Source organism: Amia ocellicauda, chromosome 8, assembly GCF_036373705.1.
Source record: "Amia ocellicauda isolate fAmiCal2 chromosome 8, fAmiCal2.hap1, whole genome shotgun sequence".
Taxonomy (NCBI): Eukaryota; Metazoa; Chordata; class Actinopteri; order Amiiformes; family Amiidae; genus Amia; species Amia ocellicauda.
In genome coordinates this window covers 33,065,841-33,210,019 of record NC_089857.1, presented here as the reverse complement: position 1 = coordinate 33,210,019, position 144,179 = coordinate 33,065,841, and the positions used below count along the sequence as shown (strand labels likewise).

Sequence of the window (144,179 nt, the reverse complement as noted above, 5' to 3'; positions counted from 1 at the left end):
TGAATAATTTAGGGCTTTAATGAAGGGTATATGTTTGTGGTTGAGTCCATAACTCCTCTTTTTGGTTTGACAGTTTCCTTATTTGATCAAAAGTGAACAAATATGGAAAGAATGGATCTAGAATTCAAATTGGCAGCAAGTTGACCAATGACCAATGCTAAAGTATTTAACAATAAGCCTGTCTTTTTCTGTAGTTGTTTTCCTCTTTCTGCTTTGGCACAGTTTGTGTAGTGCTATTATTTTTGTATGTTTTTATTGTGCAGTACAATTTGGAACCACAAGAATTTGTTGGAAATGCCATTGCATTTAAAGATAAAAATATCTAATTAAACATGCACCATTATGTGATGTGCCAAGAAGGTTATAAATGCTATAAATCTAAATTACATTTCTGAACAAGTTTTTAATTTAGTGTATGATTTTTCAGCGAACATTAAACAATGTAATTTTTCGTGACTAAAACAGTTTTTCAAGCCTGAGAATATGGCTTGTGTAACATCTTATTTCCTGTCCTTGTTTTTTTTAAGGATTTTGTTTTCATTTTTTTTTAATCTCTAAGTACAGCTCTAGAGCCCTTTATTCTGTGAGACCCACTTAATAAATCCGATTTCAAAGGAAACAATAATTACGCTGATTTAAATCATCTTGACTTTCGTCAAGGCTTCATATTATTGCTTTATGACTTTAATTATGGACCATTGCTTTCCTTAGCTACTTTAACAATGAGTGGTACAATACATTTAATCCTTGATAACTTTCCTAGCATTGATTACTGTAATGCAGTACATAGCAATATGCTGACAGACTGACATCCAAAACCCTATAAAACGTGTTTAAATGAGCAATTACAGATAGAAGTGAGAGTGAAACCATATGAAGGATACATCTTTGGTATAATTCCGTGTTTTTTTTTTTTTGCAATTAAACTGCACTTTTTCTTATTATTAAGAACTATCAGCAGAGTGCGAGAAAAAGAAGAAATGAAAATGCCTGAAGTGTTGTATTCAGCAATCCAGCTTCACTTTCAAGAGGCCGTGAAAAAATAGATGTGTGCCTAATTTTTTCTGTAACACGTCAAAAAGTAATACATAAAATACATAAATTCTGTAAGAGTTATTTTCTACAGAAGCATTAAAAAAAATATATGAACTCTTCTGGATTTCTCTTAAAAAGCATTGAGGTGCGCTTACGTGATTACGTCTCTGTACTGTTAGTCTTTCCTATGTGAACTGTCAGAATCTAAGCTAAATTGGTGCTGGACTCCAATGGATTAAACGTGTCAGCAGTACCAAGCTCTTACGGCTATTCATTATATTGAATGTTTTTTTTAATTATGCTTATTTTTTACAGTAATTCTACTTTGCACTGTAGCCTTTAACGGTGTGCATAAAACAAGAGCATTTATGTGGAGTTCAACAAAATAACAGCATCAGCGTTTATTATTCAAGCTTTCAGTTCTATATTTGGTACATAACTTTTGGTCCAATATGAGTAGAGGGTGTAGGTGCTGGCTCTCCTTGTCCAGAAATTTAAACTGTTTTATTTTATTTTATAAAAAAATGTTTTAGAGAGTTTAACAATTATCTCAACAGTGAGGGAAAAGGAAATATAAAATTTGATTTATTTTATTAAATTAAAAACAAGTAATAATATTCGTATAATAATATGTGATCTGGTTATATTTAATATGTGACACCAGGAGTTTTTTTTATAGCTGTGGTTTGATTGCTTTTGTCTAGAACAAGATAACTCCAGTGTGTAGTCAGCAAGTATGACATCAGTTTTCTTTCAATGTATATATTTTTTGTTTCCTTTTTACACACAAGCCTAGCAAATTTTGTAATGAAATTTTATTCACTTTTTAGAACACTACTGTCCTCCTTACACGCCTTGCATAAGTTAACAGGCACGATAAGTCCTTCCCTAATAACTACATTAGGGATGAAATGGTTATCGGTTTCATGATAAACCACGGTGAAATTCCTGATGGTTAGTATTACCATTTCAAATTTTAATTATCATTAAAACCATGTCTGATTACCGCGGTTTGAAAATCACGCGGTAAATACTGACCCAAATCAACCACCGTGGGTTTTGTTTCGTTTGAAAACATGGCGGAAGGCAGTGACAGCGCTCGGCAGCGTCATTTGTTTTTCTAACATATTTTTGACCAAAACCACGCCCCGTTTCTGCTAGGGGCGTGGTCTAGCCTTATGGGTCCGCGTCATTGGTCAACAGCTTGAGAGCGCTGATTGGACAGACTCAGCCTGAGACTCACAGTACAGTCATTGGTCTTGGGTTTTTTATAGGAGTGCAACAGCTGAGTGTTGTGGGTTCTCTCTATATTACTGTGCTCTGTGCTTGTCAGATGTGATGAATGCACTTCAGCCGCCATCCCTTGTTTAAAAACGCTGTTAATATGTGTGTGTTTCGAGGTCCTTCATATAAACAGTTAGTGCACTTTATCAGTCTTACATCTCGTACAGTTATTGCTGATGGATCTTCAGTATTTGAACATCATATAACCTTTCCTGTCCTTATGAGCTCCAGACACAGACAAACATATGTAAATGTTAGACAATGTCTGATTAAAACGCAAGTATTGTGTTTTAGCTCGGCGTTTGCGGCAGGCATCAGATCTGGGAGTGTTTATGTTTACAAAATGTAAATCGTTACATCATCAAAATGCGACAGCTACTAGAAAGAGCTATGGAGTTGCTATACTAAATGTCCAGAAGGGGCAGCCTAACAGAAGGATCTTAAAGGAACAGCACCACTAAGCTTCTCCTCCCAATTTTCTTGAGCAAGGAAAAAGCAGATTATTTTGGTCTTGGAGGAGAGCAGTAGGACTACTTCTGTGATAGGCCTGAGGAACAGCTTAGTCCTATCTCGAATTGGCGACCTTGATGTCTACTTTCCGGACTCCGTCACCACTAGAGAACACTTTGTTAATGCGGCCCATAGGCCATTCGTTCCATCTGGTTTGACAGTCCTTCATTAAAACAATGCATCCTTCAGTGATGTTCGGTTTGTCAGACTCATGGGCATCGCTGGACCCCTTTTACTGGAGCACGTGCCCCAGTAAAATCTCAAGTTTGAGTTAACAATTGACTTTATTTGTCAGTGCATTAATTTAGATTGATAATCCCAGAAAAATAAATGGCTCTAAATGCAATGCAGTAACCCATCAACGCTTGTAAAAGCAACGCAGTTTAACCTAAAACACAAACTGCTGCGTGCGCGCCCGTGTGCTGCTGTAATCGCCACTGCAGCGCACAGAGGCCATTGGCACGCCAGTCAGGATTGATGGAGGTTTTGTTATTTGCATATACAGTGTATGCCTTTTATGACATAAAACATGTTGAGAATGTTCATGTACAGTATGTTGAAGATACTTAAATAAATATTTTCAAAAAGATTAATATCTTTACATGTTTACCTTTCCCAGTACTTGTTGCAGTGTAGGAATAGTGGGTTAAGCAAGGGAAGTTTGTATTGTGCAGGGGTAGTCAATAGGCAGCTCGCGGGCCAAATCCGGACTGCCAGACACTTTTGAATGGACTGCAAGAATAATTTTAATTAACTTATTATCATGATTTTTTTTTTAATGCATGTATTGTTACGGAGGTTTGTCGCACTCAGTGTTTGTTATTGTGTGGAACCCAGTAGTAGCCCTTCCTGGTTATTAGCTGATAGGATGTGATGTATTAATACAGGATGTCCTATAGAGCCCGTGTTCAGTTTATTGTTGATTGGTCGCAGATTCCCGGTTTGGGGTGGCTCGGTACCGGTCAGGACTGGGGCAGGAGTGGCACTTTGTACTCATCAAAAACACAGGTATTTGTTTTCCTGATTTCTTAAATAAACAGCTAAACTGCGGCTCATTTGATGTGTGGACATAACCTTGCATCCAAAATATAAAAGTGCATACACATGACCAGGGAGGGGGGGCTCACGGTGCCATAGTTTGTATTCACCTTGAAACTCCTACGTCAGAGGTGGAAACAGCTGATTTCCAATGCAGACGCATATTTCTAGCAGCACACAAATCGAGAGCTGTGCATCCTCACCCGTTTCAATTACACAGACCCACTGAAATAGATCTCTGTGATTGACCAGCACCAGAACCACATCTAGTTTGCTGCACAATGTCAGCTGATGTGTGATTCTTCGATATGTGGTTGTGAAGCAAAGATATGTTTGAGTCCAAATCTGCCTGATTTCATGGAGATTTTGAGCTATGTTTTTCGACTTCGAAATGACTCGGAATCGTGCATTTCAGGTCTCCTATTGTCAAAATCTTCTGGGGGAGGACCTGCAGATCCCCCGCCCTGAATTACTCAATCATCTTTGCCCTCATTTTTCAACATTAGTTTTCTGCAGTGCACAGTGGGACAGAGGGGGAAATGCTCTTGTGCAGCGGGTGGAGGCTGACCATGGCCCAAACACGTCTAGACCTACGTGAGAGAACGGAGGTTCTGTGCTGAGTCTGTCCACAGGTAAGATCGCCATCTTCTGTATTTCACAGTTTCTGCGGAGCTTACGACAGGTAATACATCTGAAGATAAGGCTGCATACACACCTTTTAGCTCCCACAATCCAAAACCCTGCCAAACAGATGGCACCCTCTGTAAAGAGACTTCCTTGATGTTGGGACTGCTCATGGTAATATCGTGTCAGAAGAGCTGCAATGAGGTGGCGCCCTGGAATGATGATGGGATTCTTTTTATCCTGTCCAATTTTTGCCTCAGAGATGTGACCTCCAACTCTCATCATGCCATTTTTGTCAATAACAGGGTTTAAAGTTCTAAGTGAACTGTCCTTAGGAACATCTTTTTGGTTCCTGATGCACTGAATCTCCTTCGCATAAGTTTCTTCTTGCACAGTGCGAATAATTACTTGTTTGGCTTGTGTAAGGACATGCACCGAGTATGGTGCTTCATAGCGATGCCAGCGTTTGCAATGTCCCGTGCGACCATCTGGATATTTTCTGAAGAGACGAGCGATATGTATGAGACATGCAATGGCACGTGTAAGTGACCTCCAGCTGGAGAAACGCTCGAAGCGTTGGGATCCGAGTTGGTTGTCTCTCGTGGTAGTGCTGAGTGTTGTCACCTGGGGGTGGATGTCTATGTCTTGTGCAGGATCCATGAGTTCAGAGGTCTCCACCCTGTGAGGTGTCTGCTCATGCTGGGACAAGAAGGCAGATCCTGTGAACCACGTTGTGTCTTTGAGTCGGGCTGCAGGGATGGATCTTTGTCACATGGTCCGCAGGGTTATGTTCACTGGACACATAGCGCCACTGTTCAGGTTGAGTAAATCTCCTTATATGCTGAACTCTGTTGTTAACAAAGACATAGAATCTACGTTTTTCATTGTAAATGTAGCCCAGCACAACCTTGCTATCTGTGAAGAAGGTGACTGAGTCGAACTTGATATCCATTTCCAAGGTAATGAGCTCTGCCATGTCTACGGCCAGCACAGCAGCACAGAGCTCTGGCTGGGGAATGGTGAAATCTGGGTGAGGGGCTAGCTTCACTTTGCCTAAGTTGAAGCCTGTGTGGTAATTTCCATCTGTGTCCAAGACCTTTAAGATAAGCAACTGCAGCTATTACCTTGACAGAAGCATCTGAAAAGATACAGAGCTCCCTGTGGTGAGCTGCAGAGGCTGAAGCTTGTGTGTAAGGTCTTGGAATCTGCTGTTGTTGGAGCTCTTGGAGGGAGTCTCTCCATATTTCCCATGGCTCCTCTTTCTCAAGAAGCAGAGGAACATCCCAATCATGGATATCAACCGTGAGGTTCCTTAGTAAAGCCTTCCCTTGTATGATGACTGAAGCTACAAATCCTAATGGATCGTACAAACTGTTTACAGTAGACAGGACTCAATGGCGAGTGAATGGTTTCTTCTCGCTGGACACCTGAAACATAAATACAGGGTTCCCGCGGCTCCTTAAAAAGTCTTAAAAGGTCTTAAAATAAAATCTGTGAAATTAAGGTCATAAATTGTCTTAAATTTACCGTAAATTTGCTGTAGGTATTACATTTGCAGATGGTGCATTTAAGGCTGATGGGAAAATTGTCACGCACAGTGGCACGGTAGGTAAAACGTATAATTAGCGTGTATTTGTTTGATTAAAGGACGATTGTCTGAGAAACGATTTGAGTTAAAGACTTGCGGTTTTTTAGCTTCGTAGCTGAGATTCTGTTGAAAAGAGCCATGTGTGGTTTGTTTACATCGCGTACTTCCTGGTTTTAGAAATGCAATGCAGCACATGGGGCTGGAATTGCCCAATGGAGAGGATGTCACTGTGTGTGTCATGTGCCATGGAGATCTGCTTTTACCAGCCAATCAAAAAAAAAACCTGTCTCAGGCAGCTGATAAGTGTCGGGTTACAAACCGAGCAGAGAGGGGGTAGGAGGGGGAAAGCCGGCTGAGTGAGAGTGAGAGGGAGAGAGGGGCCTATACAATTCAGCTCTTCAATCTCAGCTATTATAGATGCTACTGATGTGGTATCTGTGGATTCAGAACAGCTTCAGCTATGCATGTATTCTGTATTATGTACTTATAATACAGTATATATTATATATATATGGACAATGTGCAATAAAGTAAAAAAGAAACAGGATTAGATTTTTTTTTTAAATGTAAAACAGAAGCTGATCAAGATTGTGAGGTCAGCAGAATATACAGTGAGGGAAAAAAGTATTTGATCCCCTGCTGATTTTGTACGTTTGCCCACTGACAAAGAAATGATCAGTCTATAATTTTAATGGTAGGTGTATTTTAACAGTGAGAGACAGAATAACAACAACAAAATCCAGAAAAACGCATTTCAAAAAAGTTATAATTTGATTTGCATGTTAATGCAACCTGGCTCCCAGGTGTCTTTTATACAGGTAACGAGCTGAGATTAGGAGCAATCTCTTAAAGGGAGTGCTCCTAATCTCAGCTCGTTACCTGTATAAAAGACACCTGTCCACAGAAGCAATCAATCACTCAGATTCCAAACTCTCCACCATGGCCAAGACCAAAGAGCTGTCCAAGGATGTCAGGGACAAGATTGTAGACCTACACAAGGCTGGAATGGGCTACAAGACCATCGCCAAGCAGCTTGGTGAGAAGGTGACAACAGTTGGTGCGATTATTCGCAAATGGAAGAAACACAAAATAACTGTCAGTCTCCCTCGGTCTGGGGCTCCATGCAAGATCCCACCTCGTGGAGTTACAATGATCATGAGAACGGTGAGGAATCAGCCCAGAACTACACGGGAGGATCTTGTTAATGATCTCAAGGCAGCTGGGACCATAGTCACCAAGAAAACAATTGGTAACACACTACGCCGTGAAGGACTGAAATCCTGCAGCGCCTGCAAGGTCCCCCTGCTCAAGAAAGCACATGTACAGGCCCGTCTGAAGTTTGCCAATGAACATCTGAATGATTCAGAGGAGAACTGGGTGAAAGTGTTGTGGTCAGATGAGACCAAAATCGAGCTCTTTGGCATTAACTCAACTCGCCGTGTTTGGAGGAGGAGGAATGACCCCAAGAACACCATCCCCACTGTCAAACATGGAGGTGGAAACATTATGCTTTGGGGGTGTTTTTCTGCTAAGGGGACAGGACAACTGCACCACATCAAAGGGACGATGGACGGGGCCATGTACCATCATATCTTAGGTGAGAACCTCCTTCCCTCAGCCAGGGCATTGAAAATGGGTCGTGGATGGGTATTGCAGCATGACAATGACCCAAAACACACAGCCAAGGCAACAAAGAAGTGGCTCAAGAAGAAGCACATTAAGGTCCTGGAGTGGCCTAGCCAGTCTCCAGACCTTAATCCCATAGAAAATCTGTGGAGGGAGCTGAAGTTGCCAAACGTCAGCCTCGAAACCTTAATGACTTGGAGAGGATCTGCAAAGAGGAGTGGGACAAAATCCCTCCTGAGATGTGTGCAAACCTGGTGGCCAACTACAAGAAACGTCTGACCTCTGTGATTGCCAACAAGGGTTTTGCCGAAGTCGAAGGGGTCAAATACTTTTTTCCCTCATTAACATGCAAATCAATTTATAACTTTTTTGAAATGCGTTTTTCTTGATTTTTGTTGTTGTTATTCTGTCTCTCACTGTTAAAATACACCTACCATTAAAATTATAGACTGATAATTTCTTTGTCAGTGGGCAAACGTACAAAATCAGCAGGGGATCAAATACTTTTTTTCCTCACTGTATAACAAGACTCCCTGGCATGCCAGGTGCCCCTCTGCCACTTCCTGGAGAGGCCCAGCTTTGCTCAGTGGCATGTCTGAGGGACCTGAATAACTCAGGGAAAATATAATCTCAGTGTTCTCCTGGGTCAGTTTACAAAAAAGGTGCATTATTTCAGTGTTCTATGTATAGTTTATTGAAATACAATGTATATTTCAATACCTATGGCTTTGAAAAGTATGTTCTAAGTGTCAAAACTGTTCACTATTACTGTGTGGGGTGTCAAATCAATAATAATAATAATTAAAAACAAAATGTTTTTTTATTGCACATTGTTCAATCAAATACTGTCTTATAAGTACATTATGCATGAAAAATGCATTTAGCAGAGTTTGTTCTGAAAAAATAGATATAAAACACTTTTTTTTTACAAACACTTGGTTTGTAAGCAAATGCATATTGTTTATCAGCTAGAATGTAAAACTGGTAAAAACGGGAAAAATTGGCTCAGTCCTCTGAGGGTTAACTAGACAATGAGAGACTCCGCCATTAATATAAGTTTTACGTTTACGTTACGTTAGCTAGCTACAGACGTCAACGTCTGGCTGCGTGTCATCTTTTCGTTGTTAAGACATTTTTGGGGTCTTAAATTATATTTGTTGAGGTCTTAAAAAGGTCTTAAAAAGCATTAAATTTGACTTTAAAAATGGTGCAAGAACCCTGAAATGTGTCGTCCCTCAGGTTCCAACTGATTCCAAGACTGCACTGCATGGGCAGTGGATCGACACCCAGATCTAAATCCCTCAAGTCATTGGCATAATCCTCTGAAGTAAATGCCTCCATGACTTCCTTGCTGTTTGAAGTGATCTTGTACAGCCTTAGGTTACAGTAAGCCAACATCTCCTGTGTCCTTTTGAGAAGGTCAATGGCAGCAGTTGACGTGGGCAAGGACTGTTACCCATCATCAACATTAAAGTCCCTTTCAACGAACTCCTGGGCATCTGCTCCATATTCCTTCTTTTGCTGTCTGTCTGAGGCCGTAGGTGGCCACAGCGGGAGAGGGACTGTTCCCAAAGATGTGGACTTTCATTCTGTACTCAATTACTTCCTTGTTGAGATCATTATCTTGATACCAGAATAACTGTAAGAAGTTACGGTCTTCTGGTCTGACCAAGAAACTATAGAATATCTGCTGTATATCTGCAGTGATGGCGATGGCTTCTTTCTGAAAGTACTCCTACAAAGCTGTTGTTGAGGTCTGGGACAGTCAGGAGGATGTCATTAAGTGAAATTCCATTATGTTGGGCACCCTGATCTGGCCAGGTTTCTTTGGATGGTATACCTCAAAGAGAGGCAGATACCAGCACTCCTCCTCTTTCCCAAGTGGAGGTGCTAACTCTGCATGGCCATTGTGCAGTATCTTCTCTATGAATGCGATGAAGTGGTCTTTCATCTCAGGTTTCCGACTAAAAGAACGCTGCAGCAACTTGAAGCGATTCAATACTTGATCCCTGTTGTTGGGTAGACACCATCTTTGTATTCTGAAAGGAAAAGGAGCTAGCCAGATATTTTCTTCATCTTTTGTAGAATCCTTGTTTCATGATTTTAAGAAAGGCGACGTCTTTGAAAGAGAGCAATCTTTTCATCATCTTTTGACCTCTTGAAAACCTCAAACCCTAAGTGATCTCTGTTTCCTTCACATGTGGGCTTCTCATTGTGAACAGGGGTTTGGAGACCTTGGGGTTTGACATTGTTACACTTTTCCTTAATATCATAGAGGTTGGGACATGGCTTGAAGTCTCTGTGCGTAGGGAGAGTTATGTGGTCCGTTGATCTGCTTCCACACTTTGTGGATCCTTATATCTCTGATATGATAGGGGCTTCAGGGTCAAGCTTGGGATCTGCTTTGCGAGAGACTGCAAGGGTGGTGAAGAGCAGCAGTGTGGGGATCTCAGTCCGGTCATTTGGGATCTGAATACACTCTATAAGGGTTGGTAGAGGATGAGGATCTCCCTGTTTTAACCATGCCAGCACATGTTCTGAGCGAGTAGGCCTTTTATGTTGAAAAGGTTTGAAGTGACTGGTCATCAAGGATGGCGCAGACCTTGACTAGGTAAATCTTCGAACAAGATTTTCCCCTGAGGTATCCGCTGCAAACCTCAGTACACTTGGATATCACCACATTCTCTTCCTCCCCTCCATGCTCATCTGCAGAGGCTGAAGCCCTTGAGGACATTTGTACCCATTTATACAGCTGGGCATTTTACTGGAGCAATCTAAGTGAAGTACCTTGCTCAAGGGATTTGAACCTCCAGTCCAGAGTCCAGAGCCCTAACCACTACTCCACAGTGCTCCTCATTATGTCCCTCACTGCCATATTCGATGCAGTGTCAGCAGGCAGGGGATTGGTTGGAGAGACTTCTGTCTTGTGCACTGAGATAGCTGCTTTGCTGGCATTCCTGAAAGTTGTCTTTTCCATTCTAGGATTGTCAGTGATGGGTGGAGCGAGAACGAAACTCCGGTCATTACGCATTTTCGCTTGCTGGCAGACTAAGTTTACGAAGAAGGAGAATGGAGGGAAAGGGACATAATGATCTTCTTTGTACTTGGAACCATGTAACATCCATCTCTCTTGTAGAGCGAATGGTAACTTGTGCACAATGCCGTTTATGCCCCGAGCTGTGTCTAGGCAGACGAGGCCCGGAAGAACACCTTCTGACTTAGCAGCTTGAAGTTCCTTCAGTAAATCACCTAGCTCTCTGAGTTTCCGGGGGTCCTTATAGGAGATCTTGGAGAAGCCATCCATTCTTTTTAGTAGCGAGTTTTCGATTACCTCAGGCGCCCCATAACACTCATCGAGTCGCTCCCAAACCATCTTGAGTCCTCTTTCTGGGCTCAAGTTCTAATGCGCTTCACATGCTCAAATTCACATACACAGTTCTAATGCGCTTCACATGCTCAGCCGACTCAGTGCCTAGCCACTTGACATTTCTTCTTTTCCTGTCAGATTGAGACCTCTAGTGGCACTTAAGAATGACGCCTTCCAGACCCTGTAGTTTTCGGGGCAGTCGTCATACTGCAAGAGCCCTGTAGTGACGATTTCATGTCGGGCTAAGAACCTGACAAAGTTTGTAATGTTTTGATTTTCACCTGGTGGAGCCTGCTGTGTGTCGATATGCTGGTAAGTATGAGAAGGTGGTGCTGGTGTGTAATTATGAATGTTGGGATCTCTCTGTAATTCGAGGAGCTGTCTTTTCTGTCAACTAAAGGAGTGTGAAGTTGTGCACAACCTCCTACAGCTCCCGGATTATCGTTCGTGAAAGGACTGTGTTGTGCAGGACCCTCAACAAGCATGCTCTACTGTGGCACTGTTACTGACGGCTGGCTATAGTCAGAAGAAGCCTCTAATACAGACATTGACTGAAAGTTAGCATGTAGTTTGGTGTGCTCTTGTACATACTCTTTTGTACGTTGTGCGGGATCTTGGGGTTGAAGCTGAAGATTGATGAGCTTACAGCTTGATGTATCGCTATTACATGTCAGAGCAGCCTCTAAGACTTCAGCTTTAGCCAATGCTGCTGCTGCTGCCTTTTTTGTATTCAGCACATCCAGTTTCGCATCTAAACGCGCTCTCTATTTTAATCTCCATCTCTTTTTCAACAAATACGACTTTACGACCTTGCATAAGTCAACAGGCAAGATAACTCAACTTCTTTAAGACAGAGAATACAATAAATGTATGACTCAACACAGTAAACAAAGACAGTATTGAATGAATTATAGCAAATTAATGACTTAATAAAGTCCCTGGATAATTGTAAGGTTTACATTTTAAAAGAGGAATTCACTAATCTGAAGTTACTAATTTATATATATAAGCACTTACTAGACAGTGGCTAACCCTGAAAGCATCCGAATGAATATATCAAATATTTTACACCCACAAATATCATTATATAACATAAGAAGATTATGTAAAAACAGTTTTACATACCGACAATGCTATCAAAGGCTTGAAATGGAACAGATGCATAAAACGCAAACAACCATGCTCCGTTCACTACTTTATTTCCTGCTTACATCATCAAAATGCGACAGCTACTAGAAAGAGCTATGGAGCTGCTATACTAAATGTCCAGCAGGGGGAGTCTAACAGAATGATCTTAAAGGAACAGCACAACTATTACCCAAGTTTCTGAAATTAGATGCATTCCTTGCTTGCACATGACACATTACTTTTTAATCTTACTTTAACATTATAGTTATATTATATTCCTTTCATGATTCTGTAAATTTCTGAAAGGTTAATATAACAAATGTAGGGATCTTATTTTCCGTCTTTCTGTTTTATTCTGTTATGTTATGCTTTATTAATACAGCATTAATATAGCATATTGTGTCTTGGTATACATTGTTGGAAATCAATTTTATTATTATTATTTATTATTTACTAGGCTATTATTCTCAAATTGTCCAGAATATAATGTAATTATATGGATGTCCAGGTGTGGTCTGAAGTGTTCTTCAAAACACATTTATCATGAATTGAATTGTCCAGCAGATGGTACTGCACAGCCTAGCCATTGTACCTGCTGACTAAAAAGTATACTTTTTATATTGCTAAAAAGAAGCTTGGCCTTATCAAGAAATTTAAATAAATAAAGGTACACAATTTAAGAGACACCCTTCATACTGTTAAGCAACAATGGTGAAATGAACCTCAGTACAAACAAAAATAAATAAATAAATAAATAAATAAATAAATAAATAAATGAAGAGTGAAGTATGTAGAAAATGTAGTGCATAGCACATTGAATACAGTAGACCCACTATGCCTTTAACACTGTGATGAATCTGGCAGGGAGGAGGAAAGCATAATAGTGACCCTGACTGGTCTGAAGCAGGGGTTAACCTCTTAGACGCAGGAGACTGTAAGCATGAACATCTGCCTGGGGCTTTCAGAAGAGTGCTAATGTGCTCTCTGTCAGTTCAGGAGACCTGGGTTCAAGTCCTGGTGCTGCAAGCAGTTTGATCCATTGGCAATTCCTGGTAGCCAAGCCAACTTCTAGATTATTACAATAAACGCATTGCATCATGTACACATATTAAGCACAAGTTGTTTTGTGTTTTACTTTTGCAATATGCAGTGCTATCCGAGGGAGTGTTTCTGTGCCTGTGCTGCAGGTTGTGTTGGCTCTCCCACAGGTGTAGGAAGCGTAAGAAGACCCATTTCTTGACAAATCAGGGTGGAGACAAAAGGTTATAACAAGACTGCCAGGGTCAAGGAGACTTCTGTGATGCAATGTAATTGATGTGATAGTGCTGCCAAGAGAGTGAATATCGGGGCTGTTGTGCTGTGCATTGCTGCTATTTGTTTTGAGTTGGTTTTTAATAAAGTCTGGGACATCTTCTTCCAAGACGAGTCACCTTTACTTGTATGTCCTACATACCACAGACTAAGCTCAGATTATATATATATATATATATATATATATATATATATATATATAATATTCTAACTCAACCATATATGTAGAGCTGTAAGAAATCAAACAATTGAGGAAACCTTTCTCTTATTGATTATATCAACATGGGAGCTGCCAAAACTCTTTTTTTCAAAACTTTGTTATAAATGAAAAATCATGTCTTATAAAGCTCTATTGATTATTTATAAATTTAATTATTAATGGGTCCTGTTTTATAAACTATTTACCAATAATTTATTAATGATGCTGTAATATACAGTTTTACCTATATATGGTTGCGTTAGAACATGGTTTCTAATGTTACAACATTTGTAAAGGTTTAATGCTGTTATTGCAAGAAAAGCTAGCACAAGTTTTTAGGATGCTATTGATGAAAATGTGATGGTCGAAAATCTGGCAGCTAAAACTGGGGCCACTACAAGTCCCCCTGAGAAAGATATTTCCTTAGAGAGTATATCAGACAAAGGACTTAAACTTTGAAAAATAAAAAATAAGAAAAATTAAATTTTCACTAAAATGGAACTGAAATGTCACAAGACTACTCAGGGGGTTACTCACACTCTAATTTCTACTGGCAAAATCTGGAAAGACACAATGAAATTACCACCATTTTATTGTGTTAATTACCTGTGGGACATTGCATTATTACTTCTCATAAATGTAAATGAGACTGATTCTCCCTGGACATTATACGGGTTGATGTGAATATGCAAACTATGCTGGGCTGCATGTGAGGGGGTAATGGTTGTTTTAATCTTGCTTTCAGGAGAATGAGAAGGGAATCTACAGGTCTCTGTATAAGCTGGATAAAAAATAATAAAAAGAAAGGAGAGGAAAAAAGGAAATGCTTTCAGGCTTAGAATTCAAAACTCAGGCAGCCAAAAAGGAACATAAAAAAATGGTTCTTTCAGGAAATTGTTTCCTTACCTTTTAGAAATGTAATCAAGGATCCAGCTTCCATCCAGTCCCAAGTGAAGAATGACCTGAAAAAGTCAGTTGTTGTTGTTTTGTATGTATTTTTTTTCTTTTAGGTTATACTGCTATTAAAATTGATACATTTTTACAGTTTCATAGAAAGGAATGCCATCGCTCAGGTTATCTGCCATTCTACCACTGAAATAAATATATATATTTTTACATTCTATTTAATAAAGGAACCCTTATACAAACATAAAGCGTTATTGTAGAAGAGGCAACAAAAAACACTGAAGGTAGTAAAGTAAATTGGAGAGAATAATTCACATTGAAAGCACCTGGGTCTTGTCCTTTACAGTGATATTGAAAAAATATAAAAATAGACTCTTTAATTTGTTTGTAAAATAAGTAATTTTCATTTTTACTCAAATCATGGAAATTGTAATTATTTCTATAAGCTCTGCTAGTAAAGGCAAAACAGATATATAGTACTTTGAAAGTGATTTTCAAGCTGCAGATTGTTTGTCTGGCAGTGTTACTGAAAATAAACTAGTATACAACACATATTTAAATTCTTCTACTTCTATAACTCAATATCCACAAATATCAATGTTTCAAAATATTATGTCAACCATTGAAAGTACAGGTATCTTTTAGTTCATATTGCATTATAAATTGTAAAATCCAAAATAGAATAATAATAATAATTTAATGGCATGAGATTCACAGTAATATCTTCTCTATACTCTGTGTCAAACCAGCAGTGCCTATGCTATAATTCATGTTGATGCATCCATGCTGCATTTGAATAGATACCTTCTAATGAGATGGAGTGTCCCTTTTGGTACAGATATCTCTCCATGCTGTACTTGGTCTGATGTTTCTCCCTACAAGCTCAGTAGAAAGGCAAGAGTCATCATGCTTAGAATGTACAGGTGTTTATACTTCTTTTACAAGGAACAGAGAGAGTGACAATAGATGATAGAACTATCCATACTATATTGAGAGTTACCAGTAATTGAATTATACTTCCTCTGTTGTTATACATGTACAGAAGGCTACACAAACAATCTCCACTGCTTATTAATCTCTGTTTCACTGTTTTTCCCACAGTGGTGGACACAGCAACACTGCATGTTGTCTATGGATACTATTATAACTATCAAGGAGTAAGAATAAAGAGTACGAAATACTAACACACACTTGACTTGATCATAATGACTCGAGTTGCCATGGGGAAGCCAAATCCGGAGCTATTTAAATTTTTCCACTATCAAGGATTTTATGATACAACACATCCTGAAACCCTGCACACATGCTGGTTTTTGACATCTGCCATTATTTGGTACATTTTGAATTTAAAAGCTTTGAAAGTTACTTATATGATGTAAAGCACTTTTTCAGATAATTTCTATCTTAGTTAGCTATCAACACGTAAAGATGCACAAAACCAAACCAGATTACCATGCATGTTTCCCTTTAAGCAATAATATTATAAATAATATGTCGTCCAGGTCATATTTATTGTTTAGCCTAATCGTCTTAAAATTGTATTCAATTATTTAAGTAACATACATGTCCAATATTATTGTGCATTATACAGGGACTTTTAATGTACGGTTGCAGACCTGTTTTCTCTTTTAAATGACTACATTAAATAAGAACTTTTTCATATTAAATGGTACTTAAAATATCTACTTTTCATTAATACTCTGAAATAATAATAGTCTGAAAATCAGCAAGCTTTGCAAGTAGTTAATGATGCTGAAATAGTCACACTTGCATTAATTGAAAATAAAAATCTGATTTAAAACTAGGCCACATGCATTTTTAAGACTGTGTATATAAGATAGAAATATGTTAAAAAATAATAATCACACTGAGTATACAATAGGTTAAAGGTGCTTTATAACTTATTGGATTTGCATTACAAAAATAATTTATCTAAAGTACAGTCCTAGTAAACTTTTTTTTAATTTCATTTCATTTTGGAATGTATTTTATCACCTGTCAGTTTTGCCCTACGGTATGTCCTCTTAAATTGGATCTGTAAGCCCTTCATAAAGTTTAATAAATCTTCAGCAATTCACCCCAGAGAAATGATATTAAAAAACCTTCAAATGTGAAGTTGAACCTAGACGCAGCTCTGGGGAATTAGATCACCATAATCAGGTTGTAATGAAAGCCTCTGTCGCTGTTATTTCCCAGTCATAATCTGTCTGTCTTTATGAAAAAAGAGGCCTTGTCTTCGGTTCATCTGCAGCTTTAATTGGAAGATGTCTTCATTTCACTTGGGGCCCACTGGGATAATAACTCAGCCCCATGTTTAAACACGGGCCCAAGCCGTTGATATTTTTCATTTAGTAAAGCATGCCTCTTTAAATGATTTAGCAAATCATCATGAATGCCAGCTGCTGTGATTGGCACCTCATTGCGAGAGCGCCATTTGCATGACATTTGTTCACTGGCTGGAAAAGCTGCAGCAGGTAAACAAGCAGGGACCTGTTCTGACTCCCTTCCTGTTTATTTTCTCATAATCAAATGGCATTTATAAAAACAGAGAGTGAGAGGAAGGGGGAAGAAGGGTGGAAGGCAAAATACAGGTGCAAAACAATAAGTGAGAAAATAATGTCATCAAGCTAAATGTGATGACTTTATTCATGATATTTGGATGGTGACAGACCACTTATTACTCTGGTGCTCTGTGAGAGCAGGAGCTCTGTGCTTCCCACCGGGCGTGTTTTAATATAAGAGCCATGCACAGCCCTTTCAGACAAATTTATTTCCCTTCTACTCATATTGAGTATTGCGTGAGACCCAATATTGGGACACAACACATTGCAAATCAGTTATTTTTTTATACAACAAATGCTAATTGCTAAGGACAAGAGAACCGAAATCATATGCAAAGAGGTATGCTAATAATTGCAAAATGAGGCTGACAAAAATAAAGGGTTATGTAAGGTTTAGAGCACAAACAAGACTGATGTCATTGCAATAAATTGCATTGGATATTCATTAACAACCTTGATAAAGTCTTTTTTTTATTCAGCAAAGAAAATATGAACATTCCAGTATACATTCAATACTTTTCAATGAATATGTATGACATTTGTATGAATACATGTAAATGAAAACATGTTTATATGATTGTTTGTTGAGAGGCCTATTTTTAAGTACCCACTTCATAGTTTATTTTTTGTAAACCTATAATTGCTGTCTAAACATGATATTTTTCAAATTCAGGGATACTGAACACGGTGTCAATAATTATAAACCTGCCTGTCGGCATGTGAAGCAAATTTCATTACGAGCTGCAAATCACTTTGAAGGAATCAATAGGCTTTGCAATTCTAATTAAGCTCCACCACATAGTTTCGATAATTTCTCTAATTGAAAATGGAATGGTTAGATTAATTTTTTGACGATAGGGATGTAACCTTTTAAAGATTGTGCTACTTTATGTCTCATAAAAAGTGTAATTAGTGTTTGAAATGGCAAATTGACCAATTAGAAGATTTCATTGTGAAAAATGAAGGTTTGAGATTTTCTGGACATTGACAATTTAATTAAACATGGCCATGTTTAAGGCCATCAAAGTAGGTGTCGGACATCCTGTGTCTTGTACTACAATTCACACAATACATTTTTGGTCAATGTGTCACCGACAGTTTTCTAGAAAAAACTAATATATGTTATGGTTATATTTTATAGTTTAATGATAAAATTAAATACACTGGTTACAATATTAGTCTTTATTATTTGGTATATTTATTCATAATCACAGACAACAGTGTCTTATCCATTACTTGCAAGAAAACCAGAAAGGCTGCAAAGTTTAGAAGCTTAAACATAATTTAGAAAATATAACAATGCAGGGAGAAAGTGAAAAACAACACGGAGAGAGACAACAGCTAAGCTCTTGCTAAAATCCGTTGAAAGCAGACACACAGAGTAGGAGTTCAGGACAAAATGTATTCTGATGTAGAATCATAGTTACTGCTTTGAGTGTAATAAATAAATTTGAAATAGGCAGAGATTTTCTTATAGATTGTTTGTAAAGGCAAAGCTTTTCTTGTCAACTTGTCAATAGGCCTCTGTTTAAGAATATATAGCAGGTACGCAAGACTTGTAACATGCTCATTGTAGTGGAAATTTGTTAAAAGCTTAGCAGAGCCTTCACTCACAGATATAAACAGTTGCTTTGTATGTTAGTCACCAGGGAACTGTACTGTATAGGATTCAAGACTATGGAAAAGTAAAGCAAACCAGGTAAGTAGAATCCCTATGCATCTATCTGTTTATTATTTGGGCCTAAATGGGCTCTAGGTTGCTGACCTGATCAGACAACCATAGAGGGAAATACCAAACAAATGTTCACATTTGTTGGAGTTTATAATAAGAGTTTATAAAAGAAAGAAAGTGAGGATGAGTACATAATAAAATACATATCTATTTTTATTTTAAAATGTATTGAAAGTATACTCAAAACATTCAACCTTCAGTCTCCAGCAGGGTTGGTATAAAGGAAGCAAAGTCAAAATGGAAAAAGAGGGAAATTATATGAAAATATTTGCTTTGTGTAATGTCCCCCAAATTCCATAAAGGCAAAAAATGATTAGTGGTATCGACAGTTTCCATAACAGATATTGGTTCTTGTAATAAAGACTGTTATGCCGATTGGATTTTCTCCTTGGGCCAAAGCAATCAATAAAGGTTCAGACTGTCACTGTGCACCCTTCCCTGGTAGCTTCTCTAACTGTATTGGCTTGATATGACTATTTAAAATACAGATGTACTAGATGAGAGTGCAGGTTGTCAAAGAGAAAGAAAAACCCATAAAACCTGAAAAGTTTCTCACTTTAAAACAATAACTTGAATTTAATAGCAGAACATTGCCAACAAATTCCATTATGTCTGTAAGGTTGACATTCAAAGCTTATTAAGTGTAGGGACAAAGCCACTTTATATATATCATAAAGTTCACATTCCAAACGCATTGCTCATAGTGCAGTTGTACGTGTATGTGTACACACACACACACACACACACACACACATATATATATATATATATATATATATATTACTTATGAAATATGTTTTTGACACCTCAGCTCTTGATGAATGTATGAGTGATATTGTCGCAGCACTGTGAGGGAGACTTAAATGATGTCTGCGAGATTTGATATATTAGAAGTAAATGCAATTGCCTTAGTAATCTGATTTTATTATGCTAGGGGCTCTCTGAGGTAAACTCTTAGTGGAAGAAATAAGACAAAATTTTATTAAAGCATTGCAGTGTTTGGATTGTGTGTGAGTGTGTGTGTGTATTTCATTTTTATTTATTTTTATTTCTGTATCCACTGATATCTGTGCAGTACTGGAAAAATAAAATGTTTTACTCTGCTTTACCAGTGTTCCTATGAATTTCACCTTCATATTAGCTATTATAGTTAACTGATTAAACACATTAAATGTTTGGGATCTATAATTACATCTAATTCAATCTGGCCTTTAATCAGAATATCTAGGCCAGGGTAACGCAGAGAATGTCTAGGTCATCTCACTTGTGAAGGGAATGTAACGTAGCACTCACGCATTACACATACATGCTATAAGAAATTCAAGGCTAGATTATCAGTGGTTTGATTAAAAAGGGAGCTAATTCCCTTTCTCAAGCTGAAGGGCTGCACAACATCACACTTTTTCTCCTCATGGCAAAGGCTGTACTACATATATTTATGAAGTGTAGGCGATAAAGATATAACTTGTTAAGAAACATCCTGCTGCTGAGATTCAGAATCTGAAAAAATGCTTATGATAATAATAATAATAGTAGTAATTCCAGAAAATGAAGACAAACACAGAATAAGAGATTGAAGTGTGTCTATTTGCCTTTTTGTTGATGGGCATAATCAAATTGAATAACTGCACAATTCTTTTATAAAAAGGTATATTCGGACTAGTATTAATAAGGCTGGGTAATACATAAATACATACATGCACGCATTAATTAACATACCATTTATAAATGTTTTTTCATGAGAACTATACATTTGTATTTGGAAGAATGGCAATGTAGGTAAACCCCAAGTTTGCTACTCGCATCCAGAGCATCTCAGAAAGTGGCCAACCTTATTCAGGCTGTTATCTACCATTTGCAATGAGGTAAGATAGGGCAGAGACTATGGTGTGGCTATTCATTATAGATTTATGTTCAATGGCAAATATAATATGCCTGGATGTGGAATCTTTTGTGAATACTTGCCTGTTAGTATGATGGTAAATCGTGTGGTCTTCATGTAAAATTACTTTGAAAGTATGTCCACTTAACATGAAGTGAGACTTTTCTTATGTAGCTTATTTTTTGCAGCACCACATCTTCAAATAGTTCTGCCATCCATGTCTGTCATCCAGCAAGTTTTGTAACTGCAACACCTATTCTGAGAGTATGGATCTGTTTTTTGGTTTACCTGTGGCTCCTACTGTTTGTATTGGTGCTGTATTATGGAAACTGCCTAGACCTGCAGAAGGCTAGCTGTATACTAGTTACAAATTCGTATTTCAGGATTTTATTCCAGTGATATAAAACTGACCAGTACAATTCATGCTGTTCAGCCACTTTGATGTGTTTTTTTTTCAAACTCATTATGTTTTCTGCTCACATCACCAGCTGAAATTATTTTATTTTCATATTCCACCAACACTGCAGCAACTTGTCAGTTACAAAATAATTGGCCTACATAAAGTACTTCATTTTTAAGAACTGACTTGCAGTCTTTGCAAACATTAATATCCCCCTGTTAACAATCTCTCTATGTAAGTATTATAAAAATCCCCTAATTTTTATTACTCACATTTAGCTCTCATCTTGTGGAAGTCATTACATTATGTATAGAAATGTTTTGTGGGCATAATTAACAGTAATTAGTATTTACAGTATTTACTGACTTTAATGTATGAGAAATAAATGCAGTAGCATGTTAGATTTCACTAAATTGGGTTCCATGAAGTGAATCACGTGATAAGCAAGCAACCCATTTTAATAAGAATGTTTTCCCCAAAGCAATAAAGATTTTTTCTTAGAGATGGATTATTTATCAGCATCTACACTTCCCAATCTATTTACAAAATGTACTATTTTCCACTGGGAGAGGTGAAGTTTAAACCAGCATGATCCAAATGTAATGAAATCTGATTCATGCACGCCTGACAAAGTAAGATATAGAATATTCTTGGGGCATTAGTACTGAGTTAAAATGTCTTCTAATTTTGTTTGAATTCTACAAATATAAAAATTGTATTTAAGAGCGCTATGCTTTCAAATCCCATTGGACCTTTTCCTTTTCTGTTATTAGTGTGTTCCTTAGTGTTTTGATCCAGTAGTATGACATTTTATTTCACATGGGAATTAAGGAGTACAAAATATTATACAGCATACTGAGAAAGTGTTGACTTGTGCATTTTTAAAATCAATACTGGGGTGTTGAGGAGAAATTATTGTCTCTGCCTTACACATCCACATAACTGGAGGTTGTATTTAAAGTGTATTAAACTATATGTTGTTGGAGTCAACTTTTTGTCTTCACAGAGGCACCTGCAGTTTAAAGCTAATCTCACACAGTGTACTATGGGCCCTCTAGCCTGATGGTTACTATTCAAGCTGTCACACAAACTGTGTCTGGGAGGCAGGTCAAGGAAAAATCCTCCTCACTCACTAAGGTCTCAGTTAGTAGTGGTGTAAAAACATATACAGTGAGGGAAAAAAGTATTTGATCCCCTGCTGATTTTGTACGTTTGCCCACTGACAAGGAAATGATCAGTCTATAATTTTAATGGTAGGTGTATTTTAACAGTGAGAGACAGAATAACAACAACAAAATCCAGAAAAACGCATTTAAAAAAAGTTATACATTGATTTGCATGTTAACGAGGGAAATAAGTATTTGACCCCTTCGACTTAGTACTTGGTGGCAAAACCCTTGTTGGCAATCACAGAGGTCAGACGTTTCTTGTAGTTGGCCACCAGGTTTGCACACATCTCAGGAGGGATTTTGTCCCACTCCTCTTTGCAGATCCTCTCCAAGTCATTAAGGTTTCGAGGCTGACGTTTGGCAACTCGAACCTTCAGCTCCCTCCACAGATTTTCTATGGGATTAAGGTCTGGAGACTGGCTAGGCCACTCCAGGACCTTAATGTGCTTCTTCTTGAGCCACTCCTTTGCTGCCTTGGCTGTGTGTTTTGGGTCATTGTCATGCTGGAATACCCATCCACGACCCATTTTCAATGCCCTGGCTGAGGGAAGGAGGTTCTCAACCAAGATTTGACGGTACATGGCCCCGTCCATCGTCCCTTTGATGTGGTGCAGTTGTCCTGTCCCCTTAGCAGAAAAACACCCCCAAAGCATAATGTTTCCACCTCCAAGTTTGACGGTGGGGATGGTGTTCTTGGGGTCATAGGCAACATTCCTCCTCCTCCAAACACGGCGAGTTGAGTTGATGCCAAAGAGCTTAATTTTGGTCTCATCTGACCACAACACTTTCACCCAGTTCTCCTCTGAATCATTCAGATGTTGGCAAACTTCAGACGGGCCTGTACATGTGCTTTCTTGAGCAGGGGGACCTTGCGGGCGCTGCAGGATTTCAGTCCTTCACGGCATAGTGTGTTACCAATTGTTTTCTTGGTGACTATGGTCCCAGCTGCCTTGAGATCATTAACAAGATCCTCCTGTGTAGTTCTGGGCTGATTCCTCACCGTTCTCATGATCATTGAAACTCCACGAGGTGAGATCTTGCATGGAGCCCCAGAGCGAGGGAGACTGACAGTTATTTTGTGTTTCTTCCATTTGCGAATAATCGCACCAACTGTTGTCACCTTCTCACCAAGCTGCTTGGCGATGGTCTTGTAGCCCATTCCAGCCTTGTGTAGATCTACAATCTTGTCCCTGACATCCTTGGACAGCTCTTTGGTCTTGGCCATGGTGGAGAGTTTGGAATCTGAGTGATTGATTGCTTCTGTGGACAGGTGTCTTTTATACAGGTAACGAGCTGAGATTAGGAGCACTCCCTTTAAGAGATTGCTCCTAATCTCAGCTCGTTACCTGTATAAAAGACACCTGGGAGCCAGAAATCTTGCTGATTGATAGGGGATCAAATACTTATTTCCCTCATTAACATGCAAATCAATTTATAACTTTTTTGAAATGCGTTTTTTTGAAATGCTGGATTTTTTTGTTGTTATTCTTTCTCTCACTGTTAAAATACACCTACCATTAAAATTATAGACTGATCATTTCCTTGTCAGTGGGCAAACGTACAAAATCAGCAGGGGATCAAATACTTTTTTCCCTCACTGTAAACTAGCATGGTGTACCCAAGGCCGATATTTCTCTTGATTGGTGTTTATATGTTACTAATGCATCCTAAAACCTGGCAAGTATTACATATTTGTAATTCACATTTAAACAATCTTTTTATTATTAGATTTGATACATTGTATCATGTTTTAAATGGAATTAACATCATGGTACGTATGTTACAGTTCTCTTAAAACTATTAATCACATATGTATGTATATATGAGCGAATACTTTGTCGTAAATGGTCCACAGTTTTATATTAAAGAGCGTAGTTTTAAATCCATCTGCTGTAGGGAATAGATCTGTGAATCAGGGTAAATCTGCTAAATGGTGAAGTATCTGCTTTTAATCTACTGTGTTAAAACACATTTTGAATTCCCTTTTCTATTTTCAGAGTTACTGTTAAAAAGAAGTATGTCATCTGAATTTAAAGTCAAAGCCGTCTGCGAAGAACATAGATCTCACCAAAAGGAAATCTTCAGAAGATACAGCTCTTGGCTTTGATGTCACCTCATTAAATTGTGATTCAAATGGCTCTAACAGATGTATTATTTTAAAAGCCTTTCCTGCCAACTGAAAATGTTTTTTTTTTTTTATCAGCGCACATTTCAGAGTAGATTTAAACAGAAAAGCAAAGCCTCCCTAAATCCCTCTGATGTATGGTTTTTGATTTCTGCTGTCTGTTGAATGAAAAAAGTGTGAAGTTGGAGCTGCACAGGTAAGAGGCAGGTGGAGGTGTCTAAGATTTGCTGTTCTGCATTTCTCATTCCAGGGCCATTGCAAACCCTGGCTTCAGGCTAGCCAAATGATTTGCAAGTTAACAAAAGACAAGTGTAAAATATCTTCGCATGGCAGCTTGACTCAGTTGCTAAAGCTTAGGATATGTTAAATCCTGTGTAGAAATCCTACAATTCTTATCCCTCAAGCAAAATAGATTTAGGCCTAGTCTTTGTTTATAAAGAATGTACAATAATTGATGCACTTTACTCTGATTTTGGTTTTGTTCAAATTCTTAATTTCATGGAGTGCTTCCCTTCATTTAAGTATTTTTCATGGACTGTATATTTCCACACCAGTGGATCTAATCAGATATTGATTAGATCCATATTGTATTTACTGGTGTGGTATTTGGTATAATGTAAAAAATATACATTTCATGAAAAATCATGAAAAGAATGAATGTAGTTCTTAATATACATTTTTGCATGTGTGTTTAGTTAATTGGGCATTAATCTGAAGACAACACAGAACTAAAACGAAACCTATAAAAGGTAAATATTGGGAATCAAATGCAGACATATTTTTGGGAGTATATTTCCTATTTTTAATTGTGAAATTTGGTTTTGGTCTACCCATAATAATCTCTGTGGGTGACACATAGGGTGAAGAGGTTCAATTAGCCCAAGAAGTCACCTGATAAGTATAATCAAAATACACTTATTATATTATTACAATATTATTTCCATGTGACTATTTTCTTATAAACTATTGTCAGAAAATAAACATTTTTCAAAAAGAATATTGAAATTGCTTACTCTGAAAGAAAAAAAAACGCAGTCACAATCACTTTCCAGAACAGACTATATATTTTCTGTTCTATTGTATGTATGTAGTATGCATGAATGCATGCATATATTTATTTATTTAGTTGTTGTTTTTTATAATCAAACCTGGTGCAGTATAAATATTAATTATAAGATCATAAAAGCATGTGTGTATTTTTAGCAGATTTAAAATGAAGTAACTACCAACCAAGCTGACAACAAACATTTGTTTTCATCACAGGACTGATGAAGATGGATGACAGAGCCTTTTTTATTGGACTTGGGGCCCCATCCATCTATTGAAGGTTTTATATCAGAGTCATTTAAGTCATATTTTCAGTAGACAAAAACACGTACCGTATACATTTACAATTTATAACTTTATAATTTGTGATTTAATCTTGAAACAACACAAGTAATTAGATGCGGCCTGCTTTATTTTCATAGTTTTTTCATTAGACCTTTTATTTAATGCCCGTTGGACACATATCTTACTTTTCTGGTACATTTCTTTTTAATATGATCTGATTCAGAAATTATTCTTCAGAGGAAAGAAAGCTCTGAGATGACTATGGAGCAGTGGATATGCCATCCTGTCAAGTCTCGGTATAGCTAAGACCAAAACAAAAATTCTGTTTGTGTGTGTCTGTGTGTATGTATGTGTGTGTTGAGGGGGAATTGGCAGGGTTCAAGGGAATCTTCAATTACATTATGATAGCTTGTGAAACATATTCAGCTGTGTAAGATTAGAAGTGCACAATCTGCAGATGTATATATTCAAAGGTGTTCCGGTATTTTATTGCAGCAGTGTAAGCTTTTCCCTTGTATTTATAGCTGCAATTATATCTCAATGAGGTCTGTCTACAGCGTTAGCTTCACGCTAATTTTCTCCCTCACTGAATTCTTGGAATAGGTTCTGGACTGTTTATGAACCAGACATATTGACCTCATTTACAGCTCGCAGTTTAAATCCATAATTTTTCCACCCACAATCCTCTTTGACATTCCGGTGGTGCGACCGGCTCACTGAGACTGAACTAAAAGTCTCACACTTCATTGAACACCATTATGCGGCTTTATGCTTATAAGCCTGTTTCCCTCGGCTGCCTTTCAGCTGTGCTGGGGATCCGTTTGGCCACAGGCCGGCGGTGATTAACTGGAAGAATCCAATAAATCAGCCTGTCAGCCAGCAGGCTCTCCTCACTCTGTCTACAAATCGACATTTGGATTTGTGCTTTTTTCCTCAGGGGCCATCATGCACCTCTTCTTACACAAGGTGAACTTGAATGCTATTGTGAGCATCGCTGGGTCCTGCCAGCAATCCCTGGGCTCGCTGTGCATCTTTGATTTTTGTTGCTGATTGGAGGGGAGGCACTATTAATGCTGCTGCTACTACTGTGCTTAACTTGCTCTTTCTTCTGTAAGGCGTAGTTTTTTCTTTCTTTTGTTTCCTGCTATCTATCTGCCATAAGGCTTAAAAATCTTTTGTATACATATAAATTGCATTATTATTACTGTTAATATTATTGTTATTATTAATTGTATTCATAGTTTCTGTAATAATTAATAATAAGTAAAACAATATATATTTCAATAACCAGATTTAAAATCTAATGTTACTAGAGATTAACTCTGACCAATTTCAGATGACTAACTGATTAAATACTGCAATAGCTTTCATTAAAAAAGCTAATTTAACATTCATTATAGTTTGCATTTTTTTTTCTATTGCTTAGTCTCTCCATTCAGGTGGTTAAAAAAATGCATTTAGAGGTATGTTTTATTGCAATTGTGATGTGTATAATTGATAGTATCATGGCAAACATAAAAAGTAACTCTGCATGTGAAATGCATTCCAGGAGGATGAAAACAACCTGTGCCTTTCCAACTAATATTTAAATGACATACACCAGCAGCAAAGTTTAACAAGGGACAATGAATGATTCATGAGTAACTTGTCTGATTTGACATTTTCACTGTTTTTATGTTTTTTTCAAGCCAGCATCAGTAATTTGGAATGACCTTTTTAAAATGTGTTTAATTAGATTAAAGGTTGTATATTGCAGCAGCCTTTAATAAGACTTTTGTCTATGTCTGATGCTGTGAGTGCTTTTGTACATTTTTTTAATCTTTTGCAGTATAATAAAAGCTGGACAGGTGGTGTAAAATGAAAGTGTGCCTATATAACTCTGACCTTGCTTATTACAAAGTAGACTGCATTTTGCACATCACAAGTGGGTTGTGTTATTAATTTGAAACTAGAAATATTTTCCTTTAAGCACTCTAATGATAATTTTAATCATATAGTTTAAGAAGAGTTAGGAAAGAAACTAAAGAGCAGAACCTCCACGGTAGTTTTCTTTGAAATACTTCCGGTACCACGTGCCAGGCCAGGGAGACAGGCAGAGATTAGAAAGTTTAACACATGGTTGAAATCTTGATGTAGGGAAGAGGGTTTTAGATTTATGGAGCATTGGTCTTTCTTCTGGGACAGATGGGACCTGTACAAACCGGACGGTCTACATCTAAACAGAAGGGGGGCTAATGCGTTGGGAGAGTATATGTGCAGAGTAATTGAGAATCATTTAAACTAGGGACCAGGGGGGCAGGGAGCTCGACAATGGGAGATGTTCCTCTAAGGAAAGAAAAACAATGTACACTACTAGTAGGAAAATCCTGAAATGTTTGTACCTCAATGCCAGGAGTATATGGAACAGGATGTTAGACCTAGAAACCACAGTGCTGGCGTGTGACTATGATGTTGTAGGAGTAACAGAAACATGGCTTACAGAAAATGATGGGGATGAATACAAGCTGAAAGGATACACACAGTTTAGGAGGGACAGGCAAAATCAAAGAGGTGGTGGGTAGCATTATATGTCAGAAATGACATTGAGGAAGAAGAATACACATTAGATCCTAGTAAGAAAACAGAATCTTTGTGGGTTAAACTTTTGAAGAAGAAATCCGGAGGATTAGTGGTAGGAGTGTGTTACAGACCACCCAACTCAGATATTCAGAAAGATGTTGCATTGTACAATGTAATCAGTACTGCAGGTAGCAAGGATGTGGCTGTTATAATGGGGATTTCAATTTCCCAATCTTAGACTGGGAAAGCCCAGTTGGGACTACAGAAGCAGAAATAGAAATGGTTGAGATGGTAAATGACTGCTTTCTAACTCAATTTGTCAGGGAACCAACCAGGGAGAGTGCATGCATTGACTTGATCATTTCAAATGACCAAGATAGAGTCAGAGGGACACTAGTTAATGAACCAATGGCAAACTGATCACAATATAGTTAGCTTTGAGACATTCTTTCAAAAAACAAGGACCAAGTCTAAAACAATGATCTACAATTTTAGAAAAGCAAACCTTGAAGGTATGAGGCGGCACTTAGAAGTGTTAGACTGGAGCACATTGGATACAGATTCACTTGAAAATGGATGGTTATATTTTAAGAATATACTACTCAAGGCTCAGGAGAAATTCGTACAAAAACTTAACAAATTGAGAACCAAAAAACATTGGCCAAAATGATTTAACAAAAGTATGCAAAAAAATATCAAGAGAAAGAAAATGTTGTATAGCGCATACAAAAGGGATAGAGATGAAACAAAATACAAAGAATATGTTGAACTGCAAAGAGATCTTAAGAAAGGGATCAGGAAAGCAAAGAGGGAAATAGAAAGAAACATAGCTCTTGGAGCTTAAACTAATGCAAAGAGCTTTTTTCAATATTACAACAGCAAGAGGTCAATAAAGGAGGAAGTGAAGCAGCTAAAGGGTAAAAATGGAAGTATCTTAGAAAATGAACAAGAAGTGGCAAATGTTCTAAACAAGTATTTCACAGAGGTTTTTACAAAAGAAAAAACAGATAACATGCCACAGGTTAACAACCAGTCCAGTCAAACCCTAAGAGAGATCAGGATAAATGAGGAGGAGGTACTAAAGGGACTAGCAGGATTAAAAACAAACAAATCACCTGGGCCAGATGGGATATTTCCAACAGTACTTAAAGAAATGAGGGAAATTATTTATAGGCCGCTAAGTCAAATATTCCAAATGACACTTAGAACAGGGGATGTGCCAACTGACTGGAAGATGGCAAATGTCATACCAATCCACAAGAAAGGGGAAAAAACTGAGCCAGGAAATTACAGACCAATCAGTCTCACCTGCATTACTTATAAAATGTTGGAAAAAATTATTAGAGAGAAAATATAGGAGCATCTTAATGAAAACCATATTCTTGGAGATAGTCATCATGGGTTTAGATGAGGCAGATCATGTCTTTTTAATTTATTAGAATTTTTCAAACACACAACTGCAGCTGTAGATCATGTGAAAGCATATGATATGATATACTTAGATTTCCAAAAAGCTTTTGATAAGGTTCCACACCAAACACTGATCCTCAAATTGGAAGATGTAGGCATTCAGGGTAATGTAAGTAGATGGATTATGAACTGGTTGATGTCTAGGAAACAGAGGGTGTCGATTAGAGGAGTTGCTTCTAACTGGAGTGAGGTTGTTAGTGGAGTTCCACAGGGATCAGTACTAGGGCCTTTGCTTTTTCTAATCTATATTAATGATCTGGACTCTGGGATAGTTAGCAAACTTGTCAAATTTGCAGATGACACTAAAATAGGTGGCTCAGCAGATACAATATCGGCAGCACGTTATTCAGAGGGACTTAGATAATATTCAGTTGTGGGCCAACACCTGGCAGATGAAATTCAATGTGGACAAGTGCAAGGTAATACATGCAGGTAACAAAAATGTCCACTATAATTACACTATGGGAGGAATAGAACTAGATGAAGTAACGCATGAGAAAGACCTAGGAGTCTATGTGGACTCCTCACTTTCTCCATCCAAGCAATGTGGGGAAGCAATAAAAAAGGCAAACAGAGTGTTAGGGTATATTGTCAAAAGTGTAGAATTTAAAACAAGGGCAGTAATGTTCAGACTTGAACTAAGATGTTTAAGGTATTATAGTGTGTGTTACAGTACTTATGCCATGGATACCTTATACCTGAGTTCAAAAGGTCTACAGGTAGTACAAGAGTCATTTACAAATTCTACAACTCCAGAATTTAGGTTAGCAAAACTGTGAACAGAGGACAGATAGTTCCTCCATCCCTTTTCTTCCACAATAAAAGAAAAAAGATGCAAGTACAAGCTATTGTATTGTTCACGTGTAATGCAATTGCAGGAGATTGGATGTAGGGGGTATTGATTTTGAAAATTTATGTTTATTAGACTACTGGCCAAAAACTGCCTGTAAACTAAAGCTATACTTGAATATTCCCCAAACCACTCAGCAATAGGTTTTGGTCTCTATTTAACGTGCATTCATAAAAAAATAATATTAAATACCAGAAAGATTGCATATTGAAGGGTGTACAGTATTTAGCAATACATTTGTAGAAAGGTATTCTTGTATATATATTTTTCCAATTCCCTTGTATTTTCTATGCATCTTACAATGGTGAAGGTTATATATACCAGTAAGAAGATGAGCAACTCTAAGTAATTCACACCGATATTGTCATCTCTATGTAAATATTGGAAGTAAACAGCATACTGATACACACAGCTGCTTTTATTTGTTCATTCCAGCATCTTGCAAACATTCTTAATTACATTTTGCTTACTCATAATTTCGGGACTGCTGCCGTGTCAATCAAGGTGACACGGTGGCAAACTTTTTTCACTTTTCACAAGTTTTTAATTTTGTTTCTCAACACCCGGTTCTAAAAATGAATTTGCGAACAATGCATTCATGCTATTTCCTTTGGTATAAATGATAAGTTTGAAAATTATGCTGTTATATCTTACCAAGGTAACATGCTTATCACCATGCAGTGCACTTGGGCAGTAGCACACCCTGCTCCTGAGTTCTTTGAAAACGCATTTCACAAATAAGTGCAACACATGGCATCACTCACTTCACTGAGCATATACTTCCTACCCTACTGCACAAGCATTCCCCTGGCAAGCAGCAATTAATATACTATAGAATTCATTTTGTTGCAATTATATTACTAGCAGTTAACTGAAAGTGACTTCAAAGTATTTATTTATTTTTAACACTTACTCCTAACCTTTTTCTGAAGAACTTATATTCAATTGATTATATCAATTGGTTATTTTGTGAGGTCCAGATAATTGTAATGTGACCAAACTGCGAAAAGTCTACATGAGTGTATCAACCTGACACAATATCTGTAGGGCTATTTTATCCAATTGTTCTCATGTGCTTTTCCTCCCCACAATTTCTTTGTGAAGAAAGAAAGTGAAGAAAATATATAATTGGCATATTCAACCAATTCAGAGAAAATTGATGTGTTTTTATTTTGGCATATTATGTGTGAATGGTGCCATCAGAATAGTTAATGCCATCTCTTGTGAAGTGAGTAATTAGTATTCATCAACGTTCCTGAAAACAAAGCTTCTAAAAGACGAAGGTGAAAGTTAAAAATGACTATAAACGTGACATTAGACATGCTGTTTTCTAAATGTGTGAAATAATTGTACAGATATGTAACACTAACCCTGTTGCCATACAATGGCGGTTTCTCAGGGGGGGGGAAGTGCCCCCGTGACAGCAAGCTTGGCCCCTGTGTGGCCCCCCTAACACCATCAGCCCCAACCCCCCCTCCCCCATCCCCCCTGGAAAAATTGATGGCCCCCCTAATATTACAACTGGCCCCAGCCATGCCACCCCAGTTGAAAGGGTCTAGAACCGCCACTGTTGCCATAACTCCATATCATATGACAATTTATCTGTCAATCCCAATGTTAATCCTAACTGACAGCTCCCATTGCTGTTCGTAATACATTAAATAAACACTATGGGGAACTAAGTCAGAGAGATAAATAAATACATAGATACACACACACACATATATGTATGCATCCATATTTATTGGGAACATTTATAAAAATAAAAACATTTATATGAGAATAACAAAAATATAAACAATATAATGTCCAGTCTCCTATATCATCTTATTGGGTAATTTTACAATAACTGGAATTCCACAAGAGCTACATATCTTCACTGGAAGCCTGTGGCATTTTTAACAGTGATCCTCTTCTAATTAGCAATTGTTCTGGTACTACAATATTTCTAATATCAGAATGTGGGGGATTTTCTTTCATGTGTAGCAATGGAAAAGCTGTTTTCTCTTGCAGAAAGGAATTAAGGAATTTTAAAATAAATTATTGCTTTTTATATGGTCTATGTGCATTAAATACAATAGTTCACTGGGACTAACATCAATTCCACAGAGACGTAATATAAGCTGGACTTCTTTCCATGTCATTTTCAATGGATCCTGATTAAGACAGATGTTTCAGCATTTGTTGGCCTGATCTAGTTTTTATTGATTATCTTTCAAGATTTTTGATTGCGTCCTGGAAGTCATTTTTTTAAATAGACCTTAATGGGGTCTCTAATTATTTATTGTGCTCTCCTGATGTCTACAAAGCTTTAAATCCTCAAGCCATTTAGAACTTTTCAAACAATGGAAGTTGAGATGCATAGTAAGGGAAAAAATAAAAAAGACAGCCATAGTCACTGTATAATTCACCTCCAGCTGGTACATAGGCTGCAGCAGTGCTTTGTAATCTATGCATATGATCATAATATCTGATGTCAGTATCATAAAGAAAACTGACAGGATCCAGTCAATTTGCTCCCAAAGCGGCTTTTAGTTTTCATTTTGGGGTCTGAAGGAATGTGTGCAACAATGCACTCAGCAAATTCTGCATTTGCAGGTTTTTGTCATCAGGCATCTAAATCTTGTTTACAAGTTCAATACAAATGATACATTCTATACCACTTTATAGCCTGAAGCAGCATATTTTACTGCTCAAACTAAAATGCAGTACGATTTCCCAGCAGACAATTGAATCAACAATCAATATTTGAATAGTGCATTAAAGAGTGTCTTAAATCTGCCATGAACCTAGGCCTGCTGCATGTAATAACCTAACTAATTTCTCCTTGATATTGTAAGAGAATTTGCTGGCAGACTCAGACACTGCCAAGCTTTTACACTTAGCTGGAGGGGGTGTGCACCATTTATCAAGCTGACTGGGTTGTCATATCAGTGGAAGGACCCTGGAGAGCCCTGACCACGAGATTGAAGGTTGGTACCAATTTACTGCAACACAAATGCACTGAACAGGAAAGAGATGGACTCCTAATCCCTTCAATTTTCTTACATTACCCTGAAGGCCAAGGAATTAAATGAAACACTAGCTAGCGACAACTTTAGAGGGCCCTGATAGTCTGACAGTGAAATGCATTAAAGTATCAGAACATGTTTAATGTCTGCCAGCAGTGCCTATTTTTTTATTTTTTTTATTTTATCTAGTAACAAGCTGGATTTAGGTATCACATGCAATGTGGATGCATATATTAGCGATCTACGCATTACATTTGAAAACTTGAAAACTTAGCCTTAAATATGAACAGATTTTACATTTTGTTTTACAGAAAGACTTCTCTAATGCCTATTTTGTAACTTAACCATATTGGCTGACAGACCATTTTATTTAACCTTTATATTTTCAAAGATTTGTATCTATTTGTTCATAATTGAAACAAAGGAATATTTTACAAAATAAAAGCTCTAATGGAAAAGCTGGAAGATATGCAGAAGATTGTTTATATCACTTAATAAATTGAATTAAAGAGAAAACAGTAAACATACTAATATAAATGTATCCATGATATGAAAAATGTAATATCTACAAATTATACAGCATATTAAAGGTTATCCCTAAAATCTTAAATTATAGTTTTAATAACATTTAATATCTTGTAATGAATGCCAAGGGAAATTCTGTTTATTATTTTACTACAGTAAATAGTAAGATAAAACAAATTTATTAAAACTAACATTTAAATTCAGCAGGGTTTTGAACATTTCATATGCATCTTTAATAAAAAAAAATAGTCTTGTTTATTATTGAAATAAATAACCACATCGTTTTTCTTCTGATCGATTTCTTACGAGATGCAAGGACTGCGGAAGTAATCTTTCTCTCCTCTGGGAACAAGTTGCTGCTGATGAGCTGAAAATCTGACAAAGGATAAAAATCACATTAAATATATTATTTTTCACGTGGAGCCACTTTGTTGTAAGCTTAGCTGTCGTCTATGAGAATTGTAATACTAAGTGCAAGGAGGAATGAAGGTTTCACATAAAAACACAACAGGGTGGCATTCTCTGTAAATATATGTCATGAATTAATTTAGAAATGGCATCCATCAAACAACACATTTAGCTACACTACGGCTGTTTTAGTGGAGCAATGGGAATTAATTGTTCTTTTTTGCCCGAAAGGCTCTATGTTCACAATTAAACAGTATGTGGATTTAGTGGTATATAACTTTGCTTTTGACATATATAAGAAACTATTTTAAACATTTATTTTGAAAATGTTACACTTTGACATGTGATGTTATCAATATAATGTAGGAAATTTTAATTATACAAATAATTGATGTGTGTGGAATGACAAGTAAAATATTTACCCTTTCGATATTTTTATGTGGCCTAGGTTCAGATATGATCCAGGTCAAATGTAAGATGTGTTTTACTGTCTCAGTGGAAGCATTTGGGATATTGTTTGCTATATCTACTGTGTCAGAATAGGAGTGCTCGTAAAGTTTTTGCATTCAAGATTAGAGAGTCCTCACTGTGTTTTCCCCACTAAATAGAATCCCTGTTCCTCTTTGGTTTGCAATTTCAAGGGGGGATGCTCTGGATTGACAAAATAGATGTTTAGTCCATTCAAACCTTGAAAGATTTGAATATATTTTAATTAATTTGGACAAGTAATACATTAGAAGCAACAAGGAGGGACAGCATCAGTCCAGTAAGATTCCTGAGTGATATAAAGTTTTGGGCATTGATGCCGAGGAGACATGGTCACTACACCAACTTCACCAAATGTGAACATAGTCAATACTTTGTGCCACAGCCCTGTTGCTGTTCATATATACATGTATATTTTATATAGTGTTGTTATGTATTTTGGAGAGAGTTTACAGTAATATGCTATGTTTTTACATTCACTGTAGATTTCACCACACACTGAACGTTTTTATTTCAAAATACTTTGAATGTATAAAGTGGCAAAATTAATGTAGTACTAATTATAATATACTAGAAGAAACTGATTGTGAAGCAGTCAGGGACACCTGGGAACTATAAGAAATAGTTTCTACATATAGTTCTCCCCTGCTGATATGATTTTGCAGCATTTGCAGAGATTTTGCAGAGTAAGATATATATATTTTTTTAATTCAGTAAATTACAAATTGTTTTAGACTAAGTGCATTGTATTGTATGTTGTATTTTGTAAAATTCTGTTAAGGGGGATTGACAGATCTTTGCAAATCATACTTCTTACTGGACCTTTTGCATAATGTTAATGCTTATCAAAGTTCAATATACGTATAGGGAGTATAATGATTCCAGTGTTTCCTTCCTCACAGAAACATACAGTGTCCCTGAAGTGCAAATTAAAAACATTTAAAAAATAGGTGGCCAAAATTATAAAAAGAAGCATGCATTTATAAAACTAGTGGCAAAATTAAAAAAGCATATAATTCATAAACGTAGCATATCATTAAAATAAAGAGTTCTGCATCTCATAAAAGACAGTGCAACATTTACAGAATTAACAGTACAACTAAAAAATAGGTGGTGACATTTAAAAAGGTGTATGCTTGTTTTTAGGAACATGCAATAAAAAAATACAACAACAACAAAAAAGCCATTCAAGATATAATTTTACATAAAAACATTCTATAGAGCATCTAAAGTCACAGAAATGTAATTATATAACAACTTCATACTCATGGAAAATTATGGAAAACATTTTTAGTTTAAGGATTTGTTTTTGTCAATTTAAAAAAAAGAATGCGGTAGTGGGAGTTATATTATTAGTACAATTGTACATATATACTTAAACTTTAACAGCTGTCTCCCTATTGTGTTTGTTATGTTTTAATTTATTACATTTACAGAAAGATCCAGCATAAAATGACACAACATGGGCAAATGAGTCTCTGCTTTTGTATCTTGAGTTATACTGTGCTTTTTCCTCACATAAACTCTGAAGTATTCGCATTGCATTCTGCCTATTAACTTAGATATAAAAATGATGTCCCTTCCCACAAACATCCCCATATATACTTAAAACAAGAACTGATTACAGTCATCTAAAATACCGCAGTTACAGTTTGGTCCATAAATATTTGGACAGTGACAAAATTGTCATGATTTTGGTGCCACTACATTGGATTTGAAAGGAAACAATCAAGATGTGCTTTAAGTGTAGTCTTTCATCTTTAATTTGAGGGTAGTTAAATCCAAATTGGGTGAACGGTGTAGGAATGACACCCATTTTTATATGTGGTCCCCCTAATTTTAGGGGCTCAAAAGTATTTGGACAAACTAACATAATCATGAATTAAATTGTGATTTCAATACTTGGTTGCAAATCCTTTGCAGTCAATAGCCCCATTCACACTGAAATGCCGGCAAATTGACAGCAACGTTTGCCTGCTTTTTTCCTGTTGCCCCCCCATTCACGCTGGCTTTGAACGCCGGAAAATTGCTGGCAAGGACCCATTCACACACAAAACAGAGACTGCCGGCAAGAGCGCTGTGGTCATGGGGACGAGACCGGCACTCTGGATGTGTCTGTACAAGTGCGATCATTTCCCTAGATTGATATTTAGGAGACGTCACAGTATTGTGTTTGATAATTTGATATAGGCAAAAAAAACGCTGATTATAATATTCACAAATATAGTAGCCTATTGTTGTGTTCAATAACTGCATACAGTGTGTTTAAATAGACAGTTGGAAGCAGTCACTATACAGACTGTTATTGTTATTGTACATGTTATGCTGCTATTTCTTAAATGCACTAATTATGTAAAGTGTAAATATCCGGTGTTTTATTAATACAAAACAAAGCTCACTTGATTATTGCAATATGATCGGAGTCCTGAGAAAACACGCAAGTGAATCACGAAAACGACCCCTAGTTACGAACTGAGCACGTTTGTACACAAGACAAGTGTGAATGGCGAGCACTGACTGATACATTGTTTCACAGCAAACAAACCGAACCAATTTTGTTTGAAATTAACCCAGTGTGAGGGGGTAACATGTTAGCCTGTATAGAGATAATATATTTATTTATGATTTATTGGTACATAACTTCTGACGTGTGACAATAGTTAGCATTACATACACCAACCTGTTGGTTCATCAATAACACTCAGAATTGCTGCAACTATATTATTTTCAACCTCCACCATTTCTAACAACCCGGTCCGTTTCTAGTTACGGTCACAAGTTCTTGGTCAAAGGTGGCTTAACCTTTGTGTTGTGTTTGCAAAAATGTGGCCCTATTCTGATTGGTTAGGGCAGTTAGCTGACGCACTGCATCGACACGCAAGGACTTGACGTTGAATTTGCCGGCAATCATTTTTCTGCTCCATTCACACAGACACGTTGCCAGCAATGTGCCGGCAATTAGACTAGAACCCTTGCTAGCTGGTGATAGCCCATTCACACAGACCTTACCGGCAACAAAATGCTGCCAAATTGCCGACAATTGTTTCAGTGAGAATAGGGTTAATGACCTGACCTGGAACCCACAGATATCACCAGATGCTGGGTTTCTTCCCTGGTGATGATCTGCCAGGCCTGCACTACAGCTGTCTTTAGTTCCTGCTTGTTCTTTTGGACCTAACTGTATGTCCAAAAAATGAATGTATTTCATCACGATATAGAACAAATTGAGAGGCCTTAGACGTTTTAACACATTGTAGGGAGGAACTTTACATTTTACATTAATGAAAATAATCTGCAATGAAATGTGATGGATGAATTGAACATAGACAAAATTAAAGATTGCACATTATAAGATTTCCTTATAAGTGACAGTCAACTGATAAAACTGAGTTCAATTTAACATTACCTTTATCTTGTAAAAAAGATACAAATAAATAAATAAATAAATAATAAAAGCAAAGATCAGACAGTAGGAAAATATCCTAGACAAAAGTGATGGTAAAAGCAGGTGTATGCAGCACAAAGGGAGAACAGATAAAATAATGCTACCCATCTTCAAGGCTGTCAGTTCACCCATCAGTACTCCCATTCATCTCCCGTGCTTGCTAGCTCTGTTCTATAATGTGATAGATAAACCCTAATCCAGCTGACAGTGTTCAAATCAGAACTGATCTGATTGTTCACATCTGATGCCAAATGACATGGGCAGCCTAAAGAGCTTAGACAGAGAGAGTGAGAAAGAACATGCCTAACTATTTCCTAAAGGCATTTTATTATAAAGGAAGGTGGTATTTGATTCTTCCTCAAAACCTGTATACTGTACTGTGCTAGAGCAAGCGAAGTGTATGACTGAATGCTTTCATGAAGTGATACGTCTTTAACAGGAAGAAAACGATAGAAACTTTTGCACTTGCTTGCAAATTATGCAACCGGACCGCCTTTGGAAAGTGCTTGAACCTGACTGGGTGTTTCTAGGACAGGGCAATCCTGATTGGAGGCTGGGTGTTCGAGACTCCCAATCAGAAATTAGCAGTTTCAATGTCTGTTGTAAAATGGTACATTTTTTACATGTTCTGTTGTTTTGAGTTTCCCTGAGGTAGGACTAGGGAAGCCCCAAAGCTATAAAAAAGGGTATTGATTTTTTGATTTGTAGTTCATTTTCATCATATTTTTAGTCATTCAGTTCAAGTTCAAGTTCAGTGTCTGCTCTTTATTTAAGGTAAAAATATATATAAATCAAAACAGGCCTCTGTTCCTTTGAATCAGTGTTCTTGCAATGGAGTGTGATGTTCTCTTCAGCAGCCAAGCCTCTTCTCTAACTCCTAATTGCATCCTTGAACTCATCTATGTTGCAAAAAAGGAAATCCTGGAAAATACAGCCCCATGCCTGCTCTTTCAGTTCCATCACCGTTTACCGAAACCATTACTGACAGCTAAGGAGAGACTTTCCTTGAGGGGAACCACCTAATTTGTGATGCCAGTGTGAGTTTCTCCCCAGTTGTTCCACAAGGTTCTTGTTGAAGTTTACTGTGAAACCCGGGAGGAAGTCCTCAATCTCAGCAAAGATGTACATGCTATCACCATTGACATGAAAAAAGACATTTAATTTTTTCTGAGCATCTAGGAGCCAAAGGATAGTGCTGAATGGTTCTCCCTTAACATTGTTTTACCAGTGCTGGCATGCCTCAAGGTAGCATACTCAACTCCCTCTATTCCTCTTATTTGATCATGACTTTCAGACTACATCATTGTAAATTGTAGTCTCTACTCAGTTGTCACAGACTGTTCTACTCCAAAGAGCATTTGTGAACCACTCCAGAGTATTTTGGACAATGTTTTCATGATTTCATGAGATTGGTTTAAAATAACTGACAATATACATTGCCATAGATACATATAGTAAACTTAGACATCTCTAAACTACTGTAAATTATGTTTGATTACATTTTAAAATATATAAATAGGGAACTATTACAGATAATACAAAATCTTCAGTAATGATTGTAAATCAATCAAGAGCATGTTATATTGTCATTTACAAATGTTGTCCAACAAATGCTTCAACGGATGAGATTTAAAATGAATTAATAATAAGGAATTCATTGAATGTTCAGTTCCTTTACACTTTATTGAAGTTAATTGATTACAAGAAGCTGGGTTTATTTTCTCAGGAGATTTATTTCACTTGTCCAGAACGCACATTCACAGAGGCCATATTCTGACATTTACACGATTCATTGACTATCTAACACTGTTTTCAGTACTAGTACAGTACCATACTAAATACAAATGGATGGCAATAATTAGATGTTTAGCAGTGCAATTACATGGATGAGCATATGTACTTTAATAATTACATGACAGAGATTCATTTCTATCACTTTAATAGGGAAATGGAGTCATTATTACAGCTGCATGGGAAACTCTTAACAGTAAACATACTAGCATGTTGAAACACAATAGAGCGTTGGTGCTTGGATATTATCATCCATATTATGTAGATCAATCTGGACATCTTTGAATATATGATGCCAGAACAGCAAACAATCCACTTAAAGGAAATGTTGCAAACATTAAAAAGGTTACCAAACGTATTCAATGTAATTAAGCTGCTCATATGAATATTGTGAATAATTGTGCGTAGCAGAAATGACATAATAATAATAATAATAATAATAATAATAATAATAATAATAATAATAATAACAATAATGTATTTAAAAAGAAAGTAACATAGTAGTTTTTTCCATGACATTATGCTGTGCAAGATGCTCATTTGAAATTACCAGCTGAAGCTGACAGCCCTGAACCCAGTGTGTTCTTCAAGAGTTGGTAGAGAAATTGAGATTGTCAAACAGCACTCTTGTTGGGCTTTGTGAATGTTGACACCAACGCAGGAAAATTTTGAACTCGCTGGGGAAAACATTACATGTGATCTGTCTTCAAGACGTGCTGTCTGAGATGTTAATCTGCCATTACAAGTTCACACAGCTCTGTGCTTATTACCTACATATCTCGCTCGAAGCTGGGGTAACCTTGAATATGGACAGGTTTTGTACTGAAAAAGGAGTAAGACTCAATATATATATATATATATATATATATATATATATATATATATATATATATATATATATGTATATTGCACAAAGTTTTCTACATTTGGTGGATTTTATTAATATTGTGTATTGTCTAGAATTAGAATGGAATAAAAGCTATTTCTGGAATCTTTACAAAAAATGTATCATTATCCTTAGTGCTGCATTAAAAAACAGCTTTTTGTAGAGTTCTTATATAATTGATTTAAACATTTATGGTAGAAATATTTGTATATAGGCTCCCTTATTTGAGAATAGCATTAAGATAATATTAGGCTCTGGGCAGTGCAAGTGACCTTATTCAATACAACTGAGGCTACACAAGTATGTGCAGAGAAACATAACTAGTTGAATGAGGTTCACTAGAGGTCTAAGTTGTTTTTTAAATGCAAATTGAATTTGATAACTCACTTATGACTTAGGTATCTGTAGTTATCTATATATAAAATACATTATAATAAGCTTATTGTAAGAGAGAGTAGATGCTGCAATTCAATGTAAGCAAAATATAACAGCAATACCTGGACATTCTAATAAAGCATGGCTATTGAAACTCAAATCTGTTATACAAATGTATATTTTATTCTGATATCCTGTCTGACTGGGTATTTTACCACTTTTGAACACTAGAACATTTACATAAGAATATGTATGCATTTAATTAATATAATTATAAACTTAAAGTAAAGACGAGTTTAAACAGCGGTGTTGCAAGGATTACATGACATTATCAAAAACTGTAGTCTTTTTCCAGCACATCAAATATGCTGTCATTTTGTACAGCTGTGATAGCAGAGGGCGAGTACTTATGTGTCACAACAACAGATTGTAGGACTATACCAGCAATATGCTGTTGGATAAACAATGCTCAGTTTTACTAAAGAAATGATATTGTTTAACAATGTTTCAAGGAGATGGTTCCCATCTCGACTCTTGTTACAAAGACACATATTACGTTCTAAATTTTAATCTAAAATGATTTTAGCATAACTAATGAAATAACCAGGGAAGGATTTATTCAGTTAGAATAAATTATTATTTGATTATTGAATGATTTGTATTACTTGTTTGTGACCATGCTTGGCAAAAAGAAAGTATCTAAAGAGAAAGAAAGAAAAAAAAAACACATTACATTATATTCAACAACTGTCAGATCATACTGCATACAACTTTACATTTCCAATTCAGCAGGGGGGCTGGATTATTAAGTTAACCACTTGGTTTATTTAGAGATAAGGCAATTCCCAATGGATTATTCAATTTAAAATGAAAAAGAAGATGAAGGTTATCATACAAATCCACCAATGTTTAATATGATTCCAAGTACAAGAGGTCAGTGCTGCTTATTTATATTCTGGTCTTTTCTCAATGTAATGTTACCAAGTAATATGGCATGCTTTCACACTCACATTGGACCTCAGTGGGAATGGTTTTTTTCATAAACATTGCAATACATACCTTACTGTTGTCTAACTGTAATAAAAATGTCAAATATTGCAGACCTTTATGTAATCTTATGGGCATTTTCTTTTTTAACCAGAACAGAAAAAAGCACTAACGAATACATTGGATTTCTCTTTTTTATTGCAGAAACACCTGTATATTACTTGAGATTATGAAATAGTTTACACATAAAGGCTCTGTTTATAAGCTTTGTATTTTAGTGGAGGAGTGATGAATTCTTACATTTCTACCACTATTCATGCTTCGAGACCCACGGCTCTCTGCTTATCAGTTTCTTTGCTAAAGCCCACAGTTATTGAAGAACCTGTAACAACCAGCACCCTCTGTACACAGACAGCTGGCATTGCTGTACAGCAAATGAGACAATTGTCTTGATCGGGGCAGTGAAGGGCCACTTTGCTCCACATCCAACGCATAGTAATTAAAAATTAAATTCCCGCTTGTGTCTGCAGGCTTTGTCATCTCTTCCTAAAGTGTTATTTCCTTGCATTTGCATTTACCAGCCCTCTTAATGTGATATTCCATTTAAACCGCCTTTTAATTGTATGTAGTGCCTTGACAGAACATGACTGATGCACTAGCGATAATTAGGGCTCCAGTCAGCAGCCTGTGCCAGCTGGAAGCTGGGAAACAAGTGTAAATTATTCTGTCATCAATCAGCTTGAAAATGTTGGAATCACTAATTAGTTTGCAATTTGGGTGACAGTTTATCTGATGCAGGCAGCATAAAGAAAAAAAAGGAGAAAAAGAAACCTTCAGATCGTAGATGAATAACAAGCACCTTCCCTGTTTCTAAATACACAGCGGTTTATCTGCGTGTTGAAAGGTGGCCCAGCGGTGTTCATTAACGTCCCACTGAGTTTATGTAAATGTGGAAATCAGCAGCGCGTCCTTCGCACTGTGACCACTTTTCTGATGATATTTACTAGGAAAAAAAGTCTCCCGTTCCCTTTTGAAATAATTAATTTATTAGTAATAGAGGGGAAGCATGTTTTTTTTAGTGCCATGCTAAAAAGGCAATCACTTCTGATTCCACTTTTTTTCCACAGGAAAATTAGTTGCAATGCTTCTTGCTGTGTAACTGATTTATTTCCCCTGCCTGTCATAGGACTGGAATGCTAAACAGCCAGTGATTACCTGCTGTCCTTTTGAGACGGTGCTGCTATCAAGGTCTTGGTAGGATGACATTAAAAAGTAACACTCCTTTCTTATTTTTGAATATGTACACATTAGAAGGAAATACCCAATTATAATTACAATTATTATTACTATTGTTACTATTATGGTGATGAAGATGATGCTGATGCTGGGGGAGCCTTGAACGTATGGAAAGATAGTAGTGCACAGCTGGGGTGTGAGAGACGGAGGTTTAGCCCCAGGGACTGACTGCCAGCCCCCACCAGTGATATACTATTATTACCCAGCTAACATATGGTCTTCCAAGAAGCTATATGTGGAGTATGATGAAATAGCTCTCAGTTATTTGTGAAATAATAGATTATATACAGACATAGACATAGATATAGATATTGATACAGGTATCATCACCATCACCCCCAAGATGTTTCCACTTGCTTCGAACTACAGCTTCTCTTTTCCATGTCATGCCTGCAAAGTGTATGATTTCATCCTCCCATTTCTTATGTGGTCATCTACTAGGTCTTTTTTCATCTCTTGTTATCCATTCAACAGCACCTTTTGTCCATCTCTGATCTGTTCTTCTTGCAATGTGGCTGGCCAATTTCAATTATATCACAAATTTTGGTTTGTTCTCAGATCTATTCATTTCTTTTTCTATCTCTTCTTGTTATTCCAAGCAGACATGTTTCCATGCTCCCTTGTGTCGTCCGCAGTTCCTGTATCATTTTTGCATTAAGTGACCAGGTTTCACAGTCATACTTGAGCACTGGTAGTATGCATTGATGAAATACTTCACTTCAGGCACGTGGATAGATTTTATTTTAACAGTGTTGTTTGCTCCATTTTTACTCTTCTTTTGATTGCTTCCATAATATCACCACCTGTGCTGATATATATACAGTACTGTGCAAACGTTTTAGGCAGGTGTGAAAAAATGCTGTAAAGTAAGAATGCTTTCAAAAATATACATATTAATAGATTATGTTTATCAATTAACTAAATCCAAAGTGAGTGAACAGAAGAAAAATCTACATCAAATAAATATTTGGTGTGACCACCCTTTGCCTTCAAAACAGCATCAATTCTTCTAGGTACACTTGCACACAGTTTTTGAAGGAACTCGGCAGGTAGGTTGGCCCAAACATCTTGGAGAACTAACCACAGTTCTTCTGTGGATTTAGGCAGCCTCAGTGGCTTCTCTCTCTTCATGTAATCCCAGACAGACTCGATGATGTTGAGATCAGGGCTCTGTGGGGGCCATACCATCACTTCCAGGACTCCTTAACACTGAAGATAGTTCTTAATGACTGTCGCTGTATGTTTGGGGTCGTTGTCATGCTGCAGAATACATTTGGGGCCAATCAGATGCCTCCCTGATGGTATTGCATGAGAGATAAATATCTGCCTGTACTTCTCAGCATTGAGGAGACCATTCATTCTGACCAAATCCCCAACTGCATTTGCAGAAATGCAGCCCCAAACTTGCGAGGAACCTCCACCATGCTTCACTGTTGCCTGCAGACACTCTGTACCGCTCTCCAGCCCTTTGGCGAACAAACTGCCTTCTGCTACAGACAAATATTTCAAATTTTCATCAGTCCAGAGCACCTGCTGCCATTTTTCTGCACCCCAGTTCCTGTGTTTTCATGCATAGTTGAGTTGCTTGGCCTTGTTGCCACGTCGGAGATATGTCTTTTTGGCCACAAGTCTTCCATGAAGGTCACTTCTGACCAGACTTCTCCGGACAGTACATGGGTGTACCAGGGTCCCACTGTTTTCTGCCAATTCTGAGCTCATAGCACTGCTGGACATCTTACGATTTTTGCTGCAGTAAGTTTCCTTGGCTGACCACTGCATCTACGGTCCTCAACGCTGCCCATTTCTTTGTGCTTTTTCAAAAGAGCTTGGACAGCACATCTGAAAACCCTTGTCTGCCTTGAAATGTCTGCCCGGGAGAAACCTTGCTGATGCAGTATAACTACCTTGTGTCTTGTTGCTTTGCTCAGTCTTGCCATGGTGTTTGACTTTTGACAGTAAACTGTCTTCAGCAACCTCACCTTGTTAGCTGAGTTTGGCTGTTCCTCACCCAGTTTTATTCCTCCTACACAGCTGTTTCTGTTTCAGTTAATGATTGTGTTTCAAACTACATATTGAATTGATGATCATTAGCACCTGTTTGGTATAATTGTTTAATCAAACACCTGACTATATGCCTGCAAAATCCCTGACTTTGTGCAAGTGTACCTAGAAGAATTGATGCTGTATGGATTTCACTCACTTTACATTTAGTTAATTGATAAATATAATCTATTAACATGTCTAGTTGTGAAAGCATTCTTACTTTACAGCATTTTTTCACACCTTCCTAAAACATTTGCACAGTACTGTATATATATATATATATATATATATATATATATATATATATATATATATATATATATATATATATAATATATGTGGGAATAAACAAAACAGGAACTACAGGTGAAATTTGGGAGAAAAATATGCAGGACCTAATACAGTGTAATTACATTTACAGTAAAACAAGATTTAAAATACTGTATATCAATAAAAAGATTTTTGTCTCTGTTGAAATGGATTCAAATTTTCTGTCTACCTATACACCTGTTGGTCCCAAGATTCTTCTGGACAATTTTCTTTGGCTCTTGGCATTTATGTTTGTATTTTATTAATGAAAATCGTCTTCACTACATACAGCACCAGTGTCCAGCAAATTATTATAAAGACCTGTCAGCCAAAAAAAGACAAAAACAAACAATGAAATTGGATCCTTTCATTACATTCAAAGTGTATTCAAAATACCTGACACCTGCAATCACTACAGCCCAGAACAAAACAAAAACCTGAAAAAGTATTTGCATTAGATAGACAAAATAATCTTTTTATCGAAATAAAAAAGCCTCCACAAAGTATTGTAATTTTAATTGTTTGGTTGGCAGGCGGGTCAAAGTATTGATTTGGTGCAGGATGGTATATGTGTTAGGGATTACAAATTATGTTTATATTGCATGCTATGGCTAGGTGTTGTGATGCAAAATCTGTCACATCTGGCTTGATTTGTGGCATGTTTTCGTTGTATAGTCTGTAACACTACTGTATGCTAAAGGTACTTTGACACCTACCATGTAATTATGCATTGCCTTGCTTTCAAAAATTATTTGGGGCAGGGCTGTATTGAGATTTGAATTGATTAATTATGTGGAATCAGACATTAGTTTTGTGTTTAATACCCTGCAAACAAATGTAATCAGCAATTGTTAATCAACTACAATCATCAACTAATAACTTGTAATCTTAACATTGGAGCGATGTAGACAGCTAACATGTGATCCCAGAAACGCAAACTTCTAAGCCACCCATGTCTTACACTGCAGTTCCACAGTAAAAACAGAAGACCTGCAGTATCTTGAAGAGAACTAATACAGCTCCAACTGATAAAACTGGGGTTCACAGCACCTGGTAAACTACAGGATTCACCATCGTGAGAAAATCTGAAAAAAGCCAGGCTTTCAACTCTGCCTGCTGCCTACCACCCAATGTAGAATTCAAGCCACAGTTGCTTTGACAGGGATTCCCAAACTTTTTCTGCCCAAGGACCCCTTTGCCAACCAGATTCTGGCTGAGGACCCCTACCTACAAAAAATGACGCAACTGTCATTATACTGTTAATTAAAGGAAAAATCGAGAACCTTTTCCTTAGCTGATAAGTTTATATTCAAAGAAGCATTCAACTCATTCCTAATGAGATGGGTGGGCCTGTTCGTTCTTTCATAATTGATCAACTAAAATATGTATTTAAAAAATATATAAGAACATAAGAACATAAGAAAGTTTACAAACGAGAGGAGGCCATTCGACCCATCATGCTCGTTTGGTGTTCATTAATATCTAAGTGATCCAAGGATCCTATCCAGTCTATTTTTAAATGTTCCCAAACTTTCAGCTTCTACCACATCGCTGGGTAGTTTATTCCAGATTGTGACTACTCTTTATTCCAGATTGTGACTAAATGATTTGGGGGGAAAACAAAAAAGAGAGATTTTGCCGTGGACCCCCTAGCGCCCCCTCGCGGACCCCTGGGAACCTCTGGCCTATTACATTCTAGATTCAAACCAGCGATATCTAGACTGCATAGCTCTCAAATCGTACTCATTTGGCAGCAGGAGTTCTTTCTATCATCGCATTTTTGTAATGTGACAGATTTCACACATTGACATTTGAAAACTTGAGACTTATGGGACTGTAGGGCTCGAACCTTGCTCCAACTGCATGTTTTTAGTTGCATGCAAAATCACTTTGACAAAGGACCGATCCCCAGGGGTGAGAGATATGTACAATGAGGGAAAAAAGTATTTGATCCCCTGCTGATTTTGTACGTTTGCCCACTGACAAAGAAATGATCAGTCTATAATTTTAATGGTAGGTGTATTTTAACAGTGAGAGACAGAATAACAACAAAAAAATCCAGAAAAACGCATTTCAAAAAAGTTATAAATTGATTTGCATGTTAATGAGGGAAATAAGTATTTGATCCCCTATCAATCAACAAGATTTCATACAGGTAACGAGCTGAGATTAGGAGCACTCCCTTTAAGAGAGTGCTCCTAATCTCAGCTCGTTACCTGTATAAAAGACACCTGTCCACAGAAGCAATCAATCAATCAGATTCCAAACTCTCCACCATGGCCAAGACCAAAGAGCTGTCCAAGGATGTCAGGGACAAGATTGTAGATCTACACAAGGCTGGAATGGGCTACAAGACAATCGCCAAGCAGCTTGGTGAGAAGGTGACAACAGTTGGTGCGATTATTCGCAAATGGAAGAAACAAAAAAACTGTCAGTCTCCCTTGTCTGGAGCTCCATGCAAGATCTCACCTTGTGGAGTTTCAATGATCATGAGAACGGTGAGGAATCAGCCTAGAACTAAACGGGAGGATCTTGTTAATGATCTCAAGGCAGCTGGGACCATAGTCACCAAGAAAACAATTGGTAACACACTACGCCGTGAAGGACTGAAATCCTGCAGTGCCCGCAAGGTCCCCCTGCTCAAGAAAGCACATGTACAGGCCCATCTGAAGTTTGCCAATGAACATCTGAATGATTCAGAGGAGAACTGGGTGAAAGTGTTGTGGTCAGATGAGACCAAAATCAAGCTCTTTGGCATCAACTCAACTCGCCGTGTTTGGAGGAGGAGGAATGCTGCCTATGACCCCAAGAACACCATCCCCACCGTCAAACATGGAGGTGGAAACATTATGCTTTGGGGGTGTTTTTCTGCTAAGGGGACAGGACAACTGCACCGCATCAAAGGGACGATGGATGGGGCCATGTACCGTCAAATCTTGGGTGAGAACCTCCTTCCCTCAGCCAGGGCATTGAAAATGGGTCGTGGATGGGTATTCCAGCATGACAATGACCCAAAACACACAGCCAAGGCAACAAAGGAGTGGCTCAAGAAGAAGCACATTCAGGTCCTGGAGTGGCCTAGCCAGTCTCCAGACCTTAATCACATAGAGAATCTGTGGAGGGAGCTGAAGGTTCGAGTTGCCAAACTTCAGCCTCGAAACCTTAATGACTTGGAGAGGATCTGCAAAGAGGAGTGGGACAAAATCCCTCCTGAGATGTGTGCAAACCTGGTGGCCAACTACAAGAAACGTCTGACCTCTGTGATTGCCAACAAGGGTTTTGCCACCAAGTACGAAGTCAAAGGGGTCAAATACTTATTTCCCTCATTAACATGCAAATCAATGTATAACTTTTTTGAAATGTGTTTCTCTGGATTTTGTTGTTGTTATTCTGTCTCTCACTGTTAAAATACACCTACCATTAAAATTATAGACTGATCATTTCTTTGTCAGTGGGCAAACGTACAAAATCAGCAGGGGATCAAATATTTTTTCCCTTACTGTATACTATTGAACTCCTAGGGGTGTGACGTTTACATGCAATGTTATGTGACATATAGACGTGTTCAGCGTGTTCTGCACAAATCGGTTTTGCAGCCACACAATGGTCATGATAATAATGGTCACAAAAATTACTAAACAATGACACAAAATATGGGAAATCCATGTCCGTTAGGAACGAGAGATTAAATGATCAGAATGCACGTTAACTCAGCCATTGAAATTTGTTACATGGTTGTATTTTCCCACACGTCATTCCTTCCACACAATTCCAGTCTGTCGTGTTCTTTCTGAGCCAAGAGTTAGTGATCAATACTCATCTTCACACATTCTATTCCACGTACTTCCTTCTGTGAAAATGAAATAAGACTGCATGAAATGTGAAGTGATCTTCCATTCAGTATGTCACGGTGCACCTTCTGTAAAATAACCATGTTTGTTCTTGTGCTATTTAGTTTCTCCTAGGGACTTGATTGCATTTTTCTGTATCACCATTTGCAGATTACACTGACACATTTAAGACAACCGGAGAGGTACTTAGTGTGATTGAATAGGGACTTTTTTGTGTCTCTTTCCACCACAAAAACCACCACAGTTGAATCTCTCCAAATTGAAAACTGGTGCCAAAAGAAAAACACCTCACCTTTTAATATAAGACAATTTTGATATAAGATATTTATCATTTGGTATAATTTGGTTTAGCAGGGATGTTTTTGCGTGAGTCTTTCTTAGCTCTTCAATTATAAGATTCCCCATTTTTCAAAGGGAATGAGAACAGTCACTTTAAAAATTGTCAAGCTAATACATATGTGCGCTAATTGCACTGTAGCATGCACCTACAGTGTGGCCTAGCAGACACAAACTGATCCTGTTATTGATTTTCACTTCAATTAATGCTTCATTTTGAAAGGTTAAAAGCATCTTGGCCTTGGCCTGTTAATTTATTTAATCAAAATCTGAATTATCTTCTTTCTGCAGAAATATTGGCTTTTTCTTTCCCAAAGAAATTGCAGTGCAGCAACAGAATAAAGTCTGTGTCAACATCCTCTGTATTTCCCTTTGTTCTTTGCTGCTCCATTATAGATGATCCACTCTCTGACTTCCATAGCCTTGAACAAAATCAATTCGTTTCTTTCCTGCCTTTTTCTGTTCTTTATTCCCAATCGCCAAATAAAGGAGCATCCGTGGTGGCCTTGCCCAGGAGTGCTTTGCTCGTTAACATTACTTTTTTTCATTAGTGGTTTATGGTCACGGACATATACATAATGATAGCTATTTTAATGAACCTCGTGCAGAACTCAGATATTGAATAAGACATTAACTTACCCGTCTGCAGCCTCAAAAAATTGCCAGCATAAAGCAGGAGCTTAAGAAAGGAATGAAGCATGGTGAAAACATACCATATTTGCTACATTTACATCCTATTAGTTATAATATGCATATCAAATTAAGTTAATTCATACAATTAATATTACCTATGCAGAGATTAGAAATTAAAGAATTGGGAAGTAACTTGTGTGTGTTCAGTGACCATCTGAAAGCTCACTACCCCATATCATGATTTCTTGCTTTCCTGCAGATTTTAAGACATTATGAACAAATTCATAGTTTTTCCTTTTCCAAGCAAAGACATTGTTTTTTTCTGGTATTCCTGTTTCTTTTAAAGATGTAAACAAAAGCAGAATAATCAACAGAATAATGTGAGGTATGAGATTGATTTGAACAGATCAAAAAATGCTTTGAAAGATATTTGCTGTTGGATGTAGTCATTCATTCAAATTTTGCATTTGCTTATGACATCTGGAATGCCTTCTGCTTCCCATGTTTGGGGTTTTGATGTGTGCCATTCAGACCGTGACATGCAACAGTAAAATGACTGGTGGATTCCTTTTGCTACATTATAATATGTAATCTTATATTGGCATGACAGACTCAGAGTGGGTCCATTGCAATACAGGGACATACCCTATCATTAACAAGAGGCACATTTTCCAGCCCTGCCCTGTAACACAATGATATCGATGAACATTTTGAAAAGGGGTTAAGCAAAATTCAGAGAAGATTGAGTTGTGTGATGAATGTGTTGTGTATTTCAGTTAATCATACAATACTGACTTGTACGTATCATCCACCCATTCCATTCATTCTACAGTATAAAGGCTTAACCCCAAAGAATACAACTATATAGATAGCATATTAATAAAATCAATAATTTTACAGCTATGACTCCCAAAGTTAAAAAAAAAGTACATTCATCATGTAATTATATTGGGTATGAAACACACTCTTATTATTTGTAAAATTGTTTTTACAGATGAGAACTTTTTAATTAAAATTATTAAAATTAGAATACGTAGTTATTTTTTTAAGAACAGCTGTCATAAAAAGGGATTATATTATGTAAAACAGAAAGAGTAGAATATCCAGCTTTTATAAAGGCTTGCAAGATGCTCTGTAAAATTAACATAGAAAAGGTCAAGGAAAATTACTTGACAAAGCATACAACTTTAATGAGGAAATCCAAGTGCTCTGTTGAGAATGAGTTAGTTGTTTAGTGTTATGGCCTCCCAACATACATAACAGCTGCCAAAATATGAGAGTTACTTAATATCCATCTGGCAAATTAGTCAAAAAGAGAAAAGGTATTGGCAATGGTTACCATCCCACTACCATCAAACAAACCTGGAAGATGTAGTCTATATCTCTGTGCAGGTAAATGTAGGATTATTGACAACTGTTGAAAAAGTAGCTCTTTAAATATAACAAAAGACTTTGCAAAGCAAGCTTGTTTAGTGTATGTTGTACTTGGAGATATGCCAGAGACATTCATTTGAATCAGGGTCCACATGCATTTGCTACAGTGCTGTTGTTAACTCACATCAATTGATCAATTGCTGAGGTTGTTATGGATTTTAGGGAGGGAGACTGTAACAGGGCCCATTAAGTACACTGAGCCCATTACAGTAAGGTCACAAATCCCTTGCACCCAAAGACCACATTTTGGGTTGTACATAATCCAAATAACATAGTCTATAAAACAGTGTTTTTCAAACTTGATTATACTCAGGACAATATAGCCTTTGGGTTTGGCTAAGGTTAAGGTTAGATTTCCTATGAAGCTTAGCTCAGACCATTATGGTTAGGGTTGCTTTTCTATTTGGTTAAATAAGATTAATTCAGTTGTGGATTGGACATAGCTTCACATTTTTTCATTGTGATTTGTAATGTTTTTATTATTATTGGGCCTTGTCTGTTTCCCAGTTCTCTTACTGTTATTAGATTAAAGCAGAAGATAAGGAGTGAAAGAGGACTATATTTGAGTCGACTGATGATCTGAGGTGAAAAGATACAGGTAAGAGTTTATAATGAGAAGCATAAATTACCTCATTTGTGTACTGCATACTGTGTGTTTGGGATGAAGCAGTTTGATAACTAATGTGATTGAGTTGCCAGGACTGGACAGATGAACACAGGTCACACATCATATTGATTTTTAAAAATAAAATAATATTAATAAAATTACATCACTAATCTAGAAAAGAAGATATAACATTGGTGCTTTGGGAACAGTAGATTAAAACTAAGGAAATATAAGTGACACTTTCAGGAACACCCTGTAGTTTCCCAGTTCACACAAAGCTCACTTACAATCCTTGGAAATGGCAGAACTGTTTATTCATCATGACTTATCTAATATAAACAGTACACCTATTACTGTGCCACAAACCACATTATGTTTCTTGAATTGAAAGCCTGTTATTTCACAAGATAATCACCATTTCAAATCTAAATCTAGCTATTTCTTGGAGAAGAAAAACATATTTGTTACATAGAAGCTTTCCTAATGTACCAGGGGAATTAATGACCACCTGCAAATGAAAACATTATGTTCAGTTGAATAGGAAACATCAACAAATAACAAAAGCCCTGGCTTTTGAATGAGGCCATATACAATATATGCAATTTGAAAATCAAGCACATTGTGTTGTTATCCAGAATGATAGACAGAATGAAATGGATATGACTGAAAACTATGAGAAAATCAACAATCCACCCAGAAATTCATGGTGTACACCTTAAACTAAATAATGTTGCTTTCTAAAATTTCATGTCCAAAATAATCCTTTATATATCACATTTATTTTACATTTGTATGTTTTTATGTATTACTCTGTTCATGTTGTTGGCTTGTGGATGTTTAATGGAATTTTAATTGAGATAATTTTGGGTAAATGGACAATTCCCCATTTCACCTCGACTGGAAGACCACCTCAGCTTAATTACGGGGGCGACCAATTCCCCTATCAAGATGTGTTGCTTCCCTTCTCGCTCTCCACTCCCATCACTATCCTTGCAGCTTCTCTTTGACTCATTCATCTTGTGACTCACAGTCACACTGATGTTCCCACAGCCAAGTGTGAACTCTATGGGGATGTCCAAAGCTTCTGAAATAATTTTTATTACACTTTATGTTTCTTGTAGCTCCCTGTTACCATTTGTAGCTCCCTTGTATATGCCTTAATTGGTAGCTGCTGACTAAATTGTTGCTTGTTGTGTACCTGAGCATAAAAGCCCTGTCTCTCAGTGTATTCCTAGTTGTTTGGGTTTCCATTTGGGTTTCTGCAAGAGAGGTGACTTTGGGAGTGGGGAGAGATGGAGAGTAGTGAAATGTTCCTATAAGTGGTTTTAGTTGGGATAAGTATTAAGCACACCTCATGAGGTAAAGCAATGGTTTGTCTTTTCTAAGTGTAGATTATACAATCTACCATCAATTACAATGCCTTGATGTTGGGAATAGCAGATTTTGTCTGTGTGTCTTTTCTTTTAAGACAGGTTGTGCAGTTTGAGCATTTTGCTGTATCTTTGAATCAGTGTATTTTGAGTATTTAATGGTAATGCTGGAGAAGGCTGGCAGTTGTTCTTGGGAATCAAACATTAAATTTCCCTTCAGCCAAAATCCAGACTTGCTGGCATGGTAGTAATTATGAACTACATGCTCTTTGGACCCACTCAAAAGCAGTACATGTTACAATATATTGAATCCAGCTGGACGTACAAATACTTTCATTATTTATTTGCAGTACACAGTTTAGTGTCTGAAAATATGTATTGACTGATGAATGGGAGTACACAATTTGAGAAATGTGTTTGTGTTACTTTGTTTGTAAAGGCTAATTTGCAACGCAGGTGTGTTTAATCCCTGATTTGCTGCTGCAACTTTAAATAGTGTGCAATAATAATAATAATAATAATAATAATAATAATAATAATAATAATAATAATAATAATAATAATAATAATAATACAAACTTTAGATTTTTCTCCGTTGGTATCGTTCTTGGAATTTCTGTTGCCATCCTGATAAATTATGCTTACCTATTATTCAGCACAGTATTATGTTGAATTGGCAAATATGTAGTACAATTAAGCATTTTAATTCACCATTTTATTAAGGGGCCATTATCCAATTAATGACCCCTTACCTAACTTCATGAGATTATGTAGAGGTGCTACTGAACAGATTTATGGGGTGATTTACCACCTTTCCTCCATTATGTATGCTATATGTTGATTGAAGATATTTTTAATGAAGAATGGGCTACATTTTAAAAATAGCATTTGCAATAAAACATGTTTAAATGCCTTAAGACGTCATGTGGATGCAAATCATTCATAATAAATGAAGTGGAAAATAATGTTATTTGGATTTTTTTAATTTCCCTAAAATCTGTTATATGCTGCATATCTTTAAAAAAATATTGTCAAAAATGTATAGGTATTTTCTTTGTTGGAAACATGTTAATCTGTTTAGGAATGCTCAATAAACTTTTTTTTTTAAACCATGCTGCAGTTCTGAATTAAATTAGTCAAGATATTCAATTAAAGACTCCATGTACTTCATTTTACAGAGGACCAATGAAACGATCCTGCTGTGGATTATGTTGGCTTTTAAATAAAGAAAACACAATTTGCTGTAACACTACTTTATTGCATTGTATAATCTTCATTTTAAGAGAACCTAAGTTTTCATTACTTTGATGTTTAGAGCTGTCACAAGTGCTGTGGCTTTCACTCTATGAAATACTGCTGTGTTATACAACGTACTCTGATGGCATAACATGTCTCTAAGCAAACAGTTCAGAGTGCAATAAGATTTACATGTGGAGCTTAATGTTTCTGTGATTACATTGCTGGATTTCATTACATCAGAGCAGTTAATCAGATCAGGCCGTTTTCCTTGAATCAATGGTTCCATTTGAGACTTTTATTCCAGATAATTTATACACAATGAGCACAGCAGTGTGTCTTTTTGACATGCAACAAATGCTGTGCTGGCATCAGAAAGTATTTTAGGTAATGCAATAAAGGATTCACATCCACTTTTACACATGGTATTTCTAAATTACTTCTAGCTACCCTATAAAAAGAGACGGTTTTACCTAAAATGGGATATCATTGTTGTTGTGAAGGTTGCATTGCTTTATTATGAATGATACACATCTTTTTACTTAACAACATAGTATGCACATTTGATATGCTCCAGAGTAATACCCTCATATGAATGTATTGGAGGGTACTATGATAAAAATGTATGGAAGCAAGGTACACGCATGGTAAAACCATCATAAAACCATCCCTGCTTCAAATTTGAGAGGTGTACACAGTGACTAGGGTTGCCCATGGGTTGGCAAACAGTTGGCCAAGCATAAATGGGGCTGGGTGAACTTGAAGAACCAGGATTTAATTGGCACAAGAGTGACTCTTTCTCCAATATTTTTTGTTTTGTTCTAGCGCAGAAGTTTGTTCTAGGGGCTTAGAGAGAGAAAACAAGTGAATGGCCTGACAGTGCTTGCTTCAGGGGATGCCTGCAGACTGTCTAAAACCTTCCTGTGTTCATATGAGCCGAGTTGATCAAACTCTTAGCAAGTCCAAAACTGTGAGGGTATAGAAAAATATTTGGCATTTAATTATTATAATTATTACTATTATTATTTGAATAATAATGTAATGTGCAATGTAAAAATATGTTGAACAGTGGTTAAACTTTTAATTCACAACATGAATACAAATATATGAAAAGATTATAACTTTTTAGAACTGTGCATATAAATAATAATAATAATAATAATAATAATAATAATAATAATAATAATAATAAATGTAGATATGGACAGTTCTGTGCTCCACATGTGTACATGTGTACATTCATGAAGAATCTCCTCTTTAACAGAAGTGAAAGTTGTGTGCCTCACAGCAAATGTTAATGTGAATTGAGTCCAGACCAGAGATAAAACACGTTTGCATGCAGGTTGAGGTCCAGTTACTATATTAAGCTTTGTGTTCATCCCTCTGTTTAAATTCTGTTACAAATATGCCAGTTGGGAAAAGGAACATTGCAGCTGTAAAACTGTATACTTGTTATTTCACGGATGCCACATTTTGTAACCCTGTGTTTGAAGATCTGCTTATCACAACACATAATCTAAGCGCTCAAGGGAACACCTTGTGAAAAAAATGCAACAGACTGGATTGGATTAGTTAAAGTGCATTAGTAATGAGGAAGGATTTATGACTCTTTAAAAGCCATCCCCCTAATAATTCTGAATGCAAGACTATGAGTCTGATAGGCTTTAGCCTTTAAGCACATCCTCAGTGCTAAGCTCTAAGAATTTGATTTTTTTTTTCACCCTAAAACATGTGTTTCAGGATGTGGTAATCTCTTAGCAGAGAATGCCTGTATAATTAGTAAAAAAAACATTTAGGAAGCGTGAGGGTGAGAAGGGAGTAGTGAGATAGAGAGAACAGAGTGCTGATTTATGTAACAAAAAGAAAGTCTTTTTTTTTTCACACAGTGCTGCTTTTATTGCATCAAATCGGACTGAAAATAACGACTGCATTGTGAGGCCTGGCCTTCATCTGTGTGTTTTACTATTTTTACATAAAACATCTTTCACATCAGACTTGGAGGTCATTTTTGACGATCCTGTTAATCACCAGGAGACCGGAGTGTCAATTACAAGGCCTGTATTATGGCATCCTCGAGCCCACTGAAATCACTTGGCAGTCATCCCCTCAATTAGTTCTACTCCACACTGTATTTTGCCATCAGGTGTCATACATTGGTGCTACTTGATATCAGATATCATTTATGTACGGTATCAAGTGTCACTCACAGATGGTAGCAGGTATCACTCGAGCCAGATTCAGCACTTAGGGCAGGAAGCACTTTTCCTTTCAAGGATTAGCAGAAATTAGGAATGGCTAACCATGTCAAGTTGTCAGTGGCAAATGATTAGGATCCTTTGCAAAGCAGCAATGTTGTATTCACACCGATGAGACATAAACAAATAAATAAATAACGTATTCCAGTAAGGCAGTTCTGACAAATCTGGCAGCCAGCACATCAAACATCCTTTTAATGGCCAACCACAGATCAAATGACAATTTTAAAGGGCATGTTGGGAGGTAACTGAACATAAAGTATTAGCACTTTACAATAACAGGCACCAATTCTTAATAAATTAATGTGTGTGCCTCATGCACTTCCACTGAGTTCTGATGTTGATCACATGTATTAGCCCCTAACCCCAAACCCTGTCTGTAACCCTATCCCTCACCCTGACCCACATGCAATTAACAGCAGAACTCAGATGAAGTGCATAAGGCTCATGTGGTATTTATTATGAATAGGTGCCAATTATGTTAAAGTGTGACCCATACAATATATTACATCCATTTGAAGGTCAGTAAATCACTTTTTTGATTTATGTATTTTTGATTAAAGCATATATTTATATTATCTATATTCAATCATGCCTACACTGTCTTTTAAAATGCCAGTAGTGTATCTGTAAGTATCTGCAGGTGGGTGGGCAACTTAACAATGGAAGAGCAATACAAACAATGCAATGTGATTAAACTGACATAAACAAAAGGAATTAAACATCACAGCATTGTTTGTACAATCTTTATCTGTAGGAAGTGTAATTTTATACAAGGTGTCTTTTATTTTCCAATATAATACAAAATACATGGTCTGGTGCTCAGCATTACACACAAATAGGGTTGTGTCACATTTTGTCATACACAATAACACATACACACAACCTCCTGGCAGAAACCAAATGTCCGATTTAAAAAAATTGTAATATACACAATATTATACAATTTAGACTACCATTAAGCACGTATTTGTCTTGTTTTAATTGAAAGTTATTTATCAGCATGACAAGTTCAATGTATTATGGTATAAACTCCCATTTTCCATTCAGAAATGTCATAACTATATGCCAGTTTCAGTTTAGAAAATATGCATCTCATTGTGCTTGATTTAAACCCCCTTAAAGAGGGAACAACAGAAATGTAAATTATGTTTTTCAATTTCAGCATTCTAAGGAACCTTCTTAAAAGAAAACACGATAGAAAAAGCAATTCATTTTCTTTTTAATGTGCACCCGCCTGTTTAGTGAACAGACTTTCAGGCTCATACCCCTTTCATTAAATCTAAACCCCATGCGTTGGCTGGTATTATTATTAAGAGCTACAGTGCAGAAATGCTTGTAAGTCAAGCGGAGGGGAGTGAAGTCAGCAATATCATTGGGAATGGTGAATTGTAGAAAGCTCAAGCTTGGATAGCAAAGCTTCACCAGAAGGAGCTGAAAAGATCTAGATAAGATTAAGTGACATATGTAAGGGCACAGATAGTGAGTGACTGAGCTGGCCTAGATGAATAGAAAGAAACCTGTGTTAATAGTGAGCCCGTGTTTTACCTAATCCTCCCAGATAAGCGGCTCTACACAGAATTATCAAGCCGCAATCTTCACAGTATCAGCCAGAAAATGAAGTTTCAAAAAACTGCCTTGATTCCTCAGCCACAAATGAGAAACTTGCCAAAGGATCTTTATTTATTCGCGACTCTTCCGAAAGACACTCTTCATGAAAAAGCCAATAAGCCAGAAACAGATGCATTAAAGCCACCCTGCCTTGATTGACAGAATAGTATATAAAGCAACCCTCACTTGACATTTAGGTTTTATAAGGCCTGGAACAAAGAAATGGTGTGAAGGAAAAATAAAACTCCCGCAGAAAATAAATATGTTTATACAAACCCAAAGGGACAGTTGGATATTAAAGCAAAATGTATTGCAGGAGGTTTGTTGGTCACTTATATAACGTATAAACCAAAAACATAAATGTTCCTTAATAATTTAATCATAAAGCCCATGCAAATGTATCTAACTAACTAACTTTACAGTAATCTAGACTGCTGTCCCAATCAAACATTGTTATTTTTGGTTTAGTTAATGTACAAGATCTATACAAAGTTTTTTTAAGATGGGTTCAATCTATTTTTTTTTCTTGTTTTTGCTGAGAACATCCCGTTCCAGTTTTCCCTTTTGACGGGGGCAGCTGCTGAGTAAAGCATAATTTCTTATCTGTAAACCTGTCTTTTATAATAAATGAAGCCACCTTCATTACGTAAAAGTACTTATGGGTAGGAAGTATGTGCGGTTTAGGTACTATACACATTAAAAATGGATTCACCCATATCCCTGTAAGACTAAAACCTTAATGAACACCTTCAAAAAGACCCCACCCAAAACCAGTCCTAACAATTATTTAAATTCAAGTTTAAAGTCTATTTCGTCATATGCAATTAACCATTTAAATCAGAATCTGCTTCTGTTTCATGCCATCCATATTGCCATTTCATTTTTGTGTCAGTACTGTAGCAGTGTTTGAAAGTCTTGTCATTTATATGTAAATCACCTTTACAAATAATATGGATAGCAACCTTTAGGCATCATGTACATTTATTTTTGAGACTTTTTAAAAAATAGTCTAACTTTTCATAGTGTCCCACTATGCATTTATCCTACTGAACTAAAAATGATTTTTTTTTTTTTTTATAAAGCTATACCCCATCATCTTTACCAAATAAACATTGTTAGGCATGAATACATTAAAAGGGTTGTTTTATTCAGTGGCATTATTATACAAATACTTGCATATTAATGTAGAAAGAATAAAATACTGCTCGAGGGTACTTGTCTGCATAAACACTTCAAGTTGCAGTTACTACAATTGCATTTAAATACAGCAATATGCCCATCACTACTGGGCAATGTTGAGCTGAATTTGTTTTAAAATAGATGTATGAAAGGCAGACATTATGACTGATTTAACCAAAGTGGTTAAAAGGGGTACTCCCTTGTGAAGATTATAATTACATGCAGTTAAAATAAATAAATAAGTATGTGGCTCTCATATCTAAACAGGAGACGATTGGATGATGTGATGAAATAAGTCAAAGCCAAAGATTCAATCAGGAATCAAGAAGACCACTGATGATCGCTACTCGTGCCAGTGGGTGCTGGCCTATTCACTCTGCCTGGGGCTAAAACTCTGATCAATCAAATCCCCTTATTGATATCCCTCGAGTGTTGCTGAAGTATGATGCTCAGGTCACTCACTGACATACATAAAAAGGAAACAACTTTCAAAATCACTGCAACAATATGGAGCTGCTTTGTGGCCACAGCGTGCTAATGAGGTTTGTATTTGTCAGAGAGATTAATATGCTCGGATTTATTCTGTGTTCAGCACAGGGCAGTACATCTGTTTGGGGATTGCTGTGACTGTATTAGGCTAATTTTAATGGGTTATGAGACATTCTAGAAAAGAAAATTCTCCAAGATAGGTTAAGCCGCATGTATTGAAAAATAATGTAAATGTTTCAAAATAACAAGGCTCAAATGCTTAAACTGAAGGAAAACAGAAACATATTTTTGTAAGAAGATTATTGAACTGGTTTTGTTCATGGAAGACGTTCAGTTTCTTGACCATAATACTGCATCAAACTTGATCGTATAAAATAGACATTTTATGCCATCCTGTTAGTAAAGTCATTAAAGTGTCAAAAGGCATCAAATATAAGACCCAGGATCTCTGCAAACAGCTTGATGGTACCTAGTTCAACATGGTTTCATCTGAAATCACAATAGTAAGCCGACTATTTCATTAACCTATAATACCAGAATATTAATATATGTATGTGCTCTGTTATGCAAAATCAACCCTGAAATCAAGACTGATAGGTGCCTCAGCCACCCAATAGCATTTAATTCAGTTCAGAACCGGGACACTTCCACCTATGAGCAGCAGAGGGAGCTGTTCAAGGCACGCAAAACTACAGGGTACAATTAGAAGGTTGCAGTGCAGTATGTCTAGACATGATGAGGGAAATTAACGTCCTCTTGACCTGAAGATCATCTTTGTGACAACTGCTGGACCAGAAATGCTGTTTATATACCATAATAAGAACTGTTGTCGTAAGCAGAATTTATCCTTCATGACAAGCATAATCTATTTTGTATTTGTTAGTCGAGGGTTACGCCTTGAGATGACCCATACAGTGAAATGGCTCTGATTGGTAGAGGCAGGCCTGGAAGGCAGCAGGCAATTCTGTTACCCAGAACTGAGTGAAACAGCCCCAGTTTGCAGGACAGTCTTGCTTTTTTCCTGTAGGCCCTGCTGCTCTCCTCAGTGCCGAGTGAAAGGAGCCCTTTAGCGAGACTGGAGACTCAGTCTTCTAGAGTTTCATACTTGGTTTTATTTTTACCAGAGATGTAAGGATGAAAACTCAAAAGCCTTAGTTGCTTAGGGGTCAGTGCATTACAGCTCATGTGCATTCAGCTGTCGTGCTGAGATCTGTGTAACCTAATGATAAATACTGATTTTTGATTCCCCCCACTCGTTCAACATTGCTCTCTCGATACGAATGGCTTGTTTTTATTATTATTACTTGTATTGCTGTGCCTCTCATTATTATGTAATCAGCATTGTTAATCTGTGAATTATTATGATTATTATTATTATTATGTGGATTGTTACATCTTTTTTTAAGGCTTATGTTTGGTGAGGATATGTAGAGCTTAATTGGGTAGAAAAAGCAAAGCAAAGAAGGCTACATTTATTTGATTATTTGATATGGATGATGAAGTTATAACCAGTGTTACATTCAGCTTATGATTTCAGTAGTCCAAACTCTCTCTGAGATTTTTTTTTTTTAATATATACCAGCCATAATTTTCCTCCATGAAACATTACTGCCTAATCCCTTTTTAGCCCATAGCTAGAGCACTGGCCTTTTCTAATTAGCTTATCATATTTCTAAGTAATGGAATATGATTGAACTCTGAAACTAAAGTACTAAAAAAATGTTCACATAAAGGAAGGCCGTTAAGCATGTATTACAATAAGCCATGATCCGTGCAGGGTAAATAAACAATAGAATGAAAAAGGAAGCACTATCTAAAAGCACAAGGACACTTTGTTCCTAAGTGCACACAATGAATTCTAAAGATCTTTCTTCCAAAGGGAAATAAAATATTATGGAGGAGTGACATATTTGATGGATGGGAGGGTTCTGGAAACCACATTATCAATTGCTTTTTTCCTTGTTTGGCCTCAGTCCAGTGACTTTTATTTGAACAAGCCCCATGCTAACACCGTTTTGATTGCAGGAAGTCACTGGCTGTTGTTAAAGGATACAGTTTCACAGACGATGTTATCGTTAGCCCCTCTGATTGGCGGTTTGATATGACAGGCAGTATTTTTAGCTGCTCGGGGCAGCATGAAGTTTTATTTACCAAACTATTCCCTGTTACTGGCACTCACGCAAATGCTGTTTCATGACCTTCTTATTTCTGAGGAGCAAATGGTTATTATTCAAGATGGCTTTAATAGTTTACACCTTTGTAGACTGTAACTCGATGTGGACCACACAGACATTCCTTCTGTTTTTCTCTAGTTCTGTAGATGTTGATTCATACATCAGTCCAAAACAATGTTACCTTTACCAACAATATAATTAATCAAACTAACTTTTCCAAACTTTATGTGAGACGTTATAACTACATCATATGTCTTTATTTGAGAAGAGTAATGCGTATTCTGCTAACTGAAGTCACAATTTAGCTGTCTTTTACACTATATTTAAACCTGGGAAGAACAGGCCGCACACTGTCAAGGACCAAGTTACATTTATGATTTTCTGACTGTATATTCTAACAGGTGTCAACCAAATTCACCTGACACCAGTTTGATGGCCATTACAGGATGTTTGATTGTAAGCATTTAGAAAGCCTTTAATATTTTTATGCTCCTGCTTTGAGGGACTCTTTAGCTAGGAATATATGTAAGGAAATGCTTCTCTCCTTTTTCCAAACTTGATATCTGAATTATTTGAAATGTTAGTATTCTTTTGACCTGCAGGAGAGTTGAATTACCTACTTTTCTGTCAGATGCTTTGAGATTATTTCATGATGAGGTTTGACACAAGTCTGAGGCCACTGTTATGATTTTGCTGGAGCAAGGTTCATTGTTCAGGGTTCACTCTGACATTCACATAGTCTGCTTCATGTTACAGCATGCTTTTGCTTTTATCCCAAATGTGATCCATATGTATCACTGTGCAAGTGGCTCATGAATTAAAATGAAACTTCTAGTTTTATTCAGTATTTATTACCTACTTTCAATAGCACACTGTATTTGGTACGTAGAAATTAACTAGCCATAGAAATCACAGTGGCATAATATTGCATTTTCCATAAAGAATGCTACAGATTGTAAATTAACTTCAAATCTAGACAATTGCAATGTCATAAACTGAAAATACAATAAAGATCAATCACAACATGACAGATATGTAGTGGTGTTCATTTTGCAATGCGTTTCATTACTTTTTATATGAAACTATAACTAGTGTGATCGACATTAGTCATATTGCATTGCATTCTTACTGTAAAATCATAATTTTGGAAATCCAGAATAATGTTTAAAGCTGTAATTGTAAAATAAAGTGTAATTGGAAGCCAATTGTTAAACAAGGTTTAAGCAAATTCAGCTATGCAGACATGCAATGAAGTACAGCCTATTTCAGATAACTTGTCAATTATACATTCATATTCTATAATAATTACATCTGTTCAAGGCAATAAAGTGCTTAGTGTTTTAAGTGTGGCTGATCATCTTTGTTTACAAATCAATTTAAAATGCAATGTAGCATTGATTGATTTCTGGTGCTTAAACTGCTTACCTTTACTCTTGCTGTTGATAATGAAATATAGCTGTGATTGAGAAAAACACCAGCATTTAACCATAAGGCCAGTTTTAGTTGGAAAAAGTTCAGAAAAATCTAACGGGAGTAAATATTGTTGGTGTGAATGTAATGAGTTTCTGTGTGTTCATTGCCAATATTAGAAGACTTCAGTCTTATAACAGCAACATCTCCCCAACTGGAGGATGTTTCTTCATTCATTTCATGAATGGTAAAAAGGCAATTTTATTTCAGAACAACTACAGCTTCCCAGCATGAAAGGGAATAGATTTGAAAGGCCATAGTAGCCTATTTATAATTATTATTGTATATATATATATATATATATATATATATATATATATATATATACATATATATATATATATATATTGTACATATAGGACAGTACGTGATCATAGTATAGACCTACATACAATCATATAACACTATACTAAATATAAACTAATCATATTTTGTATTGCCAACACAATATAACTCGAATACACCTCACCCCCCAAAAAAGACAAAAGAAAATGTAATTACTTTTAAAGATAGAACAATTTAATACACATCATATATTTCCTAATGCAGCAGTCGACCTACATGTCAGAATTTAATGCTTCTCAATTACTAACTTGTGATGCTGCTTCCTAAATTGAGCAGAAGATTAGTAGTGCTAATTTAAACACACGTATAAATATTTAAATTGATGTGCATGGCACTGTTTCATACAAAGGGGAACAGGTCAAGTTTGCAGAGGTGCATTTCCAATAAAAAAGCGTAGTTATTTTTTCAATTACTTGCATTCCTCATACTAGGCCGAGTATGTGGTGCAGTACGGGCATGCAAGGCCAGTGCATTGGCTGTGACCCTCACGCCCCCGGGGTGGGAGGTAGAAATCACTCAGTTGCGAATAAGGCGGTGAAAGAGGGAGGTGTAAAAACAACAAATTATTGCAGATTGAATGGATCATGGCAGCTGGTGATTGGTAGTGGGTGGGTAGGGATCAGGGCTTTATCCAGTTGTTTTTCTCTTGAAGGGGACACAACCCTGGCTGTATCATAAATCTAAACCAAAAATGGAGATGGTGGACCAATACTGTTTGAAATAACGGGGAAAGGGGACAAGAAAATGCTTCTCTTGTCTCTGTACTTATTTCAGATCCAGCGGATGGCAGCCTGCTGTATTTTGTGATTGACAGTGGAATTATATCGGAATTGTCCTTATAGTCGCAATGCATGAACCACGTTGGCGCATGCGTGTCCCGTGCGTGGGGACAGTACGCAATTACGTACTCGCTATGACGCAACATGTCAGCTGATTCACAATTATTTAACCTGACCGCTACGCACTCCCCCAAATGCTTCAATTATGCTCCCATCGCCAACACACTGACAACACAAGCTTGCAAATCCTAAAGCATACATATTTTAACGTCCCCAAGGCCCGAACAAATCACCTTCATGCAAGACAAGACTTGGATTAAACCACCCGTTTCATCTCGCCAGAGTCTTTGTCAATGCGCCCTGTTGTTGTTTTCTTTCTTTCTTTCCCCCTGTTTTGTTGATTAATTATTTAAATGTAAGCATACCGATTGAAGGGTAACTAATGTCGTTTTCTTCGAATGGGGCCCGTCTATATAGATCACTGTGTGGTAGCTCTGCGGTTCGAAAAAAAACCGGATAAGGATGTTGTCTCTTTAAGGGGACATTCAACCCTAATTAACCAGAATTCCGAACGGTGTTAGTAGTCGGCGAAGGACAGACGAAACAAAATGGGAGAGATTCCACTTGTCGTTTTCACTACCAGCAAACGAAATGACCCCACGTTACTTTGATTGACAGCTGAACAAATGTTACCCTTGTTCCCTAGCTCGCTTTGCAAGCACGTCACCGAAAAAGGGGCGTTCCTCACGGGGCGGGGCGCGGCATCGAGCTGCGATTGGATGCTTCTGGTCAAAACATCATTCCCCCACGTGGGGACCCGGGTTAAAACTCCACCTTGCCTCCTGGATTGGCTCTAGGTGTAATGATTGACATTGAAACGGGGCGCGGCTAATATGGTCCTCGATTCTGATTGGGTGTGTTTAATACGAGCTCCGCCTCAGAGCGGGCTGCCGCGCCTAGGGACTACTCGCGGAGACATAAGGAAGTTGTAGTTATTATAGAGACCGGTTTTCTTTGAAAGTCGAGGAAAGAACCACGTAGAACGACTACATTACCCAGAAGCCCACGGGCACTCTCGCTGTTTGTTGTGAATATATAGCAGAATCCTAATGACTAGCCGATTCTAAATTTGGTCAAAGAAGTCACTACAGTAGGCTTGTTGTGAGAGCTGTAGCGGGAGTACTTTGCAGACGTTTCTTCTCAAGTCTCTGGGATCTATTTGCTGTTCCTAAAATGTGTGCGACGGAGAGACACATTCTACAATAAAAGTGTGCAGTTAGAAAACCAGAAGAAGACGATCGAGGAAACAGACTTAAAAAAAAATATATATATACATATCAAATAAAACGAGATCTTTGGAGTGGGGCAAAAAAAAAAAAATCCTTTGATTAAGGTGCAATCCAGTCCTTTTCGGAACACAGATGGGATGCTTTTGATTACGACTGTGACCGTCCGAACATTAAGAAAACGGATTCTAACGGGGATTGTGAGTTAAAACGCAACAACATCGCACGAAAGCACTTGCAACAACAGTGCGCTTGGGAGTTGTGAAGAAATTGACAGAAACCTGTCGAGTTCACATACGCAGATGCACTTCCTGGTGGGTCTGTGAAAACACATGGGAATGTTGCAGCGCGGAGAGAGAGTCGGATACAAAGTGGCGCTGCGTGAAGTGTAGAGGAGAGAGAGAGAGAGAGAGAGAGAGAGCCGCGTCCGTGAGCGCCTTCGCGTTTGTGCACACAGTCCAAGTTACCGTTTCCCCTCTTCGACTATCGTGGCAGGATTAAATACCATTTTGATGATTCGAGACCTGAGCAAGATGTACCCGCAGGCGAGGCACCCGGTAAGTACGAGGGACGCGACGCGAGAAACGCTGCTCGCTCGGCGCTGTTGGTACCCACGCGTGGTCACTTTGTATCAGTTTCCGTGCTGTCACCCGTGCAGGACAATCGCCGGCATTGTCCGGCCACTGCACTGTGTCGTGAACAGCGATTAGTAATGTGTGTGTGGTTTCCTTCACCCTGTCCAGCTTTGATTTGTGCAGATGGATCATCTACCCCATTCGGCGTCTCAGACCTGACAAGCCGATTCCTGTAGAAATGGTGTAGTAGTCCTGGAGCATGTATGCATCGGTGTGTTCATGGTGTTAGTGCCGTGGGTAACCTTTCTGGTTTGTGGTTTTGGAGAGGAAAACCGGTGGTGAGGTTTGGAAATGTGCAGAGGTTTCTCTTTTTTTTTTTTGTGTTGTTGTTCTTGGGTGGATTAGCCTGGGGGGGTGAGGGGGTAGGAGTTGTTTTGCGGAAATGTACTGTTTGTTGGTTTCTCTCTCTCTTTATTAATGCTGCGCTTCAATTCAATTGCAGGCACCCCACCAACCTGCCCAGCCCTTTAAATTCACCATATCGGAGTCCTGTGACAGGATCAAAGAAGAGTTTCAGTTTTTACAAGCTCAGTATCACAGGTAAACTTTTGTTCATTTCAGTCTCGCACAGCACGATTTGGTTATTGGGTGGTTTGAGAGATTCGGTATATTCATATTCATTTGCACGTTAGGGGGATTATGAAACACGATGTATGATTTATTCCGCGATATTGCACGGTGCCCGTTTGAAATCGGTTTACCCGGCGATCAGTCCAGTACAGGTGGTCTGCTGCTGGTTATTGCATCGCTCAGGGTTTGCTTCCATGCTGGAGAAAAAGCCCAGCGGTTTTTCTGATGACTCGCTTCTGTCGCTTATTTGAATTGCTTTCCACCTTCCTCCTTTGCACAGTTTGCCTGACTTTTTCATAGCGCTGGTCTGATGATCATGTAATTGGAAACATTGTTGCACGACCAAAAAAAGAGAAAAACAACCACACAAAAAAGCAATCCCCCCATCCTTTGACATTCCTTTACTCCCTTTCTTCACCATGAGCTTGAACGCGTTCTTCCAGGAACTCTTTATCTAAACACCAGCATCTGAAATGCTGTGCATCCCATCAGCTTCCTTTTAAGGAAACGTAATGAATATATATTTGTTTTGATGGAAATGGGGTCTTGTAAAACACTATCTGAAAGAACGAAATGATTCAGTGACAGGTTGTGTAGGACAGTGTGTGGTGGTGTGTGGTGATGGGGTTGCTGGTGGGTGGGATGAATCCGGGAGGTACATCCACTTATCATCCAGTATTGAATATCATCATGCAATGCAATCCAGTTCCCATCATTTTGAAATGACATAGGCTAAGTGTTCCTGTTGTTGTTTGCAATATATGAATATATAGTTTGTGTAATTGCTCATATGCTGTTATTTATGCAGTCTGAAACTGGAATGTGAAAAGCTGGCCAGTGAGAAAACTGAAATGCAGCGACATTACGTCATGGTGAGTACACAGCATAAGAAATTACTTAAATATTGCATTTGTCTGATTTGAGAAATATGGCATTTTTGCTTTGGGTTATGTAGCAGAGAGTTCTCTTTTTGTAATACAGGTGCCATTAAAATGTATATTTGTATTATTATCTGAAGTCTAACATGTTCAGATTGTGTATATATTATTATATTGCTTATCAACATAACATACCTAAAAGTGAATGTTATATTTTCATAGTGGTTGAGAAATATCTCAAATTTCTGTTGTTTGCAATGCATTTTAAATCTGCATTTCTTTCATAGTACTATGAGATGTCCTATGGGCTGAACATAGAAATGCACAAACAGGTATGCTTTTCTTTTTAAATATTTATGTATTTTGCAGTGTTTATTCTGTTTCTGCTCTCGCTCACTGACACAAAACGGGCAGAAAGCTGAGCATACCTGGATTGATATTGATGTGTAAACGGGGAAGGAAAAGATAGCTAAACAGCTTGTCTAAACCACGTTTCTTCAAAGAAGTCCTCTAAATTGCTTCAACGCTGAGATGTTCTAATGCAGAGTAATTGCACTTGAAAGCACTGATTTGTAGACTTGATATTCGTCACATTTAGTGAGCCAATTTTGTGGTGGTGATAAGATCTAAATTAATTTGCAAGTGAATGTGGCTGTGCATGAACAAAAATATCCATCTATCCAGTATATAAATATATAGTTGACAGTGGCATGCATTTTCATTGTGTTGTATTATTAGCTGTTGGTGTACCTTTTGAAGGAACTTTTAAGATTAAAAATGTTTTATTGACTTACTCTACTATACTGACTATATATTATGTCTTTATATATGATATGTATTATTTATATAAAATCAAAAATTATATAGGAGCAGGTAATGGGGTTCAAAATGTTACTTCCCCTTAGACTGGCCATTAGTTCAAGCTAAGGATCATGTTATGGTAATGTGGAGTCGTGAGTGACTGTTGCTTTCTATTCCCAGATGAGAAAATGTCCAGCTAATATTCTCTGGGGTATAACTTAAAAAACAACTGCTGACATTTATCCGCTAAGCAAATATCTGTTATCACATATTTCTGAATTCAAAGAGCATTTTTTTTGGCACACTGGATCAGACATTTTATGTATATTAGAACCTTCAATAGGTTTTGATTATTTTTGTAATATACATATGACATTTGCCATTATTTCTTTTGATATTAAATATATAGCTAAGGTTGTGGATAATGTACTCAAAGAGGAATGTTGGCAACTGAAAAACCGCTACCTGTTATTTAACTTAAATGTTTATTTTAAGTTGTCCTTTAAATACTTTAAACAGTGCATATATGTTAGCTCCTCGCAGATTATGAAGAAAATCAGTCATTGAGGTAAACATTACTGTAGTTAACGTGCCTTGTTAAAATGGGTACCACAGCCTGTCAGCCCTGGCATATGTTTGCTTTGGATGTTGATATTACAGTGTTCCTTAGAGTTCTTTTGACAATTTGTAGTTGAAGTTGGATAATTTTCAGGTTGTTTAAGTTTAACTTGTTTCCAAAAAATCCCTTCAGTGGTTTATCACATTCTAAAATTCCAGGCTGTTTTGGCAGGCGCCCTCCTCAGCACACACACACAGCCTCTACACTCAGATCTTTTTAAACACAGAGGCATATCTGTCTTTATTTGTTTTCTTAGGCAGACAACCTTGGTTCCTGTACTCTTTGGCTGCCCTTGTAATGGGAAACAGGCAGTAATGCAGGGAGATTGCCCTGCGGCACAATAGGACCTAGTTGTGGAGATTAAGTTAGGCTTATTCACTTATTAGATTTGTGTCTGTGAGGGGTGGGGAGCTGGAAGGGGGTTCCCTTGGGTGACTGGAGGTACGCTGGTAATTGGTGGTCCTGATATTTGAAACTCGCGTGTATGTTTCTCTGATAAAAACTCGAGTTAGTCTTGGTTGCCCGTGGCCAGAGCTTATTTATTTTTTCACCATATTTCTTCCTGGAACAAAAATGATGTCTGTGATGGAGTCAAGACACTGTGACTTCGCAAACTGACAAAAAGGATAATGCTGCAGTATCCATTTCAGATTGATGTGCACTGCCTTTGTCTTTGTGTGTGGGTGTGTATTTAGTTTTTATGGTAGTATGTATGTATGTATGTATGTGTATATATATATATATATCACTATATATACGTATGTGTGTGTGTGTGTGTGTGTGTGTGTGTGTGTGTGTGTGTGTATAGCTTATGTGCGTGTGTCCGAAAATAAATAGTTTTCCATGAGTAACAGAAAAACGGTGGACATTTATTTATAGAAGACAAGGACAATGCATTTTGGCACTAGTCAAATTGAATCTTAATTCAGAACCTCAATATTAAAATAAATAATTTACTCGTATATAGGATAGAGAATGTTGGCTTTTTAATTTAATTTTAGATATGTATGCAGTGTTTGTTATGCATAACCGTCAGAAGGAATACCGTGTTTCTTTAAATTCTGTCTGACTCTCATGCTTTTGTAGCAGCAGGCGACATAACCTTAAATTTAATTGTTTTGCTCTGCCTCAGTGAAACGCTCCATTCAGACTAATGTAAATTTCAGTACTAGACTCGGGCAACAGCAGAGTTGCTGAAATATTAATTGAATAGAAATGAAAGGGCCCGGCTGGCTGATGGGATATCATAGTCATAGCTCTACCAGTCGATCGTAAATGATGATAAATGGCATTAGGAACCCTTTTAGCAAACTGTAATAACTACGAGGAGGAAAGCAGTATGGATTTGCATTATATCTGATACCCTCTAGTACCAAGTGGATTGCCAATACTGCTTGTTTAGCATTTTCTAAGGGCAATAGGAGTATTGATTTTTGACTTACAAGGAACGGCTCTATTTTCACTATTGAAACGTATTGCAGGTTGTTAAGAAGAAATTGACTTGAAGAGGCCTGACTGCTGCCCATCATGGAGCAAATAAAGCAAAACTGCCGAAGCATGGTGGAGCAGTGAGATGGAGGCCCTCAGCAATTTGTTGCTATTAATTTACCACGCTCGACAGCAAATCAATCGGCATCTACTTCATCTATTTGAGAAAATGCTGTCCAGGGCAGATAAAAGGCCCTGCGTGGTACTGGGAATAGACTGGATTTGCCAAAAGAAGGGCAGAGTTAATGTGTAAATAAGTGAAATCAAGGCTGCCTTGTATTGAGGAAGCTTAGAATAATTAAGTAGTGAGAGGTAATAAAATAAGTGCTCCGGAGCTTGAGCAAGATGCAAAAAGAAGTGATTGATCATAGTGCATGCCTGTATATATTTACACATTTTGTATTCCAGGGGTGAATGAGTTTAACAAATTGATTAATGGACAATGAGAAGATGCTAATCATGTAATGTATTTAAATAATGGCTGATAGGGATTTTTTTTTTGTTTCTCCTACACTGATGGATTTCTTTTAAATATATGCTGCAATGTACATGTACAATGATTAGGGCAGGAGGGAAGATCGCAGTACACATTTGTTTTGAGGTCCTGACAGAGATACCTTGAGACTGTAAACAACGACATTAAGTAGGCCTAATATCAAACTTAAAACCAAGCTGTTTACCTTTATTTAAAAACAATGAACACTACTGAAGTCATGATTACCTGTCCCCGGAGCCCACTAGCAACCATGACTCAACCCCCCCAAACTATTGTGTACCCACCAATGTTCAAACCAAACCTACACCCTTGATTGTATTTAAATCAGTTGATGGAGCAATGTTTGCTTTTAAGATGCCTAATCTCAGTTATCAGAATGAAGCATTTATTAAAAGATATGCTGCTGGAACTTTAACTCCTAAATATACTGAGGTCAAAAAAGGCTGGGCAGTAAAAAAACAAAAAAAACAAGCAAGCAAGCAAGCAAGCAAACACACTCGATAAAACCACACTTTTAGTTCATTTTTTTTTTTTTACGGTCTGTGCCTTAGAGTGTAATCTTATAGCAGCTTGTCCCCGTCTTTAAATTAGTCCTCAGATCTCATGTATATTTGTCATTCAGAGTGTATAGAGTGCTTTACAGGGTTACAAAGGTGCTTAAACCTAATCTGGATTTATGAAATCCAATCACCAGTGCTTGTGATACACACAGTCACATTTATTTATGTAAACATGAATAAACAGGCATGCAAGTTCCAACTATTATTGCAAATAGCTTAAACCAACCAGAAAAACTTAATCGCTTTTGCAACAACAAACTTACAGCACAGCACGCAGAAATGCAGACAGCCGCCACATTCCAATGGTTTTGCTTTAGGATTAGATTTGTTTAAGGGATTATGGTATAGTCTTCATGATAGCTAATCATTTATTATTCAGCTATTAGAAGCACGGTCTCCAACCCTAGGGCCCTTTGAACACACAGGGCTGTACCCACAGAAGAAGACTAAAATGTTGAAAGAATGAGGTTGTATTTATGAGCCCATACTGTATAGCTTTGGTAAACCACATACTTGATCATGATGTTTAGTGGCTTTAAGCATCAGCTCCAAAAATACAGCTTGTGCAGCACTGTGGTTTAGATGTCTGTCACGCAGACACCCTGAAGAAATGAGAAAAATACAGTCTTCTGTTGTTTTTTTTTCTCCTTCCTTCAGCTGTCTTTGATTTTTTTTTTCTTTGTTTGAAGGGGAGGGGACAAGGTACTGTACGACAAGATTAATTGTAAGAAGTCTGTATAGATAGCTTGTGGACATTTTAGCATTTCGGTCACTAGGGAAGAAAAGTAATCAGGTAACGGTTGTGTTGTTGCAGTAAATTTCCTGTTGTGTTTTACACTTCACTTGTTTTCATTTCTTAGGCATGTTTACTCAGTGCACATTGAGCTTCTACACATAATGCAGCTAGGGAAAAGAATCACAACAGATAAATGGTCAAGAACAGTTTTTCAAGGCATGCTCATACACCTGCCATACTCACTTAATTTAATTACACTAGTGCTGAGCAATCTGAAAATTAAGTTCAATGCAATATATTTTAGTATTTTTGTTATTTTGTTTTTTGGTGATGGCTTTCTCCCCCTTTTGTGAGAGTAAAATATTTTGCTCGCTCTGAACATTGTGCATATTTAATAAAAGACAAACCTCAATGCATTTGTCTTATGGGCTTGAGGTGATTTTTTTTATTATTTTTTTAACCCAAACTCCCTGTGGCTCAGTTGTTAAAGGAAACCAAAGTATTTAAATCATTATTTAAATAATTTACTGCTTTGTCTCTTTTCTTTAAAAATATGCGGATATTGAATATTAATGGAATTGTGTAAGCACCTTTTACTTTAGCATCCAGCACGTTTGGTCTGCCGCCTGCTAAGTGTTTGTGGGTTGGATTAATCTTGCTGACAATCAAAAGGTTGTGAAAAACGAGGGACTCGCCTCCAGCATCACACATGGAGGTTACAGACATGATGTTAATCAATTACTTATTTATATACCCAAACTTAATTGTCAAACATGTAGCTAAAGGTTTAAGCAGAAGGGAAATGTACGTAATGTTTGATCTTTTGAATTTAGTTTTTGTGTTCATTTAAAAATAATTCTATATGCTATGCTATGAAAAATAAATGCACTGGAGAATTTCACAATCTGAGAAAGCTGAGTTGTTTTCTAACTTTGTTTTGTGACTTGCTCCTGGGATTTAGAGAAGCCATTATTTAAGATGATTATTAAAATAACTAGTGGAAGAGACTGGCTGTTGAACTTTAGTTCTAATAAATGTTTTACACTTGAGAGTGCCTTGACGACTCGCAAACAGTAACTAATTAACAACCCTCTGACTGAGGTGACTTACGGTTTTACTAATACTTCACACTACAAGTTTTGTGGTTCCAATTCACTGAAGTACTTTACTTTGTACTAGACAGGGTCTCTGCCACCGTTATATTTGCAAAAGCAATTTAATAGGAATACTAACCAACGTGTAGAAAGGGCACAAAACTGTCACCTCCACTATCTTTAGTGCTGTGCCAAGGCAGTTGTGCCACAATGCATACATTATTCCCTCTATATTTTAAGTTTTTTTTTTTTTATCTAGTGGATTAATTGTATGTACTCAATGTTAGTAACTGGAGAACAATAATTATTTAAAAGTATAATTTAATTTTGAAACATTGCATCGGTTACCAAAAGTAATTTAGGAGAACATCACTGTTCATAAATTTATTTAAGAACTCCTAGGCATATATGGTTACAATAATTACCATTTTTGCTACTTGGTATACTATCAATTAGTTATAACATGACAAGCTACAATTAAGGTACTGTAGAAGAGTATTACATAATTTTAATCCGACATCTTTTAAGAAAAAAATAAACCAACAAATAAAATTAATGTCATAGGTATAGATCAAATTTACAATGATATGTCTAACTTGCATACATTACATTACAAGCATCAGGAGATTTACAATGAGATTTCTAAGCATTCTTTCCTTTATCTCTCTCTCCTAGAACAGTACCTTCTCTAATCTCATAGATGTATTATTAAATGGTTTAACAGAGAGGAGAGAAAAAAAAAAGTTCCTTTTATACAGTCATTTGACCTTGATTACTTGCAATGTGATCTGTGTTAAAGGCCTTCATAACAAGAGTGATTTGGCACTCAAGGGCAGCAAAACCTGTCCCAGAACTGAATCTTATCTGGATGTAGAAGCAACACAGAAGCTGTTAAGTATATTAGTAAATTGGATTCTTGAAAATTCAGCCTTCCTGATATACTGCTTACACTGCTTTATGCAGCCTCTTGTGCTGAATAAGTAACAAAGCTAATTTCGCATGTGTGTCTTGATACAAAGATTTATGTTCCTTTATAACGAGTGGTGCACTATTTACCAAGCTTAGCCTACAGTGGAACTTGGTACAAAAGGGAACAATGTGGATATATTACATTGGGAGTGATGGAAAATAAATACAAATATTTTGACATGGCATCAAGAACTTGCCATGTTTAAACTGAATTTAAAAAACAATGATAACAAATATCATATATTACCAGGCGTAACATATGAGGTTCACCCCCCTCCTTCTTTTATCCCATTTAAGGGAATGAATGTACATATTTTGGAAGGAAAAGCTAATATTTAATATTGGTGGTTGAAAATAAATATTTCCTCTGCAGAGGTACATGTTCCTTATGTATGAGTATGAGAGAGATCTGCTATTAAATGCAGTGCTTTTTATTTAGCGTAAAAAAAAAACCGCAAATGCCCAGAGCACAGTTGGTGAACAGTGTTTTAATATCCAGAATCTAGTTAATCCAACTCTGATTTTCTTTATTTTGCCTGCTAAGACAAAAGTATGGTTTCAAATCAATTCAGAGTTCAACTAAAACATATACACATACTTAGCAAGCAACAGGATTTGTTTTTTTATGTTTCAGTTACATTAAGTAGGAATCCTTATTTAAAAAAAAATGATGTTCTGTATTAAAGCTTTATTTACATTGAATCCCCAAACCCTAAACCTTATAGGCTACTCAAAATGTATATGAGTGCCTGTTGTCCAATTTAAAATGCAGTTAGTGAATGCATTATTTCACAATCGGTGCAGGATGTGTATAATCTGCAGATTTATAATTATTTTATACAGTAGTGTTATGGAATTAACCTGGCATACCCCCTTATTATATTGAATGCTTGGAGTGGACATGCTGCAGACACAGCCAGTGGATAGGTACAACAGAAAAAATTGAACTATGGCCATTTTCCATTTGCCTTACATATGTTGCCACAGAATTAATAAGCATCACAGAGTAATTAAATGTATCCTGGAACTGTGACATCTTCTAATTATTCCTTCCAACAAAAATGTGATTGTATTTACAAAACATTGTGCAGCCTAGAAGTACAAGGCCTGCAAGTTGGAGTAATTATTGCTGAGGTTTCATCTCTATCCCAATCAATTTTCTGTAGTCAGATATGGAGCTCATTATCTGTGAGTTATAGGACCAACATTAATTTGAATCGCTTCTGTGAAATTCTAAATTTGAAGATTGCATTGCCACTTCACGAAACAATGCATAATGTAGCATGTAGTTCACAAACAAAATGAGATGGTATTCTGGCATTGCTATTAAGTATGCGTCGGCCTAATTAGAGGTTGCTCATTAGTGCTTTGTTGATAAACTTGGTTGACACTTCTCTCAAGCAAAAGCAGCCTAGGTCTGTTGATGAACAATTCGAGCCTACTACAGTTAAGTAGGCGAGTGGATGTGATCTGGGGAAAAGAAATGTGGGCTTTCTTACATACTCCTCAGAAATATAATTGCATTTTTTCTTCTTTCTTTCTCTCCCCCAGCTATACCAGAAGCTATAAATCCAATTTTTTTTTTTTTTATTGCCACCTCCATAATAAAATCATTTTTTGTCCTCATGATTGCGAATAGTATTCCATTGTAAATATGTGACAAACATTCTGTGGGGAGAAAGAAAAAGATAAAGACAGGATGTAGACAATTTTATTTCTGCCCTAGTTCCTTGTGAGGTTTACATGTCAAACTTCTTTGTGTGCATATTAACTGCACTCTGGATGCCTGTAAATTATTTAATGAATGGTAACCAGTAGTTTAACAGATAAGACTACAATAGCTTTGACAGGTGCTACTACCCAGGGCTTAAAATATGAATGAAGTTGCAAGGTTACAAGTGCCTTGAGTGGTGAAAGGATTTTCTTCCCTAAAACGCAGGCCTTCACTAATATTTTTTTTAAGGCAACATCTCACATTTTAAGCAAGGCTGGATTATTTATCTTCCTCCATTATGGATGTTTTTATTTCCTCCAGAAAATGCATTGTGAAGAAATATAACACACTAACACAAGAAAAATGGTTACACCTCTGAGAAGTAACATTATCTGTGACTGCCTGGCTCGAGGAAACTGCTGCATTTTACAGAATAATTGAAACTATTTATTTATTTGTGTTTAATTCATTACTTCTAGTCTTTCTTTTTAAGCGTCCTTTTAACATCTTTTTGTTTTTAACACTTGGTAAAAGTGTTATCGCAACACATAAGAAGAGAAACTGGGTATTGCATATATATATATATATATATATATATATATATATATAATATAAATTTATTATTATTATGAGTATTTTTATTTCATACCAAGTGAAGACTTGCTTAGGTGAATTTTATAAGGACTACTGATCTTTCTACAGCGAGGGCCTGCTTTAATGGACACTGGAGAATATGAAATAGGTAATCCTATGTCAGGAAGAAAGCCGAAGGGACGGAGAATAAATTTGTTGTTGCTCTGAGGCCTAGAATAACAGTACACACTCTTGATAGCTGTTTGGAGGAAAATTATTCGCCTAAAAAGCTCTTATGTGTTGGAGTTATTTACTCCTTTGTACAGGAAATGAAATGACAAAAGAGACAGTATTTTCTTTTCTTTTTTTTCTTTTTCTTTGAGGCTGAACAAACCGCTTCAGCCCCCTTCATTTCAGCTGGAATAAATAGCCCTTTTTATTAGGTCATTGTTGCAGCTGCTAACAGTATCAATTCTAAAGAACCTTCCAAATCTGCTTTAACTGCTGCAAAAACATTAATTACCCCCAACCAGTACCATTCCCCAGTGTATATTTATTAAAAAAACAACAACAAAAAGACAACAAAGAACAGGGGCCTGTCTCCATGACCCATTTAGCCTATGTATTTGACTCCAGGCTTCAGTCCTGGCAGCATTGCTGGCTCAACCAACCGATGGCAGATTAGAAATCCTTATTTAACCACGTGATTAACAAGTTTGAGATCTATTGTCTAAGCTAGATTCATCAGACGCAGTCAGAATTTCAAGTGGATGAATGAAATTCAAATGCGCTGTGTGGCATCTTTTCTCTCTCTATCCCCGTTTGTTCCTCTTTTCTCTCTTTCTCTTTCTCCCTCCCTCTCTCTCTCTCTCTCTCTCTCTCTCTCTCTCTCTCTCTCTCTCTCCAAAGCTGAAAAATACATCTTTGATGAATCTGCTCCTCACCCTTAAGCTGTCTGTCTGTTTCTCATCAGATCTCAGGTTGCGGTTCACTGAGCAGAAGAAAAGATTTTAATAAAAGCCACGCCGAGGGCTGTAATGCATCATTTTAGACCCCTAATTACATTACAATGACAAATATCAATGGTGACAACAGCAATAACCTACATCCTTTAATGGCCATGTAGAGAGAAAAACGTTTGGGCTCATAGCCATTACATTTAGTCTTCATTTAAGGGAAAAAAAAATCTATTCTTATGTATGTATGTATGTATGTATTTATGTATGTGTTTAGTACAACTTGATCCTTTTGAAGATGTTGAAAGTCACCACAGCTCTGGAAAAAAGAAAAAGATCCAAATTAGATGATAGCCCACGTAGAAGTGGTGTTTCTGAGGCAACCGAGTCTTTCAAAAAGAGGATTTTTTTTGCCTAATTTTATTAAATAAATGATCCTTTGTACCCTTCTAATTAGTGTGACCATGACAAATTGTGATTCTATAATCTGATGGTTTGGTACCTGAAGAATCGCATGTTTCCAGCTATGATTTTACAACAGGGGAAAAAATATATAAGTAAACAAACAAAATGAGTGTGTTGAATTTACCATGTATACATATATTAGATCTGATAAAGCAGACATATTGTAGATCAACAGTTTAGAAGGAAAGGCCTCCATTGGGGTGTGTGTGGAGTATTTTCTAGCTAAGATTAAACTTATAATATATAATTATGATATAAAATACTATATTACAATATTATGATTATTATATAAAGGAAACATTGATTACTTGAAACATTACTAAAAGATTGTAATTATGAGGGGGAGAGCAGTTTTAGGGATATGTAACATTCTTAAACATACATAACATCTGTAATGTAAGGTTATTATGGTATTCAGTGTAAAAGACATAAATATGTATAGATATCATACTATAAACAAAGCTTTTCATATGTATTATAACTTTGTTTTAAACAACACATAAAAGGCTGAATGTCCCTAGAGCTTGGAATATTATTTTCTTGTTTTAAAAGACAAAAACAACAACAAAAAAAACAATAAATATTGTAACAAATTTAAAATGTACTTTATATCCCAGTTCCTGAAAATGTAAACCATGTAAATTATACCATTTTCTGCAATCACTATTAGGCTTAAAGTTAAAATTTAATTAGGTACTGCAGGAGAACAATACACAGCTGGGTTGTCAAGTCTCATTCTGTGCCAAATCTAATTACAAAGCTGCTGCTGTGAGACTGTGGACAATTTATCTGGAAAACTTAATAAATATATGAAAAGCATGTATAAAAGCATTTTATTTTGACACTAATGGGCCTTGTTTTTCTGTTTTTTTTCAGGCAGAAATTGTCAAGAGACTGAATGCTATTTGTGCCCAAGTTATTCCCTTCTTATCACAGGAGGTAAGGCCCCAGGGGATGTACTTTTAGATGCCTTGTCAGGTGACACAAAATGGCTATGGAGGGAGACACTGGCTTTGATGTTTGAAGACCTTGAAATCCCACAGTCTACTTCATAGAGTACTCTTGGCTCTAGTCCTATGAACAGTTTTGTTTGGGTTGTTGTTGAAAATGAGCACTATTGTGTACTTCACACATTAAACTCTATAGTTATGTTTATATACTGTCTAATTGGGCAATTCTGCCAGGATGGGACCCATCTGGTAATATGCCAGAAGCCTGCTGATATAAACTGATACAAAAATATTATGAGATTCAAATCTAAAGGAGGGAATGCAGGGCTTTATCAAAAGTATTTTACCGAGAGACCATTTAGGCATCCATTTGAAGTTATTTAACAAAGAAATAAGAAATAATATACTGGTTCTAAGTGCTTTTAGTGAAATGCAACTGTATTCCATAGTCTTTGATTTTGAATATAGATTATGACACATGCAGTAAAAAGATTATCCTTTTTTTAATGCTCATGCTCTAAATCCACAAGCCTTATATGAGGTGATGCATTTTGCACTTAATATCTAAAAATAACAAATGTGGGAAAACAAAGAAGTGCATAGAGCGAATTCTCCATAAACAGTGGATAATATTCCAATTCCAGCTAAGACAAACTGTTTGTCTTCCCTGGTTATGTAGGAGTGACATTTTAACCGAATCTGACTCAGATTTGTTTTGGGTTTTGGATTGTTGGGAGATTTAAAATAATGAAATTAGATTAATGCAGATTTTGTTACCACAGGGGGGGAGATCATAGAGGGTAGTATGGACAGATTTATACCATGTGAATTACTGTATTCTTTATACTGTCTTTTATATATTATGTGTAATTTATTTCTTTGGTCTTGACTGTCTATTTTTGTCTTTATAACAGCACCAACAACAAGTGGTGCAGGCAGTGGAGCGGGCCAAACAAGTGACCATGGCAGAGCTCAACGCCATCATTGGGGTACGTGACCATTCCTCATCTTTGTCTCCATGGAGTCTCGTTTTCTTTATCCTTCTTTGCAAGATGCTGGTGGGGGCTGGTTTTCAATTTCTGAATGCAATTATTTTGTGAGTCACTATTTATATAGAATTTCAAAGCTACAGATGAAATTGTAAGCAAAGTGGATTACAACTATTAACATTATTAAGCAAGACTGCAAATGTACGTATATCTGCTTGCTTTCATCACAGCAGTAAATGTGGCCTAAAAAAATAATAATAAAAACAGCAGTATAGTGATATTCTTTTACATTTTTTAAATTATATATATATGGTGTATGTGTATATATATGTGTGTGTGTGTGTGTGTGTATGTATGTATGTATATATATATATATATATATATATATAAATTAGTGTGTGTGTCACACACCATATACACATTCTGTTACAAGTTAATGTAGTGAATGTTGGAGATAATGCGTACATGGTGTCAGGTAAGTACTGGTAAACCCAGCAAAATGAAATAACGTTTGTACAATTTAAAATGCTTTGTATTGGTACTTTTATTTTGCCAATAAGAGTTAAGAAACAAAAGAGGGAATCAAAGGACTGGTTGTTCACACAATCCAGTTGAATTAAGGTGACACAGTGTTTTATCTCAATGATGCATTAATCACGTCTGCAGCGCTCCGGCAGGTGCTTGCGAGTGTTTTGCATTAGGTTCTCATCCTTTTTTATCATAAAGCTCCAAAAGTTGTATTTGTCCAGTTTGTTTTGTACTTACTATTATTTATGGCTTATACATGAAAGTCTTTTACTTTATTCATCGTATCAAAAACACTTTGAAATGCTAATTATTCCATTTACTTTGATTAAAATTCAAATTGCCGAGTGAAGATGAGGATAAGGGTCCCTGAATAATCAATCTAAAGTGAGGATAGTGCTTCAATTAGGTCTCTCGTGTGTGTGTGTGTGTGTGTGTGTGTATGTATATATATATAAAATATAAGCCATACTTGGAGGTGCTTTGGAATGGATCAGGGCCCTGTCATCATTACACATGCTATATATATATATTGGGACTTGATTTGTAATGGGAGATTAAAGAATTTGGTAATTTTTACTCCGGAACATATAGGGAAATAGCTCAGGAGGAGACTCCACAGTTTACATTTGTCCCCAGACCAGTCTCTCATAGAGCACCTTTGGAACAAGTTAGGGACATCTGCAACTGCAACCTGTTACTGATGTTGTGAGAACAATGTCTTGTTGCCCAATTTGAACCTTGGAACGCTATTTAAGTATTATGGAAGTTTCTATCCAAAGATTATTTGCCAAGCAAGGTATTTGCCATACTCCAGATGCTCCACAAAGGCACGGAGACGAGGATACTTGGCATTGTTGGAATAAATGTTCTATTTAGTGCCACAAAAGGAGTCATCAAGGCTGTGTCTTTGTATTAACAGTCTTCAATCTTCTAGCTGATGCAATGCTGAGATTGGATTTCTGTCTCTGTGATTGAGTCAATTTAAAATTCAAATAAGATGGCAGTATGAATTTGTAATTTGTGCAGATATAGTGTCAGTATCGAAGGTCATAGTTAATCCAGGATTTTTTTTTTTTTTTTTTTTTTTTTTTTGGGAATGCCTGAGATGTCTTTGTCCCTTGTCTCAAAGGTATACAGTTTGCCAAGGACTGTACGTTTACAAATAATTTAGCCTCACTATTAATGTCACAAGTCACACAAAACTTGTAGTCTCTCCATACCACCGCCCTGAAACATTGATGCATAAGGACCTGTGCATTAATCTTGCTGTCTGAGAAGCATTAAAAAACACATTTTTAAAGATGAAATATCACCTAGATTAACTAGAGTTAGGGCTGCTATTGCATGATCTCCACACTGAGTCACATTCAGTTGAGGACAAAAGCAGACATCTACATGGGTGAGGTATTGACATCATTGGTGTGTGCCCCTGAAGCATGGGCACTCGACCATGGGCACATGGGTCTTGAGTAATTGTATCTAACCTATCTCTCCTGCACCATAGCCAGTATCCGTTAGCATGACAGGGGAATAAATACAACTGTTCTGGAACTTTGCAGAATGCCATGTATGGAAGCACTTCTTTACTTTGTGTAAATAGCAGTGTTCTGCTAGAGACGAAAGAAAAAACATTGCATTTGGCACTCTCTTCCCTAGCTTTATGAAGCTTTAGACCATTAGGGATAAAGTCAGTAAGTAACTTTTCTGTATACCTGTAGTGGTGCAAATCTCTCCTTCAGACAGGTCATGGGTAATTGCAGTGGCTCATGAAGATATGCAATATAGGTTGATCTTGTGTATACACTTGGTGTGTGTATGAGTGTTAGGATTTGTGTGTGTGTGTTTGTGTATAGTTTTGTGTGCATTGAAATGTGATATGAAATGTGCCTTTTTTATTTTGTAAAATTATGCTGATGAATCCAACAAATGAAGTGAATCAGTGGTACGTGGAATTTAAATGCAAAATGTTGAAGCTAGCCCGGCAACCTAGAGACTGCTTGTTCTCCTGACAATAAAACAGTTGTGTTTAATGGAATGAAACATTATTATAATGAATTTTTCTAGGGATCATGTTGAGTTTGAAAAGAGCAACAAATTGTAACGTGCAGTTAAACTAACATGTTTTTATAACTGTACTTAAAAAAAAAAATTAATATACTACCAATTTAATGTACTTAAAAAAAAAAAAAAATATATATATATATATATATATATTATTGCTCTATTTAACAGTAAGCATTCATATTTAACCTACTGTTTTAAAAGCAAATACAAAAACAAGGCAATAACTCAAGAACAAACCTAGTGTAGTGCGTTTGTAAATTGTTTATTTTTATTTCTAATAATTTCAATGGGTTTTTTTGTTTGTGGGGTCCCCTGTTAAATATTAATGTTTTCAAGAGTATGTGAAATGTACTCATTACATCATAAAACACAGATTCTTACATTTTATACCCATGATGATTTTGACTATTTTTCAAATCCTCAAATCTCTTGACACAAAACAGTCCTTGTGTAGAAAGGCAATAATATTTAATAAGAAAATATATTACAAAAAGCACCCCTGAATGATTCAAAGATAAAATGGGAATCAATACAGAACCTCTTGCATATTCTAGCTTATAGCATTTAGTATAGTGGGGAGTCTAAGAAAATTATTCACCATCAATTTTCCAAGCAATAACAAGGCTTGGTGGCTTTTTGCCTCTTACCATGTTAAGGGCTTTCAAAATGATTGCATAAACTATGTTAGAGAACAGTGAGGAACTAAAACTGATTAAAATGTTCATGCTTCAATGGGGCTGATGGAACAGTTCATTTGGGCTTTCTCTGCCTCCTGCAGCTCAAGCTGAAATATTAAAATTCAATGGCTTTAAATCTCTCTCCTCTCAGTTCAGAAAAACATTAGGTTTTAATGGGCTTAAACTCATAATTCATTGGTCTGGTCTGGTCTGGAGCAACATGCATTAAATCTAGTTGAATGTTACTTATGTTAGCAAAGGAAGGGATTCAAATTGTTTTGCTCTCTTAATATTGAGAATTCATTCAGGTTTCTAGTTTGTGATATTTTACCAGAACTCCTATTAGAATATTGTATTGAGAGCTTGTCATTTACATCGCGAATTGTAGGCTCAATATGATCACTGCATTGACTAAAAGTGGCTTAGATGTGTTTCTGCTCATTTGGATGGACTTGAGGTAGTAGCTTAGATGGCCAGTGAACAGTTATTTTTTAGTTTTTGCACTGACCATGATTCTGTGCAAGACTGTTCACCACTGGAAAATGCTTGCTGACAAAGCTAGACTTTATATGAACCTTTCTGCAAAAAGCCTTCTTTGTACAGTACTGCTAGAAAGTATGTGAACCCTACATAGGGTGGTCTTTATTTTCATATATTTTATACAACATTACTTTATTCAATTTATATCTATCCAAAACGCAACATTTCTTCCACATAAACCATTCTTTGGTAGATTTGCAGGAATATTTGGGATCATTTTCTTGCTGCAGTACCCATTTTTGGGGCAACTTCAAATGACGGACGGATGGCCTGATGTTCTCTAGAACATTTTGGTATAACTCCGAATTCATGGTTCCTCAACAAAGGCACATTTTCCATAGACCACCATGGTTGACAGTTGGGATTAGGCTATTTTAGTGGAAGGCAATGTTAGATTATGATGTTTTTGTTGTGCTCAAAAATATACATTTTTTACACATTGGTCCAGAGAACTTTCTTCCAGAAGTTTACAGGATCAGGTGGTCTATTGCAAACTTTAGACTAACAGCAATGCTCTTTGTGGACAGCAAAGGTTTCCCCCTAGCTATCCTCCCATGAATACCATTGCCATTCAGTTTGTCTTATTGTAGAGGTATTTTAACATTGACATCAGCAATGATTTTTCTTGTTGCTTTGTGGGGATCAAGACTATTTGTCTTATAGTGGACTGATGGAGTCCGAAATGTTTTGCAGTGGTTTTATAACCCTCTCCAGGCTGATGAATACTTACAACTCTTTTCTTGATGTTCTCTGAGGTCTCTTTAGATCGTGGCTTGGTGTGTTACACTAATTTATGGGTAAGACCAAACTGACCAGGTTTCTTATTTTATAGGAGAGCACTGCCCAGACTATGTCCTGCAGATCTACTCTTTGATTGGTTTCATTTGGTACCCAATTATTTACCCACCTGATTATAGTTACCTACTTGATTGAGCTAATTTAACTTGACTTAACTTAATTTAACTTTATTGTCCTATATTTTTTTCTACTATAAAAAACACATGGAATTTGTAAATATAAATCCCTTCTTTTAATAAAGACTGTTTTTGATTTTAAACAAGGATTTCATAGTCAAAACTTGAAATGTTTTTTACACTAGGGGTTCCGATACTTTAGAGCGGGACTGTATTTAAGGAAAAACAATCCTATTATTTTAGTTTCAAATTCAAACTTTTTTTTTTTTTTTTTTTTATAAACTACAATAGGTGGTTGAGTATATTGGTCTTTGACTTTGTAATTTCAGTTTACTAAATCATTATACCACTAAATAATACTTTCTTGGGGATGTAAGAGAAACTGAATGAATATTAAGAACAGTATGTGACCTGCTCCCTGGCCTCCCCCACCTGCAATCTGTATTATCCCAGGAGATCCTAGATTCCAGATATTATCTCATAGCTCTCTAGGCATCCTGGCCATTTGAAATGCAAAATGCAAAGAAAATGTCATAAAGCATAGAAGAGTATCAACAGTGTCTTAACAATACTAATGGAAAGTGTTGCTGGAAAATAAAATAACCTAACATTCATTTTTTATTTCCTGTTGACATGTAATTTAATGTGTATGTCAGATTTTATTTTTATTTGTAAAGTATGGCAATCATTTTGCCTGAAAGCATTGTTTTCACATTGCAGAAAAAGGCTTTGATTTGATCTGCCAAAAACTGGAAATCTGTGAATGTAACAGGCTAGAGAATGAAGAGGCCAAGGAGGCCTGAAGGAAGCAATTGTGCAGGTGGGATTTTGTCTACCCCAGTATACTGGAGGATCTTATTAAGATGGCAACATTTAATTTGGAAATGGCAAATACACCATTTATAGGCTTTCTCTGAACGATGCCTTGTAAAATCCTTTGCTTCTTTTTGCACTGGGAGCTCACCTTAAAAATAAAAAATAGAAAATGGAATGGTGTCAGACAGAGGGTTCATTGAACAGTGCAAGCAAGAACAGAGGTCTCTGGTGCATGCCGAGCTGCTTATTCCTCAGCCGACTTGGACCCAGCCAACCTCAGTGGCACTTGACCAGTTCTGTGCTGCACCACAAGAGCCCCCTTGCCAATTGAGCTAGTGGCACAGGCCAGATTTAAACTGAGAGCAAATGCTTTCACTTGATGGCAAAGTAGAATCTCATTGATAGTAGAAATAAGGTGCACTTATTCTAAGATGTATATTTTTGGACAGCATCCAAGTTATGTTTAGTTATATAGAGTTAGGAATTTCTCTTGTTCCATTTGTTTTTCTGCAGAACGTGTATTCAGTAATTTCAGAAGGATAAAACCAAAAACATTGTCCCAAAGGCACTTTATCAATAGGTCATTGCTGATAAAGCTGCTTGTGTAGGCTGCAGTGTGCATTGATTTTAATTTCTCAGTGACAAAGTTTCGTGTGGATTCACAATGACCTGTAAGTAACAGCTACAGCCCTGTTGTACATTGGATTTCTTTACTAAATGCACAGAAAACTCCAAACAAGCTGAATGTAAGCTGTGCAAGAGAAAATTAGTGTATCATGGAGTAACAACCATTCGACCACTGTAAATTAAAAGTATGCATTATTTATCACTATCACTTTTATTATTATGAATATATATCATATAATCTGTTTCAGTTCCTTTAGTTGGATGGGTGACATGTTAACCTTCCAGTAATAGAGCACCTTACTCATACAAGTAAAATCAAATGCTTGTAAAAATGAAAACATAATTACAGTTTGAAGTAATATGGGGATGTTTTGTTTATATGGTATACCTGTTAAAAAAATAAAAAAAAAAAAAGTAGGATTTTCAATCAAATCTATACACAAGTAGCTAATGTGATGTAATCTGTAAATTATGCAAATTAGCACCAATTAAGCTTCAAACCTTCACATGGAATTGTGTTCCAAACCTTCGAAGATATGAATTGACCCTTTGGGACAGCCCTAGGAAAAATATCTAAATGGCTCAAACCTAAAACCCACCTTAAGCACAAGATAATATGTGGTTGGATTATACATTTATCAGTTCCTATCGAGCTCATTCTGAGAAAATTAGCTTCTGAGAACTCAGGGCACCATTGATACCATTCAATAGTGCCAGCACCTTCTGGATTCATAGTACTTAGCTGTTTTTTTATATTTATCTGGAAACGTGTGTTTGGCTTTAGTTCACAGAAATGACCTCTTAATTCAAGCCAGAATCCAACTAAACAGATGGCTACTTTGAACCTGTTTTATCTGAGGTCAATGACCTATCCTTAGTTCATGAACAATACTGTCATTACCATAATTGCTTGCAGATCATAATTAAGCCAACAACCTCATATCCAGTGCAGTGTACATTACCTTCTAGAGAATAAGCTAAGCTGATACTTATTAATAAATAAAGAGCTTAAAGAAGAGGCAGTATATTTTAGCCTTTGTTCTTTAATGTGCTTATACATGACAATATCGAGATATCTAGAATTGCAGTAAGCTAGCTGAACAGATGTTAATTCATTGTATTTTTATTTTTTTAAGATGCAGGTTGTATTATTTTAAACATTAAATTCAAATTGACCCAAAACTTTTACAAATGTGAAGTTTTAATTGTGATTGATTCAATGACAAATACATTTGTTTGGTGTGGTTTGAATGTATTTAGAATGTCAGTTTTTCAGCCTCAAGAAAAACAACTATATGTATATTAAATATTTTGATGCAGCCAGTCAGTTATAGTGAAGAGCCAATAATGTAACTTAATATATTTCCTTCAGCTGATAAGGTATGATGAATTCTATTTTGAGTGTATGTGCATTATTGTTCGAATAAGGAAAAAAAGGAAGAGGAAAAAAAAATTAATATCCACTGCTGCCACTGGCATTTTCTTTATGGCTAACTTTGGTCAGTGTTAAATTGTTAAAGGAAGCTGTGCTTTATGAAGGTTATGCATTCTATTACAATCGAGTGACTGTGTCAATAAATAAAACTGGTGATTATACCGTAAAAGTGTCTGCAGTCTACAACAGGGTCTTCTCCAAGGCAAATATTTTCTTGCCAGACTTCCAAGGTTGCATTTGCCTGACTGTTGTCCTAATCTATTGCAGTTTATAGCTTTCGTTGTTATTTTCTTTTATTTTTAAGGCTGTTAACCGTAAGCCATGCTGTTTTGTTTTTTTAACTCTCAGCATGGGGTAATATTTATAAACATTTTTCTAGCAATAACTACAAGTCTTTCTGACAAATTCTAGTATTATGTGCTTTCTCGCTTTATGGATATCTGTAGGTCGTTAGGGAAAACAAAACTGATTTAATGGAAGATATTTTACTACCCAGTGGTTTGGTGTTAGTTACAGTTCCTAGTAATAATACAATACATTCTGCAAGTACTCCTTTCTCGCTATGGTTAACAAAAATGAGCCTTGGTATGCATTACCTTTCACAAGGAAAAGTTTAAAGGAAAATCAATGTTTTGTATCATGGATTCCAGACCACAATGCACACATACAGGAAGAACTAGTATTTTTACATACAAAAGTACAGAGGCAGAATGGGTAAAGAAGGTCATTCTTTTTCTCTTCGCGATTTAGTTCCTGATTTCAATTTCGTATCTATTCTCCCAATCAAATGAGGCAGTAAGGAGACCTCGTCATGAAATTGGTATGAGTTGTAGCTTGAAATCTTTTCTTAAGACGTTGTCAAAAACTGCATTAATGGGTATACATTGTATTGATGGGTGAAAAGTGCGAGGTTATATGGATGAATAAAGGAATATCTTAATTATTTTAAACTCCAAGAGAAAGGAGTATGAAAGAAAGAATCAGTGAGATGTTGTCCTAATGAATTTTAGTTTCTCCGCTAAAGTCTGGCTTTTATAACAACTGTTTGTTGTTCTTTTGTGGGTGCACAAGGGGGATGTATCCATTAAGCAGAATAGTAAAAGAACAATCACACTGAGTCATGCTGTCATGTGAATAAGCAGTATTAATCTAATTTGTAATACTTAACAATCCAGTGTGTTTAATACATGTCTCTCTGTCTCATTACCGATAATACAAGTTTGGGAAGTTTTTTTCAGTAGCTGAACCATACTACCAGTAGGCTGGCCCAATTGGAGAAATTGATTGTTGCATCCATGCAGAATGAGAGCTCAATATTTTTTTATTATTTTCTCTAACCAATTCATTAGTGAGAACTTCAGACTGACAATCTGCTGAGCAAATGCAAAATGGATCTAGATCGGTCATGGAATGGAATGGGCATCTACAATTATGATATTCAATTGAATAGTCTTGTTACAGTACAGTTTTCTTCTCTGACCCCAGAAATTGTGATTTTTGTGTATGAATCCAACTGTTTGTTGATTGACTGATTGTTTGTTCAGTCACAATAGCTCTAAGGGATCAAGCTGTCTTTGTGAAGATTAGATGTGTCTCCCGGTCGGGTTTTGATGATGTTGTATGGCTTGTTTGGATACTGGCAGAGAGCTTTCAATGTTGTAAGTGGGAAAGCAGAGGATTATGGTGACACTGAATCCCTGGAAACACTCCAGTAGAAAATTGGACTTGTTCCAGAGAAATGGGCTTTGAGTGTACGTACTGCACGAGGAGTGACAATTAGAGGTTAATTCATCTGTGGCTTTGTTATCCCACTTTGTTCAGCTAAGGTTTTGTGCAGAGCTCTGGAGATAGAAAATAACCAGTGCTGAGCATTAACACTTGCCCTGTATCTCTTCAGAAATAATGTAATATACCATATCATTTGCAGAAATTGGTGTTTATAGGAATTGGCACACATGTTCAAATTGCTAGCTATGTAGTGCCAGAGTTTTTTTTTTTGGTTTTAAATTAGCTACTTCTTAATATTTTCGTTATTATTGTGACTGATGTCATTCTGTTTGGATGTAGGCCCAGTTGCGGCCTGCTTAAAAATTCCAACCATCTGTGGTTGGAGTGATGTAGTGTAGTGTAGTGTAGTATATTATATGTTTTTGATCAGTGTACAAAGGGAGGGGAAAATTTTATATTTTGATAAGTAAGCGGGGTATAGTTGCACATCATTTGAAAATTTGGTTTCCTTCAAAATAGCCTTGCAGGTAGAAACTTCTGTGACATTAAGAGTAAGTCAGTTTGATTATATTGCTAGGGAATGGAGTTTGTTATAATTGAAGAACAATATAATAAATGTGATTGTTTTAGATTTTGTCATTACCGGGGAACAATCACCAGGATGATTTCTAGTGCTCTTCTGTCTGTAGCGGCTCATTTTCTTACTCACAGCAGGGAAGCTGGGTAGAAGACTTCCACTCTAGACCAAGACTTCAACTGACACGTTTTGATTTACACTCTATAATGTATAATGTTACTTGCAAATTTAAAAGTTTTTGTTATGAACTTGATAGAACTGATAGGATTTATCTGACCATGGACACACAATCTTGTTTATAAATGAAAAAGGATACAGAGTCATATTTTTATCAGTTCAACAGAATTAAAAAACAAACAATCACAATGTCTTGAAGTCCTGGATCAAAAACATTTTCCTCTAGTAAGGTGGTAACAGCTACATTTTAAGAAGCATCATTACCAGTATCTGGACTTTTTCCAATATAATTTGACTATTGTCCTGCTTACCCCTACACGGCATCTTAATTTGTCCTTCTGTTGGTAGAAAGACTTGTCTGAACATGCTCTAACATGCATTCTTCTATTACAGTGTACAGAACATGTAGTTTTATTTATAACTAGCAATTTAATAGCATGACATATCTGCCTGGAGAAATAATAGCTCAGAAAGAGGTTCTTTTACGAGTCGCAGTAGCATGAAGGGCATTCTTTCTCATCAGTGGTCTGATATGCATAAACCATTTATTTTTTCTGCAGTCAACCCATTCTACTGTGAAATGTCCACATGAATAGGTCAAAAGGTCAATTAATACATGAGACAGTAAATCATTTAAAACCAGAGAGGGTATAACGGCTCAATTTCCTGATATTAAAGGTGATTAACTTTCAGTTTACACCCGACTAGCTGGTGGTGTAGAGTAGGAGGCTGGACTGGGAGGATGTTACCTTATATTCACCTCGGTTTCCTCACAGTAAACATTACTTAAGGCAGTTTCCATAAAATCGTGTGTGACCTGCTAGTTAGGGTGGGTTGAGTTCAGTCCTCCCCTAGAGCAGCAGCATGGTAAGCAATCGGATAACTGCATAAATATAGGGGGCTGAAGCTGCCAACCTACTTCCTCCCATTGAGAGAAGACCAACCCTGCAGGACAACTTCAAGGCAGATGATAAGTGGCAGGCATTCATAACCTTGGCCTCTGAAGCTACACATTAGCTGCGTCAGTAACCACTGTGCTGAACCATGATATATGCAGCCTGATTCCCAAGCTTATTGGCAGTGGTCTTTTCACCTTTCAGAAGGGTGTGTGTCTGTGTGTGTCTGTGTGTGTCTGTGTGTGTCTGTGTGTGTCTGTGTGTGTCTGTGTGTGTCTGTGTGTGTCTGTGTGTGTCTGTGTGTGTCTGTGTGTGTCTGTGTGTGTCTGTATAAAATAACGTAGTGCCGCTGATTGAATTTTGCGTCGTGCGGTTGGGAAACCATGGTGCCATGTCCACATTAACTAACCAACCTTACATATTTTTTGTATTCCCCCCCCCCCCCGCAACAGCAACAGCAACAGCAAACCATCTACCCCACAATGGTTAGTACAGCGCTGAGCTTCATGCAGCCTCAGCCGAGGTCAAGCACTCCATTTCTAGCTTCTCAAGGGCTTTCTCTATGTGTTGCCAGTGTACTGGTAAAACAGACTTTAAACTCTTGTCAGTACAGTTACTGGTGCATGCATCACAGCCCCACTCAAATAAACCTGTCACAACACAGAGTCGGCAGCTAGAGAAGAGTACAAGGGCAGGCCTCTAGCTTTTCATTCGAGCAGCACTAAACGTGCGCAGAGTGCCCAATTATTTCAGCATTATTGAGCAAGCCTACAGGAGGACCCAGGCCTCGCTACATTAGATTTTCTTTAGTAATTTGCTCAAGTACCGCTGAGGACACTTAAAGGGCTTAAAATGGTGGCTGCAACCAGCTTCCTTTCTGGGTTATTAATTCAGTTTTTTCCTCCTCCCCCCAACACCCTCTCTCTCTGTCTCTCTGTCTCTCTTTGTCTCTCTCTCTCTCTCCGTCTGTGTGAAATTAACTCACGCTGTATGCTGTGCCGTTGCAACATTTGTTTAAACACTAACTTTCTCAAAAATCACCTACTGCTAAGGTGTTTGTTTTATTTTTGTTCCGTAAATAAAACAGCTTTTGAGATCTGTATCAATTTGACTTTCTTCTTTTAGATTTTTTCAGTAACAGTGCTGTGATTTATCAGGGATTTTACACCAAAGTATACTTTTCTTTTGATTATTATTTGGAATCGCCAATAGTGCTAATACATCTCGGCTCGTCGCCATGTTCCCCACCACTACACTTGGGGAGGTTAATAAATTTGACTGGGATCCTCCAATCCTAGCCACCCTTAAGCCACCTGTCATTTTACATGCTGCAGGCTATATAGCCTGCACGGGAGGTTCAGCGCCGATTGGAGGAGCAGCACATCCCTCACGGCGGAAATGCAAACCTACAGGCCAAGGTACACTGCAGGGGATGCTTGTTAGCAACGAGCCAAGAAAGAACCGGCTGATTTAGCCCTCCCTAACCCGGTCAGCGCTAGCCAATTATGCTCTGCCGCTGAGCATTCCCGGTCACAATCGGCAAATGACATTAGCTGGGATCACAACAGCAAACCACAGTCTGCGCTTTTACCGACTGAGCCACTCAGGAAGGACAACACCATTTTTGTGACAAACCTAATATTTCTAACTTGAGTGCTGTAATCAATGATTTATTTTTCCATTACCCCCCTTCCTACCCATACATTTTCCCTTTCAGAAACTATGGTGTCACTGTTGGAAAGTTCTTGGTAAATTTGACCCAGTGTAATATAGTGTTTGTGTGCATGTTGAAATGGGTTGAATATCTGGGCCCTTTTCTTCACAGCAGCAGCAGCTTCAGGCCCAGCATCTGTCACATGGTCATGGACTTCCAGTACCTCTGACGCCTCACCCCACGGGATTGCAGCCCCCCACCATTCCTTCCGTAGGCAGCAGTGCGGGGCTCCTGGCCCTCTCCAACGCTCTTGGGGGACACCCACAGCTACCAATCAAAGATGAGAAGAAACACCATGACAACGATCACCAAAGAGGTAGGAAAGTCATTCTAGTGCTCCATAATGTTCATCTATACCGCCAAGAAATAAGTTTAAAATTAGTACCATCACGCATTGCACTTGAATTTAATTCAGTCAAATCAAAACCAAAACATCGACATCAACATCAAAACCCCAAATGCATAAAGAAGCACTGCTTTTAAAAGAGGACTATTCTAATCTGGATACCAGCCTTTTCTTTTTGTTGTCATACTTTTATTAATTGTAGTTATGATGAGTATATCATTAAATATGCAGCTGGAGGCTGAAATACAAACTTTGTAAATATATAATGTACAAATATAATTATATTGACGGACTTGCTAATGTATGCTCCTGTTTGCTTATTTTGAATTCAAACTAATTCATTACTTTACTCTGATTACTTATTTTCCCTTACGTAGTTACACTGGGTATATAATGTCATGGCTCTTACAGAGGTTACTGTGCTCTGTAAGACAGGAACAGGTCTTTACATTTTTATAAATGAACAGAAAGAGGTTTTGAGAAACTAATTTTAAATCCATCCATCCATCCATCCATCCATTTTCGAAACCGCTTATCCTGATGAGGGTTGCGGGGAAGCCATAGCCGATCCAGGCAGGCATAAGGCGCAAGGCAGGAATACACCCAGGATGGGATGCCAGGCCATCACTGGGCAACACACACATGCAACAACACACACACACACACACACACATGCAGTTCATAAATAAATTTGTAAAAGTATACTTGGCGGATGCCCAGCAGGAGAATGCTGGCAGTTTTTTGTTTAGAGTGACTGTTTTATAGAGCTGAGTGAAAACTCAATAGTGCCCTCTATGACACAAGTTGCCCAGATCCTTTTGTCTCCGCTCTTGTTTTTTTTACTTTTGGAGGTGTGATTCGTTCAGCACACACCTTGTATTTATATTTATTTAATGCAGGGTTTAGTGATCAGTGTAATGCAGTTTTAAGGGAAATGTATTCATTCATTAATTTATGAACTTTTCTGTAATAGGCTGGTGTAGATCAGATTTTCTCTCTCCTGCTAGGATTTAGAGATTTCAGATTGTACCCTTCTCTTTCCTTGGATTGTATACTAAAATTGCTGAAGTTTAGTTATGCTTGTTTTTGCGTATATTCTCTTGCTACCTGAGTGTTCCAACATTAAATAGAGGATAATTCTCAGTGTTGAGTTTGGAGAAATTACATGGTAATCATATTGCTATTGAGTCCTATTGCTTTATCAATGGACACAAAGGCATGGCGTGATGCAAATTTGCTTCTCTTATGCACTTCCTGGCAGAAAGCTTTATTTGCTGGAAAAGTTAATTAGCATTAAAAATCAAATCATATGCAAAAGAGCTACATAGTATCGGGCAGATCGCATATAGTAAGACATTAACTGACAACATAAACTATTTCTTTAGACTGCTTTCCATTCGTCAAGAAATAAGCTCCTTATGCAAATCTTCCAATTAACATTGTTTTCATTTGCCAGTATTCAGTTGTAAGCAGGGTTGTCGGCATTTACCATCTTACTATGCAAACACTTCATTTTCTGTGGTATTTATTTTATTGAAAATAGTAAACAATACATTTCATCTTTAAATCCCTTTTCTGACATAAAGATTATAATATAAATACAAGTGTTTAATCTTAAATGACCCCTCTGAAGGTTTTTATGTGACACTTTCCATTGCTTTGTGTTTTTTCCCTCAACAGGTGGTTTATGAATATGTCCAATGATCTTTAAAATACACACACATCTTTGAGGATTTTGTTCAGTATTTATTCTTGTCATTTTGGTGTTCAGTAACGTAATTCAAATGTTTTTTTTTTTTTTTTTTCTTCACTTTTTTGAAAACTGCTGCATTATCGATGTTTCCTACAACAAAAACACAGATAGAGACTCAGTAAAGGTAAGTGTATTTTATGTTTGCAAAATCAAAGTTAAAGATTTCTAAGAGAAAAAATACTTTAAAATGTTTTCTGTCTATCCTATCAAACTGATGCATCATATTTATACAGAATAAATAACTACACTTGCAGCTATAAGCATGGTGTTAAACAATGGAGATTGTCAAAATATTAATGAATTAAAACATAGTTTTTATTGCATTATCACTGCAAAAAAATTAGCAAATCATATTGCAGTTCTTCACCCATGACGATCATGTAAACTTGAGTTAATGTAAACATCTTTACAAAGGTGCAGAGTGCAGTTGGGTTCAATTTGTTTTTCTTATACATAATTTTCATGTTGAAATCAAAATAAATACCTGTTTTGTTTTTGTTTTTATTTATATACGTTTTCTCAAAATAACTAAAATATCGGCAAAAATGTAGTAGCAGACAACACAGGAGTGGAAAATAATTATATATATATATATATATATATGTATTTTATTTGGCGATTTAAAAAATAATAACAAGGGAAAAATAAAAGTCGTTCTGTTAATTGTTTCTAACCTTAGCAAACTTATTTCTACAAATAGCATCCAGGTTATCTCACAAGAACTGATGTGCCTCTAGAATTTAGTCATTTCAGTGGTGGCTGCAGGAAGCTAAATTGGCCTTTCTCCATTGCTGATTTGGCAGAGGAGCAGGCTGATTAAATTCAAATGGCTGGTGATTACACTAGCAATTTAAGTTGGCATAACCTTTAAAACTGTATACAAAAGTCTCCAATTACAAAGTGTAAATTAAACGGGCGTAATAGATTTCCATAGCAGAACTGCTGTGCTCTTTTTTTTCTAGTTTTGGGAACAATGTGGATAGATACATAATATTATTGGCATCTCTTTGGATGATATACATTTACTGTGCTGTGTTTTTTGTTCTTCGCCATGATTCTTGAAACACCAAGGATCTTTGGTTTGAATTAGAAGATTAAATGCTTATGTGTGTGGGTTGGGGACACATTTCACAAAGCCATCATAAATTGGTATTCAGCATTTATATAGAATTGTTATTCACAAGTTAAGATTTCCTTAGTAAAGCTATAAGAAAAAAAAAACTGAGATATGGCTTTAAAGCCCTTAGTTTTGCAGTTAGTTGATTTAAATGTGAACTCTATTTAAATGTCTACCGTGGATTAATGGATGCTTTGAATTCAACACCCGTTGTCTGTGGTGAAGTTTTGCTGTACCGATTTACCCTTTGGATAAGCTGAATTAGCGATAAGGCAGGCTTATTAGTTCTGCATTGTTATATCATTTAAGATAATTCCTGTAAACCGTGACATTTCCTTGCTGTGCTGACTTTTTAAAACATCAGAGTAATTTATTTCAGCACTAAGGGACTGCTGCCAGGCTATCAAGGTAAAATACTTTGCTAATTTCTTTAAACGTTCTCCTCGCTGCCCAGAGCAGCAGTTTGTCGCTTGTACTATTGATCGGTTGCCCCTTTTGTTCCTGTGTGTGAAGAGAGGCTCTTTATGATTGTCTACTATGCAGCTTGCAGTGATGCTTAACAGCTAGAGTGTGCCACTTGCTTGCAGTCACTGTCTGTGTTGAGATTGAAGTTTTTTTATTCCTGCAGGGTAGCAGTCTCTACCATTAAACAGATAATGATTATGACAAAATAAATCTTAATTTTCAATGAATCCCTACCCTTGTCTTGTATGCAAACAAGCAATACTTATCAGATGTTAATACAGAGACATTTATGGCCATTTAATAAAATGAAAATGGCAAATTTAAATGCATGATTCCTGAATTCCTTTCCCTCCTCCTTTGCTCACCATTTAAATGATTTCAGTGTCTGGGGAGACATCCCAACCCTCTCTTGCTAATTGTCTCCAACTGGTTGCGTTTACTACAGGTAACATTGTATTGTTAGCAGAGTATGTTTGATTTCCCCAACCTTCTGCTACGCTTAATTGTGTGAAATATCATATTTGCTTTGAAGAGGATGTCTAGCGACTCATTAAACGCAGGAGGGTGTGTTAGTGGTTTCTACCTGCTCTTCAAGGAATCGCATCCAACAACCCACTTAGATGTGTTGGTGAGAACCGTAGAGGTGTGGTAGTATAGAGAGGGTGGAAGCTATAATCAAAATGCCCACACAGACAATGAAATGCTATTGTTTAAAATTATTTGTCCACAATAGGGTGTACAATCAGTCTGGGGTTTGGAATGTATGTAAAAGTAATTCTACAGTTACATATGTGTATGCATGTTTTCATTTATTTATTCAAGAGCTTCATGTCAGATCTAAGGATGTAACGGTTTCACGGTGCACCTCGGTTTTAAAACAGATGGTTGTCATACTGTTGCCATTTTCTCATTCAAGGTATTGCATTAAAGGTGTTTTTTTTTAACATTAAAAGTTGTAATTATACTTTTCTAAATATGCCCTGAAAGTTTCATTTAACATCAGTTGCTTATAAGGTGGGATTTTTTTTTTTTTTTTTTTTTTTTCTTAGACCGTTTAAAAAAAAAAAAACAATGTACCCGGAAGAACGAGTGTGTGACGTCACACCAGGTATTTCACTGATTTAAACCACTGGCGCTAAATGCCAGATGACAGGGAAAGTGATGTTACTTGGTTGGTTTTGTGTGAAAGTGTTGTTGTGGACAACAATTCACGCCCACAGTCCCCGATATCAGATATAGGAGAGCAGGATGACATATACACTTAATTTTATTTTATTCGATTAATATGCGGTGGGGCACAGTTGTAATCCTGTTGCACTTTTGAGACAGACTCCTTAACTGTGAGAAATTAACCTGATAATTAGCTCCTACACCTTCGCTCAAATTAATAATAGTACTTAATTATCATGCATGGCAAATAATGGTATAATATTGTATATAATATATTTTACAATATGCTTTTTATGGATTTCATTATTATCAATCATAATAACATTTGTTCATATGTATACACAATTACGTTAAAGTACTTCAGTTTTTGTTTGTTAAACTGTATTAAAAATTGCCATAATGTGCAATTACTCTCCCAATCAGTAAAATTGCTCGGCTGTTCGGAGGCGGGATGTAGAACTGATCATCTCAATTACTTGTTTGTTGACCAGTCAGTCATTCAGCAACCTGATTAATTTTAGCGAGAGTGTAGGCATAATTAACACATTTATTTAAATTTAGCAGATAATTTTGAACCCCGTCCTGTCTCAATGTCCCGGGATTGCGGGTCCAGGTGGCAGCACAGAGCAGCGCATCACAGAGAGGCGTGTCTTCCAGCTCAGGAATCTGCATGAAATAGCTCGTCATTGGAGTTTTTTAAGGCTTTAATAATGCAGAGATGCTTTTGCTACGTTCCTGAATATATTCATATATATATTCATTCATATATATTCATATATTATACACCTATTCACCATGATATCTGTCCCTTGAGTGCGTTATTATGTTTGGTAACGGGTTTTTGTCAGCACTAGTACAGCAAAACAGTCTGAGAGATGGCGAGCAGTATCTGGTGTGACCACATAAAAACTACACATAGTTGTTTTGACCTGCCAGCAGTACTTTAACATTGAATTCTGAAAAAAGTAAAACAAATGATGATATCCCACCTTTAATATGTCTCTGAGTTTATCAAACATATTTAATACATTAAAAATTAAATATTAGCAATACACCATAATACCGTGATATTTTGTGTGACGGTTTTCATACCATGAAATCTCGTACCATTACCCCTGTAGTCAGATTTGTATTCAATTTGTTTTATTTGTGCTTTTGTATCCGACCATAAGAAAGAGATCCATAATATTTCAGGCTGGCATCTTATTTCTTCATCACCTTTCCTGGAGCCTCTCTTGCTATGCTATAAAGACAGACAGGTACTCCCACTTAATGTGTTTCTGCCTTCAAGGAAAACCCTGCAGAAGGATACTTGTATTAATAATTTCACCTTGGGGAGGCCATTCTGCATCACTGGGAATCCATGGAGAGTTATGATTTTGCAGTAGGACCAGTTTCTCCCATCTGTTACACAAGGCTGCTGCCTTAGTCCTGTGCACTAGCTTTAAGTAATGTGCACTTGCTTTAAAAATGGCACCCCAGCAGATTTCATCTGAACCACAGGCTGGGTGTTGAGCCTGGTTACTTTGTCTTTTTGTGTGAGAATGATCTGTTTCTGCATTGGAAACTGCTTCTTACAAATGTGTGTGTATAGGTCTGTACAGTGCATCCGGAAAGTATTCACAGCACTTCACTTTTTCCACATTTTGTTATGTTACAGCCTTATTCTAAAATTGATTAATTATTTTCCTCAAAATTCTACAAACAATACCCCATAATGACAATGTGAAAGAAGTTTGTTTGAAATCTTTGCAAATTTATGAAAAACTAAAAACAAAAAAAGTACATAAGTATTCACAGCCTTTGCCATGACACTCAAAATTGAGCTCAGGTGCATCCTGTTTCCACTGATCATCCTTGAGATGTTTCTACAACTTGATTGGAGTCCACCTGTTGTAAATTCAGTTGATTGGACATGATTTGGAAAGGCACACACCTGTCTATGTAAGGTCCCACAGTTAACAGTGCATGTCAGAGCACAAACCAAGCCATGAAGTCCAAGGAATTGTCTGTAGACCTCCGACACAGGATTGTATCGAGGCACAGATCTGGGGAAGGGTACAGAAAAAATTCTGCAGCATTGAAGGTCCCAATGAGCACAGTAGCCTCCATCTTCCGTAAATGGAAGAAGTTTGGAACCACCAGTACTTCTTAGAGCTGGCCGCCCGGCCAAACTGAGCAATCGGGGGAGAAGGGCCTTTGTCAGAGAGGTGACCAAGAACCCGATGGTCACTCTGACAGAGCTCCAGCATGTCTCTGTGGAGAGAGGAGAACCTTCCAGAAGAACAACCATCTCTGCAGCACTCCACCAATCAGGCCTGTATGGTAGAGTGGCCAGACGGAAGCCACTACTCAGTAAAAGGCACATGACAGCCCGCCTGGAGTTTGCCAAAAGGCACCTGAAGGACTCTCAGACCATGAGAAACAAAATTCTCTGGTCTGATGAAACAAAGATTTAACTCTTTGGCCTGAATGGCAAGCGTCATGTCTGGAGGAAACCAGGCACCGCTCATCACCTGGCCAATACCATCCCTGCAGTGAAGCATGTAATTGGTGCCAAAGGTGCTTCAACAAAGTATTGAGCAAAGGCTGTGAATACTTATGTACATGCGCTTTTTTTGTTTTTAATTTTTAATACATTTGCAAAGATTTCAAGTAAACTTCTTTCACGTTGTCATTATGGGGTATTGTTCGTAGAATTTTGAGGAAAATAATGAATGTAATCCATTTTGGAATAAGGCTGTAACATAACAAAATGTGGAAAAAGTGAAGCGCTGTGAATACTTTCCGGATGCACTGTATATAAAAAATATAATTTTAATGGTGGTGCCTTAGCAATTATGTATTAAAGAATTCTTAATGGAGTCCACTAAGGGTCCATTAATTCAGTGCGCATACATGGTCATATTTCACCAAAGACTGGATGAAGATCTTTAATACAAGTTGTTAACCATTTGAGGACTTGTATATGTTACCCTAAGTCTCTATATCTCCGAATGCATTACTACTGCATGACAGTCTTAAAGGCTGACAACTAGTAATCTCTTTTGACACGATGGGTTCCAAAAATGCACACCTGATTAGTCAACACAGGGTTTAATCCTGAAACTGGTTTTACTTAACCATAAAATGGTTAAAAATCCCAAAACAATAACAAAGAGAGGAAACAAAACAAACTTGGAAAGAGAGAGTTGCCTTGCATATAATAACCCCATGATAAATGAACAGTATCTGTGAGTATGCAGGTCGTTATTTACATTTAACAGGTAGAAGATATGTGTGGATGTTAAAAATAAAGGGAGCCACAATAAGCATGGCAAATTATCACAGGTCGCTGGCAAATAGTGTTTCATTAAAGGGCTCTGTTCCAGTAGGTGCACTAAAGCAATTCGTTATATATTAATTGATCTCCGCCTCTGGGCAAACGGAAGCATGGATCCTAACAGGTGCCTTAATTCTAGAAAATGTGTTCTAATTGTTTGTTTGTGGAACAAATGAAGAAATATCTTGGGGGCAAGGCCAGTCCTCAGGTGGTGTACGTGAATAGATTAGTGATGTGATTGGATATGACATACATATTTGTTACAATCTAATCAAGAAACTGCCCAGTGAAGCAGAACAGATATTAATTAGCAAAGCGCAGTGTATTGCATTAGACCATCAGTTTCACTTTCATTGCTACCTTATTAGATTTTTTTTAAAAATTACTATTATAATTATTTATCTTTTAAAGAAAAAAAAAAACCTCTGCTTTGAAAGTTTTTTTTTTTTATACTATAAAGCTGTTATTTATAATATATAAAATTACTGCTTTTTGAAATGTACGGTTTCAAAGCTTTAGAGCATCTAAAGTTATTTTTTTTGTTATATTGTTTTATAATAGTTTTGAGTACTGTCTTCTCAAGGTAATATGCATTGAGAGAGACAGAGGTATGATTTTCTGGTGGCAATTAACCCATTACTATGACTACTGTTGCTCTGCATGAGCAGTTTACAGTAGGCCTATTCCCATGACAGCTCTTGTAGAGTTGCTTTCTGTGGTGCTCTTATGCTTCCGAGATGATATTGCAAGAAAACAACTTGCAGCTTCAGAAAGCAAATCCTGTGCAAATGATTTGATATATCTAAGCTTGCACATTTATTTCTGATTACTATATTAGATGCAGTTAAGTTTGAGTATGTCATTAAGAAAATATTTAAGCTTGAGACCGAGCAAGGGAATCTGATCATTTGTGGATATTTGTATACCAAATATTCTTCAAATCGGCACACTACCTTCCTCTTCATCAAAATAAGGGGACGTGTTAAGTTGTACTACATAGTGAGCAAGAAATGTAAAACATGAGTAAAGTGGTTTGAATAATATGAGATGTGCTGCAATTTATCCAAGCTGAAGTCAGGAACCAGAATTCTAATTGAAGTAGACAACTGTCTGCAGGGAACAGAGAGATGGAATAAGATTCCACTGCCATGTTATTCCCATTTGCAAGACAGACTTGCAGCCTAATGCCGTTTCTGCTAGTAGTTCCCATGATGAGTGAATCAAGGAGGGCCTGAGAGATTTATAGCTGTTGTAAGGAAATTAGCCACATGATAAATATGAACACATGCTTGGACATTTATATTTCATAAAATGGTTAAATATAGCTGTCCTTTATTACAGATCTGTCTATCTCAAATACTATGTAGAATGACAGCAAATAAATAAAATGAATAGTAATTATAATATATCCTATTTAAATTTGTGTTCCTCTTAAAGAGCAAGATTTAACTCATGTCACCTGGTTAACTGTAGAGTATAGATGTTTTTGGCAATTCTTGCTTGAATCGTGACTTTCTGTGGAGCTGAGGAAGTCAAAGTTAACATATTTGCCTGGGAAAGATATCTGAATGTATGGCTATAAAACGAGCCAGATCAAGAGTCGTACTGTGCCATGCTTAATTAGTCCCCTAAGCAGCCCTTTTCAGCAGCAAACATTTGCTTAGCTCTCCCATTTTGTCATTAATGGATTATGAGGAGATTATCATTCCTTTATTTTTATAGTTAGTGTACACTGTAGTTCCTCCATAAATTAACAGAAAATTCAATCCAATTATTTCTAAATAAAGTACAATATTTCCATACAGAAGTTGTGGTGATCGGTCTGTGCTGTGTGTATGTTTTGATTGCCCTAACATCTTATGCAGAGGAGGTGCAAATTTGAAATATGGGATCTGAGCGTTTAATTTTTCAGAAATGTTGGACAGCTCCATTCCTTATTGTATGTAACGACTTCTACTTTAACAACTCACAGTATATTTTTTAATAATGGAGTTGTTTTCTATTAAATCCTAGAAGATCCTAGAAGAGGTATCTAGGTTTACATCTATGACAAACTACTGCTTTGGTGCAAATTCTGTTCCTTGGAAATGAATGCAAATTGTAAAGAGGCAATTTTTCAAGGAAGCCCCATTCCAGCAGGACTGATGTATTCAAACGATAATGAATACTGAATTAGCAAAATAGCCATGGCCAGCGCAATTCACTGAGGTCCTTGTGGCAATGGCTATTCAGCTAATTCTCAGTTGTGCATTTGGGGCTAAATCAAATTTGATACGATTAGCTCCAGCCAGCTGATATATTGAGGGCAACAATGAATCTTCTCATAAGCAGAACAGGCAGACACTGGACACATGCATCATAGCTCAGGAAAGTCTCAAAAGAAAGCCCTCACTAACAGACTGGTGATTAAAATAATACATTTGTTAGGGTTGTTTTTTAAGCTACTGTCATGTTTCTGGGTTATCATGCTGTCCTTTTCCATGTGTATTTATTTATCTATTTATTGTTTTAATATGTAATGATTAGAACATATTACATTTTCAGGTAATTGCCCTGAAATGTTGTATTAAATATAAAAGGAGACCATTTCTAATGTATTCTTCATTGTATCCTTCTATAAGTTAAGCATTTGGAATTAAACTGTTTTTGTTTAATTTTTTTTAAAGTAATATAGGTACGTTTCTTTACATAACAAGCAGGTTTTTGTAGGGTATCTATGATGAAGCACAGAATACAGGGTTCACCACACTTCATTACAACCAAAATAGAAAATGAAAGTTACTTTTTGATTTAAAAGTAAAGTTTACCTGTAGATGACCTCAGATTGCAATAAGATTTGGAGATATGGATACCAAACACACTTTGTACAAAACCTGTATATGATATTCCTAGGAGATGGGTTTATTTTTATTTATTTATTTATTTATTTATTTATTTATTTATTTATTTATAATATTAATAATAATTCATTTGGTGAATACTATAGATCCACCTCAGATATAGATTTGGTTGACATCCATAACCACACAATTTGAAAATGTTTGTTCTAATAAGGGAATAAAGGGGAATCACAATTCATGGTTTAAAAGTTCTTGACAAGACGGTTCATTTGAGCGTCCTTCCTGTTTTATTTTTATAAACTTCTCTTAGAGTGATTCAGCGTGTTGTGAGCTGGACTGGTGACAATGCAGTCAATGTGTTAAATTGGTTAGACAAATGTAATAATAGAAAAGGGCATAAAGGTCTTTGGTGCCAGCATTCCATGTCTTGTCAAAATTCTGCGGTCACTTCATGTGCCTTTTCTCGATTTTAACTTTAGAAATACTATGCTAAAGCCTCAAACAAAGGCGTCAAATACAAAGATCAAAATACTTTTCTAAAGTAAATACAGTTTCTAAAAAAAACAACCTAAAATTTCCATACCAGATAACCTTTGACTTGGAAAACATGTCACTATTATAATATCCTCATTTTGTGCATTTTCTCTCTTTCTCTCTCTCTCTCTCTCTCTCTCTAAACCCTTGGGTATTCACTGTATGCATTTCAATTACTTGCATACAGCTTAACAGGGGGGAAAAAAAAATCTGTTTAATTGACAGCTCTGGGAAAGGGATCAAATAAGATTTTTAATGTAGTGGGCTTTAAAGTTGATTTGCTCAGTTGACAGACACTTGGCCTTTTGAAAGGCAAAACAAAATCAGAAACAGTACACTATCCAATAATGTGAAAGAGTGGGGAAAAAGCGGGTCTCCATGGTAACAAAGCCGCTTTCTCCCTGGTCTCCTAAGAAGTGCCCTAGAAGCAGATGTCTGAATTGAGGAGCTGTTTCTGACCCCTTTAACATAAACAAATAACTTCTAGGCAGGTGTTGGAAATAATATGGAAATCCTATTAGGAGGCCTTGGCTTTCTGTCAGTCATGGAGCCCCATGTCACAAAAGACCAGGGGAGGCCTTCTCAGTAAGAGTTTATTTGTGCTTAGGGGTTAGATTGCCCCCCTCTTTTTTTCTTCTCTTATTCCCTGTAAATAACAGCCTCTCTATGTATCCCTTTCTCCCACAAAGTTTTCATTGTGCTTCAAGTTTATACTTTTATCATTTTTTGTTTTTGTTTAGTTTTTTCCTTGCTTTTCCTCCTTAATGCCAGATGGTAAGTCAACAGTTGAGGCATGCCACTGTTCTGTAAGGTGCTCTCGCTCTGCCTCCCCTGACAGCCTCACCCCTGCCAGACCAGTCTAGTCCTGTTTGATCCTGCTCATGAGGACATGGTATAGAATTAATTATGGTCTGAAGCCTTACTGGTCTTATTACGACCTGCAACGGTGATTTAAATGGTTGTATTTTGTCAATAGTTGTGCCATCCTAGGTAGCCTGTTTTAGTAGTTTTTCATAAATAATGTCCTTAAAATTACAAGCTAATTGGTGCTTTAGGGGACTTTTTGAATCGCAGGATATTAAATTTAATATTCAGCTATAAGAAACACATGATGAATGTCTTTCATTACAGTAACGTGGAAAAAAAAAAAAAAAGTCGAATGAGAATTATCACTAACGGACACATCAGGAATTGACTAACGTCTGGTTTTGTGTGTTTGTATATGCATGGATGGATGCATCTGTTTTATATATTGGAGGACTAATATAGAATTTCTATGTATATCGTATCTTCAGTACTATGCCCCTTGGAGATGTATTGATTTTTATTTATTTTTATCCCCCCCCCTTTGAAATCCCTCTATTGCTGAAGAAAAAAATTAAAATAAAATCAGAACATATTGTGTAGCTGCACCTTCTCTATGGTTCAGTGGTGAAAGACATCTAAGCCATGCCATATTGTGAGGATAATGTAGACGAATTTTGACCTATGTAGCATTGCTGGGTGCCATGCATTTCTATATTTTACTTTAATAAGGTTTAAAGATAGCAGTAATTTCACTAGGGCTAAATCAAAGTTTCCATAGCTTTTGAAATGCATAAAGAGATTTTTCAAATGTGTTTTTATTCTGCCGCTTGTCAGTTTTTATCCTCCCTAATAACAAAATAATCATACACAAGCATTTTGCCTCTAGTCTTCCACAGCCATAAGATTTTGCTTTTGAATGAATATATTGCGTATGGTAAGCCTGCCTCTGTTACAGGAAGCTAATTCTCTTTAAGACCTGGTTTAGCACCCTATCTTCATAGCAACCGGTTCAAGCCGCTGAAGCGTTTAATTGCTGAAGGATGATTTTTCTTTATCCATATGATTTTTAAACATGCCCTTTCCTTTTTTTTCATGAGCCAGTGGTAGTTAGTAAGTAAGTGGGTCCCCCATTCAGTACCTCTGACCCCCTAACCTCCACCTTCAGCTTAATGTTAGGGCTTTGATAAGGAATTTAAAATGAATTATTTTAAACCATTCCAGTTGAAAAGACCTCGACACAATAGCAATTACCATACCCTCCCCCTTTGCACCTCATATTTTTTGTTGTCATCTCCTTTCTGCCTATTGTTGTTCGGAGGAATTGCATAGCAATGCTCTTTATTAAAGCTCTGCGGGTTAAATGTGGATAAACGCAGAACAAGGCTCCTGAAAGCCTCACTATTATCAAGCAGCATTTCTCGGACTATAGTCCCTGAGATGCACTTCATAAAGCCAATAAAACGCACACTGGTGGTCTACCGTTGCCCTAGCAACGGACCACAGGGCACGGCGTATGTGAAATGCATGAACATCTGTGAATTAATCTCTTTAGTTTATTCTTTTTTCTCTGCACTGATTGGGCCACTCTGGCTTGTGTCTGTGACATTGCGTGAGGAGGGATAAGCTGGAGAGTTCCCCAGGGCCCTGCCCTAAGTGGTTGGCGGAATGGAAAAGTGAAGTGAGATTTATCCAGGCAGCGCTTTCAGAGGTTGAGGGATTTAGCCTGACAGCACTCTCGGTGGGATGTTATTAGCTTACTTTCTGCTACAGCGGGGAAATGAATAGAAAATTTTCTAGTAAATCTAGGCATTAGTGAAGGTTTTATTGGTCTGTCTGGCAAAAAAAAAAATATATATATATATATATAGTCAGGATAAATTTATAAATAATGGCTTTTGTTCTTTATTTGAATCTTTTTTATTATTATTCTAGTTCCCTCTGTCTGTCCAGACTAGTCGCATCCAGCTGTTCAAGCTGCGTTTGAAAGACTGTGTCTTTGTTAGGAGCTGCTGTTTGTTTGTTTGTTTATTTATTTTGCCCTCCATATTTTGTTGGTATTTCCACTCTGAGGTGCTCTACCTCCAGGGCTGTGTTTGTAAATGAGAGGCTCGCTGTCACTGGACCACCCCAATGAAATATTTTAACCCTCTCCTTCTCTCTTGTATGACCTTTCATTCTCTTGTGCAGCAAAGCAGGAGTAAAGAGTCTTTGCTGCCTACAAATCAATCTGCCATTATAACTCAAGCACACTCTCTGTGGCAGTCCCCAAAGATGGCTACTGACAGATGTTTTCAGTTCTGCAGCTGTAAACATCTGTTGTGGGAGTTTTTGGAAGGAAGATTTAATTAAATAATAAATAAAAACCTGCTGTTGAAATGTATAGCATCCTCTTTAGAAATTCATACTGCCTGCATGTCCTCTTTATGTATTCAAATTTTTGTGAGTGTGCTGTAATGGTGTGTTACTACATTTTATTTTTATTTTTTTCTTCTTCATAAAATCAGGAGGTGGCTCTATGCTGAGCTACAGTAGGAGCTCTGGGAGGTAGGACTGTGATGAATGAGGTTGTTAGGCACAGTGGTCCATGAGAGCTGACCTGACAGTGCAGGGCAAATTGGGATACATTAAAGGAACATAAATAAATAAATAAATAAATAACGGTAGGAGACGAAACAAAGTTTCAGGCTGAATCAAGCAATACCTTAGTCATATATAGTTATATGAGAGCGAGGAGTGTTCCGTGTCACGCTTTCCACATCAACATCCATCCACACTGCTGCTCATAAACCCATGCACAGTTCAGACCCACGACTTCTGAACACAAATAAAATATAATGCGTGTTGTGAAGATAGATTTTAATAGGTTTTTTTATCAGAGGCCCGTTTTGAGGCCAGTTTTTTACTGACTTAAGTATGCAAAAATATGCATCTGAGTTGAAACTTGCATTGTTATAGGGAAGCCTAGTATTAGGATTATTTGTATGTATTTTTGATTGTTTTGGAATATGTATTGATGCCTGTGAGGTACTGTACAATCAGAAATGTGTGCATAAACTACATTTCAGCAAAATAGAATCAATATTTAGTTTTATTTGGAACTCATTTTACCATATTTCCGTAGAGCTTTAATATAGCTGCATGTTTGTCCCTTTTATAGCTGTTCTTTTTTTCTCTGACAAAATACCAGATTAACAGTAACACAGGCACCCCATGCCACTGTGCCTCTAGCGATAGAATATATTTGAATATTTCAATTGATACTAGTGTCAATCAAATCGCAACATGTTGCTGATCATTTTTCTTGTGAGAAGAAATGAAACGAGGGTAGAATGAATGGTTCTAGAGAGAATTGTTTAATTACGGAGCATTGTACTTTCATGGAAAAAAAAAACCACGTTATAAATGATGGTTAATTACAAAGGTACCTAGCCAACACATATAAGATCGAGTATTCCTAATATGTTATTAGTTTTTACAAAGAATTGCCCCAAGTGATACATGTTATAATTAACGCATGTATTTGTGGATTGTTTGCAATGCTTAAATGCATTCTCTATTGTTGATTTGAAATTTTGCAGATATTTAACACTTTGCCTGTTAACAGCAACAGCTGGAAAGAGTACATGATGGAATAATTATTTGAGGAACTTGTGAAATATTTAAAATTGCCATGCAGACCTAGGAAAATGTTATCTTCCTCTCTCCAGAACCTTTTACTTTGTTCTAAGAGGTGTTTTAGTCAGTGCTATGTTTTTTTTTTTTTTTTTTTTTAATCCTGTGTACATTTTGTAATCATTCTGACTGTACTGATAAAATACAAAATGCAGCTAATCGGTCAAATGAACGAGCTGAACTCAGTGTAAAAGTCTGCCTGCTGGGTCTTTTTCATGACATTTTCTCTCGGGACATAAGTCACAAGTTTCTTATTATACACATACAAACAGCACAAATGTAGATAGTCTGCTGTTAAATATTTATTTCTAAAAGAGTAGATTAGATTCTCAGGGTGTTAATACGTTTTATGAATATCTTGGAGTGTGACCAAGAAAAGATGTAGCATCTCTTAATCTATCTGAAAATGTTCTCCTGGCAGGTATGGTAAATATCCATTACTTTCCAAGCAATAATTCATATAAGGACAGGTTACCATAAACACAAGGCCTGAAATATGTTTGCACTCTACTATATACCAGACATTTCAACCTGTTGTTTACTAACTGCAGTGCTGTGAATAATTGTTAACCTTACATTTTCCAAAGCAACATCTTTGAAGTAGAGTATAAAGTCACCTTTATTTTTTTCATACATTTCTTCATATATTTCATTTGAATTCTCTACGTTTGTGTCATTCCTGTTTTCATTCTTTGACAAAACCAAACTGAATATTTATACAAAAATCTTCAGTTCACTTTTGTATGAATGGATTCTGGCAGCAGTAATTAAGCACAGTTTTGTTATAATGGTAAAACTAATATAGCTCAAAGTACATCTCTATCAGATGGTGATTAAACTATGTAAATAATACAGGGACTCTGGGTGTCTGGCATTTTTTCTCATGCTTTATGTTAACCTTGTGAATATCAGGCTTTTATTTTTTTAAATACAGATAGTTTATTAACTTATCTAAGAAATAGCTAAGCGTCTAGACTACTATGCTGTGAGATATGCATTTCAGTAGAAGACAAACAAACAAACAAAAGATCAATTAACTAGAAATTGATTGCTCTCTTTAAAATGGATTAAACAATTTTAACATTCAATCTAGTGCAATATAGTCACATTTTCTGGTGCTCAAATACTAAAAAGACTTGTAAGTACTAACATAAACAAACAAGCTGCATCTGTTGTCTATATTTATACAGCATATGTGCATGACACTGTAGCTAAATATAATTGTCCATTTCAACAATAAGAATGATAATAAGGGCTTTTACATACAAGTGCATCTAAACTCAGACTGTAGTTTACAATACTTCACAGCAGTGGGAGCATGAGGAACGTCTCAATATTGTACTTCTTCAGATGTTCGAGAAATGATTCATATGCAGACAACTGCTTATTCTTGCCCCCATCAATGACATTTGCCATTTGTTGACCTCTTACAGCATTACAGATTTCATCAAGGGAGGAATATTCCAAATCTGTTAAGAGTCTGGCTTTGAGAAAGGCGATCTTCCCACCTGCGCCTCGGCAGTGATGATTTGGAAAGCTGCTGCCCTCCCTAGTCAACTTTCAGCTCACTCCCCCCCCGAACCCAAGCTGGCAGTGTTAAATTGCAGTGGGTTGACAGATAAACAGAGTGCACCGTCACCTCGCTGACTATTTTACAGTTGCGTCTTAATCATTTTTATTTTCTTTGGTCTAACAACAGTATGTGGAGGCTTTTGGTTCAGTTTCCTTCCACAGCATGTGCCCCCCAACCCCCCACACTCTTTCAAATTGCCGATAGACTTACATTAACCTCTAGCCGCCACACAACAATCCCTTGTAAGAAGGAACATTAAGAACAAGCACCGGTGAGCGGTTCACAGGCAGCCGACCCTAAAACTAACACGCACACACTCCCTCTGTGCTTGAGTTATCCTGTGAATTTGCTGAAACAATAGCATTTCCTGCTCCAGAGAGTTTACAGTGACAGTATTGACCCACGCAGCTATTGGGTTTCACTCCCTTTGTTGACAGTGCTGTCAGTGAAAACAGTCTGAACATGGATTGAGCAGCTGGGTGGATAATTGTGGGGATTTAGCTTTGGTGCCATTAGACCTGCTGTTTGTGCTGCTTGTTTGCTCTTCCTTTTGTCGGGTTGTTGACAAAGGCATTAGATACAAATGGGAACAAACAAAAGGCTGAGATAACAGGAGTGCTTGACAATAACAGTGATTGCTATTGAAGGAAAAGGAGGACACACATATAGGTAATTTCAGAAGTGTTGCAGGACTCTGAAACAAGGAAGGTGTTGAAGGGTATGTTTGCATACCCTTTTTGGCTTCTTTCTCGTTTTATTGCTTGGTACATACAGTGCTTTCCTTGCTTGATTTGCAATAGAGGAAGATGTGTATGTGTTACTTTTATATGCATCTTATGTTCTGGTCCACCTGAGCTATGCTCTATATGTCATCCTTATCTTTTTCCCACAACAGTCTAGAAGAACTTAGATATTTGCCAGTTTTTCATGCATTCCTTCCCCATTAATGTAACACAATCGAATCCTAGTGACTCTCACTTTGGCAGTATATACATTGTCAACAATGGTTAATAATGTTAATTAATATTACTAATTATAGTTTTCCCAACATAAGCTTAAAAAATGCACTCTAAATAAGGTTATAAATCATTGCTATACATTGATGGTCTTTTTTTATTTATTTTATTGTCACAATCATAATAGAAACTTGGGCTTAATATTAAAGAATGTATTTAAATAATTTTGCCAAACCTGGTACAATTACTCGAATCTCCTTTGTTAAAAAAAAAAAAAAATAGCAGCTGTTAACGGTTTCTGACAGCTTAGTGCTGTCTTTACATGTTACCAAGTGATCAGAAGTCATAATTGCGGGGTTATTTGCATAGTTGTCATAATTTTTGATGCGCCCTGTAAATGTATATGTGTTTGTGGATACATTTTTCTGATGCCTTTTTTTCTAGACAACTCGCATACAATTTGTTGTTGCTTTTAAAGTACAGTACACTTTCTATTAAAAGTGCATTAAGTCACGAATTGAAACTTATGGCTCAAGTGCATGCATTATGAAACCCTACATTATAATTCACATTAGACATTTAGAAATAGAAACCTGCAGCGATACAGAAATCACATAATACGTTTTAGAAATCTCTTGTGGCACACGCATCATGTGTGTTTTAAATTAACTGTGCAACCCGAAACTTAACAAAATCAATAAACCATTCTGCACAGAGTAAGATGGGAAGTACAAACATTTGTATGCCTTTTGTATTTGTAATAGTTAGGCTGCTTGTTTTGTGTTCAAGGTGATGGATGAAATTCCAAAATATTCATTTATATATAAATGTTAGTGACTCGGATTGTTAATTTCAGGGGCTTTGCAATTCAGATATGACTAATAGTTTTGTGTTTGGTTCAGAATGAAATCTGCTTAGTTGGTTGGTCACTTCAATCTGAATAGCACTGTTATGAGCATCTTGGAATATTGGAGCACAAGTGAAATAGCGCTATAGGGCATGTCCCGTCTAAAACTTCTAGCAAAACAACCAACCCAGGGCTCTTTCAGTGTGGTTTTCTAGTATGTTATTAGATGCTCTGCAGTGTGGATGCTTACCATGCTAAATTCCTTTAACCCTGGATAAAGCGGCTAATGCAGTTTAAATACATAGGAGATGGTTTCTTAATAATAGTAACTGAATCTGGACTCCAGGGAGGGTGAATTTAACTGTCCATGAACATGCTTCATATATCTTTGCCTGGAAAAAACAAGAATTATGTCACATGCTCTTCCATGAGCCTGATCTTCCGTAATGCCAGTATCATATAAGGGAAATAACATAACACTTCTAAGAACATGACATTATAATTATTTCTAGGAAAAGCTTAGCCAATTAGAAGGCTCCATTGTTACCTACTGTTTTAATAATTTAACATGAAGATTCTGGAACATTCGATTTAGGAAATACAAGTCAGGCAATTTAGCCTTTCTGTCATAGGCAATTATAGCACTGATTTAAAAAAAAAAAAAAAAAAAATCCGTAACATTTTGAAACCGTTCATTGATGAATCGTCACTCTCCTATATTTTTGTATTTGTGCCCTGTTAAAGGATGAGGAAGTTGCAAGGGTAGAGCTGAAGTTTGCTAGTTGATGCTGAATGTAGTCAGTACTACACTTATACAGCAGTAGTCCATGGCTATTAAGAATAAATCAGATTTGGGCCCTTCCCTCGGGGTGTTCAGGCTGAGCGAAGCCCAGTAATTGCTTTCAATCGCTGTCTGCAAGAACGAGGCAGGTCGCAGATAGCACAAGAAAAATGTTCCCATGGTGTTTGCGACCTACATTTGAAGGAGGGGGTGTGGGGGGGAATGGCGTCTACGTGATAGAAGCTCTGTGTGTGGACCGTTTTGTGCTGTGTGGCATTATTATCTAAGGAGCCATTTCCCTTGGGGTCGTCTGTCTCCCAGAGCTAACCATTTTACAGCCTGTAGCTACACAGTCGTACCAAGACTGCTACTGCCGCGGTTTGATTTCACTCTGTCTAGCTGACTTACTGACTGGATTTCTTCACTGCTTTTCTTCAATAACATAGACCAGATTTTAAACCATGTCAGTAAATCAATAGAAAATGGCAATATAGGTGACCCTCTGTGATTGTATCCCATTTTTTTGTATTATTCTTTGTATTTTTGTATTTTTTTTTTTATACAGCATATATCTCAGAATTGTATTTTGCTCATGTTTAGAAAGTGTGCCTTTGATTTTGTGTTTTGAGAGTGAGGCTTTATGACAAGGGCATTAAGGTTATATAAAGTAATTGATTTAGTAATATAAGCTATTGACTGATAATGTGAAACCCATTGTGCACCTTCAATTCTCCATTGTCATGACTTTCCTCAGTGCTCTTTCATCTTACCATTTTCTATAACTCCTACTTGCCCTACAATTATTAGGCTTTTCAAAGGCATGGTCAAGAGGGCCTGTCATATTGAAAGCTTTCGGTTTCATTCTTTACTTACCTTAAAAAGCAAAGAAGTTGAAAGAAGCTGTAAACAGGCAAGAAAATATGAGGAATATGTATTATAGTCTTTGTGTTTGGCAGAGTTCCAGAAAAACAGTAGTCAAGCAGCACCTGAGTCTGTCATTATGTAATTAAATTAATTTAGATTCATGTTAATGAAAGATTTACACGAGGGTTTAATTTATGGGCTTATTACTTTGTTGAAGGTTAATGGGTACGTGTATTGTGAGTGATTTTAATGTCCCGATTTCTGGTTTTGCTTGGCAGCACTTCAGCTGTTACTTAAAAAAAATGAAGAAGGAAAAAAAACAGCTTATACTATTTGTTTTGCACTTATTTTTCAGGGATAGAGCAACGTTATATGCTCTGCCATTTTGCTTTGACATTTGTATTGCTTTATATTCATTTTTGTCTTATTTTTCTCCACCTACCTTATCTCCTTGACATATTACTGTTTTTATTAAATATCAAGCTTAGCAGAAGATACTTATTTACTGTATTTCATGATTTATGCAGATCCTTTTTCATACAAATCTATAAATTCCTCTCTGGTCAGTTTGTGTTGCCAAAGGAAAAAAAAAAGATTGCCTTTCTTGGCTCTAAGCATTTGGGATCTTAAAGCAGAGATGCTTTTTAAGTGTTACAAATGGACACTTTTAGTAAGCCCTAACAATAATATAGATGTTTTGTGTAGTGTCAAAGTGAAGTGAATAAAAGCTACATACATTCCGAACCATGGATTTATAAAATAACATTATAATCCGAGGAGGCATACAATTAATTTGCACGTTCATTAATACTCAACTCGCAGAGGGAAGGTGATCTTTGGTGAAAAGATTTGGTGGTGTAAAGCAGATGATAATGTACTCCCTAATTTGAATTTGATCCTAATAACCTACCATGTAAATTAATTTTAACTAGTAAAAAGAAGGAAAAAAACACTGAAATGTAATGTATGTGTGTTCAGTGTGTTCAGATTGAACCTTACATGTATTCCTGTGTGATGGGGAATAGGGATTTAAAACTATATATTCTGTATGTGTATATGTATATATTTATCAAATCTACCTGCACCAAGAGGCATAGCGGACTGCAACTCTAGAAATTCTGTGCATTCAGTCATGACAGAACAGAATTGGAGGCCAACCTATCCGCATGGAAGCGGACAGGGGTTGAACTACAGACCCTGGTGTCATCAGTTTTAAACTGTAACTAAATCAGCTGCTCAGACACATAGTTATGTATATATATTTATGGAGCATTAAATTCTCTTTGCCTTTGTTTTAGAAAAGTAAAACAAACAATCACTAATCACAACCTGCTTCCTGGCTGTGTTTTTCTGTAAGGGTTTCAAAGCGTTTTTTCCCCATCACAGAGATACTCTGATGGCCCCCTACCTGGAATGCAGCTCGGCTGGAGGCAGTGTCTGTTGGCACATGGCCCAATTAAACACTGTCAGCTTCCACAGTAATTAACTCCTTTATCAGGCTCAGAGGAAAGTGAGGAGTGTAGCTTTATTAGGCAGCTAAATCAGAGCTTCGCTGGGTGCTGAGGCCAAGCCACTCACTGTCACTTGAACTCATCAGGGAAGACCGCATGGGGTCATTGCATGAGACCAGAGCGCCTGCAACCACAGTCTTGGGCACGTGGAGTCTCCTCATTTCCCAGCTATCTGCAAACATTGTGTGACATAAGTTGTACGGTATCCATATTTTTGTATAGGTTTAAAAAAAAAATATATATATATGCGAGTCGTTGGCATTGTTCACTTGAAAAACTCTTTGGTATCAAGTTATATTCAGTCGGCTAATTCTGTAACCACTTAACTCGGTGAAGGCCTTTAAGTGTATGACAATCAAATGTTTTTAACAGGTGGAAATTTAAAATGCATTGGTTTAATTTTGTTAGTACTACAGAATAACTTTTTGTGCATATTTCTCATCTAATTAGCCAGAAATTCCTTCTTGGACCTGATTTACTGCAGAGTCAAACAGTGTTTTATAATGAGAAAACGCGTACCTGTCACAGAAGATCACAACTCTCTCGGCCTGACTGCTGATTAGTAGAGCAATCTAGTTATCCTTGTGGCTGCACAGCTGGTCATACAAAAATATTCAGCAATGAAGACCTGCATAATCAGCTCTTAATGAGGACAGAATGACATTTTAGCCACTCAAAGTTTAATAAGGATCATTAGAATTTTTCCATTTCGTTTTTAAAAGCTACAGATAGATTTGTTTCCATGTTTTATTTTTTGGTGAAATTAACCCAATTGCACTCTGAGATTATAACCACAAGGAATAAGTAGTTAGCTAGTAGTTTATGGTTTTTCAGAAGTATGGGTGTGGGAACCAAACAAACAAACAAATCTGAATTTTCATTTTCATTTTCAGAGCTCTTCAGTGTCACCGTCGGCCAGTTTCAGAGCCTCAGAGAAACACAGGAACTCCACCGATTATTCCTCAGATAGCAAGAAACAGAAGACAGATGACAAAGATTTGGCAACCCGATATGTAAGTGTCATGGTAAATGAATTTGGTTTTCTGTTGAGGAAGAGAAACCAGACATGTTCCTCGGGTTCGATTTGTCACGTTTGCATTTGTTTTTTTTGGATACTGTAACAAAAAAGACTTGATACAGCAAGCAGACCATAAGATTTTTCTCGTTTTTTTTTAACCTCTTTATTTTAGGACAGTGATGGGGAAAAGAGTGATGACAACTTGGTCGTTGATGTTTCCAATGAGGTAAGTTATATTTACCTTTTAAGGATAAGTATTTTATTTAAAGTTACATAAATGTAAATAGCATCACACTGTAATAAGTTCTAAAATTGTTTGTTATGATGCTGAGGCCTGAGGTAAAGCAGCTATGAGAAATAGCATTTAAGAGGCAGAGTATTTTCTCCAAAACACAGAAAGCAATCATGTGTGAACTTTGGTTTGCCTCATTTTATACAGGACCCTGCATCTCCGAGAGGAAGCCCAGCACATTCCCCCCGTGAAAATGGTCTGGATAAGACCCGGCTGATCAAGAAAGACGCGCCCATAAGTCCTGCTTCTATTGCTTCATCCAGTAGCACACCCTCTTCGAAATCCAAAGAGCTTAACCTTGTGAGTATTTTTTTTTTTTTTTTTACGAAAGTCATTATGTAAAGACTAGGAACCTTATAGCACGACTAACTTTCATGGTTGAAATCCTTTGCATCCTTTTCCCATCATACCAAATGGTCTTTAAAAAGAAAGTGTCTACATTCAGAACATAATGTCAATCAAATGTTCTAATTATATTCCTTTTATTCTTGTCTTGTAATGTTTACATTTTTTAAATGCAGTGTTTCCTTGTTAGACATATAATGATGTATTGCTCTGTGCAGAGTTTATGCTTTACTCGTTTGAAACCAGAAAATCTATCCAATTTGTGTTTTGTGGGAAATATAGGAATACATTAAAGGCAAAATATTAATTCATCTTGATTATTTGAATTTCTAGAATGAGAAATCTACCACTCCTGTGTCAAAATCAAGCACCCCAACTCCACGCTCAGACGCGCCAACTCCAGGCAGTAATTCCACCCCAGGATTGCGAGCTGTACCTGGCAAACCCCCAGGCGTTGACCCATTAGGTAAGAAAAACAGCTCAGTGTTTGCTAAGCTGTGCAGGGTTACAAAGCTACTGGCAGCATGCTCCCCCTGTCTAGTGTTATGCGAACCAGCTTTCCTGGCAGACCTGTCTAGCGTTACAGAAAGCTCAGCTTGCTATAGTTGTACTTAAAAGAATTCAGTGCTATTTAATTAAAACAAGAAAGTGTCGGGTATTGTATGGCTGCTCTCTTGCTTTGCTAGCTTGAATAATGGAGCGGCTTAGCTTTGCAAATTAACTGCCTGTTGGCAGCAGACAATGTCTCCTGCGTTTTCCACAAGGCATTAGGAAACTGTCACCCAAAGAAAAAAAAAAAACCTTTTTTCAGTAAATAGTTTTGAAGGTTATAGTTATAGGCAATTTTCTTGGTTCTAAGAGTCTATGACTTATAAGTTTTTGAATATATATGAAGTTCCGGCTTAAAAATTCTCTTTCAGATCATCAAACAAATTGTCTTTTTTCCAAATAGCCTTTGTTGCCTCCAATGATCAGAACATTAATTTTGTTTGCCAGTGAAGGCAGACTTATCAACCAGGAAGGTTAGAATAGCTCATTTCTGTTGTGCTTTAGATCATTACTTCAACTCCTCTAATGATTTTGAGAATCTTCCCTACTGCTTTCAAGTACTCACAGGAACATTAAACATTTGTGCAGTGTTGCTACACATTACACACAGGACTAATGCTGCCGTACTGCTTACCTCCATCCCATGTTGTAAATGAACCCTGGTTTTATTATTAAAGCCTGTAAGTTTGAGTATACCATCTCACAGAAACATTGGATTCCTTTAATATGTCTTTAATATATAAATTCCCACTAAAAATAAATCAGTTGGGAATAAGGATCACGAGAGACCCTTATTATAACATTGTTTTCCCCAAGGAATCTATTGGGGGTTTTTTCATTACATGTTATGATTCAATCAGCTTTCATTACTTCTATTTTACATGTAGAACCTTATTTAATTTTACTTTTATACATTGTAGTATTAGAATTTGACATTCAGTTCAGGAAGAGTTCATGAGCATAGTTAAAAGTCTGAGCAGAAACCAATGGAAATTATACTCAAGATAGGTAATGCTAACTGTTTATCAGAAGGCAGAAGTGACTTTAATTTTGTTTCTGCTTTCACCTCTTCTGACAGGAGCCGATACCATGACCCTAAATTATGCAAAATGTTGTATTTTTTTTAAGCGCACCCAAGGGCATTGTGCATCCACCAATTGTCCTCAAGAAATTGGGAGAGTTGTGCCGTAAATCTCAAATCCTCTGCCTTCCCTCAGAATGCATACATCCCCCAATTATCTGGGAACTCAGAAGCTTACATTTCAACTAAAGCAAACAGCTGTCATTTGGCTGATGTTCTGTTGCTTTATATGTATTTTAAAATCGATTTATTCAAGGCACTTGGGGGGCGGGGGGCGGGCGGGGGCCGGGGGTGTATTTTGATATGTGCTTTGAAGTCGGTAAATCAAGTGCGTTTCAATTTTCTTCTAATTATTCCACCCCTTTCAGCTCCTGGTTTGCGCACCCCTATGGCTGTGCCCTGCCCATACCCTGCTCCCTTTGGCATCGTGCCTCACGCTGGCATGAACGGAGAGCTGACCAGCCCAGGGACCGCCTATGCTGGCTTACACAACATTTCTCCTCAGATGAGTGCTGCTGCCGCCGCCGCTGCTGCTGCAGCTGCCTACGGCCGGTCACAAGTGGTAGGTGCCCATCCACACTGTGAAGAATATGAGGGGCCTAGGACTATTGAAATCCGAGCCAGCACTCGGATCAAGTACCAGTGCTAAACCTATAAGTGTGTAGGCAGTAGAATGCCTTGTTCATTTGGGAAATTGATACGCATATTGCTCTTTTAAAAAATAAAAAATATGGATGAAACAACTTTTTATGTTTAAGTTAAAATATTTATATATTTTTCCTGCACTGCACTGTTATATGCATGTACAATATAGCATAGGCTTCAAGAAAAGAGGCTAAAATAATGGTTGTTACAAATTGTCAAATCTTCACAGTTGTATTGGGACTGTGATGTATTTATATCATGAATAGTCACTAATGTTTTTTTTTTTTGCTGTGTTTTGTTGTGAATATGTAGTGCATTTCAGTAAACCTGAAAACATGCAGCACAATATTTTTCCTCATGTCTACTCTAACATTTTAATTCAATGTTTCAATTTAATGATGCTTTTTTCAGCATTGTTCTGCTCCAAGACAGATAGTTTAAACTTCAGTTTTAAGTAACTAGGGGGGTTTGAATATGATGTAATTTTACAAATATAATCTGATGGAAATCAATTAAAACAACCAGGAGCAGATTCATACTTGACCTCTGCATGATAGACGCACATTGTGGCACTTTTCAGCAAGCAGTTTTCTGTAATTCTAAATTAAACTGAATTCCAGATGTTTTCTTTCTAATCAAATACTTTACCACCAATAACTCCATTTAATATATTTATCCATGCAATCTATGTGAACTGTCTTCAACGTCATGAAATTATGCATGGGATACAGAGTAATATGCATTGTTTTGACCACAAGACTGTGCTTATTGAAGTGGTTTTCAACTGAAGATCCCGTGTTTTTTAAATTGAAAATTGATTTTGGTTGTATTCACTATAGGTCGGCTTTGATCCACATCACCACATGCGAGTTCCTGGGATCCCTCCAAACTTGTCAGGAATCCCTGGGGGGAAACCGTACGTGTCTTGTTTACAGTTTATTCATTTTTAAATAGTGCCAGTGAATTCTGTGTGAGAATAGAGACTGTCATACAGGAAACTGCTGTTGAGCAATACTGCATATTTCCACCACACACACAAAACCCCCATTAATTTATTTAAAGTTTTTCTGGAAATACAGTTCACTAAACTGTGATCAACATTTTTAACAAGCGCAGCTCAAAACATTATCCGTACCAATCCTTAAGGAAATGTTCTGTTTGTATCTTTCTCGGACCACTACGGTCAGAAATTCCTTTGCCAATGTACCTCACCAACAGGATTTGCCTTTGACTGTTTTTCCAAGGGAAATGTACTGTGAGAAAATATTTTCTATTGATAAAACTGTAGTCTACAGTGTACTGAACCAGAATTTGTGGCTGTTCTGTAATGTGAAAGGCCCCTTAGAATTGAACTGGTGGGACAGAAACATCCTGCTGGCTTGCTAGGACTATAGTCTTGGCTAGGGTCCAGTCCAGTGAGGATAATCAAGACACTGACCGACAAGCTGACAGCTACACACATGCTTTGAGATAAGTTCAAGTGCTGTCAGCTTGAGTTCTACATCCCAAGCATGTGAGGGAATTCTTTACTTTACTCAACCCAGAAGTCATTAAATGTTGAACATTTGTGGCACACCAGAATACCTCTTCACCGAACTGCCAGAACAGCTCATTATTAACAGGCAGCAGTTAAGAAGTACTAACAGGCTTTAATTCTTTTGTTCTACACTTGGGGAAACAAAGCACAGGCCTCAGGCAATCAAGAACTTGTCTTTCTTTTCCAGAGATGTGTAATTCTTGTTAGATATATTCAGCATGTCTACCTGTGATTGAAAAAATAAATCTATTTGTGAATTACCGTATGCCAGAAGTGGGAATGTATCTTAACAACTTTTAATTGTTTTAGAATACATAATTTTTTAACTATATTCATAATTTGGTATGTTTTTAGTTTATTTGAATGTAAATTTCTGTGATTTTAGCTTATAATCCTGTATATTTTTTAATTTGTGTATATTAAACAGAAGCATGTATTCTTTTGTATTATAAATTATCATAGATGTATATATTTTTTTAACAATGTCTTTTTAGAACACATGGCTGCTTCTGAAAAAGTGTAATTTTCACTAAAATAGATTTTGATAGATTATTAGAACATCTTCTCCATATTACTTCTCCTATACATGTAACATTGTCCAGAATAGATCCTTTTCTTGACTGTTTGGAGGTAGATGCTTTATAAACTTTACAAACTACAAGCACAACTGGGTATAAATGAAGAGGTCTTGTGTCCATGGTAGGTTTCTTGAGGAGCGCCGGTCGGTTTCATCCTCATTCTCCTCATCCCACAGAGCCTACTCGTTTCATGTGAGTGCTGATGGCCAGATGCAGCCCGTCCCCTTCCCTCCAGATGCTCTGATTGGCCCAGGAATCCCGCGGCACGCCCGCCAGATCAACACTCTGAGTCACGGAGAGGTGGTGTGCGCTGTTACCATCAGCAACCCCACCAGACACGTGTACACTGGCGGCAAGGGCTGTGTGAAGGTCTGGGACATCAGTCACCCAGGCAACAAGAGCCCAGTGTCTCAGCTGGACTGTCTGGTGAGTGCGCGACGAGTGCCACAGTGACGTGGCGAGATGCCAGTTTACATTAGCCCAGGCCCATCCTCTTTCATCATGTACAGTGTCTCACCTTTCTTCAAAAGCCCTGCCTGTGCTGGGAAAAGAAGATGATGCAGGCGGGTCACAGGCTGTCAGATGATGCAAGATGAAAAGCAGAAAGTCATGGTCACAAAGGACAGGACAAGCTGGCAGATGTGAGCAGTGGTTATGAGGGACGGAAACGAGAAATCACAGGGAGTCTGGGCTTGAGGCAGACCATGCTCGTTCCTCGATATGCAGCAGTATAAATGCAAAGCAATACTTCCTTTGTAGTGATCTATGATACCACCGCAGTGTGATTTCTTCTCTTTTTTTTTTTCTTTTTTTTTTTTTAAAGATGTAAATATGAGATGAAAGTGAATGACTCTTCAAAGTAGTTTTATCTTCTTAATATGCGGGAGGTGAACAACGGAGAGGGGCATTCCAAGGGCACGCTGCACCATTTATGTTTATTGTTCTGAGGGTTTATAAAGGCAGGTTACTGAACAGTAAAATTAAACAGATTTCCGTAATGTAAATGTACATCAACCCCACTGTTTCTGTCTTTTGATATAGACAGTTACTTAATTCTGATCTGTCCTTACACACTTCCTTCATCAAGTGTAGCATATTGATTTACATATTTTCCACTTGTTTATACTTTATTCATGCCTCTGGAAAGGTGAGCCCCATTTCTAAATTACGGGTTCTGGAGTGGTTTGAGTTAAGCCAGCCACCTTGGTCACATGATACCTTGTGTGTGTTGTCCTAGTTCAAAATAAATTTTCCCACTTCTTGTCACTCAAAATATTTATTTATAATGGGAGGGCAGTGGTGGATATTATAATTTCATTAGATACTCATTTTACATGGATGACCCCCTATTGTTAAACTAAATTGATTTATTTTAGTTCTTCTATAATAACAGGTTAAAGTAGGCCACCATAATGTAGATATATATTCCATATATAAATTACATAGCTTCATCATTCAATTAACCTGAAGTAGAGCTCAGCTGGTATGGAGCTACTACTACAAACATAATACTGGAAGAACATGGCAGCTACCTGTAATCACAATGCATGAGACAGGCACTAGCATATTGGTGGTTTTTCTCACACTTTTTAAAGCTAAGGATGAGTTATATGCTCTTTTGACCAAAGAAATTATACCCTGATGGGAATTAGGAGTGGCCACCCTGAGTATCATGAGTATAACCTAGAATTCCTTTATAATAGCCAGTAGGAATAGCAGTAATAGTAGGAGACCAAACAAAAACATACTGTGAATTGCCTAGCTAGACACATTTCAATTTGAGACTCTGTTCCTCCTTGCTGACATAATACTTGGGTGTGGTTGCCTTTAAGTGCATGTATTCCATTCTCTTTGGAAGACAATCCTGAGATATGCCTTATGCTACCTGTCTCACATGTACGTAGTCTCTTTGTTTGTGAAATTAGGATACCAACAACTATCGACCTAAAGTCTGTCAACCAGTATTGTACACACAACTCTGCCCTGAAGGAAAAGGGCTGATCCCACCATATTGTGTACTATTGGGTTTCAACTAGAAGCACTTCAGAAGCAGACATTGAGGATAGAACAAATCATAAAAATGCTGAAAAGAGCAATTTCCCCAAAATTGAATAATCACTTTTAGAATAACATTTATGAGATTGTATTGTAAAGGGTTAAGTTATATGCAGTATTTATTTCATTGTCGAGAAATTCAATTTTAAAATCCCAGCCTGTTCATTTCAACATTCATTCAAGAACTTTTTATGAATAAAAAAATGGAATGTTTCTAACCTGTTTAGCTGTATTAGAATTTTCTTTTGTGTCTCTGCTTTATGATGATAATTAAGATTAAATGTCTTACCATGCCGAGTATGTAGATAATGCTTAAACATTTCTCTAATGTTGTGTGTGGGGAATTTTTATTTATTTTTTGCTTTGCTGGCATTAATCCACTCTATCATTGTCATAAATATAAATGCCTCATTAAGACAAGGAGGGAAAACAATACTTTTATGGATTCCTGCACTCATGTTAATATTGTTTTTCTTTCCTCATGAGTAATCTGTTGATGGGTCCTGTCTCCACAGAACAGAGATAACTACATCCGTTCCTGCAGATTACTCCCTGACGGGCGCACCCTGATTGTCGGTGGGGAGGCCAGCACGTTATCCATCTGGGACCTGGCGGCTCCCACCCCGCGCATTAAGGCCGAGCTCACGTCCTCGGCTCCTGCCTGCTACGCTCTGGCCATTAGCCCCGATTCCAAGGTCTGCTTCTCGTGCTGCAGCGATGGGAACATCGCGGTCTGGGACCTGCACAACCAGACTCTGGTCAGGTGAGGAAGGAAGTGGAAAGTTGAATTGACCGGTGTTAAAATTCTCAGATATTCAGATCCATTTATGTTCTTCCAAAGGACTTGTACCACCTTGACCGAGACTTTCTTTGTGTATTTCAGGTGTAGTATCTATTTTTTCCATATATGTGCAGATATTAAAGTGATATAAAGTGATATTAAAGTGAAAAAAATAATTAAGATTTGTACTATTATTCAAAATATTTTCGATTTGAAAGACACTTGCATTCTCAGGAGGTTATACATCTGTTAAACATATTTCAGGTAAATGTTCATAGAAGAAACTTCTATTGCTTTCCATGGATTATATTAAGATAAGCTGGTCATAAAAGAAACTATTAATTCTGTATTACCTCACTATAATACAGTGACCAGAATGCTGTGTTTAGCAGTACAATCACTGTTTCCATTTCCTTGTCTTCAGAATATGTATTTTTTATCATTTTTATTTATGTATTTATTAACCATAACCGTAATGCATATTTGTTCTAAGCTTGTCCCTTCATGTTCAACAGAGAACACTTTACACTAGTCCGCTATATTTAACTACCACGTTTCCTTGAACAATTCTACATGATGTACCTTTCAAGCTTCCTTGGAAGTCACATGTTTAGCCTCCTCTTGTCAAGATTGGCTATGTCTCAAGTTGGCTGACCCTTTCTCCAGCCTCTGTTGACTTAGCTGTCATGACTGGGTTGGCAATGGTAGCCAATGACCTTGCATACACATGGATGCCCAAAGAAGTGTTGACAATTCAGCATATCCTATTTTTTTTCCATCTGTTACATATTTTCACACTTGAGCAGCTATAAATGGGAATTAAATACTCTAGGGCAGTCTTTTTGTTGGGTTCTTATAAATGTATGTTCCATGTGTACAACAATGAATGAGCTGTCCATGTTATTTAGAAAATGTTATTTTCTTTGTATTATCAGGCAATTCCAGGGCCACACTGATGGAGCCAGCTGTATTGATATTTCCAATGATGGCACCAAGCTGTGGACAGGAGGCCTGGACAACACAGTGAGGTCCTGGGACCTGAGAGAAGGCAGGCAGCTCCAGCAGCATGACTTCACTTCACAGGTATACACATTCTGTTTACACATTGGTACCAGTTAATGTTTCTTTTTGCATCATTTCACAGATTTATCTGATTTAATGAATTCATACAGTTTCTGTTTGAAAAATGAAGAAAAGTAAATATATTATGTATATATTTTTCTGTTTCTGGGTTTCCCCCCAACCTTTGTACTTAACTTGACAAATTCAGCTGAAGTCAGTTTAAGGGCATCTTATTTATAACCGAGAAGCATGTGAACAGTGAAATTGACTTTAAGGGTGTTCTGCAGCATAACTAAATTTCTTAAAATTGACTTAAATATGCCAAGTATTTTTCATTTTCAGTTTGAACAGTAATATGTGTATGAGAGCACAATATATACAAACAACTTTTCATGCTAAAGACTTAACTTATTACGATTGTTCTGCATAATGAATTTTTCATCAATTAATGTAAATCAATTACTTGCTTAATGTTTCTGTCTAGACCTTTGCACAATTATGTGGTGTTATATTTTACCTTAAGCTTCCGTACTTAAGTTGGAGATTTAAATCTATATAGCTTGGCTAGATTTATACTTCTACCTGCGAAGAATCCTTGGAATGCACATATATATATATATATATATATACACACTCACCTAAAGGATTATTAGGAACACCTGTTCAATTTCTCATTAATGCAATTATCTAACCAACCAATCACATGGCAGTTGCTTCAATGCATTTAGGGGTGTGGTCCTGGTCAAGACAATCTCCTGAACTCCAAACTGAATGTCTGAATGGGAAAGAAAGGTGATTTAAGCAATTTTGAGCGTGGCATGGTTGTTGGTGCCAGACGGGCCGGTCTGAGTATTTCACAATCTGCTCAGTTACTGGGATTTTCACGCACAACCATTTCTAGGGTTTACAAAGAATGGTGTGAAAAGGGAAAAACATCCAGTATGCGGCAGTCCTGGGGGTCGAAAATGCCTTGTTGATGCTAGAGGTCAGAGGAGAATGGGCCGACTGATTCAAGCTGATAGAAGAGCAACTTTGACTGAAATAACCACTCGTTACAACCGAGGTATGCAGCAAAGCATTTGTGAAGCCACAACACGTACAACCTTGAGGCGGATGGGCTACAACAGCAGAAGACCCCACCGGGTACCACTCATCTCCACTACAAATAGGAAAAAGAGGCTACAATTTGCATAAGCTCACCAAAATTGGACAGTTGAAGACTGGAAAAATGTTGCCTGGTCTGATGAGTCTCGATTTCTGTTGAGACATTCAGATGGTAGAGTCAGAATTTGGCGTAAACAGAATGAGAACATGGATCCATCATGCCTTGTTACCACTGTGCAGGCTGGTGGTGGTGGTGTAATGGTGTGGGGGATGTTTTCTTGGCACACTTTAGGCCCCTTAGTGCCAATTGGGCATCGTTTAAATGCCACGGCCTACCTGAGCATTGTTTCTGACCATGTCCATCCCTTTATGACCACCATGTACCCATCCTCTGATGGCTACTTCCAGCAGGATAATGCACCATGTCACAAAGGTCCAATCATTTCAAATTGGTTTCTTGAACATGACAATGAGTTCACTGTACTAAACTGGCCCCCACAGTCACCAGATCTCAACCCAATAGAGCATCTTTGGGATGTGGTGGAACGGGAGCTTCGTGCCCTGGATGTGCATCCCACAAATCTCCATCAACTGCAAGATGCTATCCTATCAATATGGGCCAACATTTCTAAAGAATGCTTTCAGCACCTTGTTGAATCAATGCCACGTAGAATTAAGGCAGTTCTGAAGGCGAAAGGGGGTCAAACAGTATTAGTATGGTGTTCCTAATAATCCTTTAGGTGAGTCTGTATGTGTATGTGTATGTGTATGAATATATATTATTTATTTTTTTCCTTGCAGATCTTTTCTTTGGGATACTGCCCTACTGGAGAATGGCTGGCTGTAGGAATGGAGAACAGTAATGTGGAAGTCCTGCATGTCACTAAACCAGACAAATACCAATTGCATCTTCATGAGAGCTGTGTTCTATCACTCAAGTTCGCCCATTGTGGTAATTATACTTGCTTGTTCTTTATATACACGTGGCAGTTTTGTTTTTCTGAAGGATATTTGTTATTTGTATTACTGCTTTGAATAAGTACACCATTATTTAAAAAAAATGCAAAGGTATTTTGTAATTAAAACAATAATAACAGGTTTTATCTGATGAAATAGATTAATTTATAAACCACCCCCTGTTGTAGCTTCCTTGTTAAAAGCATTGTTGTGATGACTGACATTTACAGTAACTATACTGGATTCAACAATGAAAATCAAAAAGCAAAGCATAAACTATAGGTTTTATTCTATAAAATACTGAAATCTGAAAGACAATTTTCTTCCATAAAAGAGAATGCTAAAACACACTTTTTTTTATTGTAATCTCAAGCTCAAATGTATATTTGGAGGTTTCATTTGTATGTAATTTGTGATAAATCATCAGTTAATCTATTCTATTTTACTATGTAGTCAGTTATGCAAAACCAAATATCCTAATATCATTAGCTATCATGTTATCATCTAAGAATTTAAACAAGCACATGTGTAAAGGGTTAGATAGAAGGGTACTCTGAAGTCACACTGCAACGGTAATGAAAGTTTAGGTGTTAATGAACCTCTGGCTGTGCTTCAGGATTGTGCAGTTGATTGGATTAACTTGTTATCATCAGTAAATTAGTTAGTGCGCTGAGGATTCTGTTTGCTGTTTACTGTGCAAGGATAAATGCCATTCTGGGATTTGCCAGGAGGATGTCTGTGCTTCTGATTTCCCTTGATCAAAGACAGTCAAGTTTGTTGAAGGATAACCGCTGAACTAAGTATGTGCTTCAGCAAGTTACAGCTTAGTCTTTCCACTTTTCTGAAAAGATAAGGCTTTCAATAATCTTAAAGAGTTGGTTTAAAATATTTTAGTATTTACAGCAAGACCATCCTTTTAAGTTTATTTTTTTTCCCTGGATTGAAAATGTTTATCTTCCATTGCACCCTTGTGTTCTACCAAGACACTAATAAATTGACAAAAAGTAATCTCAGGTTGCACTAGTTCTTAGTGCTAACCGTAAATTGCAGATATTTCAAAAATGGCAGGTGTTGAGCTCACTGCTAGACTAAACAATAGTCAAAAGTGTTACTGATGAAATTGCAAGACTGAGTAGCACTACAAAGTTACAACTGCAGGACTCTTCTATTGGTACTTGAAAATGCATTGTTGGTAGATTGCATGTGACAAATGCGGTGCAAGCTCCCGAAGTCTGACCTTCACGCTCTGGTTTGCGTTAGTAGTCTGCTCAACACAACTCCTAATCCTTTACCTTTAAGAAGTTAATGAATTTGCATGTCCACATTAATTTGAGACCTACTCATTATCAACTTTCTCTCTGCATTGCTACTCCCTTGATTGAATCTTTCTCCTCCTCAATATTAATGTGCATTTTTCAAAATGATGAATTACTGTTATAGCTCTAGAGACATAATTATTGGCCAAGCACCGAAACATTTCCAATTTGCTTTCCTGTACTTTTTTTCTTTCATTAGGTAATTAATCTGCAAGTTCATTGGAGGCAAGGGTTTAATCCTCTTTTTTTTCTTTCCCCTTCTCTTAATGTAACACTTATACAGGTAAATGGTTTGTGAGCACTGGCAAAGACAACCTTCTGAATGCTTGGAGGACACCGTATGGAGCAAGTATATTCCAAGTAAGTAACCCTTCAGCAGATATTACACAAAAAGAGAAATTGGTTACTTTTTTTTTTTTTTTTTTTTAATGTTCAGCATTACTACTTGCTTGTATTTCAAAATGCTGGTGGTAGGCAGGGTTTATGGTGACACCTTTTCTGGCAAGGCATGTGGAAAATAGTGCCGCAGAGAAAGCAATTTCTTCTGCATTCTGTTTATGATCTCTTGCTGGCACCAGCTAATTTGCAGCAGTGGGGGTTAAGAGATAATGACAGTTGGGCACTGTGAGTCAGGAAAGCTGCTTTGGAGCACATCTTGTCAGATTGCTTCGTGGCTTTGAGTCGGTGTCACTAGTGACTGTGAAATAAGGTCTTAAAACAAGCATCTGAGACTGGTAGAGGCTTGGCTTGAAGGTGTTACGTTTTTTTTTTTTTTTTTTTTGTTTGATGGTTTTGTTTTTTGAGTTATATATATAAGAATTTGCGATTATCTGTATTTCTGTACACAGAAAAACTGTACATTTTCTTTTTTCAAAATTAATATTACACAATAAATTTGAAGATATTGTGGTTAAAAATGATAGACTCTTTTGACCCGGTATAATATCAATCTCATTTAGGGACAGCAGATGCAGGTTGTTGAGGTATAGCTTTATCAACTGCAAGTAGGCGTCAGTGAGTTGAAACAGCTTGAGATTGCTGTATGAAGGTACCCTGCTCTTGGATTGCTTTTAATGGTGAAGCATAGAGTGGCAGGGATGACATCATAAATCTTTCCACGGGAGAAGAAAACACATCATGCTGACTATGAATAAGGTGTGATATTTTCTTGGTGTCATGAAAAGTAGCAAGGGGAATACTGTAGCACACATAAATCATCATGCCAGCTCTTTCCCTCTGGTAGTATACTCTTAATTACCTCTAATTATCCAACCACATGATCTCAGAGGTTAGAGCTTTTTTTTTTTTTTGTTAGCATAAACAAAATTGCAGTGAATGGTGGGAGAACTGCATAGCAATTACTGCATTCAAAAGCCACCCACTTCCTTAAAGTACAAGAACGGACTTCGGTTTATTTGTACGGTACAATCTGTAAATGTTATTGAAGTATAAATGTGTGTGTGTGTGTGTATTTTATATTTATCTTTGTGTATTCTTAGTAAACATGTTGAATTAAGTTCTATATTTTAATAACTCAATTTATTTTGATGTTTTTAAATTCTTTGAACATGTGTTTAGATCTTTTTTTATTTTTTAAGTGTTGTTCTGAGATGAGTGACAAGTTTCCTTCCAGATTCATCGGAGAATTTAATTTTCTTACAAGAGCACAGTTTTCTTTATGGCATTATATTTTATTATTTTTTGGAATTTCACATGTCCTTAAGAGAACCCTTTGTAGGGTTATCTTATTGTTATTCATCTGTGAAAGGCTGTAGGTAGTGCTTTTAGCAGTTGTCATTAAACCAGAGGTTGAATTGTACATGCTGTCTCGGGGTTGGATAGAAACTACTCTAGAGATGAAACCAATGGACACTTTTTTGCACACTAAAATGCAGTGACTCCTCAAGGGGGTTTAGAAATCCTGCATTTGGTTTAGTGTTCAATTGTGGCACGTCAGTTAGTGTACAATTATCCAGTATGAGATTTGAGATCATATATAACAACCTCTTCCATTTAGTGGTGTGTGCGTGCGTGTGTTTTCTCAATACATTTGCCTAGTTATGCTTGAGATCTTACATGGTCAGTTACTTTGCTGTTTATTCCATTGCTATTTGTAAAAAAAGACCAGATGTTGTAAAACAATATTTTCAGAAGTTAAATATATATGTGTGTATGCGTGTGTGTGTATATGTGTGTGTGTGTGTATGTATATATATATATATATATATATATATATGTGTGTGTGTGTGTGTTCACCATGTGTAGTATGGCTTGTAAAGGTTGTGAATTTGTTAGCGCCTCAACTCTACAGTACTGGCCTGGGAGAGGGTAGATGTGTCTTTCCAAGAAAAATAATGACTTTTATGATTTCTCATGCATTTGAAACCACTTACAGGGTTTGGGATCTGCCAAGAATGACAGATAATGTTTTGAACACACTAACTTTAAGGGGTGCGATTGCCAGCAACCGCTGAGAAAATAATCTATTAAATCATTTATTTCTGGCAGCATACAAACAAGACTGCTATTGGTGGATAAAGTTACTGTTTGAAAACATCTGTTTCTGTTTATTTCCTTTGAAAAATAAAAAAATAAAAGTGCAAGATGAATCGCTAGCATGTGAGAGATTTTATTTTTTTATTTTTTTGCATTTTACGATATGCCATATGACATTTTTTTTCCTCTCTCCTTTGTTTCTAGTCTAAGGAATCCTCTTCTGTGCTCAGCTGTGACATCTCTGTGGATGATAAATATATTGTCACAGGCTCTGGGGACAAGAAGGCCACAGTCTATGAAGTTATTTATTAGATAAAGGATTTGAATACAAAGAGGACTCCTGCTGAAGCACTTTGTTCTATTTGTTCTTTAAGACTGGACTTTCGGAAACAAGAATTTGTATAAAAACAAGAATCCACCACATCAACTCTGACGTATTTTACTACTATATTATGGATGTACAGTTAACACTTGATACCAAATCTTCAAAGCAGAAATGACTAATAAAACAAACCAAGCTTACGCTCCATGAAGCAAACACATTGACTCTGTACAGTAGATTTAAGCTATTTATTTTTAAGGAGATTTTCTAACCAATGTTTAAATGGAATTGGATGCAGCTGCTTGACACATAAGTTGACATGGAAGGTATGTTCTTGGTATTTATTGTTTTATTTTGATGATTTATTAGTATTATTATTATTAGATCTATACATCTAATAACTTGTTTTAAAAGGTAATACTTTGTAACATGATTGGTATTAAAGTTCTGATATATATAACCTCAGGTGTCCACAGTAATTAAATATTAAATTGTAACTATCAATTATATTTCTCCTCTTGGGAGCAAAAAGCTTTTCATTTATTATGTAAAATTACTGGAAGTGAATCACCTAAGACCTTTTATAATTGCCTAAGCTATAATAACAATAATAAATAAATAATAATGTGACGGCTTTATAACATTTCTTTTTAACATTTGAGAGTGCTGCCTCTCTACACTGTTTTAAAACATTAAGAATGTAATGGAAATGTAAAAACACTTAGAAAAGGTTGTTTTTTTTCCAGATCACCCCAAAAATACATTAACGCATTAACATGTTTCAATGTATTCCATTTTCTCTTCAGAAGAGGGTCATTTGAACAGGTTGTAATGAAGGTTAAAACCATTAAAATGACAGAACCTCATTCTGGTAACATTAAGGAAAATACATCTATTAATCTGAACAGAGGTTATTATTTTTGCAAGCATGCGGCCACTTTAATGTCATGTTTTTGAGACTGAAATGACAAAAGCCAGTGAGCAAAACATGAATGGCACCTGTCTGAGGGTGTGTTGTAGGAGTGCGAGTCATTGACTGATCTGGGTCACTTCCTGTAGTCATGTTTAGGATGGCGATGTCTGAGCTGTAAAATAACATGGTATACATTTTCTTTCTTATGCTTTTGTTTGGCTTTCAAATGTCTGCTGGTTGTTAACCTTTCGTTCTGCCTTTCTCTTTCAGTTTTGCAGAAGGGTGGTATTATCTCCAGCCATTGGCAGGAAATGCTGTTCTCTTGCAAAAGCCAAATATTTATACAGCAATGCCCATTTGGATTACATTCCAGTTATTAAAGAGCATGGACAATGCAGTGTAAGCAGGAGGAAAGGCACGCCGATCGATTGCTTTTTTGTATTACACTGATGCCCATGGAACTCCGGCAACTACCCACAACCCAATTGTTCTCCAGCTTCAGGATTACAGAAGTCAATGAAGATAACAAGATAAATGCCTATGTCCTCCTGTCATGGATTGTTGGCCAATATGTTTTGGGATGTGCATTGGAGTTCTTTCCAAAAGACACGCTTATTCTTTGCCAGTTATATGTAAATAACATTTTTCTTTTCTTTTGGACAGTCTGTGCATTGAATGCTTACAAGAACCAAGTCTGTGGATCTGCTGATGTACAGTGCCTTTGCTGCTATAGATCAAACCATTAATATAGGTAATAATATATTGTATTGGTTTAGGTGTTCTCCATTTGCTATTAGAATATAGAGCCACAATATCCAGTTTACAATAGACTTGTCTACTTGAGTTCCAGAAGTGGTAGACAACTTTATTCTGAGTTCTTGGTGTTTTGTGTCATGAAAAGCTTTGGAGAATATTGCAATGTTGAAGGATTTTGATACTAAAACTTGTCATGTATATAGTTCTGATGCAACAGTAGCTGTTTTTCTTTTTTTATTTATTCTTTTTTTGCAACAATTTGCAGTGATATATGAAATGGCACTGCAATACATTTTTGCAGATTGTCTGATTTCAGAGTTATTGGTTTGTGATTAAATTCGAGCTTCATTTTTGAAATAGTAAAAACTGGTTATTAACATGGCAGCAGGGGCAACAAGGGGCTATAGAGACCTGGGGCAGTGATCAAAGTCATTGTATTGTTTATTATTGATAATAGTAATTAACATTTTGCAGTATTTAGCATTCAGTTCTAATACATGGATGAGAATTTTGCAAGCTCTTTGGTCATTATGTGAATAAAAACATCTCTATAATTTATAAACTCGAACACATATGGTGAATACTATATATATATATATATATATATATATATATATACACAAATTTGTGCAATGATTTTAATCCCATCTGGGCCCAGTTGCCTATGTACAAAAAGTCTAGCACAGCTTGCAGCTAAGAAGTGAAAACCATACTAATCTATTGATGTTCCTCATTTGAAAATAACATACAGACTTTTTGTGCAAATACAAAGCAATGAGGTTAAGTCTTATGTCTCAAAGATGCTTGCAAGAAATTTAACAAATATGTAGAATACACTATTGGATATAACATGCATGGCATCATCTGTTTGGGAAAGAAAAGAACTGAAGCAAAACAGATGGGTGGAAAAGACAATTAAAAGATTAGGGAAACAGAGAGTGGTCTCCAAATATGCACGAAATTGTGTTGGAGAATCCTGTGAGGAGAACTCTCTGTTCAGTGGCATGGCTCTGCACCAGACATTGCTGAGCAATTAATGATTTTGCATTATTATCATGATGATTGATAATTGATAATTATGTTAAGAAATATTCATCATAGATTTTAATATTTTTATATATAAAAAATACAATACATATATTTTTTTTATGAGAAGCCAATGCCAATTAAGCAATATTAATATTACTATTTAAAATCTATAAGTTTTAAACTACTTTAGTTGTATGACAATAATATTACACCAATGAACAGAAGAATTGCATTTAATTTAAATGATACACTTTTACTTATGCACCAGCTGTCCAAGCTATTAAAAATAGTATATTGCTTGGAGGGCAACCTATAGATGAGGCATTAGCTTTACTTTAAGTCCAATGCTGCCATGAACATTGGTACTTTCCTTTGTTTGCTCACAGTTCCTATTCACAATGTAATTGAAATATAAGTTTCAAGCATTTTTGATTTTGACATTGATCCTAATGCAGATCACATTCTGATTAATTGCTCAGCACTATTGTCTTTTAAACAGGGTTACATCCATTTCAAGTGCCACCACTTTTCCAGTGTATTTAGACAATATCAGCTTATCCACTAGTGCCATTTATTTATCCAAATTGTAATGTATCAGTGAAGCTGTGTAATTCTCTCCCCTCAAGAGGATAGTTTTATATTCTCTCTAAAATCTTGCCTTATTCATTTTTTTTATTTATTTTTAATAAACACTGTTCCCTCTTGACAACACCCTGAAACATTTTAGACCCCATTCTTCGTAAATAACTTTTTAGAATCAGGGAAAGTTATTTCAATTTTAATTGGACTAGAAAGAGTTCTGTGTAAATGGGACATACAATATAAATACTCTTTCATTAAAAATAATTTATATTTGTTAACTACCTAGAGCACTAAGCAACTAAACAAGCATTGTTATCAGTTGTGCATAGCCATTCAATTTAATAGGTGTACAGAGGAAAAAATGTTTGTTACTTTTTTTGCATAATCTTTTAAGTAAAAACAAAAAATGTAATCTGCTAAATAATTAAATATGTCTTGTTAAAGATTCTGCATATGCCTGTCAATGTGTGACTATCCACAACATCATACCTAACTTTGACCAATTTTATTGTTACCTGAAGACATTTTTAGACTGCATTGCTCTGTTCATCCAAGGTTTTCTACTGTGTGTAACAATGAAACGGCAAAATTTATTCAGTAGGAACTCCTGGTTATGCTTTGGTATTGAATAGTTGGTCGAGATACTATTTTATAAATAAATTTAAAAATGTGTACGCTAAAAAACAAAAAAAAACAAAAAAAAAACTACCTGTTGCTAGGTGTTAAATTGTTTCTTTAATACAACATGCATTTTGTCTGTTTTTTCTAGTCTGTGTCTAAATTTATTAAAAACATCTATGGAATTACCTTGAGTGTTTCAAGTTCAGGTATGGTCTCTTATTGTCCGTGTCCTTCCTCAAATTGATAATCCATTCCTAGTTCTTACTGTCATGACAGGCATGAAAAATGCTTTGAAAATAGGATGTGCAATACTCCAGTTATGCTGGTATATTGGCTATTAACCAAGAATCCTAAAATAATATTGTTATATATCCAATATTCTACTTTGAATATTGGGTTAATTAAAAACATGATTCCTTCCTATCGCCATATAAACCGCTGATATCACAGATCTTGATTAGCACTATAAATAACATTGGGTATTCAAAGACTAGTGCATGTCATGGTCTGTGAAACCAGCCCCTAGTACTTATTCCTGAGTGTATTAATTAAATATAAGGTCATCATCTCTAAGAAGGCTTTGCCCCCTCCACCATTAAGGATTTGTACTTCTTTTTTAATATGCATACAAAATGTGCTGATGTTCAGAGCAGATGTACACAGACACATATATGTGCTATATTTTTCAATATATATATATATATACCAGTCCAATATATATATACCAGCAAGCATTCGTGTGGGGTGTCTTTTTAAAGCTACTGTCTGTCTGAAGTCTCTCATGGTTACTAGAGTAACTGCAACTAAATGCACTTTCATTACATGGTTTTGGAGAATGGAGTTTCTCCAGTAGCAGCAAGTGATGTTGGAGAATTGGTAGTTTGGTGGAAGGGTGCCTTTCAGAAATCCAATATGACATCATATTGATTGCATTGGACTAGTTTGGAAACTTATCAGCATATGATGAAAATACCAAAAAATGACAAAGGTGATGTATAGGTGATGATTCATCACTTGTTTTTTGTCATCACAGAATTTGGTGCCAAGTTTATATATATATTTTGTATTAAAAATATTAAAAAATAGTAAAGAGAGCAATTAAAAAAATAAATATATACACACACACTCACCTAAAGGATTATTAGGAACACCATACTAATACTGTGTTTGACCCCCTTTCGCCTTCAGAACTGCCTTAATTCTACGTGGCATTGATTCAACAAGGTGCTGAAAGCATTCTTTAGAAATGTTGGCCCATATTGATAGGATAGCATCTTGCAGTTGATGGAGATTTGTGGGATGCACATCCAGGGCACGAAGCTCCCGTTCCACCACATCCCAAAGATGCTCTATTGGGTTGAGATCTGGTGACTGTGGGGGCCAGTTTAGTACAGTGAACTCATTGTCATGTTCAAGAAACCAATTTGAAATGATTCGACCTTTGTGACATGGTGCATTATCCTGCTGGAAGTAGCCATCAGAGGATGGGTACATGGTGGTCATAAAGGGATGGACATGGTCAGAAACAATGCTCAGGTAGGCCGTGGCATTTAAACGATGCCCAATTGGCACTAAGGGGCCTAAAGTGTGCCAAGAAAACATCCCCCACACCATTACACCACCACCACCAGCCTGCACAGTGGTAACAAGGCATGATGGATCCATGTTCTCATTCTGTTTACGCCAAATTCTGACTCTACCATCTGAATGTCTCAACAGAAATCGAGACTCATCAGACCAGGCAACATTTTTCCAGTCTTCAACTGTCCAATTTTGGTGAGCTTGTGCAAATTGTAGCCTCTTTTTCCTATTTGTAGTGGAGATGAGTGGTACCCGGTGGGGTCTTCTGCTGTTGTAGCCCATCCGCCTCAAGGTTGTACGTGTTGTGGCTTCACAAATGCTTTGCTGCATACCTGCATAGCTGCATGTAACGAGTGGTTATTTCAGTCAAAGTTTCTTTTCTATCAGCTTGAATCAGTCGGCCCATTCTCCTCTGACCTCTAGCATCAATGTTTTTGAGTTTTACCAAAATGTGTGATGCTAAGGAAACTGTCTGACTTGGAGTACCCGAAACCATAAGAAAAATATTGATAGGGGCTGATGCTGATGGTATGTACAGTACTGTGCAAACGTTTTAGGCAGGTGTGAAAAAATGCTGTAAAAATGCTTTCAGAAATAGACATGTTAAAAGATTATATTATTCAGTTAACTAAATGCAAAGTAAGTGAACAGAAGAAAAATCTACATCAAATCCATATTTGGTGTGACCACCCTTTGCCTTCAGAACAGCATCAATTCTTCTAGGTACACTTGCACACAGTTTTTGAAGGAACTCTGCAGGTAGGTTGGCCCAAAGATCTTGGAGAACTAACCACAGTTCTTCTGTGGATTTAGGCAGCCTCAGTGGCTTCTCTCTCTTCATGTAATCCCAGACAGACTCGATGATGTTGAGATCAGGGCTCTTTGGGGGCCATACCAAAACTTCCAGGACTCCTTAACACTGAAGATAGTTCTTAATGACTGTCGCTGTATGTTTGGGGTCATTGTCATGCTGCAGAAAATGTTTTGGGCCAATCAGATGCCTCCCTGATGGTATTGCATGAGGGATAAATATCTGCCTGTACTTCTCAGCATTGAGGAGACCATTCATTCTGACCAAATCCAAGTGACTTTGAAAGAGGGGTCATTATTGGGGCTCCATAAGCACTGGTCTACAGAGATGTGGAAAAAGTTGATCAGATGATCACCCTTCACCATATTCTCAACAAGTGGGCGAGTGCATGTGTGGCGACACTAAGAGAACGGTACAGGCTTGACTGCTTGACCCCTACAGTGAGGGGGTCCGGAGGCTCTGTTTTGCTGTGTGGGGCATTTTCCTGGCATGGCTTGGGTCCACTTGTCCCCATAGAAGGGTCACTACAAATCATTACAAAGTTATTCTGAGTGATCACCTTTATCCTGTGGTGAAACACTTCTATCCTGATGGGAGAGGTCTGTTCCAGGATGACAATGCCCCCATCCACAGGGCACGAGGGCTCACTGAATGGTTTGATGAGTATGAAAATGATGTGAATCATATGTTATGGCCTTCGCCATCACCTCAACCAAATTGAACACCTATGGGAGATATTAGAGCTTTGCGTTAGACAGAGCTCTCCACCACCATCATCATCAAACCACCAAATGAGGGAATATCTTTTGGAAGAATGATGTTCATCCCTCCAGTAGAGTCCAGAGACTCGTAGAATCTGTGCCAAGAGAATTGAAGCTGTTCTGGCATCTCGTGGTGGCCAAACACCTTACTGAGACACTTTATGTTGGTTTTTCCTTTAATTTGTCACCTGTCCATAGATATACATCGGAAAAAAAATGAAATGTTGTGCAGGCATTAATCTAGCAATCTAGAAATGACCAAGACTTAGTATTATAATGATGATCATTATATATATTCAATCCACTGCTAGATGTGATTTCTGAAATATTTATCCGCTGGTTTCAATCTACAGCGTTTCTTTCCCAGTTTATACCAGCAAAGATTCTGATCTCACTTTTCCATCCTCTATGGTGGTCAACAGCATGGAAAGCATTGCACCAGATGACTGTTTGTTAATAAAAATAGATCCCTTTGAATTGTGTTTTGCTATTGAGATGTTTTCTTCCTTATTATGCATTGGATTTACTCATCAAAAAAGGAGCAGTGAAGCAGGAGGTTCCCTTTTGAAGAGGTGCTATCTGTTTATGTCTGTGTATAGTGTATGCATATGTAAATATTTGAGTGCTTTTGCAGAGACGGGTGCCTAGCAGTCGTCCAGTAGCACATTCGATAAAAGCAACATCTTTTAGATCAGACCAAGTTGGGGAAGTGTTTTTCAGCAGCTTGTGATGAGAAGCTCTTAAATAATACACCTGCAATGTCTATTTTCTGAACCAAGAGGAATGAAACACGGCTCATGGGATTCTTCCTTTCCTTCCGGTGTTTGAAGTACAACAACAAAAAAAATGTCAAAAGCAATCACGAGTTCAGGCTCAGGTAACTGATTTTCTGTCTGAGCTACAAGAAAACTGTATTATATTTTTTTAAAGGCAGTTGGTTAGTCAGATTTTAACAAGAAAACAATAAATCTAATGTGTCATGAAGGCACTCTATGTGTGGCATTCTTTATTTATTTATTTGTACATCAAATATGAACTTTAAAAGACAAGAGAGTCCTTGGGGAAAGTCTCTATTTATCTTCATCTCCAGATTGGGGGAATATAATCATTTCTACTTATGTATTTGTTTTCCTTTCAGTTTCTGACCTAGTCATATATGCCCTGTTAACAGAATAGGAATTTATGTTTTCCTAAATCAGGGTGCTGCTGCCAAAAAGTCAGTTAGATGTCATCAGTACTATACGTAACTTTCAAGGTTATACATGTATTAATTTAAAAGAAGAAGATACATATTCCCATGAGCAATGATTTTCTCAGCAACAGAAACTCACCTATTTGTAGGCATTTCAGATGAGATGAACACATGGGGAAACCATGACAGGAAATTAACTGAATTAGTTACATTTAAATACCATTACGTGTGTCATGGTCCAGGGCATGGGAACAGGGGACCCAGTTGTGGTGCGTGGTAGAGGTGGTCAGACAGGCATGGGTCGAATACCGGTAGGACAGGGCAAACAAGGGCAAGGCATAGATGTGGTTGTGGTAACAGGCAAGGGTCGGGTGATCAGGCAAATGGGCAATCAGGGGAAGTCCAAAGTCATGGTCGGGAGGAATAGCGAGTGGTCAAGGAATCAAAGATAAAATAGGGCACAAGGAGAGAATGCTCGGAGATGCAGGTAAACTGACAAAAAATTGCGATGACTAGTGCTAGTGAGGGGTTTAAATGTGGAGCAGAGAACTAAGTTGGGAGGTGCAGGTCGAATGGGAGGGTGATCACAGAAGTGCACAGGGGTTTCAGGAATGTTGATTGAATGAATGGAGCTTGGAGAAGTAACAGACAATGAAGGGTAATGGGGACATCTAGTAGGGAAAAGTGGAAGTGCTTGGACTGGGAGAAGAGTGCTGGTCTGTAGCTGTGACATTACCACCCCCCTCCACGAGTGGCTGCAGCCGAACTAGACCGGACACGGCGGGGATGGTCACGGGGCCGAGGTGCAGTGGGATGGGCCAGGTGAATATCCGAGATGAGAGAAGGGTCAAGCACATTGCAAGCAGGAACCCAGGAGCGCTCCTCTGGACTGTATCCATCCCAGTCCACCAAGTATTGCAGGCGGCCCTGGAGGTGACGGGAGTATAGCAGAGAGCGCACGACGTAAGCAGGACCATCATCCAGATCCTGAGGGGCAGGAGGAGGAGCAGCAGGAGACGAGACAGACTGGGAAGGGGAAGGCGAGGGATCTGACACCACAGGCTTTAAGAGGGAGAAATGGAAAGTGGGTGCAATCCTGTAGTGAGGGGGCAATGCAGGCGGTAGGCTACTGGATTGACCTGGGCGCCAGGCCTTAGAGAACCGATCGATGGCCTCCAGGATGGTGGTGTAGCTTTGGGGAGATCGGTGATGAAATCCATGGCTATGTGTGACCATGGACGTTGAGGGACCTGTGGGGAGGTGTCTGGAGGTTTGGACTGCGCGCAAGTGGAGCAGGCACTGATGAACCTGGTAACATCATTCACAAAACCAGGCTACCAGAATTTTTCCCTGAACCAAGGCGACGGTGCGGCAGACACCCGGGTGACTGCGGGCAGGAGTCAAGAGACTCCACCGCAGCAAGTGTGGATGCACTGCTGACGGGACGTAGGTCCAGTTCGCTGGACAGGTGGATGGAGCCGGATCAGAGGCGAGTCAGGGCTGAATTTGGTCCCAGATGAGGGAGACAGGATGGATTCTGCGGACTGAGGAGCAGGAGAGGAGTTGAACTGGCGAGAGAGGGAGTCCGCCTTGACATTCTTTGATCCTGGGTGGTAGGTGAGCGTGAACTGGAATCTGGTGAACACCTGATGGGTGATGTGTCATTTCACTGACTGGATGTACTCCAAGTTCTGGTTGTCAGTCAGAACCAGGAAGGGATGCGTGGTGCCCTCTAGCCAGTGTCTCCACTCCTCGAAAGCCAGTTTGATAGCGAGGAGCTCACGGTTGCTGATGTCAGCTTTTGGGAGAAGAAGCCGCAGGGGTGAAGCTTGGGTGGCTGTCCATGTTACTGGGAGAGCACAGCCCCCACTTTCAGAGGATTCAGAGGCATCCACCTCCATGATGAATGGGAGAGAGAGGTCCATGTGTCTGAGGATGGGGGCTATGGTAAACAGCGTCTTGAGGCGGGCGAATGCGGCAGTGGAAGAGTCTTTCCAGTTGAAAGTCCAGGGGGATCCCTTTAACAAAGAAGTTAGTGGAGAGGCGACAGAACTGAAACTGTGGATAAACCGCCAATAAAAATTGACAAAGCCCAGGAAGCACTGCAGCTGCTTCACAGTGTGGCCCTCTGGCAGGAGAGGTGCCTGAAAGGAGGTCAATGGCACAGTCCCCAGGTCGGTGTGGTGGCAAACGGGAAGCCTAGGTTTTGCTGAACACTGCCGCCAGGACTGCGTATTCAGGGGGGATCTGTGTCAGAGCAGAGAGAAGCGGGCTGTCTATGTGTGTGGCCCTGCAGGGATGAGACAGGTACCGTGAGAAACAGCTCAGCCCCCTTCAGTTCAAGAAATTACTGGGTTGTGGTGAGCGAGCCACGGAGGGCCGAGAATGATGTCTGCTCCAGGCAAGTCAATTACGAGGAAGGGCAGTTTTTCTGAGTGCAGCAGACTGATGGACATGGTGAGGAGGCTTGTCTTTTGGGAACCAATGGGCTGGTTGTTGACAGCCCAGATGCGGAGAGGAGGTTCACACGGTGAGAGAGGAATGTGGTGTTTAATGGCTGTCGCCCTGTTAATGAAACTCCCTGCAGAACCAGAGTCCAGCAGCGCTTAACCAAATACATGTTTGTCGCTGAGCTGAATCTGAGCCCGAACATGACACTGAGGCAGAGTGACGAGCGTGCACAGTGTTGTACTCATAGGGTCATCAGGGGGAGTGATGGGGGAGCCAGGACGACTCAT

General features: G+C 37.2%; 1 protein-coding gene across 3 annotated transcripts; it reads left to right on the top strand.

Annotated features, from left to right (window-relative positions):
* Positions 1-67,151: 67,151 nt before the first annotated feature.
* Positions 67,152-137,282, top strand: LOC136754889 (transducin-like enhancer protein 4). 3 transcript variants are annotated; one of them, XM_066711100.1, is made up of 22 exons: positions 67,152-67,870; positions 68,391-68,488; positions 69,327-69,390; positions 69,684-69,728; positions 80,744-80,806; positions 81,732-81,806; positions 93,238-93,270; positions 94,611-94,815; positions 96,706-96,722; positions 117,951-118,070; positions 118,248-118,301; positions 118,515-118,667; positions 119,046-119,178; positions 120,711-120,904; positions 121,827-121,903; positions 123,279-123,528; positions 125,673-125,920; positions 126,874-127,021; positions 128,906-129,056; positions 130,661-130,737; positions 133,078-133,521; positions 134,379-137,282. In XM_066711100.1, the coding sequence occupies exons 1-21, from the start codon at positions 67,826-67,828 to the stop codon at positions 133,183-133,185; spliced, it is 2,358 nt and encodes a 785-aa protein (XP_066567197.1). In that variant the 5' UTR covers positions 67,152-67,825; the 3' UTR covers positions 133,186-133,521; positions 134,379-137,282. The 3 variants fall into 3 exon arrangements, with proteins under 3 accessions (XP_066567197.1, XP_066567200.1, XP_066567198.1); XM_066711103.1 differs by lacking the exon at positions 93,238-93,270 and having other exon boundaries at positions 94,614-94,815; XM_066711101.1 differs by lacking the exon at positions 93,238-93,270.
* The last annotated feature ends 6,897 nt before the right edge of the window (positions 137,283-144,179 follow it).

What these genes read in the sequence shown, in the direction of transcription:
- LOC136754889 (XM_066711100.1), top strand. Translation starts at nt 67,826, where the DNA reads ATGATTCGAGACCTGAGCAAGATGTACCCGCAGGCGAGGCACCCG. An exon ending in ACATAGAAATGCACAAACAG is followed by an intron (nt 69,729 to 80,743) that starts GTATGCTTTTCT and finishes GTTTTTTTTCAG; the next exon opens with GCAGAAATTGTCAAGAGACT. An exon ending in TGTCTCAGCTGGACTGTCTG is followed by an intron (nt 123,529 to 125,672) that starts GTGAGTGCGCGA and finishes CTGTCTCCACAG; the next exon opens with AACAGAGATAACTACATCCG.